The sequence below is a fragment of the Camelus dromedarius genome, unplaced genomic scaffold (assembly GCF_036321535.1).
Source record: "Camelus dromedarius isolate mCamDro1 unplaced genomic scaffold, mCamDro1.pat HAP1_SCAFFOLD_179, whole genome shotgun sequence".
Classification (NCBI taxonomy): domain Eukaryota; kingdom Metazoa; phylum Chordata; class Mammalia; order Artiodactyla; family Camelidae; genus Camelus; species Camelus dromedarius.
Genome location: NW_026989756.1, coordinates 4,205,452 through 4,349,630, shown reverse-complemented (window position 1 = coordinate 4,349,630; position 144,179 = coordinate 4,205,452). Strand labels below are relative to the sequence as shown.

Here is a 144,179-nt window from a genome sequence, read left to right as displayed (position 1 = left end):
TGCAAAGGGAGGACCTTGCCGCTAAAACACTGAGCAGGTGCTCGTGTGCCTTGTTGGAAGGACCTGGAAACCAAGTTGTGTGGAACAGGGACTTCCCCAGGTCACAAGGCTCAGTTCAGACATCTGGGATGCAGAGGTCTGCTCTGAGCCACTGTCACTGAGGAGGGAAGGGCCTCAGGCAGGAGGGAGGAGCTTCTGGATTGTACTTGCGCTGCTTGTCAAGGGTCAGCTCTGGTGACATGTAGCACATAGCTTAGCTTTGGACATGTAAGAGGAGAGATTCTTGGGGGAGGGCTGGCTTTTTCCTCTGGTGGCCTACTGTGGGCCAAGCACAGCAGTCCTCTGAGTCAGGGCTGGAAAGCCAGGCACAAAGAGGCAGGGGAAAGCCTCCAGGTCACACGGTGGTAGGGGCAGCACTGGGGTCTAATGCAGACCTGACGCCCAGCCCACACTCTCTCCTTTCCCAGGACCGTGGTGATCCCATATGTTGGAATCCCGTGAGAGGGTATGGGCCCTGGGACCTTCCCTGCTAACATGCCAGGAGCCTTAAGAGGGATGTCGGGGTAATTCCCGAGTCCATGTTGCCCAGAGGCTGCTCTCAGTGAGGGGCCCAGCACACACTGGGCCGAATCCTAGCTCTGTCCTGAGTCACTGTCCTCCCTGCCTCAGTTCTGCCCACACAGGGCTGGAACAAGCAGCCACTTTACAAGTTTTTGAGGAACCTCCAGGATCCTGGAAGCAGCGCCCGCACACAGGGAGCACCGTGGGGTCAGCTGCACTTTTCTCCTTGTCTTTTCTTTGCTGGATGAGGAGGAGTCCCAGCAGGGCCCTGGTTTGTCCCAATTCTTATCCCCTCTCAGGGCCCAGCAGGGGTTGGTGTCCAGGCTGGAATCTGTCCTCTGCCCCTTCTGGGCACCCTCAGGCCCTGCACCTTGGCTGCCTGAACACTGTCTTCCAGGGGCCTCTGTGTGCTTCACCACGCACCTGGCATTCCCCAATTCTGGGCTATTCCAGCGCCCTCTGGCCCTGGGCCTCACACCAACTCTGTGCTGAGTGGAAGTGCACTGATGGACATGCTGTGCCTCCTGGACTGTCTCGGGGAGCCTGATATCCCCATCTTGCCCTTGGCCCAGAGAGACCAAAGTGGTGAGAGGGTGTGTCTCCATTCATGTGGATTTGCTCAGAGATTCTTAGCAACATGAGGGACAAAAGGATGACATGAACACAGGAGAGCTGGGTGGATGGGATGTCAGCAGAGTATGAGGAGGGGGCGAGCCTGGGCTGGTCTGATAACCCCCTCAGCCTTGGCTTCCTCATCTATAAAGTGGGACAGACTACTGTGAGGTGAGCGGTATCCTGACCCGTAGCCAGGCACTGTCCTACACGCCTAAGAAAGAGAAGCTCACTGACTCCTTGTGGAAATCTGTGGGGCAGGGACTGGCGTTATCACCCCTTTCTGCAGAAGAGGTAACTGAGGCACAGAGAGGACAAGTGAGGTGACCACCCCAGGTTACAGAGCCCAGGCCATCTGGTTCCAGTGTCCAGGCTCATGGAACCAGAGGGTGCCTCCCCTCCCTTCACCTTCCACTGGGACCCATGTCCACAGCCTCATCTTAGTGTAATTGTTCATGAGGAGCAGGGTGGGGTCACTGGGGCCCATCTCTCTGAGCACTGCTTTCCCAGGAGTCTCAAGGGGTTGACTGTATTCACTGCTGGACACCCAGGCCTGGGCCCAGGCCAGCCACACTGCAAGGCCCGAATCAGTGATTATTGAATGAATACCTGGACCTCTGCATGTACCTGCATGGTGCCTTATTTCCTCATCTTCACAGCACACCTGGCTGCATGGCTGATACTTCTTGTCATCAGGCCTCTGCCAGGGACAGTCAAGGGGACCAGAGCTGCTCAGCTGGGGACAGGGAGCCTCAGGGGCCCTGTGGCTGCCCCAAGCCTCTCCTGGGCTGTCCCAGGACAATCCACAGGGAGGCACAGCCAGCTTCCAGGAACAGCAATGAGGTCCTCACCCCAGGGGTGTGGAGTATTTGTTGAGGAGTGTTTCCTGAGAGTGACCCTGCATCTGATGGGGCCCTGGGGGTCAGGCTGCTTTCAACATCCATTCCGGGCCTACACCCCTGCTGGCAGCATGGAGCTGTTCATAAAGGACACAGGCCATGGGGCCAAGGTTATAGCAGGTCCCTGCTCCCTCTCTGTGCCTCAGTGTCCTCATCTGTAATGGAGAACTAGTAACAGGCCATGGAAGGGCTCACTGAGATCCAGCTCTGTGGCCTTGGGTGGCCACTGCCCTCCCTGTGCCTCAGTGTCCTTGTCTGTAACACAGAACTAGTACCATTTTTCTTAGCCCTTTGGCACATTTTTCTGAGTCCCTTTCCATATTTGGCCCAGGGCTCTAACAGAGCTCACAGACTGGAGAGGTAATCAGAGTGAGCTCCCAGCCCTGGGGGTGCCAGGGGAGGCCAGAGCGGCTGCAGGAGGGACTTGGAATCTGGAAGGGCTTCATGGAGGTGAGGTCTGAGCTGTGTCTCCAAGGATGAGCTGTCATCTAGCCAGAACCCACGTACATGATAAATGAGAGTGTGAGTGAATGAATGAACATCCTTCTAACAGAGAGTGAGGGGGAGGCAGCCCCCCAGGCCAAGACAGGAAACGCAGGGCACCCTGGGGAAACAGAGGGCCAGGCTGCAGTGTGATGCCAGCTTCATCATTTATGGACACCTTGCCACCACTATAACCTGTATTCTGGCGAATTTGGAGTCTTCGTCTGTCCTCTGCTCCAGGGTCCTGCTGTTCATTCCCAGCAATGCCCACTTGTGAAACTCTGTCCTCAAGTGAACATGGACCTGCCTCATGGGGGATTGTGAATAGGGCGTCTGTGTGCAGCCCGAGGCTGAAGCGGGGAGGAGAGGATGATGGGGGTTCCCCAGAGCGGGGTCATGGGCTGGGAGGCATCAGAGGGATGAGGAAGGCTGAGCCTCAGGACTAAAGGATCCCACTGGTGGTGGCCTCTTTCATGAGGGGACTTCACAGGGAAGAGGAAGTCATGGGGCAATGGCAGAGCTCAGTTTGGGGTTCGCTGACCTGGAACAACTCAGCACAGAGATGTCCAGAGGATCTAGAGTTAGGGGACAAAGGTGCCACTGAGGTAATGGTCAGAGCCTGAGACCCAGATGAGTGGGGCGGTGGTGCAGGAGAAGGGGCTTGAGGATGTCAAGATGTTCATTCATTGGGACCTCAGGACGGAGATCTTCGTGTTCACTTCACAGCTGCCTGGTGTTTAACAGAGCTGGGCTTAGGGAGGTCACTCAGTAGACACGTGCTGACAACCCAGGTTCTCCTGTTTCCACATTAAGTCCCTGGTGTGGAGCCAGCTGGCACTCTCTAGAGGCATACAGCCCCATCCCTGGGCTCTTTGTATGCCTGGAGCCCAGTGGCAGCTTACCTCCCACTCCCCACTGCACGACCCTTTGCACACCTGCGTTTCTACAAGATATAAAACATCTTCTCTTAATGTGTATTTACTCTATGAAAACTCATTGCCTCAGGAACACAGGCCTCACATCCTGCCCTTATCAAAGTGGTAAAGCCTGTTGTTCAGGGAAGCCCCTGACAGATCTCACAACCAACCAGGTATCTGTGCATGAATTGATCATGCAGCCCCCTCCTCCTTGTGTACACAGAACCCCCAATAACAGACCCCACACACCAACCCTTGGTGCTCATGAAGGCACCTCTTGTCTGTGGGGCCCGATGTGGCCTATAGCAGTGTCCCTATTAAACTTTCCTAAACCCTTCTCAGACCCTGGTAATTCTTTACCAACCCAAGTAACTAGCTCGCCATTTTTCCCACAACACCTGAGGCAGAATTGGCTAAATTTTACAGATTAATGATGCAGGTTAATTAGCTACAAAGGTGAGGTTAATGTTTACAAATAAAAAACAACATACATACTCAAGGTGGGACAAAGAACCCACAAGGACATCTAAGACCCTCCACGTGCATCCCACTGTGGCCTCAGGGCCTTTGCGCTTGCTGATCTTTCAGCCAGGATCTCTCTTCCTCTGCTTCTTAAACACCTCCAGGAATCTGCTCAAATGTCCTCCCTGACCTTATTTTTCTCCATGGAACTTATCACCGCCGGACATTGTGTATATTTTACTTAATTTTCTCTGTGTGCCCCACCAGGCTGTCTGCTGCATGAGAATGGAGACCTGCCTGCTTCACTCCCTGCTGTGCCTGGGGTCTGGAACCCGCCCAGCACACAGTAGGACCTCAGCGAATGTGTGTCGGGTGTGTGATCACTGTAGGCCACAGACAAGAATCTTCCCAGCAGTGATGGTAAGAGTTGTTCAGTCACTACTGACTGAGCCCTACTGTGTGCTGGGCACTGACCTGGGTGGAAGGCACACAGTGGGTGAGACACACAGTGAGCACACACAGTGTGTGAGGAGGGACTCATGCTCTGGAGAGCACACAGGGTTCAGATAAGTCAGGAGAGCAGGGTGGAGGAGGAGAGGGCCGGGTTGGGGGGCCAGTGGAGGCAGGGGAGACAGAGAGGTTGGGCCCAGGTCGTGCAGGGCTTGATGGCTCCTGTGAGGGCTTTCCCTCTGGGCAGCGGAACCATGGCTGGGTGCGGAGAAGTGGCCGCATCCTGAATGCTATGCAGGAAATGAAGTGGGTGTCTGCTGGGGAGATGTGCGTGGAGGAGGCTGTCCCTGAAAACTGTGCAGGCGGGAGAGGCTCCTCTGAGGAGGTGACATCTGAGGGGACCCCTTGTATGGACCGGGTTTCTACCTTCAGCAGACTGGATGCCTTCATCTGCCCTGCAGGCCTAGGCGGGACACGCCCTGTTCTCAGTCACCTGGACTTGGCCTCCTGCCTCCCTTGTGGGCCCTCTCACCGCAGGAGTCCTTCTTCAAGGTCTAACCTCCCAACTTTTACACTGGACTTGGACTCACACTGAGCCACTGTCCACCTGCCCAGCTCACCCAGAGTCAAGTCCAGACGCTTGGGGTCGCCATTCCACCCTGGAACCCATGAAGTTACTCAGCTGGCCAGTCCTCAGCCTGCTCACCTGCCTCGCCTTTCCCTCCTGCAGAAACCCCGTGACAGCCCCTGTCCACAGCGCCCTGCCCCTCCGCTTCTGGCCCCGGGCTTCCCCCCGTGGTGTGGCCGCACGTGGGGTGCCGGCCCACCACCAGTCCGGTGAGTAGAAACTGCCTTTTCAATGGAAGTTGTCTCCTGATCTCTTAGCCTTCCTGAACCTCAGATTTTCTACTAAAATAATCTATTTCAAACCAGCCTGTGATACTCTTTGCAGACACTTAGAGTAAACAAATGAAGAACAAAAGACCAGTATAACTTTTTACATTGTCAACAAGTTTAATATTTTAATATAAATTAGAATTACTTTCCCCCATAAAATCATAGGCCCCTTGAGGGTGGAGGAGACATAAACATTATGTGAACAGGACCTGCGAGGTCCTAAATATCTATCTTCCCAAACTGAGGGCTCAGGCCAAGGCTTGACCAAGTCCTGCCTTCACACTGTGAGTTGAGTTTCACTGGTTTTCAAATTAAGCTTTTACACTTAGCTACGAAGTGTAAAAGAAGTTGTCAATTTCAAACTAATCTTTCCAGTAATAACCAAGTTACACCACTTGTGAGCCTCCCTGTTCCCTGAGTAAATCAGTTAAAATCCACAGATGTCAGCAGGGAAGTAGTCAGTACAGCGTATTTACACACACACTGCGTCTTTGGGAGACAGTGGGGCTGCGCTCTGGAAGATGTCAGCTCCTGACTCATTTAGTTGGGAGCATCCATCTTCACATGTTGGATTTCCAGAGATGTGTCCAGAGGGAAGAGTGGACTGGAGCCGGGCTTGGCTGTCACCCACGGAAGAGAGGACTGGAAACCTCAGGCAGCTGTGGTAATGGGAGCAGCTTGCCCTAGGGGAACCGCTAGCAGTGTCCCCTCCTAGACTGCTCTCCTGCTTAGAGGCAGGCCCAGCTGCTGTAACAGAAACGGGGAGAGGTGGCCCTGGGTCAAAAGTGACAGTTCTGTAGGGTAGGTGCATCTGTGAACACAGGTGCAGCAGGACGACCATGGTTAATGACACTGCATCGTGTTGGGGACACTCACCAGGAGAGTAGCCTTGAGATGCCCGCACCACACAAAGTGAGAAATGGGTGAGGAGGTGGGTGTGTTAATTAGCTTGCCCGTAGTAATCTTTTCACTATGTATATTCATACCGAAACTTCATCTTGTACTCCTTAAATTCATGGAATTCTTATAAAAAAAAAAAAGACGAGGTCTGGGATGTGAGTATCCAGCATCTGGACCGTCTCTGACTTCCACAAGACAGAAATGACACTCCTGCCAGGGTCAGACCCGACCTGCAAAGGGTGGCAGCTTTTGCTTCGTTGTTCTTGGAAACCAGCCCGCAGGCTGTGAGGAAACGCGGCAGCCACACGGAGGCGGAGGCCCGGCCACCGGCCCCGCTGCGCCCGGGATGGCGGCCCCTGTGTACAAGGCCCCCGCTGAGGTCCCGGCGGCGGAGAGGAGCCGCCCCCCGGGCCTGCCCACCCCGTGCAGCCCTGCGGGGTAAATGAGGATTGCTTTAACCCTCTGCATTTAGGGGCGGCTGGTTTCAGGACAGCAGGTTCCTGAACGCCGCCCCGCCCTCGCCCCTGCCTGCTCCGGGTCCTCAGTCTCCCCTCACCTTTACAGACTGGGGTTTGTGCCCCGCAGAGCCACAGGTTGAGATCACCCCATGTGACAGGGTTTGGAGGTACAGAGGTTGAGTGAGGTCCTGAGGGTGGCCCCACCAGGTTGGTCTGGTGTCCTTACATGAGAGAGAGCCCCCAGAGCTGGCTCCTCGCCACATGTGGACACAACGAGGAGGCAGTCAGCTGGCGGCCAGGAGGACTTTCATCACCAGGAAGAGACCTCGCTGGACTTTGCTGGGCCTCCCCCCACCAGAACTGTAGGAAGATGAAATTCTGCTGTCCAGGCCTCCTGGGTGGTGACCCTGGGTCGTGGCGGCTTTTCCAGCCTTGGCAGCTCTGCACACACTCCCTCCTGCCTGATGCTTTGTGCAGCTCCCGCTCAGCGACTGTGCTCCTAACTTGGGGAGGGATAGGAGAGACATCGGCCAGGACCCCGTCCTTATTCCCCCCTCTCAAAGCACCTGCTCTTCCCCACAGCATGGCTCAGGGAGCAGTGGTGGCTTAGATGTTCACGTACAATGCTGCTCCCGTCTTCCCAGGTAGGTATGGGGCCTGGCACACACACCTGCTCAATTTTTAGGAAAGATGCTTTTCTTAGCCAGGAAGGTGAGGGCCCCCTCTGACCCAGAAGTTTTGCTTCCGGTGTAAATGCCAGTGAAACGTGGGAGCCGGCCTGGCGGTGAGTCCCGGGCCCTGAGCGAGAACAGGTCCAGCATGCCTTATCAGGAGCACAGACGAGCGTGGCCCATCCACACAGGGGACACTCACCAGCCACGGCATCAGAGTGAGTTGCCCAGATGGCCAGTCCCCAAGGAGGGCACGTGTGACAATCTGTCTGAAGGAAGTAGAACAGAAAAGCCCGGTGCTGCGGCTGAGAGGTGCCTGTCGGGGAGTCAGAAGAGGAGGCAGAACAGACACAGGACTGTCACTGAAGTCAGGGCTCTGGCTGCCTGGGAGAGGGTTATTTTCTTTTACTGACTTGAGCAGTGAGGACAGTGGATCTTCAAACTATTAACACACACACACACACACACACACACACACACACACTCCCCTATGTAGGTGAGTTTTGTATGTCTCCTGTGAGTTCATCAATAATTTTTAATGAAAAAACCCCACAATTTTTCAACAAAATGGCGTTATTACTTTTAAAAGGGGGGACAGAGCCCCCAGTTTGCTCCTCAAAAACCCAGGTCTATTGCCACATTTGGATGAGCCTGGATGTCTGGCAGCACCCAGCCACCCCCTCGGGGTCACCAGCAGCAAATGAGTGAACAGCCAGTGGTTCCCAGTTGTCTGAGTGCAAACCCCTTGTCCAGAAGGACCCGGACTCACTCCCAGCACTTCTAGGTGGGCACCAGTGCTCACCGACACAGCCACACCACCTGGACACTGGCAGGTGTCAGGGACCTGAGTGGCCAATAGAACCCTGTGCTCCTCCTGCCCCAGGGCAGTGACCAGGTCAGCCCAACCCAGTCAGCCAGACTCTCCAAAACAAAAGGCAGCACAGGCCAGTGAGGAAGGGTGGCCTGGAGCAGTCAGAGAGGGCTCTTGCTCTTTGTTTTCCTTCTCCATTTTATCACAGATGTGACAGAAAAGAAAGTAGGCAGTGCGTGTTTGTGTATTTCTTAACTCCATCTTGATCTCGCACACTGGAGGAAGCCAGTGGCCCTGTCCTGTGAGCTGCCCTGTTCTGTCCTGTGTGCTGCCCTGTCCTGTCCTGTCCTGTGAGCTGCCCTGTTCTGTCCTATGAGCTGCCCTGACCTGCCCTGTCCTGTGAGCTGCCCTGCCCTGCCCTCTGAGCTGCCCTGCACTGTGAGCTGCCCTGTCCTGTGAGCTGCCCTGTCCTGTCTTGTGAGCTGCCCTGTTCTGTCCTATGAGCTGCCCTGACCTGCCCTGTCCTGTGAGCTGCCCTGTCCTGTGAGCTGCCCTGTCCTGTGAGCTGCCCTGTCCTGTCTTGTGAGCTGCCCTGTCCTGTGAGCTTCCCTGTCCTGCCATGTGAGCTGCCCTGTCCTGTGAGCTGTCCTGTCCTGTCCTGTGAGCTGCCCTGTCCTGTGAGCTTCCCTGTCCTGCCATGTGAGCTGCCCTGTCCTGTCTTGTGAGCTGCCCTGTCCTATGAGCTGCCCTGACCTGCCCTGTCCTGTGAGCTGCCCTGTCCTGCCGCGTGAGCTGCCCTGTGAGGGGCCCATGTGTGAGAAACGCACACCTCCTACACAGTCGGTGACTCCCCAGCCCCTTGGATGGTGCGGCCCCAGCTGATGTCTTGACTGCAACCTCATGAGGGACCCTGAGTCAGAACCACCCAGCTCTGTCTGCTTCTGTCCCCCAGGGACCAAGACAATAAATATTTGCTGCCAGGAGCTGTGATGCAGCGAGGGACCAGAAACACATGACACCTCCTCCCTGCCTCTCCACCCCTCAGGGCTGTGGAGGTGAACTTCTCTTCGTTTGTTTACCGCCTCTGTCTTCCTCTGTGAGGACACGGGGTCTGTCAGGGGCACTGCAGGTCCCTGGAGCTAAGGCTGACAGGGCCTCCAGGCTCAGAGACTGAAGCGCAGTAAGGCAGCAATGCCAGAGGCCCCATCACTGTGGAAAGCCCCGTGTGTGAGAGGCCAGGACACACCAGGGAACAAGAATGGACCCTGAGCAGACCTTCCTGGTCCCTGCCCAACCTCACCCCTGACTGCTTGCCAAGCCACCTCAGAATGTCACTCCACCTCTAGGAGCCTCGATTTCCTCCTCAGTGGACTGGGGGTGACAGGAAGATTGAGCCCCAAGAATGTGGAAGGAGACAAGGTGGACGCCTGGGCTGGAGGGGCTGATCAATAAAGCCGCTTCTCCCAGCACCTGACTGAAGGTGCACAGTGAGGCTGTGAGCCCCCTCCCTGGGCGGCGCTCACAGGCAGACCTGGGTGCACGGAGGGAAGGGGGCCTTCACAATTGTGTGAGGCAGCCCCGAGTGCAGGGTGTCAGCGCAGGGCCTGGTCCCGAGCAGGCTCCAGGAGTCGTGTGTTGTGTGAGCCCACCTCACGTGCTGACAGCACCGTCACATATAAGCCAAGGACGGCACGTTAGGAGGACACCCGGGAACCCCATGGTGCATCCTTGCTGGTCCTAGGACAGTAGGAGCAACGCAGGACACAGAGATGGGGTGGGCAGGACTCAGGCAGAAGGTGCCTGTGTGTGCACGTGTCCGTGGCATCACCATGGACTGAGCAGCAGGCGGCGGGAGCAGTTCAGAGCCCTCTGGTTTCCTGCTTGGGAGGACAAGAACTAGGAACAGGATGACTTTCCAAACTGACGTGAATATGTGTGAGGTCATGGAAGCAGTCTCACACCTGTTAGCTCACGTCCAGGGGACTGACCCCAGCAGGAGCCAGGATGAGGCTTCACATGTGCTCACGCTGAGGCCAGAGGTGCCTTAGTCGGAGATGCCCCAGACCCACCTGGAGATGAGGCTTCTGGAACAAGGAGTTTATGTGGGAGACGAAGGCAAGGGTGTAGGGAAGTGAGAAGAGGAAGGGAAGATGCCTCAGTATGGCTGTTAACACACCTGCCTCCACTGTGCAGCCCCCCTGCAGGATCCTCCCACTGCAGGATCCCCCGCTGCAGGAACTGCTGCTGTGGGGGTCCCCCTACTCCCCCAGTGCAGGCAGTGGGAAATGGTCCATCAGGAAGCCTGGGAGCCGCTGCAGAGAGGTGGCTGGTGTCCTGGCTGAGTCAGCTTCCAGGGAAGGGTAAGCCTCCACACTTCATCTGCCAGTTCATGTGAGAGGAGGCCAGAGACAGGGTCTCCAACAGCCAGCACTCCCTGGAATGAGAGAACCTCCTGCCATCCTTATCATAAGACCATGGATACCTGAGCCACCATGTGGACTTCAGAAGGTCAAGGTTACTTGTGGTGGTTTGTCACCATTGTCTCACTTCTGTGATGGACCCTGCAGACTGATTCATTCAACATGTGTGCCACCCCCACCTTCTATGGCTTGTGTATGTTAGTCTCTGGGAAACCTGAAAGCTACATTTCCCAGTCCCTGGGCAGCTAGGGCTCTGCAGGAGGCCTCGGCTCCTCTGGACAGATGACTGATGGCTGCTCAAGATATGAAGGTGGGAGCGAGCAACACAGGGCGGTGTAGGGAAGGGGCTCCTGGCTGGCAGGGAACGAGGGGTCTGGTTCTCCTACAGCAGCAGCCGCAGTGTCTGGGCCTGAGCATCGCAGACAGTGGGGTTTCCATGGCAAAAGTCACAGGTAGGGTTAGCTGATTGTGCAGGCAGGTTGTCCCTGGCTATGGAGCATCCACTCTTGTTCCCTGGTAGTTCTGGAATCTCAGTCTTAACACCCAGGAATAAGTCCACCTCTGCTCAGACCACAAAAAGTGGGTTCAGCCATCTATAACTAATCACTGTGACTGATACAAATTCAGACTCTGAAATGACCTCCATTGTTTTTCCTGTGTGGAAGACATACAGAAACCTTAATAAAAACAAGTTAAAATCATCTGTAACCCCATCACCTGGAGGTAATCACTGTAATATTTTTGCAAGTTTCCTATTTTTTATATAGTCAAAAGGAGAGTTTGTATTATTCTCTGCCAGCTCTGCTCACTTAATGTCACTTACTGTGGATTGTAAATGTGTCCCAATGGCTTTGTCCATGAGGTCTTCAGGTCCCTAGACTATAACAGGTTTCATTCACTTCTTTCAACTAATGTATCGAGCTATAATTGACATAGAAAAAGCTGGACATGTTTAATGTATATGACACAGTGACTCTGGAGATAACTGTACGTGTGTGAAGCCAACACCACAGTCTGTGCCATGAGCACATCCATCAAGTCCAAGTCTCCTCCACCTTCTTCACTTGGTATTGTGATGAGAACCCTTAACAGAAGGCCTACCCTCTTAGCCAAGATTTAAGTACACAATATGGCATTAACTACAGGTGCCATGCCCTGCAAAACTCTAGAACTGATTCATCCTGCCTAACTGAAACTTGGTACACTTGACCATCACCTTCTCGTTCCTCCTCTCCCCAGGCCCTGGCAACCACCCTTCTACTCTTGTCTATGGGTTCGACAATTTTATATTCCTCATATAAGCGGTATTATGGAGAATTTGTCCTTCTGTGTCTGGCTTACTTCACTGAGCATAATGTCTTCCAGGTTCATTCATGGTGTTGCAAATGGGAGGATTCCCTTCTATTTTTAAGGCTGAATACTATTCCATTTTGTGTATATACCAGCTTTTCTTTACCCATTGATCAGTCAATGCACATTCAGGCAGCTTCCATGTTCTGGCTGCTGTGAGCACTGCTGCAGTGAGCAGGGAGTGCAGGCATCTCTCTGGGGGCCTGACTTCCATTCCCTGTGTGCATACACAGAAGTGGGATTGCTGGATCAATTGGTAGCTCTGTTTCAAATTTTTTGGTCTAATTTTGGTGTCAGGGTAATGCTGGATTCATAAAATGAGTTTAGAAGTGCTCTTTCTTCCATTTTTTGGAAGAGTTTAAGAAGGATAGATATTAATTTCTTTTTAAATGGTAGATTTGCCTGTAAAGACAACAGATTCTGAGATTTTTCTTTGTTGGAAGATGCTTGGTTACTGATACAATCTTTTTATTTATTCTTGTTCTGTTCAAACTTTCAGTTTATTCTTGATTCCATCTTGGTAGCTTGTATGCTTCTAGGAACTTATCCACTTCTAAGTTGTCCACTTTATTGGTATTTTAGTGTTCAAAATAGTTTCTAATACTTAAAAAAAAGCAACTTCTGTGGCATCTGCTGTAACATCTTCTCTTTCATTTATTATTTATTTATTTGAGCCTTCTCTGTTTCTCTTAATCTTGCTAAGGGCTTGTCAATTTTGCTTTCTCTTTTCAAAAACAAACTCAGTTTTGTCTATTTTTCTACTGTTTTCCTATTTTCTAATTTTATTTATTTGTGCTATGAATTTAATTATTTCTTCCCTTCTGTTAACTTTGGGCTTAGTTTGTTCTTTTTCTACTTCTCTGAGGTAAAAATTTAGGTTAATTTAGTCTTTTTCTTTTGTGATGTAGGTGTTTATTGGTATTTCTTGGTACTACTTTTGTTACATCTTATAAGTTTTGGTATGTTGTATTTTCATTTCCATTTGTCTCGAAGTATTTTCTAATTACTCCTTGAGTTTCTCCTTTGATCCAATGTCACCCAAGGATGTGTTGTTTACTTGTGTATTTATTTATTTAAATTTTATTGGGTTACAGTCAGTTTTCAATGTTGTGCCAAATTCTGGTTTATAAATTTTTCAGTCATACATGAATATAAATATATTCATTTTTATATTTTTTCACCATGAGCTATTACAATACCTTGCATATATTCCCCTGTACTATACAGTATAAACTTGTTTAGCTATTCTATATATACTTGTCAGTATCTACAAATTTCAAACTCCCAGTCTGTCCCTTCGTACCCCCTTCTCCCCTGGCAACCACAAGTTTATATTCTATGTCTATGAGTTTGTTTTATATTTATGTCCATTCTCCTCCTTCTCCTTCTTCTCCTTCTCCTCCTCCTCCTTCTTTTTTAGATTCCACATATGTGTGATATAATATGGTATTTTTCTTTCTCTTTCTTGCTTCCTTCACTTAGAATGACAATCTCAGAGACATCCATGTTGCTGCAAATGGTGTTATGTTGTCATTTTTACAGCTGAATAGTCTTCCATTGTATAAATATACCACAACATCTTTATCCAGTCATCTGTTGTTGGACATTTAGGTTGTTTCCATGTCTTGGCTATTGTAAATATTGCTGCTATGAACATTGTGGAGCTGGTGTCTTTTTGAATTAGGGTTTCTTCTGGATATATGTCCAGGAGTGGGCTTACTGGGTCATATGGTCAGTCTATTCCTAATCTTTGGATGAACCTCTATACTGTTTTCCACAATGGCTGCACCAAACTGCATTCCCACCAACAGTGCAGGAGGGGTCCCTTTTCTCCACAGCCTCTCCTGCATTTATCATTTGTAGACTTTTGAGTGATGACCGTTATGACTGGTGTGAGGTGATACCTCATCCAAGGGTGTGCTGTTTATGGGGAGGGTATAGCTCAGTGGTAGGGCATGTGCTTATCTACTCAAGGCCCTGGGTTCAATCTCCAGTATCTCCATTTAAAACTTAAATGTATAAACAATTACACCCCCACCCAAGTTTTTTTTAAAGGAATTTTTAAATAAAGATTATGTCCTTTAATTTCCATGTATTTTTTAATTTTCCCATTTTCCTCCTTTTATTGATTTGTAGTATCATTCCATTGTGATCAGAAATGACATTTGGGATGACTTCAATTTTCTTAGATTTGTTAAGACTTGGTCCATTGGTAATAGTGGTGTTCATCTCTTTTTCCCTTATTGATTTTTTTTGTCTGGATGTTCCACCCATTACTGAAAGTGGAGTATTGAAGCCTCCTACTATTATTGCGTGGGTATTTCTCCCTTTAGATCTACAGACATCTGCTTTATGTAATTAGGATCTCTGGTGTTGGGTGCATACATATATATTTTTATATTTAAGAACACTTAACACAATTTTAAAGGTTATTTTCCATTTACAGTTACTAACAATTACTGACTATATGCCCCATGTTGTACAGTACCCCCTTGAGTCTAACAACCAGGAGTTTGTACCCCCCACTTTCCAATCCCAAAGTTTCCCCTCCTCCGACTGGTAATCCATTTATTCTCTATTTCTGTGAGTCTACATTTTCATTATATCCACTATTTTTTTAGTTTCCATATATATGATATCATACAGCATTTGTCTTTGTCTGACTGATTTCACTTAGCCTAATGCCCTCCAAGTCCATCTATTTTGCTGCAAACGGCAAAATTTCAGTATATTCTTTATGGATGAGTAGTATTCCTTTACCATCTTCTTTATCCATTCATCTGTTGATGGACATTTAAGTTTCTTCCATATCTTGGCAATTATAAATCATACTACTGTGAATATTGGGATGTATGTAGCTTTTCAAATTAGCCGTTTTTTTTTTTCCAGATATGTATCCAAGAATGAAATGGGTGAACATATATTTATAATTGCTATATCTTCCTTTTGAATAAACCCTTCAATCTTTATATAATTATCTTCTTTATCTCATGTAGCATTTTTAAACGTTTAAAGCCTACTTTGTCTCCTGTAAGTATAGGCACACTTGCTCTCTTTTGGTTACGTTTGCATGGAATATCTTTTTCTATCCCTTTACATTCAACCTTTGGGTGTTCTTAAAGCTAAATTGTACATAGCATGCAGTTGTAGCTTCTTGTTGTATCCATTCAGTGACTCATTTTCTTTTGATTAGTGAGTTTAACCCATTTAAATTTAAAGTAATTATTTACTGATTATTGTAGTTATAGTTATTCTTAGTAACTTTTTCTTTTCAGTTATCAATGAGGTTAGAAGTGATTTGTGCACTATCATTAGAGTATTTCACTGCTCTGTATTTGTCTATATATTTACCTTTACCAGTAAAATGTATAATTCCTTTTGCTTTTATGTTGTTGCTTTTTGTCCTTTCCTTTCAACTTGACAACCCCTCTGTAGCATTTCTTGTACAGCAGGTCTAGTGTTAACAAACTCTCTCAATTTCTCTTTGTACAGGAAATTCTATCTCTCCTTCATCTCACGGAAAAGACTTGCTATGCATAGTGTTCTTGGTTGGCAGATTTTTTCCCCCAGCATTTTGAATATATTATCCCACTCTCTCCTGGCCTTCAAGGATTCTGCTAAAAATTCTGCTGGTAGTCTTAGTGGAGTTCCACTGTATGTGATGAGTCTTCTTTTTTTTTTTTCTGTTCTCAAATTTCTCATTTTAAAGTTTTGACAATTTTAAGGTGTCTCAGTGTAGAATTCTTTTAGTTTCAACCTATTTGGTATCTTTTGGGCTTTATAAATATAGATGTCCTTTTCCTTTCCCAAATTTTGGGGAAATTTAGCCATTATTTCTTTAAACAAGCTTTCTTCTCCTTTCTCTTTTTCTTCTGGAACTCTCATTACTTATCATTTTTCTTGACTGTGTCCTATAAGTCCTGTAGGCATTTTTCACTCTTTTTCACTCCTTTTCACTTTTGCTCCTGTGAATAGAGCATTTCAAACAACCTGTCTTCAAGTCTAATGATTCTTCTGCTTGGTCAAGTCTGCTGTTGAAGCTCTCTATTAAACCTTTTAGTGCAGTCACTGTATTCTTTGCTCCAGAAATTATGTTCTGGTTATTATTATTATCATTATCACCATCATCATCATTATTATTATTATCATTATTATTAATTATTATTATTATTTTATGATGTGTTGAACTTCTCATTATGAACATCTATTACTTTTCTGATTTTTTCTGTCTGTCTGCATTCTCTTATAGCTCAATGAGCTTCTTTAAGATGATTACTTGGAATTCTTTGTCAGACAATTCATAGATCTACATTTTGGGAAGTCAGTTACTGGTATTTTGTTTTGTTTCTTTGGTGATACCATGTTTCCCTAATTCTGTGTGACCCTTATAACCTGTGTTGATGCCTGCACACTTGAAGAAGTAATCATCGATTCCAGGCTTTATGTGCTGGCTTTGAAGGGAAAGACCTTCACCAGAAAACTCAGCTAGAAATTCTGGTGATCAACTTCTTCTATAGATATGCCCACTCTACTCCTCCAACTCCCTCCTTGGGGAGCTCATCTTAGAACTGCGTGCCTCCTCCTGATCCTACAGAACTGTGTAAGGTTCTGAGAGCTGTTTGCTCCTTCTCCCTAGGCAGTGCCCTGCTAGGCCAGGGCATTAGATACAAGGAGCACTCTCCTCTCTTCCTTCTGAAGGTATGTCTTAGAATTGTGTGCCATTTCCCTATTCTACAGAGCTATGTCGAGTCCCAGGAGTCACCTGCCTCTTTCCATATGGCAGTACACTGAGAGGCCAAGACAATAGGTTCAACCCCACTTATGCCCCTCCCTTCTGAAGGTGCAGTCTCAGGGTTGTTCACCTGCTTCTGATCCTGCAGAGTCAAGCTGGCTTCTGAGAATGGCACTGGCTGCCGAGGTGTGTGTGTCATCTCTGGGGCACTATCTGTGGGAAACTGCAGCTCTTGGGGGGTGTGTCTTTTTCTATGAGCCTCCACACTTTTCTTTCTTTTTTTTCTGTTCACAGACAACCCAACCATACTGACTTCTTCAATGTTCTGGGTGCATCAAGATAAGCATAGCTTTTAGACATTGTCCCAAAAGACTGGGGAGCCAGATCCTCACTTTCTCTTTATCCTGCAGAAGTCGTGGCCTGGAGGATCATTCTTGGCTCTGAATTCTGTCAGCCTAGGGGAGATGTGACACAAGTAAAATGGCACTGCTCTTTCTATCCTTTTAGTGTGGCTGACCTTACATTTTATGATCCACTGGGGGCTGGAACCTCTCAAATGGACTCCAGAGCTCTCACAAAGGTATTTTTGTCTGTAGACGTTTGCCAGATTATTGTTTCTATGGGTGAATGAGGGCTGGGACCTCCTATTCTGCCATCTTACTGATATCAATCACCCTCTCACACTGTAACACTCTGGCCTTAGAATAAAATTTAAATTTCACTCATAAGTTACCTACAAAGCCTGAGGGTTCTAGCCATACTCACTTCTCCAGTGCCTTCAGCTTCCAACTTCTTTCTGGCTTATCCTGCTCCAGCCACACATTTTTCATTACCTCCCTGACACAACCAAGCTCTTCAACCCCATCGTCTTGGTAATTCCTGTTCCCTTTGCCTCGAAGATCTTTTCCTGGCTGTTCATTTAGCTGGACCCTTGCATCTTTTGGATTTCTTTTTAAATGCTAGTTCCTGGGACAGACTCTCCCTGTTTCTCCATCTAAGTAATGGTACCCAAACTCACCTGTGATTCTCTACCACATTAACCCATTCTTCCTTCTGTATACTTGTCACAATCTGACATCTCATTGGTTTCACTTGCTTATTGTCTGTCTTCACCAACAGACTGTCAGCTGCAAGAGGGCAGACACTGTCTGCCTTGTTTCTCACTATATTTCCTGCCTATTGCCTGCAAATGTCTTTTAAAACAGTTTTGCAAACAGTAACATAACAATGTATAAGATGCCACATTTTATCGCACCCTTTCCTATTTGTGGGTATGCAGTAGTTTCTGATTATAAATACTGCAATGAACATCTCCATTCATAACATTCTCTGTCCCTGCTTCTGGTGCTTTTGCTCACAGTATCAGAAATAGAAATATTGGCTCCATCAAAGAGTATGAGTAGGTTTAAGGCTCCTTCACACACATGGCCACACTGCACTCCAGAAAGTCTGACTGAAGACCTAAGTCCCACCATCCCTGAATGAGAGCTTAGAGCCAAGAGATGAGTCTTTAGATGAACAACTCTCATGAATCAACTGGAGATCTGAATAAAATTCAGACTCTGCTGCAGGAGATCTGGGGTGGGGACTGAGATGCTGCATTTCTAACAATCTCCCCACAGAATACCCCAGAGGCCCTCATCCTGCCTGATCTTTCCTGGCAGTGTCTGGCCTCCATGCTGACACACCCCTGGGCACCAGTGCCTCTGCCCAGACATCAGCCTCCCAGGCCTGCAGCCCCAGAAGGAAAGCCTGTGCTTCAACAAACCAGAAAGCATGGAGCACAAATGACATTTCACTGTTTAACAGACTAGCACCAGCCCAATGCTTTGATACCACTGTTCCCAGGGCTGCCAAACCTCACTAATATGAAGAGTGTACTTACAGGAAAACACAGTGCACCGGGAACGGACCCCAAACTTGTAGAGCTTGAAGCAGGATCTTGACAAGCTTTCCAGAAGCCAGTCTAACTCTGTGGCTTTTAGTAAATAAGAGTTTCTCACTTTTGTAAAACGGCTTTAGTGAGATACAATTCACATATTCCCCCATATCAGGCAAATAACTCAATGAATTTCTGTATATTCACACTTCTTTCTTTGATGCAATAAAGTTATTATTTCAGATTTCATCCTGCCAGCCCTGCTGTGTTTGGTCCAAACAGTCTCCACAGGACTCAGAACCTGATGAGGACGCCGGTGGCCAGAACCGCATCAGGCTGGTCAAGAAACCTGTCTTGAGGGCCCTGGTCTTCACAAGTGATGAGTTCCCATCAAGGATCCCATGAAAAAGCAGTTCTTTAACCACAGTGTGAAATAGCCCAGGAAAAAGGAGGAAACCCCTGATGCCCGATGTTTACTCACGCTGGTGTTTTGGTATACGGAGACCCCAGCAAGCAGAGCCAGAAGAGCAGCCTCCTCACCTCCATGTCCTGGTCCCCTCAGGGGCCCTGTGGTCACCAGGCAGGAGGAGGGATGGGAAGGGAGGCGAGGGCTCAGGAGGGATGGGGAAGGGTTGGAGTTGGAACTGGGGATGGGATTGGGGAGGGAGCATGACAGGAAGGGGGTTTAGGTACTTGGGAGGAGAAGAAGTGGGTCATAGAAAGGATCAAGCTCAACCAAGCCCTTGAAGGGAGGAAGGAGGGTTCAGACAGGTCAGTAGGCCAGCAGGTAAGCAGGTCAGGAGAACAAACAACAGGTCAATCAGACTCTCAGGAACAGCGGGAGGGGATGAGACTCTGCCTTTCTCTGAGCCTTCTATGGTTTGGACGATGCCATAGCAACGCAGAAGCTTTATACCCTCTCTCGACCAATCACCTACCTTCGCCCCTGGTTCCTCACAGTGGACATTCGGAGTGACCTCACTTTTGGAACACGCCCCACTACCTGATGCTCCAGCACACATCATCCAACCCTGGGTCCTCTCTGGAAACTTTTCCAACCTTATGCTTTCTGGTCCTTCTCCACCCAGGTCCCCTGCCCCCTACTTCTGGGCGCTCCCTCCTTTTCCAAATTCTCAGAGTTTCTCATGGGCAGTGGCTGGAAAACATATAAGGCAAAGAATGACAGAAGTGCAAGGGAAATCAACTACACAAGTGGAGTGGGAGGTCTTCACTCCCCCTTACTCAGCACTTCATAAAAAAGGCAGACAGTACAGCCACGAGATGGAAAATATCTTAACGACAAACCGTCTTAATCACATCGCCACACCCATATGGCTATCCTTCTCTGTAATACATCAGCAGATGACATTAATTTTAGGTACATATGCTACACGCATAAAAATCAACCCTATTATTTTGGCCCAAATTGTCACACCTCTGTACAGTTCACTTGGTGATGCATGTGTACACCCAGGCCTAAAGAGGCAGAAACTACCCGGGTGGGGCAGAAGCAAAGTTATGCTTTGTGTAGTATTGACTGCGAGGGGACCTGGGAAGTCCTTCTGGGGCGGTGGGAAGATTTGGCATATAGATATGGGGGTGGTTGTGTTCATTCAATCAATAAATACTGAGCACATGGGGCCTGCCCATCACTAGGGTCAGAGAGACCCTCATATCTGTCCCTGTGAAGTGACCAACTGCTGATGGTTAGGAATGGATGAGGTGCCAGGAGTGGCCGCGGGAGTCCAGTGAGAGGGCCCTGCACTAATCCAGGCTTTGTGTCCTCACCCTGCCCTATCAGCTGCCCCAGAAGCCCCAATTCCAGGCAAACTCTGAGGGGGACTGAGAGCAGCAGTTCCCTCCTAAGTCTCAGGCGCTCCCACAATCTCCCCATAGTGTTCTTAGGGAGAAATGGGCAGGGCAGGGGTCAGTGGTTTGGGACTCCCTGCTGCCAAAGAGGAGTTGGCTGGAAATATCTGGCTTCTTAGAGGTCCCTCAATCCAAACCCCAGTAGCCCCTCGAGCCCTCAGGGCTGTGCCTCCTTCTTGGGGGGGAGGTGGCCAGCCCTGCAGCAGCTCTGGGGTCCAGGCTGGGCCACCAACAGGTCGAGGTGTGACTGTGCTGCCCAGGAAGAGGCGCGAACAGCTGTGCAGCAGTAAACACCACCGTGAGCAGCCTCTGTAACCGGACTCCAGCCACTGTGAGCATGGCCTTGGCCAAAACTTGGCAGTGAGGGTGGGAGGGCTGGGAGAGGTGGGGCCCTGTGGCCCTGGACAGGGCCTGAGGGGAGAGACAGACAGACCGGCAGGGACAGAGGTAGTGTGTGAGTGATTGAGAGAGGTGGGGGTCAAGTCCTAGAAAGTGACAGGAGGTGACAGGGGAACTGAGTAGGGAGAACCAGAGACAAGAGGAGGCTAGAAGGAAAGAGAGAGCCAGCCCGGGGTCCGTGGTGGGGGACAATGGGCCAGGGTGGTGCGACTCTGGGAAGGGACCCAGAGTGGAGGGGCCAGAAAAGGCAGGAATCCAGGCCTCACAGTGCCTCCTGCTCTAAGGCTCTGACCTCCCTGGAGCTGAGCTCCCCAGGGGTCATCATACTTGGAAAGATTAGTACCTCCCATTTCCCTTGGGATTGCTGGTTCCAGCCTCTATGTCTGTCCCTGTTGGGGTTGACTTTCAGGATTGGCTGCCCTTTGGGAGGAAACTCCAGAGACTGCCCTGTGGGGAGTTGACCCTGACTCCTCACAGACCCCGTGGTGCTGCACTTCCAACCACACTGCTGGGCCTTCCTGGATCCACAGCTGGGCTTCAGGCGCTGTGCTGGTCCCAGGATCCCCAGCCTGGGGGAACTGAGTCCCATCCAGAGTGAGCAGGCTTCAGGGATACTGGATCTCCTCCCACTGTCAACAAAAATTCCTTCCAACCCTCAGGAGTCCGGACCCCCTATAAATTACCAATTAACATCAGGTCAAATGTATTGAAGTATCACACTGGGCAATATAATGTACCAAGTGACCAAATTCAAAGTGCAGTGTTGCGATTACACAACACTCTCAATAACCCATTTTGTGGATGAGAAGACAAGGGATGTGAATCACCATAGGGTCTCAGGGGTGGTGAGTGCTTTAACTTTACCTTGAACCAAAGTCTAACTTGGAAAGAGATTCCACCTGGAGCCCTTTCTGTCACATGCTCCCTGAGGTTCTGAGGAAGACCATTGCCTTTGTCTTGGGAAACTCCTCTTGCAATTACATTAAGTCATACACCAGTCAGGACAAACAGGGTGAGGATGTGTCCATGTGTGGTCCTGACTCCTAAAAGTCAGCTTGGTCTCAGGAAATGGATCTTCTTATATCATTGTTAGGCACCAAGGTAAATAAGAGTAAAAACATAAAATCCATCATGTATGTAAGTATTTTTTATTCAAAATATAAATTACTTTATGAATTATAAATGGATGCATTGCTTTGGTCCATGACAAACAGGACATTACATACACTCATTACAATGAATTATTGTCACGGGTGGGAATGTGGTGACAAGAGCAGGGTCATTTTTATCAGGGAAGGAGGTCCTACAGCTCTCAGTACAGGGTCGGTAAGTTTACAATGCTTCTCCCCACCACCAAACTCTCAACACACACACATAGAGGCAAATACACATAGATCCTACCTTCTGATCAGAAAAATGATAAAAATATGCGCACACACCACCTAACAACAAACTGACCACACACACAGTTCCCATAATAACTTCTTAATATTTCAGTTCTGAGCCTCTGAAGTTTCCATCCCTTGTACTCACCATCATCTAATAGGAAGAAATCATTAACAATACTGCAAGTCTGATTCATTACAGTTCCTCTAGGAATTTATTTTATATTATTGCAAGCCTCAGAAGAATATAAAATTTACAGATTCAGGTGGAGTTTTTGGCTCAGTAGCTTTCATATCTAAAAGCTTTCACTGACTACACAAATTTATTGGTTCTACTTTTCTCACTCTGTGATTTCTACACCAATTAAAATTTCACTTCTAATCAGTTTGGATTTCAATCAGCTTCCTGATATTGCATTTTTGTAGATAAAATGATTTTTCCTGTAGGTGACTATCTATTGATGATCATTTTTTTCTTTTAGTATTAAATTGTACAACTGACTTCCAGTGTTTTGCTTTTCATGTAACTGGAGAAAGAATAATAAAGCTCATAGTGACATCATTTACCAATACACGACTAGACTTACAAGTAGTATTTATCACAGTCTGACTTCCTCTGCTGAATGTGTATACAGAAAAATCATGTTAATAACAATGTGGATTTGATTCTATAGGGCCAGCAAACCACCCTTCTCCATTTATTTATTCTTAGTAGTCACTACTTTTCTATTATTTGACCTAGAAATTGCCCTCCTCTTACTCCTACCCTGAGCATCTCAAAAGAATAACAAAAACTAAATGTTTCATGGCACAAATTCTAATCTTATTACTAGTAGCCATAAGGTTTTCCTATGAATGGATTAAAAAGGATTAGAATGAATGTATGTGATAACTAGTTTAAACAAAAACATTATTTTGACTCATAAAATTATAATTAACTTCATAATTATCAAATGGTATTAGTCAATATTATGACCATTTTAGCATTTACAGTATCCTATATGGATAATAATATATAAATCACATGTAATACCCTCATTACTGTGCTTAGATGGCATAATAGCAGCATTACTCATTATAGCAACTGCCATCATTATAAACACCCATTTTTCATTAGCTACCACAATACCTATTCTTAGTACTCATTGCCTGTGATGCTGCACTAGGATTATCATTAATAGCCATGATATCCAATGCTTATGGTACTGATTATGTACAAAATCTTAACCTTTTTCAATGCTAAAACTCATTATTCCAAACATTATATTAATACCATTAACGTGATTATCAAAAATTTACCCTCTGAATTAATACTACATCTTATGGCCTATTAACCAGACTTATCAGCTCATTCTTCCTCAATCAACTGAATGATAATAGCCTTCACTTTTCACTAACCTTCCTATCTATTAGTTCCTCCACTTGCATCAACAACTTGTCTTCGTCTACCAATACACAGGGCCAGCCAATTTCATCTATCCAAAGGATCATTAACCCCCCCACTATATTATCACAGTGCTAATCTTATTACAAATATCCTTAACTTTTCACTACTTCACAATTGATTATATTCTATAGTTTACTCAAAACAACAGTAGTCAAAACCCTAATCACTTACTACCCACTGAGAAAATCAGACAAAATGATTCAATTCAGGACTTTATTTCTTATTGCATATACTACTTGGATCACTTGCTCTTGTCATTTCACTAATTTTGATCCTGAATCTTACAGGTTCATTACATTCTCTAATAATTCAATACTTAACTCAAACAGTATCAACTTTTTAAACTTTTTTTTATTGAGTTATAGTCATTTTGCAATTTTGTCTCAAATTCCAGTGTAGAGCACATTTTTTCAGTTATACATGAGCATACATACATTCATTTTCCCATTCTCTTTTGCTGTGAGCCACCACAAGATTCTGTATATATTTCCCTGTGTTACAAAGTACAATCTTGTTTATCTATTCTACGTGTTGAAATCCCAGTCTGTCCCTTCCCACCCCCCACCCCCCTGACAACCACAAGTTTGCATTCTGTCTATGAGGTTTTTTTTTGTTGTTTGTTTGTTTTGTTTTGTATTTATTTATTTATTTTTTAGATTGCATATATGAGCAATCTCATATGGTATTTTTCTTTCTCTTTCTGGCTTACTTCACTTAGAATGACATTCTCCAAGAACATCCATGTTGCTGTAAATCGTGTTAAGTTGTCAGTTTTTATGACTGAATAGTATTCCATTGTATAAATATACCACCTCTTCTTTATCCAGTCATCTCTTGATGGACATTTAGGTTGTTTCCATGTCTTGGCTATTGTAAATAATGCTGCTATGAACATTGGGTTGCAGGTGTCATTTTGAAGTAGGGCTCCTTCTGGATATATGACCAGGAGAGGGATTCCTGGGTCATATGGTAAGTCTATTCCTAGTCTTCTGAGGAATCTCCATACTGTTTTCCACAGTGGCTGCACCAAACTGCATTGCCACCAGCAGTGTAGGAGGGTTCCCTTTTCTCCACAGCCTTCCTGCATTTGTCATTTGTGGACTTTTGAATGATGGCCATTCTGACTGGTGTGAGGTGATAACTTATTGTAATTTAGATTTGCATTTCTCTGATAATTAGTGATATTGAACGTTTATAAATATGCCTGATGATCATTAGCATCCATTTCTTAATGTAGAATTTCCCTATGACTGACATGTATAAGAGCATTTATGGTAAATGCACCCGTTTAGGACCTACACCTTTGATTACCAAAAGCATAATTCAGTTTTTGTTCTGGGATCCCGAGTATCCACGGTTATATTACTCACACCAGGCAGCTGGGGTATTATAATATTATAATATTAAATTCCTTAGAAAATTCAATGGCATATCCTGTCTTTATATTATCTCTATAAGGAATAAGTTTAAAGGGCTCAATCTGTCTGTGCCAACAGACTTAATATCGTTCACCGCATGGTCCTCCACCAGCCACGCAGAGCTAGGAACTGCAGGCACTCTCACCCAGACAGCACGAGGCTGTAGCGGTGCTCGAGCCCTAACAGTCCCCCACGCCTATGCTATGGTCTGAACCATGGATCAGGCGCCCTAGGCATGGGGTTCAGCACTGGGATGATGTGCCCACTTGGCAGGATTGAAAACCAGTGGTTTTACTGTAGCACTGTAAGAAACTGAGTTTCTGTTCTTGAAGAGTCTGTGCAGAGGCTTGCTGGTTCCCCATCACAGCAGGGAAACAGCAGGCTGAACACTGCCTGGGGCTCTGGCAGCTTCCATGGATGCCTCAAGTGGGGCCCCTAGACTATACAGGCATCTGCTCCAGCCTTCCATGTTCTGGTGCTGCTCCCCACTCAGGTGGTAGCTTCCATTGCCAACAAGAGTGCACACAGTGTGAGAAAATGGTGCTGGCCTGGATGTGGCCCTACCTCTGAAAAGACTGTAGGCAGTCACTGCTAGCTAGTGTCCCTTCACACACTCTGGCAGGAGCAATACAAGCACCAGGGCAGAGGCTGCCATCATGAGAACTCACTTTCTCATGCACAACTGAGAGGGGTGGAGGCCAGCTCAGTGGTGTGGCCCCAATCTCTCTGGCCCTGACCCACCATCTAGCCAAGGTGTGCACACTGGGGAAAAGGTAAAACCAGTACAGAATGGCCACTGCAAGCCCTCAGGCCTCAGCCACATTCCAAACCAAAGCAGAGACTGCCCTCACACCCAGGAGAACCCAACTCCCACAGAGATCCTGCTCCAGCCCAACAGGACCCTGTGCCATCCCTGATAGGGCTGTTAACAGTCATGGAGCAGAGGAGAAGCCCCTGCTTGAACCTGGAACTGGCTCCAATCCCTCTAACTCCAGCTCTACCGCCCCCATTACTCTGGCTGCCAGCACATCCTGGGGGAAGATGGCAGCCCACGATCAGTTAAGATGCAATTCTTCCCACAGATCTGCTGGGCACAGAAGACTGGATAGGAGTGCTCTCACACAAGGACACACGTTTAATTCTGGGACAGGTAACTGTTTCACCTAACTTCACAGAGATATATAAAGTTAAAGTGAGAGGACAGGAATATGTTTTAAGTGAAATAATAAGAAAATAACCTTAATGAAAAGAGATAAATATTTTATTTGACAAAGAGGTCAAAGCAACACTAATAAGAGTGATAACTGCACTGGGAAAAAGAACAGATGAACACAGGGAGAATTTTTAAAAAGAACTAGAAAATATACAAAAAGAACCAGTCAGAGCAGAAGTGTAGGTAACATGGAAAATTAGGCAATACAGATGACACATTAGCAATCTGGATGACAGAATAATGAAAAGCACCCAATCAGAAGAGCAAGAAGAAAAAATACATTAAATGAGTTTAAGGGACTTCTGAGACAGCATCAAACATATTAACATTCATATTATAGGGGTCCCTGAAGGAGAATAAAAAGGGTGAGAAAACATTTGATAAAATTATAGCTGAAAGCTTCCCTAATCTGAAAAAGGAAACAGATCCAGGCACAGGAAACTCAGAGTCACAAATGGGATCAGCTCAAACAGACCCACATCAAGACAAATCATTATTCAAAAAGCAAAATTTAAAGATAATGGCAGAATTCTAAAAATCAGCAAAAAAGAATCACTTCTTTGTTCTTTTTCCTAACAGATAAAGTGTTATAGATTTTGCAAAGAATGAAAAAAGTTTTGGTTTTTTTAGAATGAATGAATGAATAACAGAATTCTAAAGGTACGAAGAGAAAAGGAAAGCATCACATTAAAGGAAATTCCTCATAAACTATCAGCTGTTTTTCAGCAGTCATTGCAGGCCAGAAGGGAAAGCCATGATTACATGCTAATGTAAACATTTAGCAAAATTAGTAAGTACTCAAAGAGAAAAATCTACAACCTAGGCTACTCTAGTCAGAAAAGTTATTAATCACAATTGAAAGAGAGTTAAAGAGCTTCTCAAATGAGCAAAAACTGAGAATTCGTCAATGCTAAATTAACCTTACAAGGAGTAATAAAAGGTCTCTTTATGTGAAAAGGAAAAATCTGTAACAAAAATAAGAACTTGTTGGGGGGAACGTAGAGCTCAGCTGTAGACAGTGTGCTTAGAATACATGAGGTAATGGGTTCAATCCCATTAAAATAAGTAAATAAAACTACCCACCTCCCAAGAAAATTAAAAAGGAAAAAAAGAACTTCTGGGAAGTAGGAAATCCCAGTTTAAAGGCAAAAATGGAGCAATGGCTGTGAATCAACAACTTAAATAAGCTACTACAAAGATTAAAAAACAAAAATTATAAAAACAACTATAATTACAATAAACACATAAGAGGTATAGGAAGATGTAAAAAAAAAATCAAAAACAAAACAAAAAAGGGGGAGAGGGACTAAAACATTAAGTGACCTTAAATGACAATCACTTGAAAACAATCAGATATTGTAACAGAGCAACGTATATGAAACTTATGAAAACCATAAATTAAAAACATACATTAGATATGCAAAAACAGGTGAGAGAAACACAAATATAACAATAACGGAAATCATCTAACCATAAGGGAATATTCTGAAAGAAGAAGAAAAAGACAGAAATGAACCAAAATTAAAAACATTTGGCAAGGTAGCAGGATACAGATTAAGATACACAAATCGGCTGCATTTATTTACATTAGCAATAAAACAGTAGGAAAAGAAAGTAAAGAAACAGTCTCTTTTAAAATAATATCCAAAACAACAAAATACTTAGGAATAAATCTCACCAAGCAGGTGAAACACTTATACATGGAGAACAACAAAACGTTGATTAAAGATGACTTAAAATGGAAAGATAGCCCATACTCTTGGATTGGAAGAATTAATATTGTTAAAATGATCATACTACCGAAAGCAATCTACAGATTTAACGTGATCCCTGTGAAATTGCCCAGGACATTTTTCACAAAATTAGAACAAATAATCCTAAAATCTATAGGGAATTGCAAAAGACCCAGAATTACCAAAGAATTGCTGAAGAAAAAGAACAAACCTGGAGGAATAACCTTCCCAGACTTCAGACAGTACTACAGAGCTACAGTAATCAAAACAGCAGGGTACTGGTACAAAAACAGACATATGGATCAATGGAACAGTATATCGAGCCCAGAAATAAACCCACAAGCTTTTGGTCAATTAATCTTTAAAAAGTAGGTAAGAACATACTATGGAATAAAGATGGTCTCTTCAGCAAATGGTGTAGGGAAAATTGGACAGCTGTATGTAAATCAATGAAGTTAGAATGCTCCCTCACACTTTACATAAAAATAAATTCAAATGGCTTAAATAGTTAAACACATGATAAGACACTATAGACCACTTAGAAGAAAATGTAGTCAATACATTATCTAACATATACCTCAGCAATGTTCTCCTAGGGCAGTCTACTAAAGGAATAGAAATAAAAGCAAAAATAAACAAATGGGACCTAATTAAATTTATAAGATTTTGCACAGCAAAGGAAACTATAAGCAAATCAAAGACAATTTGTGGAATGGGAGAAAATGTTCGCAAAAGATGAGACTGAAAAGAGCTTAATTTGCAGAATATATAAACATCTCACACAACTGAATTTAAAAAAACAAAACAAAAACAAACAAAAACTAGCCAATCCAAAAATGGCAGAAGAACTAAACAAGCAATTCTTTAATGAAGACATACAAATGGACAATAAACACATTTAAAAAATGCTCAATATCGCTAATTATCAGAGAAATGCTAATCAAAACTACAATGAGGTATCATCTCACACCAGTCAGAATGGCCATCATTCAAAAGTCCAGAAATGATAAATGCTGGAGAGTCTGTGGAGAAAAGGAACCCTCGTACACTGCTGGTGGGAACGCAGTTTGCTGCAGCCATTGTGGAAAACAGTATGGAGATTCCTCAAAAGACTAAAACTAGACTTGTCAAAGGCTTTAGGTCTCAGGGCAGGCTGACAAGCTCCCAAAGACCTGGGCCTCGCCCATTATTCCTCCCCAGGTCGCCTGCGTTCTGGAGGGTCTGGGGCGCCACCACACGCCAGGCAGGGCCACCTGCACAGGGCGGCTCTGGCCTGAGGCCCAGTCGGAGGTGCTCCGGGCCCGGCCAGCGCCCTCCCACCTCCCGGGGCTGCACCCGCTTTCCCAAACCCGCGTACGAGCGGCGGTGAAGATGCGGGGTTCAGTGACTAATAATGTGGGGGGTTACTACGCACCACGCACCAGGGTGGCGGCCCCGGCCTCACCACCGCACCCCGACCTGCGCGCCCCCACCAGCGCCCCCTTACCTGCCAGGCAGCGGCAGCAGCGGAGGCGACAGCAGGTAGCGGCCCAGACCCCAGGCCATCCCCCTCCTCTGGGGCCTGGCCCTGGAGCACCCGGTTCCAGCCCAGCCCCCAGGCGCTCTGGGCGGGCTCCGGCGTCCGCGTGTCTCTGCGCACCCCTCCTCCACCCGCCCGCAGCTTGGACGCTCGGGCTGCAGCTCCTGCAGTACAGGATGTGGTGTGTGAGGCCAGGCAGGGCCCCATTCCCAATGCTGCCTCTCCCACCACTGACAGGGTCCCGGCATCCATCCAGAACAACCACCGGCCCAGGGCCAGGCCACACCCCCAGCCCCACTTCTCCTGCTCACCGCCCCTCATCATTGACAACTACTCCCAGCCAAGCTAGGTCACCAACCAGACCCCCAAGGTGAAGCTTCTCCTCACACTGAGATCCCCAACCACACTTTCTGCCCCACCAGATCCTAATCTATGGATCCTGAACCCCAAACTGACCCTTCATACCTCATCCCGGGTCCCCCATTCCAAGATGGCTCCTTCACCCCAAAATTGAAGCCTCAACCCTCAGCTGGGTCATTTCCACTCTGAGCGGCCCCTCACCACTCAGCCTGTCCCCACACTGTATGATTCCCCTCACTCTGAGTGCACCCCTAACCCGAGATGACACCCTCATTCTTCACCCAATGGGGTGGGGCATTCCAGGCTCCAGTCATCATGGCGACAGACAGCAGTCAGAGCTCTGGCATAGTGTGTGGGCAAACAGCCCTGTGTCTGAGGCTTTGGGGTTTAGTGGGTGAGAATGGAGGTGGTTCCAATTCCCACCCAGGCACCCTGCCCCCATGCCCTGTGCCTTCTCTAAGCCAGAGGCTCAGGGAGGTCCTAGGCTGCATGCCAGGGTGGTCCTGGGCTGTGCACCACCCACCAGCAGTCCTTGGGTGGGTGATGGCGCAGATGGTGATCCAGATCCCTAAGGCAGAGGCGCTGGGCACATGAACATGCTAGGGGGAGGATGCAGCCAAGCCTGGGAATGGACAGCAGGTGGTTGTCTGCACGAGCTGGGCTCAGCCCAGGTGGGTTCAGAGCTGTGTTCATTCGTGCGGCAGAAAAGGGAAGAGGAACCAGAGCTTTGAAAGTGTACTTTTTCGGAGCCCAAGGCTCAAGAGCAAAGTGCGAAGCGGTTTTGGCGAGGCCATCTTGGAACGCTCTGCAACGCTGGTCGCTTGTATCTGGGGAGTCTGATCATTGATGGGCAAGTGAGAAGTTCCCCGCACCCTACACAGTATAGTTAACAGGCAATTGAAGATATTTTGACAAGTAATTTTAATCATGAATAATTGTTACTTTCTCTGCTGGAGAGCAGTTCCATCCACAGTCATGGTGAATCTGGCAGGGTTCTTGCTGAATCCCTGCCAGGGGCAGAGGAGGACCTGCCCAGAAACATCCTCTTATCTCTCACCAAAGGCACTGTAATAGAAAAGAACAAAACTGACTCCATGCTAGATCTGTTCCTTTGGCTTTAACCCTGTGCCCTGTTTTCTAGGCTTAGTCTTGCTAGCTCAGAACCTTTTGTAAAAGAATGTTGCCTTTAGCCTGAAATATACAAGACAGCCTATTCCCAAGACTCTGACCTTTAAGGATATTAACACTTTTGAACTCATATAAAGATAAGTTGCAGAATAGAAAATCATGTTTGTTTTGTTGCAGGATTTACAGGGGCACAATGACATGAATCATGTGGAGAGCTGCAAGAACAAAGGATTCCAAGAACAAATAATTCCTACACCAAGAAGTTTGTAACAACCAATCACACCCCTTCCTCTTTCAAGTATAAAAGGAGCCTGAATTCTGATTGGGGAAGAAGTTCTCCAGGACATTAGTCTGTCATCTTCTCAGTCTGCCGGCTTCCCAAATAAAGTAGCTATTCCTTGCTCCAACACCTCATCTACTGATTTATTGGTCTGTCGTGTGGTGAGCAGAACGAGGTTGGATTCTGTAACAGCACCTCACACCTTCCCAGTATAAGATGACTTTTGTGTCCTGTCTCAGAGTAAAGCCAAACAAAAAAACAGTAAAATATACTCAACTCTATTATACTCAGAGAAATGCAAATGAAGTGAAATGCTATTTTCGCACCTATCAAACTGGTAAACATTTGCAAAGATGTTCCCAGTGTTGGGAACACTGCTGGGAAGACTTCAAAAGCTGCTGGTGGTGGTGGTGTGTAAAGGGTACACCTTGGAAAGCATCCATTGTTAGTATCTATCAAAATTTAATGTGCAAACACTCCAGCCAGCAGATTAAGGTCTTCAGAGAAACTTTTTACTCCATATATTTCAGTATTGCTTATGTTTTCACACAAAATATGTATTACCTTAGGAATTTTAAAATACATTTTATAAAAAGAATCCTGAACTTTAGGCTTCTGTAAACATTTTCTTATGCTTTGTAAATTTACTACTCTGGAAAACAAGAACAAAAAAAAAAATGAAATGTACTTTCTGTTTTTTTCCAGAAGTAATTAGCAGCAAAACTTGAAAATGTAGAGACTCTGAATTTGTCTTTGGGAGAGCTCTGCAAGAGCCCCAAGGACAGACTCAGCGGTTGCAGGGTTAGGGTTAGGGCCTGGGAGGGGCCAAGGAGATGGGTGGGATAAGCCTAATTTTAGATGTCACCTTGAAAACAAGACTGTGTCAAGAAGCCCGGAAGTCCCTACCTTCCATTCTCAATGAATCATGATGAAGGAGGAATAATAAAATGGTCGCACTTAGGTTAACAGACTGCTTATTCTGATGCTTGCCCTTAGAATGGTTAATGAACATGACCGACCAGTTGCTACCCACAGTTCCAGGCCCAGTGTTAAAACTACAGCCATTGATCTTACTGTTTCTATTTTATTCCAGTAATAGAAAGTCATAATCATGCTTGGTCACTGAGTCCTTCTCCAGGGAGAAAGTCAAAGGACTGTAATCTTACAAAATAGCCTGAATTACCAAGAAGGCCACACCTTGCATGCTAAAGAGATAAAGTGATCTAAACACTATCCTCTATAGAATTGGTGGCCTGGAGGCATCATGACGCCATTCTGAGTCTTCTGATGAGAACATGATTCTGTCGGTAGTTATGAATGCTTTGTTGTTTAAGCTATGGCTATATAATTACCCTGCCCCATCGCCAAGGTGGGCACACAGTTTTGAAGGGATTAGCCTGCTGTGAGTTTCCTTTGCCTGGATGAGTAATAAAGCTGCCTCCTTTCTTGTAAGCTCCAAGAACCTGTCTCTGTGTTATTTGGCTCAACAGGGATGGGAGCTAATCTTTCAGCAACAATGAGGCTCATGAGATAAACATACAGGCAATCACCAGGACCTCTGGATCCACCATGCACCAATATTAAAAACTGATGTAAAACCACAGAACACCTACTAAAGAACACTCTACCAGAGGTACGGTGGGGCGTGGGGGTTGCATGAAGGGGCGTGGCATGAAACAGTACACGTTTCACAGGCGCACAGGGCCGCCGTGAAAGAAAATAAAAACTCTACCCAGTAGAAATTAAAGTCCTTCTTCATGGGGATATTGAAGAATGTTAAAAATGTATATATGCACACCTTTTCAAAGCAGGTCAAATAAGCTCGGCCTTCGGGGCTGTGGAGGCTTCAGGAATGGAAACCCTGCGTGTCCATATGGCAATGGCTGGGGCAGGTACTGCTAACACAGGATGAGCCTGTACCCCAGGGACCAGAGGTACTGTCAAAATAAACCCACTGCAAGCACAAACATTGATGAGTCAAAAACCATGAAGTTGAGGTTACAAAATAAAGCCAGGGTCCAAACACAGCCCCCTCAATGTCACTACAAACAAAACGTGGGAAACCAACTCAGAACACTTCAACAAATAATATGGATCCCTTGATTCTCCCAAACACAGCACAGGGGGCCTGTGCCCAGACCACTGGCTTCCTTTAGGTCTGCATATCCACATTCCTGTGCTTTGAACATCTCCTATAAGTTAAACTGTAACTCCTTGTATATCCAGGCCATCTTATCTGGATAAAAGCTAAATTCCAGAATATTTAAACAACATTTTGCATTATTTCTAGAACACAGCAGGGAAGGCCACCCACCCAAAGCACAGTGCCTGAGGCAATGGGTGGGGGCAGATGACTGTCCCAGAGCTTCAGGCATTCGGGACTTCCCAGCAATTTTCAGGAGTTCTAGGAATGTGATCTTAGTCATTCACTCATTTATGAGTTTTATACAATTAACTCATGCTGTTGTTGAAGTCCATAAGAGGTGCACCTTTCACAACACAGTGTCACAGAATTACAACCTTTACACCTAAGAGCCCATCTCTGCATCTAGAAGCACATGGTTAAAGAAACTTCCGTGTATTGAGCCCTCTTTGGAGGAAGCTAGTAACATTAGCCTGAATGGCCTTTATTGGCTGAGAGTCCTGACAATTTGCTGGTGTAAGTCCTTTGTTAACAAAGATCAAGTGAGCTGTCCCTTTCTGAAGGCTCAAATTAGTGAGCTTTACTCTGGACAAGTTAAATTTAAAGGGCACCACATGGAACTTTCTAGCAATCAGAGCTGTCTGAGCTGCCTCAGGAGACAGTTCTTCTTCATGGGGGACTGGCACAGAGGCTGATCTGAACAGGGAGGGCATCTGGGCTTGATATCATGTTATTCTGGAGACATGGGCCATGACACCAGGAGTATCTGTGTGATGCTGGTTACACCCGCTACAGCAAAGACTCACGCAGAACTGACACATTCCTGCAATCTGTCTTTATAGAAATCGAAGGAAGTACTTTGGTAACATGTGGAGAACAGAGGCAATCTGTAAACTTTAAGATCAATGTGACCTTCAAAATCTGTTTTATAACCTGATATAACAGAATTTGGAGCACATTAACCTGGATTACAATTTTAGTTCTGTTTAAAAAAAAAAAAAAAAAAAACAAAAGGATTTGTACCATACATCAATTCTGGTTACCTGCAGGGTATAAGCCTGAGGAACAGGGTGAGAAAACTCCCCTTTGATTTATGCAGTTATATATATGAATGTTAACACACATAGATGTCCTATTATGTATAAGTCATACATATCTTATATCTAGTGTGTATGTAGGTGTTCAAAAAGTATTTGTTCTTTTGAAATTTTAAGAAATTTGCTACTCTATAAAATATAAACAATTTACACATTGCAACAGAGAAGGAATTTGCAACAATTTCACAATGTGATTTAATTTACATTTAAATCAAATGATTGATTTCTTCTAATTTATTTACCTCATTTTTCATGTTAAAACACTACAATGACCTCAGTGACTATATCAAAATGTAAACATAATGATGGCAAATATACAAAAGCTCATTTTCCGCCAGTGTTTGTCACTCTATCCATCTCTTCATTAGAAGCACCCAAGTTGTGATCTTCTTGGTAACTCAGGCTATTTTATAAGGTTAAGTCCTGTGACCTTCTCCCTGGAGACCAAGTGTTATTATAGCTTTTGATTACCGAAATAAAGTAGAAAGTGTAAAATCAATAGCTTCAGTTTTAACAATAGGCCTGGAACCGTGAGTAGCAACCAGTTAATCAGGTCAGTTGACCGTTTTAAGTGTGTGTATGAGAAGAAGCAATCTGTTAGCCTAAGTGTGGCCATTTTATTAATTGTACTTCAAAATCCCCACTGTAAGTTTCTCATTCCATTTCTATGGAAATAGGGAGATGGACATCGTGTTCATCTGGCTGCTTCCTGCTGAATGGGGGTGTTTTTTGGGGGGGTCCTTGAAATGGAACAAGCCAGCCTGATCTTGCCATATGGCTGGGGATTCAGAAAGAGCCTTAGCTGTTTGTTTCCTGCACATTAGACATCAGAAAACTGTTAGTCTAAATATATATGTACTATATATATGTGTATATATAAACTTTCATTAACAGAAGTGAAAACAGAAACTGTAAAATTCCCGAAAGAATGCATTTGAGACCTTGAAGTCCATGAAAAGAGGCCAGAAAATCAGGTGTTAACTTGAGATGTAACTTCTCCCACATATGCATCTGAATCCCCTACATTATGTATTTGTTGCTTCACGTCCTCTAGGGCAGTTGTGATGCTCCTGGACTCATCTGGTGTGAAAGCATAACAGGCAGTATGGATCTAGGAACTCAATAATTACAAGAGGAGAAGTTAAGCCCATTAGGTTGTAGCTACAATTTGCCAGCAGACACTGCTTTGAGAATGGCTGTGGCATCCCAATTTTAACATCGCTCAGAAAACTCAAGTTCTCAGCAATACAGAAACATGTCTGAAATCACATCTACAATGTTTACCTAGTTTTATGTTGAATGTCTGAACTATAGTTATTTCATTTTGATTTTCAAATGCATTTCTCTTCTTAGTGGACAAAGCAGATGTCACCATTGATTTTAGCGCTTTTCTGGATATGACGAGATACAAGAATTTGGGCTCATAAGATCTTTTCCTGAAAAAAATCTAGCTATTTGAAGGTCTGTTCAGCCAGTTTTCCCAGAGCACAGAGCGCCCCATTCCTGACCTCCACCCTGAACACCTTTCAGGGTGTGTTGGAGGTCAGCAGCTGCAGTGGTTCATGATTTAATCCAAGCAGAGTTAGAAGGCAAGTGCCAAAGTGACCCAATCCTTGTAGAGGCTGATGGCAAGTGCCCGCATGATCATACATTTGACCATGGCTTGGCACAACCATTTCATCCCACGGAGCTTGGACTGCTTATTCCTATGCCATGCAAGGATTATGTTGATAGGCCACTCAATGTGCTATTACATGACTAGGCCTTATTAACAGTAGCAAAAATTATCCGGACCACCTGTCTTACTAGTCTGTTATGGTCCAGGAGAATATTCCCTCTTGTTGCTTTTTCCTATATCTAGGGTCGCACCATTACAATCATTGGTCTCATGCAGAAACATATATCTGGTCTACTGTTTCAAGCTGCCTTATTGTTTTATCAGAGGCTCAGTCACACTTTTGACACATTTGGTAATGCAAGAAACAACAATATTGTAAAACAGGCAAAATACAAATAATATAGTTAGCAATATTAGTAAGGTCATAAGTAAGAATTTAAAACAAGAACTTTCATTAGGTGCAGCTCAGTGTATCTCCAGGTCAACTGACTTAATCTGTTCTGTACCAATACATATCTTTAGGGAAGATGTTATACAGGCATTGTTCATAAGACTCCTAGACAAATTTCCTAGTGTTATTAGGTTGCTTATCCATACTATAGTTCAATTTTTAAAATTTTTTCCAAACATAAGAGAACCTTTAAGCTTACATGTCCATATCCTGATATTAACCATACAAGTCTTTTCCATAATTGAGGAAAGTTATATTCTTTGGCTGAAATTTTGTTTGTTGCCTTGATTGAGCTTCAGTGATATTATAAGACAATTCATATGTATGGCCAGGCTCAGATCAGGTATTATTAAGTAGCCAGGAGAGGGCTCCAACTTTGTAATGTCAATAGTGGCCTACATAGAACTATAATTTCTTCTTTTATTTTTCCTAGATTAAATTTTCTAAGGACTATCTAGTTAGAGCCTTGGAGTAGGGAAACCAACCAAGATAACACAGAAGCACTAGATATAGGTAATTGACCATAAACCTAACAATTGGATTAGTTCATAATCAAAGGTAAGAGCAATTATCAAAATAATTGGTATATAGGCCTGGTCCAGTGTCTTGGGTCAGCTGTCTACCTCAGATGACATCTTCTTCTCTTTCTGGTCTGCTAGCTTCTCCATTTGAGCATTGACTTAAGGTTAGCACTACTCTATAGGCCACTCCAGTGCAAGGGCTCTTTTGGACTGGAAATTAATCCAAAAGTCAATTTCCTTTAGCTTTTGCTGTGTTAGTTAAGAGTACCTGATAAAGGGTCCTTCCATTCAGGCTGAAGATAGTTCTTTAAATCATGTCTGTTCCAGTGTGTATAATCCCCTGTTTGCAGGTCATGAGGCATTGGATCTTCATCCAAGGATAAATTACTGAGCCTCACAAACCTAGAGTGTTCTTTTAATAATTCAATTAAACTCTGCAGCAATGTAACATAACAGCAAGGAATGGTCTGGGAAGTGAGTATTAGTAAATATAGACCTCAATCAGCAAACTAGAGTTTAATACCCACTAAAATATAATCTTTTTCCCTCTAAAGTTCCCTCATTTTATAAAATATAGCCAAATCAAGATTAATTTGTTTATAAGTTGTCTGATTATTTAATCATGTAAGCTCTTTTAATTTGGCTGTGTTGGAAATTTTAATAAGGACTTTCAGGCTAGAATTTTAATAAGGTTTTCTAAGGCCAGGAAAGCCACATCAAGGTCTTGTCATATATTTTTGCCTTACAGATTTAGGTGAATTCTCTTCTCTTTAAGGTCCTCAAAATGCCTTGAGATTCCTATACCTATTAGGAGGTGATTTTCCTGATTTATCTGATAGAGCCACTGGGGACCTAAGAGTTTCTAGTCTCTGGAGGGATCAGATAGAGTAAAGATAACTGGTCCAAGTCTGCTTACATAGGTATAATTTACCGAATTGCTGAGTCATAATTAGCTTAAGGACAAGGGTTTGTTTATATCTGGGGAACACAGATTAAAAGCCAGTAATATTTTAGACAAAACCAAAAATTATAACCGTACTCAACAGTTTACTTAGTCCCATGTAACTAATCCTTTTTTTTTGTTGTTAACATTTTTATGAAATCAGAGTTTTCATCAGATCTTTAAAATTTCTTACCCAGTTTAGATCAGTGCTATAGTTTGAAATTAATTTATTAGAAACCAGTAAATCTCCTTGAAGAGAAAGCATTTTGCAAAAACATCAGAATAAAACCATAACTATCTATAAATAACAAAATACTTAATAGCATGGTTAAACACCTAGTTACTCTGCAATCAATAAAGAGATCGGGTCACAATGACCAGAACTATGACTAATAACATTTCAGACATACCAGATTTTTAGGGATTCCATATAACTTCTAGATTATCTATATTAATCATGTTTGCTCATACAGTATAACCTAGGAAGATTTATTATTAATTGGGCAATATTTCCCATGTTATTTAACATACCATATGAAACTTACTAGTTTAAAATCTCTCTTTGGGATGTTTCAGGGGCCCTCTGAATCATTCCAGATTTAGTTGGAAATCAAAAGAATTCTGATTAAAATTTGATATTTGGGAAGCTTGTTAAATTTCAAAACACTTGGTCAGATAAAATTATGTCAGTATGAAAATCTCTCTTTGGGATGTTTTGGGGCCCTATGAAGCATCCCAGATTTAGCTGGAGGTCAAAAGAATTCTGCACCAACAATTTATTAATATATCTAAACACATTTATTTTCTCTGTAAGAGGAAGTGAGTGTAAAGTAATTAATGTTTCAATCTTATTTTATATCAAAATGGCATAACATTTAATAAACTCCCATTATTTAACTTAATTTAGCACAACTCTAGAATTTTAAGATAGCAAATATTTATAGAGATTATCTTAAGCATACATGTCTAAAAATATATTTAAAAGTATTTACCCGAAAGTGCTTATCTCATTTGCATTTAATTTACTTAGAATTTTATCACACCAAATTACATTTATTTTTTATTTTTTTTGACAAATCTGCAACAGATATAACAAGATCGTATTTGAGTTTCATTAAACCTAGGTACAGTAAAGATATTATACTTAATATTGATGACTCTAAAGACATCTATACTAAGTAGAACAAACTTAAACTGAACTTAATACCAGGTTTTAACTTAATATTGAATATTTTCCAGTTCATGTAAACCTGAAAGTCAGTTTGTTCAGTTTTTATTTTAGAAACATTTAATTTTTAAGCACATTATGTTACACTGCTGGAATTAAACAGAGCTCTTTTATAAATTTAATTTTGGAAATTTTTTAGCAGTAGAGATATCTCATATCTATAGTGTGTACACAGACTTATGAACAGACAAATCTAGATATCTCATAGCTTCACTTTAAAACTTAGTTATGAGTTGGGTATTTATAAATTTATTGCTTATAAATAACAGTTGGAATAAGCTGAATTTGTTCAAATCAGTAAGGCTTACTATTTATGAAAAAGACTTTAAAGATTCCTATTTGTCCTTGACAGTCTGAAGGACCCATCAGAGTTCTGGGTTCTAAAATGCCAAAAATTTCTTTCACCTTAAATTTTACCTCATTGAGCTAATTAGGCTCAGTCTCAGGTCATTGTCTGCTATATTTACATTTCTGATCTGCAAGACAAAGACAGTTGCTTCCAGTTCCCCAAAGAACTGGTCTGTCACCTAGGTCCAATTGTATCTCCTTAATTTGCTCCAAACAAATTGTTCCATGTTAAAGCAAATGCTTAAGGCACTTAGTAATATCTCTTTTCCTTGAGTTATAAGTTAAACCCCGGGGTTAATCATTCATTCATTCACTTATTCATTTATTCATTCATTCATTCATTCATTCATTCATTCATTCATTTATTTATTTATTTATTTATTTATTTATTTATTTATTTATTTATTTATTTATTTATTTATTTATTTATTTATTTATTTATATTATCCCCTGAATATCAGTTTTTAGTTTTACTTTATATTGGATGGCTCAGGTTAACTATTGGTTTCCTTTAGTTTGTTTAATTAATATTTTCTGAGGGACAGATATGTGCCAAGCCTTATAATACCAAGAGGCGAAGCATTTTTCCATTGAAACATATCTATTCCACAACATAATTAAGCAAAAGAGGTTTATATAAAGCCCATTTAAATATACCAATTTTACAAATTTTATCTTAATTTTATTAACTCTTATAACTTGAATTTTAATATTCATTAGGCTTAATCAATAATTTTAATTTTAGAAGGAGTGCCAGAAGCCTTTTTCTTTAATTTCTTGTCCACTTTATCTAATTTTATATAAAAGTCTCTGGGAACCCCAAGTTTGAGCCAAAGGACTTAGGCCCTTATGAATTTTTAATTTGATTAATTGGTGTGTTGCCCCAATCATTAATCTAATATCTCAGTCTATATATAATTTTTTCCACCCCTATAAGTATATATATTTTACACTGGGGTAAATAAAGCGGACTTGTTTGCACTTTAATGTTGGGGACCAGTAGGTCATCCCCTTGGCCTTTAATTAACTTTACATAGCATAATATCAAAACCTTGTATCTAAATCCAAAAATGTCCATTTTATTTATCCCATTCAAAATAACCATTTAAAAACATTTATTCATTTGGGATAAGTCCCTTATTTTTTTTTTCTTGTTAAGAAAAAATTTTTTGACATTTTTGCATTCCTTTTTTCAGTTACTCAACCTAATTAACATGAATTATTCTAATGTTTTTATTAGCATCCCTAAAACCCATTGAAGGGAAAGGGAAAACACAAATGTAGCTTTATAAACTGTTTTTTTTTTTTAACTAAATTCTTAGGTTAACCATTAGATATATTTTCCCATCTTTAAACTTGATTGATTTTAATAGGTACCAATAAAACAGATGTTTATAATGAGAACTCTCTTAACTTTCACCAAGTTAGAAGTTTTTCTAAATTAAAGGATCCGTCATATGGCCATCAATTAATATATATATTAATATATATTATATATATATTAATATATATATTATATATATATATATAGTGATTTTAAACCAATAAGATGAAGAGGCTTTTCGACATAAGAGGGGGTGTTGCCTAAATAAAATTCAAAATTTTACTCCCCAAAAAGTAAAGGCCTTTGTGGTCCAGGTTGATGCAACAAAGGTTAAGTTGGCAAAATGCCTGAGAATTGGTACAATCAAAGGATTGTTAAGAATCCCAATTTATTTGCTTGGCCGCCATGTTTACATAATACTTGTAACTTTGCATGGCAGAGTCCAAGTTTTCCTTAAAAAAAAAAAGGAAACACATATATATACATACATACACATAAAACACCCAGAGAAAGATGAAACATTTACATTTCAAGGACACAGTAAGAGAAATCCAAGTTCCCTCTAAAGGGGCTTTTATTTTTATAAGGTCAGAATTTAAAAAAAAAAAATGTTTTTATCAGGCCTGGCTAGTTATTTTCAGAGTGAGATTTTTTTTTTAATTCTCAATTAAAGTTGTAAGTTTTGTACGTACATAAACCTGGCTGGGGTATTAGTTGGAGGCTGACAATCTGTCATTTCTTTTTCTTTTGTTTTGAAAGTTTTATTTCCCTTTCTAAGGTCTGATTGTCAGAATAAAATCGCTAGTAGGTTTTCCCGCAGGGCAACTGCACGGCATGAGGTCTTTGCCTCTACCACTCCTGCAAGTTTCTCAGTCACCTGAGAAAGCTGTTGCCAGCAAGGAGGAGGGTCCCATTTTTGGAGTTGAAAGTTTCCTCATAAGATTTTACTTTTATCCTGACAAATTCAACGGAGGTAGCCAAATTGAGGAAAGCATTAGACCAGCCTCTTACCTAACCACTCAGTCCAGACCCCAGTATCTTTCAACCGGACCCCACCCGGGACATCTCCACTGGGTAGGTATTTCCCCCCAGTATCTTTCAACTGGAGGGCCAGGAACCTGGATACACCACCAAATAAAACTCAGGATCATGAACCAATATGGGAGATCTGAGAACCAGGAGAGACTCACCCAAATTCATCTAGACTCCCCGAGGAGACGGGTGGGCACAAAGGGCCACTGCTTTTACCAAGGCTCCAGCTCCTTGTAGAGCTCAGGGGAAGGAGAAGTCTGCTCTGGGTCCCTTTGTGGTCACCAAAACTGTCGACTGAAATAAATGCACAGCCTAAAAGTTAAGAGTTATGTTTTATTTGGCGGGAGGACTCGAGCCGGGATGACAGCCTGTCAGATCGCTCTGAGGGACTGCTCCGAAGAGGTTGGGGAGGAGCTAGGATATATAGGAGCTTTACAAGAAAGACCAGGTAGTAGGAACAATAAAAGATTACTTGTTATCTAAAGAAAGCCAGGCATCTCAAGTTAAAGAATTTAGTGCTTTTCTATGTATGGGAGGAAGCAAACATTTGGGCTCACTGAATTCATTCCTTTGACAAGCACCTAGCTATCCAGGGCCAGTGTCCCATCCTTTGTTATTCTGAGTCCACTCAGAAGGTACCATTGTGAGTGGCTGCAGAGGCTGGGCTGCAGGCCCGTCCCCATTGGGGGTTGGCGGCAGCCACTGATAACCTGGTTTCAGCATTCTTTGTTTACTGATATGGTTGCAGTATTTTCACTCACATTGCAGTAATTTCGTTCACACCCTATTAACCCAGTGATGCCCTTAGTACAGGGCACTGTAGCCCGTTCCCTTCGATACTGTGCTGCAGTTCTTTGAAAACTTGAAAAAGAAGAGCATCGTGTCTGGGGGGTGACCCTTGCACAGGGGTGGCAGGGACAGCATGTGGTTCTCCAAGGGCTAAGCCTTCTCTAAGACACTGCTGTAGGACAGAGGGCTTTTCTGGGCCCACACACTTCTGAGAGTTCTCAGGCGGCGGCGGAAAGGCAGGCTCACCGTCTGTAAAAGGCAGGCCGAGGGGGCAGACGCGGCAGGGGGCATCGTCTTGTTCCCTCAAGGCACAATGCGGCTCGTACTGAGCTCCAGGTGACAAGAACAAATGCGGGCACACTTTCTCCTTGTTCATATTTTCTTTTTAAGTTTTTCCCTACTTGCTCCCATAATTTTAAATCGATTGTTCCCTGGGCAGGAAACAAGGACAGAAATCCCATACGACTTGCAGTAGTTTAACTAGTTGTTCCTCAGGAACAGAACACTGGGCCGCTTTTAAGAGTTGCTGTAATATCCTGAGGTAAAGAAGTTGTTCTTTAGTCACTTGCTGGTCCATCTTAAAAGAGGAAGTGAGAAAAGAGAAAGACAGCTCGCACTGAATACTGGCCACGGTGGCAGCTGCTCCAGGCGGGGGCTGCTGTCCCTTACCGGGAGGCAGTTTTCAGCCCAAAATGCTTTCTCCTCCCTCAGCGTGTTGGTTCTGCTGCTCAAGACTGTCACGTCGGGGTCACCGCTTGTGGGCTTTGTCCGGGAAAGGCCCACCGCAGAAGAATGAATTACTCAACACTTCAGCAAGTCAAGAGAGTAAGAGGGAGCCAGAGATCAACTCCAACTCCCAGGGCCCCTCTGCAGCTCTCGTATTTATTGAGAATAGTCAAACAAAGGATTAAGACAAAGCACGGCACAGGGATGTGCAAGGGGCAGGGCGTGTGCAGGAATGCAGGTCAGCAGTTTTGTGAAAAATAGAAACACTCGTCTTAATCTACATTTTCAGGGAGAAGTTTACAAGGTTCAGGGAGTGTACAACTGATAACGGAAACCAGGCAGGCACAAAGACCCCATAAAGTTCAAGATCTAACTAGAGAAGAGAAGAATGCCCTGCTGTTTTCAGCAAGGGAATGATGCGATGGTTTCCCAAGAAGCAGAAGCAGCCCTATAGATAACAAGCTACACCGAAGATAAGCAAGGTTTGTCTCACTGTTTTCAGCAAGACACAGAGCAGCAGTTTTTTGCATCGCAGCCTTACAACCTATTAACCCCTGAGTGTGCCCCCACATATTATTATAATACTCTGCCACGAGGAGCTGAAAGCCTTTTTGCTAAAATCTGGAACACGACAAGGATGCCCACTCTCGTCACTTCTATTCAATATAGTATTAGCATTCCTAGCCATAGCAATCAGACAACAAAAAGAAATAAATAGGATGCAAATTAGAAGAGAAGAGGTAAAATTGTCATTATATGTAGATGAAATGATACTACATATAGAGAACCCTAAAGACGCCACACAAAAACTACTAGAGCTAATAAAAGTATTCAGCAAGGTAGCAGGGTACATCAACATACAGAAAACAGTGGCATTTCTTTACATGAAACTAATAATACCTTTTAAAATTGCATCCAATAAATAAAATAATTAGGAATAAATCTGACCAAGAAAGCAAAAGATTTATATGTAGAGAACTACAAAACACTGACTAAGGAAATTAGAGAGGACTTAAAGAAATGGAAAGATATCCCAAGTTCTTGGACTGGAAGAATTAATATTGTTAAAATGGCCATACTACCCAAAGCAATCAACAGATTTAATGCAAAACCTCTCAAATCACCCAGGATTTTTTTTTTCACAAAACTACAACAAATAATCCTAAAATTTATATGGAATCCAAAAAGACCCAGAATTACCAAAGGATTACTGGAGAAAAAGAACGAAGCTGGAGGAATAACCCTCCCAGATTTCACACAATACTACAGAGCTACAGTCATCCAAGGTATTGGTACAAAAACAGGCATATGGATCAATGGAACAGAATAGGGAGCTCAGAAATAAACTCACAAATTTTTGGTCAGTTAATCTTTGACAAAGGAGGCAAGAACATACAATGGAGAAAAGACAGTCTCTTCAGCAAATGATGTAGCAAAAACTGGACAGCTGCATGTAAATCAATGAAGTTAGACTTTTTCCTCACATCATACACAAAAATAAATTCAAAATGACTTAAAGACTTAAATATAAGACAAAACACTATAAACCTCTTAGAAGAAAGCATAGACAAAATGTTATTTGACATATACCTCATAAATATTCTCCTAGGGCAGTCTACCCAAGCAATAGAAATAAAAGCAAAAATAAACAAATGGGACCCAAATGAACTTATAAGCTTTTGCACAGCAAAGGAAACCATAAGCAAAACAAAAAGACAACGTATGAAATGAGAAAAAATATTTGCAAAAGATGAAACTGAAAAGGGCTTAATTTCCAGAATATATAAACAGCTCATACAACTGAATAACAAAAAATCAATCCAATCCAAAAGTGGGTAGAACTAAACAAGCAATTCTCTAATGAATTCATGCAAATGCCCAATAGGCATATGAAAAAATGCTCAATAGCATTAATTATCAAAGAAATGCAAATCAAAACTACAATGAGTTCTCACCTCACACCAGTCAGAATGGCCATCATGCAAAAGTCCACAAATGACAAATGCTGGAGTGGCTGTGGAGAAAAGGAACCCTCCTACACTGCCGGTGGGAAAGTGGTTTGGTGCAGCCATTGTGGAAAACAGTATGGAGATTCCTCAAAAGACTAAAAGTAGACTTGTCAAAGGCTTTTGATCTCAGGCAGGCTGACAAGCTCCCAAAGACCTGGGCCTCGCTCATTATTCCGCCCCAGGTCGCCTGCACATTGAAGGGTCGGGGGCAGCCACCACTCATCAGGCAGGACCACCTGCGCCAGGGGACCCTGGCCTGAGGGTCAGTCGGAGGTGCTCCGGGCACGGCCGGCGCCCTCCCACCTCTTGGGGCTGCGACCGCTTTCCCAAACCCGCTTATGAGTGGCGGTGAAGGTGCGGGGTTCAGTGGCTACTAATTTGGGGGGGCACAACGAACCATGGCGGTGGCCCCAGACCGGCCTCGGGGTCCTAACGAGCCACGCGGCCCCAGCCTCACCTCTGCATTCCCACCTGTGCGCCTCCCCCGCCGGCTCCCCAACCTGCGTGCCCCCACCAGCATCCCTTCACCTACCCAGAGGCGCCAGCGAAGGGGACGGCAGGCGGCTGCCCAGATCCAAGGCCGTGTTCCTCCTCGGGGGGCGGGCTTGTCCAGGAGAGCCCGGCTCCCGCACAACTTCCGCGAGCTCTGGGCGGGCAGTGGCGTCCGCGCGGCCTGCGCGCGCCCCCTCCGCCCGCCCGCAGCGCCGGTGCTCGGGCAGCGGCTCCTGCAGCACAGCGCGTGGCAAGCTGGGCTGGGCGAGGCCCATTCCAAAAGCCCCACCCCGCCACAGACCGGGTCCTGGCGCCCAAGCAGAACCACCAAAACCAGCCCTGGGCCAGGCCACACCCCCAACCACACTCCTGCTTTTCAAAACCCCTGTCACTGACCCCCCACCCCAGGCCAGGCCAGTCCCTGACAGGACCCCCAAGATGAAACACCTTCTTATACTGAGGTCCCCGCCGCCACATTCTGCCCCACTATGTCCTAATCTAAGGCCCCTGCACCCCAAGCTGACCCGTCATACCTCACCCCAGGCCCCCCATTCCAAGGTTGTCCCCTCATCCCGGGATTGCAGACTTAACCCTCAGTCAGGTCACTTCCACTCTGAGGGGCCCAACCCTCAGCATGTTTCCCCCACTGCAGGATGTCCCCTCACTCTGAATGCACCCCTGATGCAGGAAAACAGATGTGGGGCGTGAGGAGGGCAATGTCCCTGGTCTCAGTTGAGCCCCTGGAATGTGCCTCGCCAAGTGTGGGTCCTTGGCTACATGCAGAAAAGCATTCAAGAGAAAGCCACAGTTGAGTGAAGGTAGTTTATTCAGAAAGATACATTTAAAGGCAAGAGAAAGGCCAGAGAAAGGTCACGAGGTGTGGGGGTTGGGTGCTCAGATTAAAAGTAGGGACACATTCCATAGACAGAATGTGGGCTGTCTCCAAAGAGAGAGAGAGAGGCGGTCGTGAGATGCCCTGTTGCTGTTTTTTATGGGCTTGGTGGTTTCATATGCTGATAAGTGGAAGGACCGGTCTAAGTAGCCAGGGGACGGGGCTGGGATTCCTGGGAATTTGGCCATTTCCCACTCTTTGACCTTTTGTGGCTGGCCTTTGGACTTCCATGGTGCCTGTGGGCGTGTTATTTACCATGTTAGTTTATTACACTGAGAGTATAATGAAGGTCAAGATCTACTTGAAGTTTAATCCCTCATTATCCTGAGCCTCAAAGCCTACTGGGGGTTGACTCACCATCTTAATGTTAATTGCTGTAGCATTCCTTGAATGGCTGCGCCTGCCCCTTTCCATCCTGTCTGTCCCCTACCCCAAGCTGACCCCCTCACCCTTCACCCCATGTGTGCTGGGGTGGTCCACTCTCCAGTCACCATGGTGACAGCCACCAGTCAGAGATCTGGTGCAGTGTGTGGACAAACAGCCCTGTGTCCAGGCTCTGGGGCTCGGCAGGCAAGGTTGGAGGCAGGTCAAATTCCTGCCCAGGGGCCCTTCCCCCTGTGCCCTGTACCTCCTCTGAGCCAGAGGCTCAGGGTGTCCCTGGCTGTGCGCCAGGGTGGTCCCAGGCTGATGGTGTGGATGGTGAACCAGACCCCAAGGGCAGAGGTGATGGGTACATGGACCTGTCAAGGGGAGGATGCGGCCAAGCCTGGGGATGGACAGCAGGCGGTTGGCTGTGTGCATGGCCTGGGCTCAGCCCAGGTGGGTTCAGGGACTGTGTTCATTCATCTGGGGGCAGAGGGAAGGGGGACGGGAGCTTTGAACATGTCCTTCTTAGGAGCCCAAGGCTCAAGAGCAAAGTTCCTGCATCCTTCACACAGTTGTCGGCGATTTTTTCTTTCATGCTACACAATAAAAGTGAGAGCATTTGAGAGGCTCAATTGAGTTGGTCCCTGATTCCTTCTCACTCTCTTGACTTTCCACAGAGTCCTGAGTAATACATTCCATCTCATTGGGACTACTGCTGGATAGAACCCACACTTTCTAGTATAAAAGGAGCCTGAATTCTGACTGGGGAATATGGTTTTCCAGGATATTAGTCTGCTATCTTGTCAATTGGCCGGCTTTCCAAATAAAGTCGCTATTCCTTGCTCCAACACCTCGTCTCCCCATTTATTGGTCAGTCATATAGTGAGCAGAACATGTTTAGACTCAGTAACAGCACCTCACACCTTCCCAGTACTTTTATTTCCTGTCTCAGAAAAGAGCCAAACAATTACATAGTAAAAGATACTCAACTCTATTATAATCAGAGAAATACAATCAAACGTGAAATGCTGTTTTCCAACCTATCAAACTGGTAAACACTTGCAAAGACTTTCCCAGTGTTGGGAAACCTGCTGGGAAGCCTTCAAAGGCTGCCGGTGGTGGTGGGCTTTAAATGGTATGACACCTTTGGAAAGCATCCATTTGTTATTATCTATCAAATTTTTAATGTGCAAACCCTCCAACCAGCAAACTAAGGTCTACAGAGAAACTTTTACTCCATATATTTCAGTATTGCTTATGTTTTCACACAAAATATGTATTACCTGAGGAATTTAAAAATACATTTTATAAAAAGAATTCTGAAATTTAGGCTTCTGTAAATATTTTCTTGAGCTTTATAACTTTACTACCCTGGAAAAAAATTAAATGTACTTTCTTTTTTTTTTTTTTTCAGAAGTGATTAGCAGCAAAACTTGAAAATGTAGAGACTCTGAGTTTGTCTTTGGGAGAGGCCTGCAAAGGCCCCAAGGACAGACTCAGTGGCTGCAGGGTTAGGGTTAGGGCCTGGGAGGAGCCAAGGAGATGGGTGGGATAAGCTAAATTTTAAATGTCGGGTGGAAAGCAAGAGTGTGGCAAGATGCCCAGAAGTCCCCACTTTCCATTCTCAATGAGTCATGATGAAAGAGGAATAATCAAATGGTCGCACTTAGGTAAAAAGACTGCTTATTCTGATGCTTGCGCTTAGAATGGTTAATGAACATGACCGACCAGTTGCTACCCACAGTTCCAGGCCCAGTGTTAAAACTACAGCCATTGATCTTACTGTTTCTATTTTATTCCAGTAATCTAAAGTCATAATCATGCTTGGTCTCCGAGTCCTTCTCCAGGGAGAAAGTCACGGGACTGTAACCTTACAAAGTAGCCCAAATAACCAAGAACACATCTTAAGTGTTTACAAGATAAAGAGATGTAACCACTAGCTTCTATAGAATTGGTCACCTGAAGGCATTATGATGCCATTCTGTCTTCTGATGAAAAAATGATCCTATTGGTTGTTATAAATGCTTCATTGTTTAAGCTATGGCTAATCACCCTGCTCCATCCCCAAGATGGCTTCTTAGTTTTGAAGGCACTAGCCTGCTGTGGGTCTGCTTTGCCTGGCAAAGTAATAAAGCTTCCTCTTTTCTTCTAAACTCTAAGACCTTGTCTCTGTGTTATTTGGCTTGTCAGGGACAGGGGCCATTCTTTCTGCAACAATAAGGTCATGAGATAAACACAGACAATCACCAGGACCTCTGGATCAACCTGACATCAATATTAAAAACAGATGTAAAATCACAGAGCACGAACTAAGGAGCACTCTACCGGTGGTACAGTGGGGCGTGGGGTTGCGTGAAGCAGCGTGGCAGGACACACTCACGTTGTGCAGGCACGCAGGACCACTGCAAAAGAAAAAATTATGAAGAAAAAAGAACATTCTACCTAGTAGAAATTAAAGTCCTCCTTCTTAATCGGGATACTGAAGAATGTTAAAAATGTATATATGCACACCTTTTCAAAGCAGGTCAAATATGCTTGGGCTGGGGAGAGTTCAGGAATGGAAACCCTGAGTGTACACATGGCAATGGCTGGGGCAGGTACTGCCAACACAGGATGAGCCTGTACCCCGGGCACAGAGCTACTGTCAAAATAAACCCACTGCAAGCACAAACATTGATGAGTCAAAAACCATAAAGTTGAGGTTACAAAACAAAGCCAGGATCCAAACACAGCCCCCTCAATGTCACTACAAACAAAACATGGGAAACCAACTCAGAACACTTCAACAAATAATGTGGATCCCTTGATTCTCCCAAACACAGCACAGGGGGCCTGTGCCCAGATCACTGGCATCTTTTAGGTCTGCATGTCCACATTCCTGTGCTTTGAACATCTCCTTTGTAAATTAAACTGTAACCCCTTGCATATCCAGGCCATCTTATCTGGAACAAGGCCAGGCTGTCTAAATCAAAAAGCTAAATTCCAGAATACTTAAACAACATTTTGCATTATTTCCAGAACACAGCAGGGAAGGCCACCCACACAAAGCACAGTTCCTGATGCAAGGGGTGGGGGCAGGTGACTGTCCCAGAGCTTCAGGCATTCTGAAATTCTGAGCAGTTTTCAGAAGTTCTAGGAATGTGACCTTAGTCATTCACTCATTTATGAGTTTTATTAATTAAATTAACTCATGCTTTTATTAAAGTTCATAAGAAGTGCACCTTTCACAACACAGTGTCACAGAATTACATCCCTTACACCTAAGAGCCCATCTCTGCATCTAGAAGCACATGATTAAAGAAACTTCCGTGTACTGAGCCCTCTGTGGAGGAAGCTAGTAACATTAACCTGAATGGCCTTTATTGGATGAGAATCCTGAAAATTTGCTGGCGTCAGGTCTGTGTAAACAAAGATCAAGTGTGCCATCTCTGTCTGAAGGCTCAAATTAGTGAGATTTTACTCGGGCCAAATTAAATTTAAAGGCCACCACATGGAACTTTCTAGCAATCAGAGCTATCTGAGCCACCTCAGGAGACAGTTCCTCATCCCAAGTGGGCTGGTATAGAGGTTGATCTGAACAGGAGAGCAGCCAGATTTGAAATCATATATTTCTGGAAAGGTGGGCCACAAAGCCAGGTGTATCTGTGTGCTGCTGGTTACACACACTGCAGCAAAGTCCCACACAGAAATTGCCACACTCCTACAACCTGTCTTTATCAATATCAAGGGAGGGGCAATGGTAATATTTGGAGAATGAAGGCAATCTGTAAACTTTAAGATCAATGTGGCCTTTGGGATCTACTTTATAACCTGATATATTACAATGGCCTCTATGCTATGCTTAACTGTAGGCATATATTAAAATGAAAATGACATTGCATAGCCTTTGTCACTGAAACCCTCTCAGATACCTTCTGTACTTACTGTGGTGCTGAGAACAACGTGTGCACCAAGTATTCACTGACTAAGCAGCTAATTCCATTTAACAATATTGATAGAAATGAAACAGGATGACAGCTAATGCTGAGTCTTGCTACATACCAGGCATTCCTTCTATTTTATGTGCATTATCTCATTTCATAGAAAGAACACGGAATTTGGAGCACATTGACCAGGATTATAATTTCAGCTCTACTTAAAAACAACAACAACAACAACAAAACAAACCGAATAGGATTTGCACCAAACTTCAACACTAGTTACATGTAGGAAGTAAGCCCAAGGAACAGTGTGAGAAATCTACACTTAGGTCTATGCAGTTATATACATGAATATTGACACATAGACATTCTATTATGTATAAATCATACATAGCATATACCTAGTGTGTATGCAGGTGTTCAAAAAGTATTTGCTGTTTTGAATTTTTAAGAAATTTGCTACTCTATAAAATATAAACAATTTACACATTGCAACAGAGAGGGAATTTGCAACAATTTCACAATGTGATGTAATTTACATTTAAATTAAATGATTGATTTCTTCTAATTTATTTATCTTATTTTTCATGTTAAAACCCTACAATGACCTCAGTGAGCATATCATAATGTACGCATAATGATGGCGAATATATACAAGCTCACGTTCCGGCAGTTAAACATAAGGAACAACACAAATATTACTAATAGTGACATGCCTATTTATGGGAAACTTGTTTTCCGTTTTTGTAGTTTTCTGTATTGTTCAAATTAACAAGGTCCTTGGCAAACATAAAGAGTTCTGCTCTTTGACCTGCTGACCGTGGGGAGTCCTTTGAGTGTGTTGGGCTAGGACTTTCGGGGCAGCAGTAGTGGGAACGCCTCACAGGGGAGATGAGGATGGGAGACTTGTCTTCAGTATAAAAAAGCAATACACATTCACTGTGAAGCCTTGGAAGAGTTACTTGCCCTCTCTGAGCCTTGAATTTCCAGGCCTCTAAACTTAGTTTGATTTCTTATCCACTTACAAAGCCCCCACCAGTGCAGACTCTAACTCACAGCCTCAGGACATCTCTGGATACATGCAGTGTGTGAAGCACCTGCTTCCAGGGTCTGAGTCTGAGAGCACTTCCCCCTGGACAAACAAATCCTCCACGAGGCACACGACCCTTCCCTGACCAAACCGTGGCTCCTCCAGACTCGACCTCCATCATCTGACCTTCAGAATCATCCTGCTGGGCCCATGTCACCCAGGAAAGTCCCCTGCTGAGTCAGCTTAGCCAGGGCTGGGATATGACCACCCAAAGAAATCTGACCATCTGGCCTGCCTGCAGCAGGAACCCCTTAAGGTACAGCCAGAGCCCAGACCATGGATGTTTCCTCTCAGTGAGTCTTCATCCATGACCCTACCCTGTTCCTGGTCTGTAACCCCCACTGGCCTAGGCCGAAGTTGGACTTGGGCCTGGTTCCCCCAGCCATGTCACCCCTTGGAGAGTTCCTCCTGAATACAGTGTTCCATCTTTAGCACCTGTCGAATAACTTTCCCTAGGGGCACTGTGGCTGTCCATGGATCAGGGCACTGTCTTCATTGCCCCCACGTTCTGAAATGATGGACACAGAAAAATGGAAACCATCCCATTTGCCACCCAGCCTCCCCTTCCAGGAGGGCCCCCCTCAGACATCTCCACCCAACGTGCTCACTTTCCTAGGGCTGGAGGTTACCTCAGTCTCCAGTCACCAGCCACCCTCTGTGTCACCAGACCAAAGACCTGTGGCTTTTCACTAATCCCATTTCCTCCAATGAAAGAATCATGTAAATACAATAAAATACTAAGAGGAGCAATGAATACAGCCCCCACCTCTCCACTGCCACAGCACCTTTGTTTTAAAGCACTTTAGCTTCTGCTGTCCCATTTGAAACATTCCTAATATCTTAATTAACAAGGTGATATGTATTCTTTGTATTCTATTTTTATTGAAGTATAGCTATTTACAATATTGTGTTAGTTTCAGGTGTACAGCATAATGAATTGGTGTTTTTGCAGATTATACTCCGTTATACATTATTACAAGATATCGGGTTTAATTCCCCATGATGCACAGTAAATCCTGGTTGCTTATCTATTTTATATACAATAATTTGTATATCCCCTTTTAAAATTATAATCATGTTGGGTTTATACTGTATTTAATAATTATTTTAGGTGTAAAAATGTGGAAACTGAAACTCACAAACACATGGACAGGTAAATACTAGACTCTGTGATCACAGAGGAAATAGAAGAGTTAAAACCCTGATGTTGGGAATGCAGCCTCCACCAGCTGCCAGCTCTGTGACTCTGGGTAAATAGGGTCACCTCTCCCAGTGGTCTCCCGACTGCAGGGCGGGAGTGAGGAGCCGCCTCCCTCCTGGGGCACGGCCTGGTGCTGGGCGGGCGCTCTGCGAGCTGGAGCCCACGGGGTTGGGACTAGAGGCTGGCCAGGATGCCCAGGAAAGGGGGGGTGATGCACTGAGGGGCAGGACTGATGGGGCAGAGCAGATGAAGCTGCAGGGGGCGGCCCTATGCCCTCCTTTCCCTCCAGCCCAACCCAGGCAGACCCCCTTTACCCCGATCCACATGAACTGGGCTGGAATCTTTGGCTCAGCCTCTCTGAGGATCCTCATGACTGTCCCACAGGCCTTCACTTGGGGGTGGCCCCTTCTTCCCAGGAGCCTGGAAATGATGGGAGCTCCCTCATAGGGAGGTGTCCTGGGTACCAAAGCTGGGATCCAAACATCAGGTGCCACCTCGGGTCTGTCTGTGCCCAATCCTCAAGTAACACAGGCCAAAGGCCACCTGACCCATGGGGGTCCAAGGCGCTGTCCCTGGGGTCTCCACATGTGGGGGCATGTGTTTGGCCTGTGCTCCTCCACAGGAAGCAGGGACTTGGCCCTTCACTTCTGCAAGGGTCACCCTGCAGACTCAGGCTCCTGGGTGCTACGCAAACACACACACAGCACACACCACATACACACCCTACATAAACACACACACCACATACACCCCACACACAAACATGAACATGCAGACACACATCACACACACATAGGGCACATGCCCGAGTCTCCCCCTTCCCTGGGGCCATGCGGGGAGCCTAGCAGACTGATCAGTGGCAGCCACAAGGCTTCAGTGACTCACAGTAAATTCCATCTCATCATTAAATTTATCATTTATTTTAAGGTGTCAACTGGGAAAAACTTTTAAGAAGAAACTCAGCAGGACAATGACTGCACGGCCTCACAGAAGAGCCTGAGGCGGAGACCCGGACCGGGGAGATGTGGGTGAGCCAGCAGCGGGGCTTCTGCTCAGGTCAGGAAGCAGCCCTCGTCCCTCCCTCCTTCCCCTCCTCCTTTCCTTCTTCCTTTCTAATAACTGTATTTGGAAAGGCTTCTTCTGCTACAGTTTGCCTGTTCCTTTTGGTTCCATTTAATAGCAACAGATTTCTTATACTGGTGTGAACACCGTCAGTATCTTTTGAAGTGCACCGTGCTTTTCCCGCTTAGGAGGGTCGGGCACATTCACACAAAGGAACCAGAGATTATCCAATCTGCAGCAACTTTGTAATCAAGCCCAGCCACTAGGCCCTCACCGAAGGCAGGGGAACATCAGCCCTCCTCAGGGCTCTGCGGGGAAGACAGTTTTGTGGCTCTGGGCTGCCCCTCCAGTGACACAATCACCACCGGATGGGGCAGCCGAGGCCTGAGCTGACAAAACCTGCCTCGGTCTTCAGGAACTTTCTCACTTACCAAACATCAGCCTCTCCCCCTCCTTTCTTGTCCTTCCATGGACCAGAGAGGACCGGTGGCAGGGCTGGGCCATCAAAAGACCACAAAGGGCGCCCATTCTTTCTCCCAGAAATGACCTCCTGGGACCTGCCCAGCTCTTATCCAGCTACTCCCTAGTGTTTCTGGTCCACCTGACCCCAGTAAAGTCCATGTGGACGCCCTCCAGGCCTTGAGAAACCCCCAACCCCCTCCTGTGTCCACCGCTGACCAAAGGGTGCACCTGAGACCGCAGACTGTTTTTTGGGGATTATATGTATATATATATATAAAACCCAGAGATTTCAATCTTTAAAGACTAGAGAGCTTTTCAAAATAGAAAAGAAACCAAAAATAAAATAGCCTTTTGTTCTTGAAGAGTTGCCAGAACTCAAAATGTAAACTCCAGTTTTGCATTTTGCATCATATATTCTGGTTATATGATCCAGACCTTAGAAGACTGTTGGGACAGCTCGCAGAGCCGCCGTCCAGTAGGCAGCCCGTGCCCCGAGCTATCCGCCTCCCCCAGCCTGCCAGCCCGAGGCCTCCCGAGCCCCGCCTGCGGCCCCAGCAGCAGCGCCAGGGAACAACTACATCCACAACCTGCTCGTGGATGGGACCTGTCAGGATGCGGCCATGGTGGGCTCTAAGGACTCGCCCCACATCTGGGCCGCCACCCCAGGAAAACCTTTGCTAGCATCACACCAGCTGAGGTTGGTGTCCTGATTGGCAAAGACTGGTCAAGATTTTTCATGAGTGGGCTAAGGCTTGGGGGCCAGAAATGTTCTGTGATCCGGGACTCACTGCTGCAGGATGGGGAATTTCCCATGGATCTTTGTACCAAGATCACAGGTGGCGCACTCACCTTCAACATCATGGTCACCGTGACTGCCAAGACGCTAGTCCTGCTGATGGGCAAAGAAGGTGCCCACGGTGGTATGATCAACGAGAAATGTTATAAAATGGCTCCCTCCTGTGGTGTTCCCAGTACTGACCTCATCTGTCCCTTCCCCCTACTGCTCCCCACTGATTTTGCACGCTCTCCTTCCCCCCCACATACACCATTTTTATTTTTGGGACCATTACCCCACATCCATTTTTGCTGCCCAAACCACATGGTCAGAGGCCAGGGCTGGATGGACACCTCCCTCTTCTCATACCCTTCCTGTGTGTGGTTGAATAACTTTTTTGTTTTTTTGTGTATTTTTCCTGAATAAAAAAAGATTCTACCAAAAAAAAAAAAAAAAAAAAGACTGCTGATCTGAGACAAAAATATATAATTCTCTTTTAATGTCAGATTCTACATTTTCAGTAGCCTTCCCCCAAGTTGCTTTCCATTCAATTGCCTGCTGACCCTGCCAGCCTTGCCTCCCCACTCTTGTGATTCACTTACCTGTGGCTCTGCTGCACAGGACTGGGAGTTCTCAGACCATCCAGATTTCTCCTCCAGGATGACAGACATCTCTGGCCATTCAACTTCCATATTCCTTGATGTTTGGGTTCAAAGTATATTTGTGATGGTGGCGTTTCCAAGCTCTATATAGGGTCTACCTCCACGCTTAAAGTCATAGCTGGGTCTGCCATGAAAGTCCCCCTAATAAGCCTAAGGTTTCTTCTTAGATTTACACAAAATGTACATTTTTGTTAATATATGACTTTACTTCTTTATTTCTTGCAGTCTCCATGTTACATATTTTTAGATAAAATACTCAATTTCAATTAAAATTAACTCAAATGTATCTCTTTTATAATAGTATCAAGAAATCGGAAACAACCTTGAAATATGGCGGTCATAATCTCATGGGTTTTATTCTCTTTTTTTAAGCAAAATAAATCATTATCTCCTCTCTTCCCAGTGGGGACACGGGGAGGGGAGCATTAATCCTGAATGTTTACTTATGTTTAAAAAATAGCTTTTCAGAGTGGGTGAACAGCCTAAATGCATTTATTTTTTATAAGAGGTAGGAAATTAAACTCCTGAAGGCAGTTTCTTTACCTTGTTAATTTAATTTATGAAAAAAAATGTGGTGAAAATTGCAAATCTTCTTCAGACTTCTCAAAGATATTGGGACAGGTACCTTATCACATAGGTCATCACCAATGGTCTTTCTGATTCTAGAGAAGGAACCCTATTGTGAAATAGTAAGCAATTAGTCAATATTATTAATTTATTCTGAACCTTTGAGAATTAAGACATAAAATGAGAACCATTTCCCTTTCGTGCGATATTTATCCATAATGAGAAGCAACTCATCCATCCATTTACTAGACCCTGGGATGGCGGAGAAATGTGGGTTGACTCTGAGCAGCTGCTGAGCTGATGGAAATGATGCTACAGTTCCCACGTGTCTCACTGTGCTCCCCCTAGACATTTGGTTTTCATGGCTCTCTCTGAAGTTAGAGAAAGTCATAATGGATCATCACCGCATTTAAATTGTGATTGTGATTCCTCCCACCTAGAAATAATGTGGCTTCCCAGGCTCAGGCCAAAGGACTCTCTCTCTCCCCAATACATAGTGGTAGGTTAGTGGGGGAGTGGGACACCATTACCCCATGCATAGAACAATCATTTTAGAAATGTTTTAACTTATAACTTAAACCATGAGATAATAAAGTGTAACTGAAACATTAAAGCCAATGGTTTCAACAACTAGCTATGTAACACTGACTAGTGCAAAACATGGGTCTTACACAGAAAACTGAAAACACAACACCCACCCTAAAAGAATTTATGATCTAGTAGGAGAAAGAGAAAGAGCAGGTATTCAACAAGTAAGTAAGCATGTAAGTAAATACATAAATACTGAAAAAATGAATTCTCTACTAGAAATAGAAGCAAAGAAGAGCTGGCATTTCCAACTTACAGCATAAGAAGGCACTGAAGGCTTGGGGATATGAGCATGAAATAAAGTTGAATTGGATGTTCTTTTGTCCCTTTTGTAGTTTTCCCAAATGTAAATGGATTCCTTCCATAAGGCAGTGGTGTTACAGAACTAACGCTACTCTTAATGTCCCTAATTATCGAATGTGGAACAATGCAGATGGCAGGCTATTTAGGATTTTTCTTCCTTTGTCTTTCACCATGAGAACCAGCTCACTGCTCATTAAAACATCCTGCAGAGGGCAAACAAGGGAGGGGAGGGAGCTGAAATTCCTTTTGGAAGTTTTTGGGAAGCATTGGTGAAAGTTTTGGTGGAATTGTAGAAACAGTCTCTTTATACTGTCTTCTTCTTTCAAAGAAATCTTGTTTCCCATCAGTGAGATTTATGTGGAGACTAGAAAATGCCATGTGTGCTTTGACTTTCTGGATAAAGGAGTCTTCAAGGAAGGACTTCAAGAAAATAAAGTTTTCTCCCATTTCATATCAAATATTAATTTATATTTTTCCTCTTGAAATTGATTTTATAACCTAAAACAAACCAAGATAAAATATTTCTCAACTAACAGAACACATCAGTATTCACAGAAGTAGCAGAATCTGTTTTTATGTTAAAATTGATGGACCTTAAATTTACTAAAGAAATAAACAAGTGAGAGCAACAAAAAAATCTAAAAGTAAAATTAAAACAACAACAACAACAACAACAACAACAAAGAATGACTTTAGAATAGTGACTCTTATCAAGAAAGGATCATGAATTAAAGTGAAATCTGTGGTGAAAATTTCTGAAGCCCCAGATGCTAATCAGCCTCCTCATCCACTGCACCCCCACGGTCGTTGCCTGTAACACGGAGAACAACTTCAGACAGAAGCAGGCTGCACAGGTAAGCAGTATGGGTGCTGCCAGAACTTTATTTAAACCCAATAAGATAGAACTGATTCAATAAAAGAGGACAAGCAAGGGGAGGGACACCTGTACGGACATTAGTGAAGACTAAGTTTTAGCTGTTTAAACAAATAGTCCACAAAAATGAATTCTTCTTTGAGATAAAGACTTCTGTTTTTATTACTTTTAAGGCTTTTTGATGGTTGTGACGTCCCTGGGCTTCCAAGATACATACGAAAAGTGTCTTTTTATACACTAGATTGGAAAATAGAACAACTAATAATGATGATAATAATAGGTATTAAATCTGGGTACTAGGCGCAGCATACGAGGACGTGTTTCACAACAACACGAGAGCTAACGGGCATTGAGCATTGTGATGTACAGTCACCGATGAGCAGTTTTAAATGTTTTAATTCATTTATTCCTCATGACAATATGGTGTGGATTCTTTTGTTACACTTGTTGGATCAATGAGGAATCATGGGTGGATGGTGTAACATTTTAATCTAAATTTCTTGTGTAAGTCAAATACAATTTCCCCCTACCAGGATTTTGATTGTCTGATGTCAATTTATATGCACAGTATTTTTTATCTCCCATTTAAAAAAATAGTGGTAAAATACTCATAACATAAAATTCACTATCTTAACCATTTTATTTGTACAGATTAGCAATGTTAAGAACAAGTACATTGTTGTAGAATCTTCAGAACTCTTTTCAAATCTTGCAAAATTGAAATCCCATACCCAGTAAATAATGCACAGACCCACCATTTTCCTTTCTGTCTCTATGAATCTGTCTACTCCAGATACCTCATACAAGTAAATTCACACAGCAGTTGTCTTCTTGTGACTTCCTTATTTAATGTGTCACAGAATTTTTGAAAACATATGAAACTATGATAATGCAAACATATTATTTTCATTTTATAAGAAACATATCTTCATTTTATAAGAAGGTTTTTAAAATTATTACTATTTCCCCAAAAGTGTCATGACAAGTGATGACTTCTGTGCTTTTTTTAAACTCAAATAATGATTTTAACTCACTGTTATTTTTTAATTTCTAATCATTTACTTAGAGCAAGAAAGGTTTTAAATCAACACATGCTACCTATAACAAAATATATATCAATACTAGACACTTATATTAAAATTTATTATCAATAAGATATTTGATACATTTTGCATTGTCAGTTTCTCAAATGAAAACTTTGAGACACACTTTATTATGCTTTATGAAGTGGATATTATTTTCACAAAGAAGTGTATTCCTAAATATTTCTAAGTATTAATTGTATTTATTTCCTTTCTTTTTTAATATGTGGGATAATTTCCATCAATTACAGACCCACAAACCCAGCTGAAATAAATATTATATATTCCCAAGATAAGCAGTCAGCATTTTGCATTTACAATTTTATTCTTAAACTAAAATTTGAAAGAACCAAAGTCAAATAAGAACCTCATGTTTTTGTAATCTATCAGTTAAGTTTATTATTAAAAATTATTTTTCTTCCTTTACATATAAAATTATGTAGACTGTGGCTCTTCCTTTGTAAAAAAAAAAACAAAAAAAAAAACCCCCAAAAAACTAAGAATGTTACAGTTCAGATTTCAAACTTCAGTTTTTCAACAAAGCTCAAATTTTCTTTTCACCATTTTTCTTTCATGACCTCTGATGGTGGAAATGTAAATTGACATTACAAATATCAACAGAAATAATGCCACAAATTCCATTTACCTTGTTACTGAAGATCATTTCCCTTCTTTTCATATTTATTTACCTTGAGAATGTAACGGTATTAATTATTCAACAATATAGAAAGAGTGTTGGACAATTTCATACTACTTCGAAGCATAAGAATTCCCTCTTATTCACAGTGTATAAATCTCAAAGTGTATGTGTGCACATTACATACAGTAAAATGAACATTTTATTGATATAACAACTTACTCCTGCAACTACTAGCTTTCAAATGGAAATTGAATAAAGTTTGGCTAAGTTGAAACAATTATTTTAATTTACAAAACCATCATTTTTCCTAAATCCTGTACATATGAATAAGGCAGCAAAATTATATATTAAGATCTGAATTATTTGAATTCATTACTTCAACTTAGTTAATAAGACTACTGTCTTGACATGAATTCCTCCCAAAAAGGCCTCCTCACAGGGAATTTATCTGGGAATGTGACCCATAGAGTAGGAATAATGAACAAGGCGGTGAAAACAGGGAAGAAGGAAATGCTGAAGTATGGATATGTTATCACAATGACCATGGCCGACCTGTGCTGGAGTCCCCAGGCTTTCTGGGAGGCCTCATGAAAGCCAGGAAATGAAGAGAAGGCTTTTCCCACAGGCTTCCACCTGCCATGGATTTAGTGGCCCTTGGACTTTGACTATCACATAAGCACTTGTAGGCTGCACATTCCGCATCCTGCATTTCTTGTCAGAAAGCTTCCAGGAAAGGAAAGGAGAGGCTCACGCCTTAGCCAGAGTAAGAGACTCCCCAGTTTCACCTGCAGGAAGCTGGTCAAAGTCTCCAAGAACTGGTAGTAGGACAGGTGCCTGCAGTAGGACACGGGGCCAGGAGGGTGCTAAGTGATGCTCAGAGTGGGTGCTGGTGCACTAGAGCCTTAGGACTCCTCAGACCCACCTTTTCTCTCCCTTAACTCTAATCTGCCCCTGAGTCTCCTTCCAGGTGCTGGCCAGCTGCAATCTCTATAAGAGGGTTTGTGGAATATCCTGGTGGCTACAGCTGCTCCCAAAGCCTTGCTGAGAGTCAGCATCTCTCCTCCCCACCACTAATTCTAAATTTCTCTCATCTTTGACCAGTGTCTCAGCTGATCTAAGGTTGCCTGCCTGGTAGAGTGAGCCAGACCTTCTTCATCTAGGTTTGATTTGCTTTACCTCCATGAGGACATAGTTGCTGTAAATGCCAAGATACCATTATCACTTGTCACAAAACACCAGGTGATGCATCAGTGAAGTTTGTGACTATTCCTTCCTGCCTCCACTATACAGCAGTGACCCAGGTTCTTCACGTTACTAAGGGCAAGTTAATCTTGAAAATATATTAACATATTAATTCTCTTTTGTTTGATGATCCAGGAATGAGAAGGCCAATCACTGGAATCAGGAGCCCAAAGTGGCTAGATGATAGTCAGTTCCTGTGGAATGCTTATGTTGTCCTCTGGTGGAAGTGTTTTCCTTCTTGGGAACCAAGATCTCCAATCCAGTAGAGCCTAAAGCTTCAGACACAGGAAGCATAAACTTTGAAAGTGAGTCAATAGGAGTAATGGTAAATGGGGCCATTTGTACTCTCACGTCTTGGTTCCTGACAGGACAGCACCATATGTCAGCCATCGATACAGCACACATAGCACACACTTTCCCCAACCTGAAACTTGAGCTGAGCCATCAACAGCTCATCCAACCACTATATCAGATCAACTCCTTCTAGGTGATGAGACAGATGGTAATCCCAGTGGAATCTGTGCTCATGCACCCCTGGTTTCACAACTTTTGTCATAAATTAATCCCTCAAACACAGTGTTGTAGAGGATGTTGTGCCAATAAATAAGGCATTTTGTAAGCCCCAAATTCATGGTGCTGGTGGAGGCTTTGCTGGCAGAGAATTAAAATGCATTACCATTGTAGGTTTAAATTCCAGCAAGGATGAACTGTTGCCATCTCTAGAGTGGAAGGGATCCAATAAAGTTAATCTGACAGCAAATGGCTGGCTGGTCTCCTTGAGGGATAATATATCACAGACTCAGGAACAGGCTCTACTGTTGACAAGCTGGGCACTCAGAAAGGAGCAGGGTCTAGATCTGCATTAGGGAGAGGGATCCCAGTCTGCTGTACCCACGGCTCTTCCCAGCCATGGTGTCATATCTGTTCATGCACCAATCGTCCAAACAGGGGACCGCTAAAGGTTAAGGATGGAGTATAGTTCACACTCACAGAGCAAACTAAGCTGTCCAGTTGATTGCTGAGAGTCTTCTATTCAGAGAGTGCTCTTTGGTGGGCACTAACACGAGACAATGGTCTGCATGCTATATATTTGCCCCCAGAGATCCATCCACTTGCCTCTTTCCCCAGATTTCCTTGTTTCCTTCTCTGTTTTCTTTTTTTTTTTCTTGCTTTACCAAAGCCCCTGACAAAAAGTCATTTGCTACTTCCCAGTAGTCTATGCATATCCATAGCTCAGGCCACTTCTGCCTCCATATAATGTAATGTATGAATTGTTCTGTTTGGAGCTCTTCCCACTGGGAGGATGTCCCTTTAGGGATGCGTTCCTTTAGGGCGAGCTCTGAGTGCAGCTGTAGTGTGACAACTGTTCACTTATGGCTGCCATCAGTTTGCCACCCTAACCCACATGTGAACCAGGCCAATATTTTTTTTTCTCTTTAATCAGCACAGCTATTTCTAGCTACCATCAGATCTGCTGGTTCACATGGCCTGAGATTCCAGGAAACTTGCACAACAGCCTGGGCCTCCTGAAGACCTTTTTATTTATCTGGGCATCATTTAAGTCCAATAAGTGTTTGGTACACTTTTCTCATAAGGCCCTTTGTAGAAGGGTAGGTAGAATGTTTATAATTATTCTTATGTCATTAAAGAGTCCTTTCTCACGGGCACTCACCCTCCATTTTAGCCAATGGTATCTGGGTCTGTTCAAATTAAATACATCCAGAAATTGGGTGCAGGCCCTGGGTTTTGCATTGTGACAGTTGATGTTAGGAATCTGCTCACCATGTATTTACTGGGGAAAAATCTGTGTATATATAGACCTTCACAGTTCAACCCCTGTTGTTCAAGAGTTCAGAGTATTGACAAAAGACCACTGGGAGGATGAGAGAATGGAAGTTGGATAAGCAAGGAAGTGAAAACAAACTTTGAATTCTGGTTCAGCCACCATGTCTTTGAGCAAGTTACTTAATTTCTGTGCTTCACTTTATCTGTCTGTAATATGGGGGGATAACAGAGACATTGTGCAACTTTGGGTTTTTCTCACTGAAAGTGGCCGGTTTCTCTTCATCAACCTTTGCTGCCTCATCCTTTAGGTGCTTTAGGTCAAATTTAGCCTTTGTTTCCTCTAGGAAGCTTTCTCCGTCCTCCCAGGGGTTGAGGTGGCCTCCAATGTCTTTCAGCCACATGTACCTCTCCTACAGTAGCTGTTGTCATACAGAATTGCAATTGTCAGATCACTTATCTATCTGCTCCACTAAGACCAAACACTTTACTGGGGCAGGGATTATGACTGTCCTAGCCCATTTAGCACATATTGGAAAAAGTTTATAAATTTCATTGAACTCTCTTGTAGATTGTAAGGGTTAAGTGAAGTAATGTGTGTACAGCTCCTCGCAACTTAAGTGTTCAGTAAATAGTAGGTTTAAAAAAGCTCCATTATTTTTCACATCTTTATCATACGGCACAGTTCCTGGCATGTACACATTTGTATCTCAATAAACACTTGCTGAATGAAAAGTTCAGGACAGACATGATAAGGTCCTTAACTACGTCTGCCAACACTGATTTCAACTGCTGTCAATTTTCCTTTCAGTATCCTAAATGCTGTCCTCTGAAACTCCAGTGTGTATTAAGTTCTTATTTTATTAGAGGAAGCAATGGCAAAAATAAAACAAAAATCCAAGAAAATAATTGTAAGATGCCACTGTAGAATGGAGGAAAAGGAGAAGTAGTGGGAAACCATAGAGGTGCTGTGAGGTAGTAGGGCATGGGGTGTCTGTATTTTCTTTCTTCCTTTCTTCCTTCCTCCCTTCCTTCCTCTATTTGTTTGTTTCTTTTTTTTTTAACTTTCACTTAATTTTATTTTGTTTCGGAGATCTACTGAGTTGTCTTCAGACACCTTCCTTTCATATCTTAAAAATTGTATCATAAGGATGTTAGGAGAGAATTCAACAGCCTAGGGGGTCTCAATAAAATAAAGCACATAGTTCATATGATACGGAGTACTTTCTGAATTTAGAAGTTATCCCCCCGGGTGAATGGAGGAAAACTTACACTTGATGGTCCCTTTGAATAAATGGAGTTCAAAACTTCTCAGTCCCTCCGTCTTTGTTCCTCTTTTCCTGGGTTCGGAGGCCACCTCTACCGCAGGGCGCACCTGCCACTCTCACCGCCGGCCAACCGGCGGCTCCAGCCCGCAGGCGGCTCCGCGGAAGGAAGAAGGGAGGGGCTAGCAGCAGCCAGTGGGCGGGGCGGGGCGGGGGTGCTGGGGGCGGGGCCAACGGACGCGGGCGGCTGTGCGCTCTGCCGCCGCTACCGCGGCACCGGAGTGCGGCACGTGTCCGTGTTTACGTCCTAGTGGAGCCTATGTCAGCAGCCGACTGGCGACATTGTGACAATACTGAGGCACAAAGTTTAGGAGACGCGACCCTCCGTCAAGCCAGCTCCTGGCGGCCGGGAAGAGGAGGAGGGGGGGCAGGGAGATCGGCCTTGGTAATAGCGGTGGAGACACACACACGGTTCCCGACCACCTGCCTGGCCCCACGGAACCGCGCCTCGCCTCCGGAGCCCCGCAGGTGCAGCACCGCGGCCTCGCCCCAGGGGGTGGCTAGGGCTGGCGCCAGGCGCTGCGGCAGCTCGGGGCTTGTAAACAGATACCCCTTGCACGTGACCGTGTGAACTACATGCTCCTGGGGGCGTGTTCTCTTTCCCGCGAGCTGCGCCACAAAGAAGCGGGGCGGTCGGAAGGCAGAGAGGCGGGCGAGCAAGCAGGGAGAGCCCCTCAGCGTTTTAGGATGGCTGAAGGTGCCTGGCGAGGGTAAGCGGTGCGGGGCGGGGATGCTGTTGGGCACGGCACAGCCAGCGGCTGAGTCCGTTGGCGGGCAGGGCTGGTGACCCTTTCCCCGGGGCCTGGCCCTGGAGCCACCATGTTTTTGGCGCTCAAGGAGAGACTCCAGTTGGACTGGGTGGCCTGGCGGCTGCATGTGTTCTACAAGCGGAAGAAGCACAAGTTCATCTTCATCATCTCCTGGAATGAGATTGAGGGCAAGTTTGCCATAACCTGCTAAAACCGGATGGCCCAGAGGCAGAGGAGCGGCACCAGCGGTCAGGTGGGTGCGGGATGGGGCGCCAAGCCTGGCATACCCATGTCCAACAGGACCTGCAGGCTGTGCAGCCCAGCAGGCAGGGGTTGGCCTGGGGCCACTGCGTCAGTGACCCAGGGCAGAAGCCCTGGGCCCCAGAAGCTCCCGTCCTGGACCGAGGGTGGCTTTCCATGGAGCATGTGCAGCCTTCGAGGGGACCTGCTGCCCTGAAGTTTGTCTGGAAAAGAGGTGGGAAGCCCTCTCTGGATCCCAGTGTGGGCCAAGTCCAGCCCGATCCTGAGCACATCTGCAGGTAGAGATGTGCCTCTTTGGCAGCCCCCTTGGCGCCTATGGAGGCCCAGGTGTCCTCAGTGTGGATAGTGAGCGCCTGCAGAATGGTCACCTAGATTGAGGTGCTAGAAATGGTGAGGGAGGATGAGGCGGATCCGGCATACCCGGGACTCTCAGTCACGGAGCAGCGGACGCCCGCTGTGGAGCTGGAGTCCCCGCCAGGGCGTGAAGCTGGTCCGGGCGCTTCTTCCAGGATCTGCGCTCAGTGCACCAGCAGCCAAGCCCTGTGAACTCGCAGCTGGAGCCGTGCTTGCTGATATTCCCCGAGGAGATCTTGGGCATGTGGACAGTGCTGTTTGGGGGCGTCCCGGAGGTGACTGAGCAGGAGATCGCCACTGTTACTGTTACTGGGAAAAGGGAAATAAGAATTACCTCGTTTCTTAGTCATCCCTCAAAGAAAGAATTTTTAACGAGAGAAAGAAAGTGTGATATAAGTCAGATTTTTATTAGTAAAATAAAAAGGTAGTAAAAAATAGTACTTTCCCGAGAATTGGGAGCTGGCCAATCCAAGAGAGGAAAAATGGCGCTGCTCCTTTTTTTTTCTGTCTTATATCCTGTCTTAGGGGCATTTGTGCGTGTGTGTGTGTGTGTGTGTGTGTGTGTGTGTGTGTGTGTGATTGATTGATTGATTAATGGCTCAGGTTCTTTGAGTTAACAAGCTGATTGACGACTCAAGTTCCTTTTGCTCTGGTTGATTGACAGCTCAGGTTCCTTGTGCTCTGGCATGCCCATCCCCTTTTGGGCAGGTTTTTACCCATGAAGCACATAGACAAACCAATGGGAGGGGGCTCAGACTGTAATGTTAATTATGTTACAATGAGCATTGATTCAAGTTACACCGGGTCCTTCTCTTATATGCAGCTGCAGCATTTTGATTTTAAGTGGCTTCTTTTGCTGGCCCTCATTTAGAGAAAGCAAAAATTTCTGGAGTCCCTTATCCTGAATGCATACATACTGTTATTTCCTGGATTGTTCCTTCCCCCTTCCTCTCCCCCTGCCCAGTGCTCATTTCTATCTAACTACCTAACATCGTCAACTTCAGGTCTACTTGGGCCACGACCTGGACACCTGTGGCTGGAAGATCCTCTCCCAAGAATTCTTCACGGAAACCCACGACTGGGAGTATTATGAACCCTTAGCGAGCTGCAGCAGAAGGACCAGGAAGCGCATCCAGGAGGTAAATACCTAGTCTGGGCTCCAGTCATAGCTTTGGTTACTCACTGCCGAAGGCTTAAGCAAAGGCCTAGGCTGTGCGCTTCTGGGACACTTGTTTTTCTAGACAAGGGAAAAGGAAAACCTGCTTGTGTATTTTCAATTTCTTGTCCACTAGATGGTGGATCACAGTCCCTTATCCTAACAACAGAGTTCTTTCTCACAGGTTTGCGTTTCTCTCACAAAGCCCACACTGGGCTTTACACGTGGAAAGTGCAAATTGGAAATCATCCAATAAGTTACTTTTTTCCCCCAGGCTTCCCCTTGTAAAGCAGAAAGCTGAAAGTACATTAGAGGAGAAGGTTAGGGAGAGATGAGAAGTGAGGAAATACAAGGTTTAGGGGAGCTAACCTGCACTTCCCAGGAAGCCATGGGTGGGCCCACCACACCTGTCACTCCTGCTTTGGCTCTGGTGACCTTGTTGTCACTGCACTACTCCCAGGAGCACAGAGGAGAAGGCCACGGAGCCTCCACCAGGGCAGCGGCGACTGCTCCTACCCGCCAGGTTGTCCTGGGAAACCACGGCCACTCCAACCTGTGCTCAGAGAGGTGAAAAGACACTAACCACTGTCCCCGGTGTCCGTGAATCACGTGACCATAGTGGGTCATCTGACAGCCTGGGGGCTGAAGTCCACCCCTTAGACCTTCTGGGAAAGCACGAAATTCAGAGGCAAATGTAGGTGAGGCCTGGATGCTCGCTTCGTGCTCGGGACAGCAGGGCCAAGACTGTCCTCAGACCCGCTCCTCAGGGCTTTAAATTTGGGATCACTCCCCTCTGCTGTCCCTGCTCTGCTGCGGGTGTGCCTTTTTCCTCCCACCGACTTGAGAAACTGCACTTTCTGGGGCAGGGGACAGTTTGCATGAGTTCTGCCTTTGGCCCAGAATTTGGGACCAAGACCTTAACTGCCCCCACCCAGAACAACAGAAATGCAAATGATGGGGGTTGTGGGGTGGGGGAGGAGTTATTGTGCAGATCGGGCCAGGTAAAGTCCACGTCTCCACACCTCCCACCTCTGAGAAAGGGAGCTAGGGTTGGAGCTGCCTCAGGGAACTACAGTCAGGTTGGTAACTCAATCCCAAATGGGCGTTCAAGATTAAAACAAAAAGTTCTTTATATTCTAGTTGCAGTTTTCTGTAAGTTTCAGATTGTTTTAAACTAAATAAAAATAATTTGTGGTTGTAAAAGGGAAATTAATCATCATTCTTACATATGGGTCTAAAAAAAGAGCTTAAAATGTCACTAATATGATGTGTTTTGCAATGATAATGTAAGAAATTAAAATCCAGTCATCTAGAGATCACAAATTCATTTATTAAAAATGATCCTGGAATTACATAGCTAGAAGTTTTAAACTTTAAGAAGCCAAAAAGAAAACTCTACATGTTACCAATATTTGCATACCAAATTTGTTTTAAATTGCTATTTAAAACAAAAACTATGGTAGAAATGTCTATGGTCTATAACAGTGGCATTTCATCTCTGGGGTAGATGAGCTTCTTAAGAAAAACATCTTTAAGGGCGTTATGGACTGAATGTTCACACGTTGAAATTCTATGCTGCCCCTCCACCCCACTTCCTTTTCCTCCCTATGAGATGCTCAGATGTACTAAGAGGTGAGGCCTTCGGAAGGTGATTAGGATTAGACGAGGTCGTGAAGGTGGAGCCCTCCAGAATGGGATTAGTGTCCTTATAAGTGTCATCAGTCTGCACCGCTTTCCTTCCTCCCCTCTCTCTGAAGTGAGGCCAGACCCAGGCACTGAGTGAACAAGACTGCGAGCTGAGATTCTGGAGCTGCTGCCACCACCACCAGCATGAGAGCGAGGGAGCACCCGAGGGACCCAGCCCCTGTGCGCTGGCCCAGCTGAGACCTGCGCCCAACCTGGGGCCAGCGGGAGCCACGGCCCCCCGTCTCCCCACTCCCCTCCCCGCCGGCAGCGGCAGCTGCACACGCCGGAGCCCGAGCCGGCGGCCGGGGGGCCGGGAGGCGGCTACCTCGGGCGGGGCTCGTCAGCGGCTCCGCGGTGAGAGGGCGCTGAGACGCGGCTGGAGCTTCTGTCTCATCCTGGGGCGTGGGGCAAGGGACTCCCAAGGTGGAGGGAAGGGGTCCCAGCCTCAGCGACACCTGTGGGAGCCGGAAGCCGGGGTGGCGCCTAGCGGAGCTGGCTGGATCCCCCACCTCAGTGCCATCTCCGCCACCCTTCTGCGTCTATAGCATCTCCACCCTGAGTATATGAGCCGGGACCCCAAGTTCGGCCACCACCCCCCAGCCAGGGGTGTGGGCGGGGACCCCAATATGAAGTAGTGGCCCGGGCAGCGGGATCAGCAGGACCGGCACCGCCATCCTTTCCTTCTCTCGCCCTCCCTTCTGCCCCCTTGGGGGTCTTCTCCCTTAACCAGTCACTGGACCCTGGCTCCTCGGCAGGACTCCGGGAGGACGTCTTAGGGCCCCATCCCCCACCCCAGCCCCGAGGGCGGCGGGTTTGGGGGGACCTGGAGGGCCGACTGCAGCCTTCGCCCAGAGGGAACTTTATTAAAATCAAAATACAGAGCACCCCAAATCTGACTGTCCAGGGACAAGTGGACCAGGACCGGCAGAATACCCAGCCTGAAGAGGGCCAGAAAGAGAAGAGGAGGGAAGTGGGGCCGCTGCCTCTTCTGCTCTGTCGCTGTTGAAAAGACCTGGGTGGCTGCCCCGCTTAGCAGCACCAGCCCCGCTTCTTCCTTAGTAAGGCGCGGGCCCTGCCGCAGCTGCCGCCTCCATCCCGAGGAGGAAGGGAACCAGCCCACCTACAGAGCTCTGGCTCTTCTGTAATGTGTGAGTGGCTCTGGGAAGGGGAGTTGAGGGATGGGGAGGGCGAGGGTGCCTGTGCATCCTGCGGTGTTTTGCCGATGTTTTCCTGGAGTGTTGGGAGCATATAAATGAGCGGGGTACCTGAGTCCTCACTGTGGGCAGAAGGTATCAGGCAGTCCCGTGTTTTGTAACATTTTAGTTCTCTCTGTGTGTGATACGCAAGCCTGCAGGTTTCTTTTTGTGGAGTTCTGTCTTTCTGCAGAGTGAATACTTGCATGTTTCTGGCCATTAATTGGTAAAAGGAAACTGAGGAAGCCAGAGCATATGTGCGCACAGAGGACATCTCTGTGTATGTAGCTTTTCCTGGTACATCGGGTGGGAAACAGCACTGTAGGTTTTGTTTCTGGGCAACTATTATTTGAGTTCCCAAATGGAAGCCTCTGACTCTGTGAGGCCCGGAAAGTAAAATTTATTTTCTTTTCTGCATTCTTCCTTGAGAGTTTTCATTTTGGCACAGGCGCTTTTTACCTTCTCATTTCCTGGGTGCAATTCCTGCGTATCAGCAGGACGTGGTAACAGAGATCAGTTACTCAGGAAACTTGGGGTTCTTAGGAATCATAACTGATTTGGGGGAGAGCATTTAGTACTTTAACCAGTTTATTAAAAAGCTATTTCATTTTTCCTTAGCCAATTTTTTTTTCCCCTGGGTAACATACGTCCTAATTGACAGCATTTTTTAATTGGTGGAATGACTTGTGACTTATTTCAGTTGTCTTCTCTATCAAATGAGGATGATTTTTTATCCCCCTTTGTTACTTTAAAGGAGAAGTCTATAGAATCTTTGATTTGTATTTTAAGTATCCTCTCAGAGTGCCAAATTAAGGTGCAGGAAGATAATGAATATTTTGTATATTTACGCAGACTTTAAGGGTTAGGCATAGGTGGAATTTTACATAACAACGCAGACAGTACCCTACTGAGGATCACAGGCCCCCGGACAGCTGTGTGGGCTTAGTCTTGAAGCCACTGCTGAGAGAGGCTCTGTGGAGTGAATGTAAGCCTGGGTCATCTGTGTTAAATTTTCCATTCAGGACCTTGATCAAACTTATTTAAAACTTTCTCAAACACTTTTTAGCCTGTACATTTTTCTTCTGAAGTGACAAATTCTACAAGTTTATTAGCCCTCATTTTTATTAGCAATTCATTTATTTATCCCAAACCTGTCTATTTAAAGTTCCAGGACAGATCCTGAGCGTGTGTTTTGAGAAATGCTAGAACGAGCTGGAGTTCATCTTTTCTTGGTTTTATAGATTTTCACTGTTCCTCTTTACCATCATCTTTCCTGACTCTTTTTGTCTGTTTTACAATCACTTTGCCCTCCTCTGGAACTTCTGCAGCTGTTTTATCCTTATTTATATGCCTTGTTCTTGTTATGCCTTTGTTATGAACCTTAAATTCTGTCTATTTTAAATAGACACTGACATTAAATTATTGTGTAATGGTTGTAATATTAGATGTGAGATCAAAGACAACTGTTGCTTTATCAGTTATTTTGTGACCATGAGGAAGTCATGCATCCCATGTTTCACAAAGATAGGAAGAGAAATCTAGTCCTGCATAGGCTGCTTTTGGGAGGGAGGAAGGGAGGACAAACCAACAAAATAGTTTGAGTGTAAATTCTACTCCATCAGAGTTGCTTACTAAATTTAAGACTTTTATTGCTTTTACTATAGATTGGCTAAAATTCATGTCAGTGTTTTATTGCGTATTTATTTAGGAGCAAAGAAACAACAAAGTAATTGGGGATCCCTGCCTTTGAGAAGCTTTTACTTATGAATGGCAGAGACAATGATACACAGATTGCACAAAACTGTAGGGAAAGGGAAATGGGCCAGTTTTTAATCTGTGACCACTATATGCCAGAAAGTGACTGGTACATTATAGATGTAAGTGTGTTTGTACATTTTTCATTGGGGAAATGTTGATATTGGACTACACAGAACATATTGGAGTGTCTGAGCCAGTGGAAGAAAAGAGCAGGTGGAGATGAAGTGTTAAGACTTTTGGAACTGGAGGATGTGGGGAACAAAGGTAATTAGGAAGTTGGTTGATGGGAAATCACAGGGAAGTTGTTGAGTAGCTTATGGTCTGTTTGTGCTTGTGTGGGTATGTGTTTACAGCTCAAAGAATCAGTTGAGAACAATATTTCTGAGATGGTAGTTTTAAACCATAGAGGAGAAATTGTATTTTAAACCAAGGCATTATACCTGGATTAGGATTTTGTTTTTATAGGGAGCCAACATTTTTATACCATGGTCACTGAAAAGCGATACAGATGGAGGAGTGAAAAAGGTGCTCCCAATATATTAGCATGGTGCTAGTGGTTTCTGATACAAAGTAATTCAGAAATGGGGCAGTGGACTTTGTTTTGGACATTAAATTTTCGAGTTGAAGTTGGATACCGATGAAATCTCAAGACAGTAAAATTATGAGCAATATGCTGAAAATGTAGAATTGGGAGTCATTATCAAAGTATTAAAGTTTCTCAAGAGTGCTGATGGAGAGCAAAGAGCTGACAAATGGGTATTTTTACTTGGGAGAGGAGAATCTGTTGAAGTTAGCAAAGGTACAGTAAGAACAGAGATGGATGAGACTCTCCTTAAAATAGATGTTTTTAAAGTGAGTAAAACTTGAAGTGGAAAAGGGAGGAACAGCCAGTCTCAGGACACATGCTTATTTTTGAAACTACTGGCAAGCTTTTTGTAGGGTATGTCTCTTGAGGTTAAGTTCAGAAGAATATGTAGGATTTCACTGTTAAGGAACTTATACATAAAGGACAGATCTGTTTTACCAAATTCATGTTTTTAAAATGTGCCTTTCATTATCATACTGAGTTTTGTCCCCAACATGATGAAGCGGGGCTAAAATAGCTGGCAAAGAAGGCTGCTTCTCCTGCTGGTAGGTGGTGTGTGTCTTTGTGTCCCACACAGTGGACGGGACAGCCCTTTGCTGGCACAGCATTGCTGAAAATGCCTTTAAAAAATCTTTTTATTAAAAAACTAACAAATAAAACCAACTTGACACTTAAAAAACCCTGACATTTTTGAAGCATAAGATGCTGGAAGACTGATTTTTTAAAAATTTAAAACAATTTAAAAATTTTCATTGTGAAGTGTGGAATTTACTGTTGATGCCAACAGGGATTGAGGATTGTGATGTAGGGACTCTATATAGCCACACTCTTGTGTTCCTTAGTTTGAATTCACCAATTCCTTTGTAGCTTCTTTAGCCTCTTCTTAGGAGTGACTGTTCCAATGGGAAAACATCCAGGGTAGATCAATTTAGATGGGGAGTTAGATCTAAGGTGGTTCTGGAGCAGATGCCATATGGGCAAATTCCTTCCTCATCCGCTATCTTCCACAACATTTTTATGCAAGTGAAATCATGGTTTGATGAACTTTAAAGGGCAGTCTTTTTGGGTTAACATAATTTACTAGTAAAGGCAGTGGGAAGGGTGGGACTCTGGTAGTTGGAAATGGTAACGTCATGTGCTTTGCCCAGGCAACTTTGGGATTGATATGAGATGATTAAAAAGACTTAAGAGTGTGCATTTGTGTTTGTGTGTTTGACACCAGATGAGCTAGCAGCCCATGCCTAGGCTAGCAGCAGCCCAATGCTTGTACATTGGAGATGGTACTTGGAGAAGTCTTGTGCTGCCTCTGACATCTCGTTGTGTAGAGGAGGGGTTGGCAAACTGTTTTTTTTTTGTTTTTGTTTTTGTTTTTTGTTTCTTTTTGGTGAAGGACCAGTTAGTAAATATTTTAGATTTTGTGGACCACATGGTCCTGTCACAATGATTCATTTCTGCTCTTGTAGTGCAAATGCAGCCACAGACAATCTGTAGGTGAATGAAGGTGACTGTGTTCTAATAAAACCTTATGCATAAAAACTGGAGGTAGTATGGGTTTGGCTCGTAGTTTATGGACCCCTGATGTAGACAACTGCCAAGTCTACCTGCATGCAGTCTGAGCATCCCTCTACTGCAAAGCTGAGATTGGCTATTTCAGGCGGCCTGTTTTCTAAGTGAGATGTGTTCCTAGGGGGCTGTCTTAAAATGATTCTGCACAGAGTCTACTGTTCAAGTTAATTTTGCCTCCATAGTAATGAAAACCATGGACTGAGGAGCAGGGGCAATGCCATCTATGAAGGGATGCAGCCAAAATGTAGGGACACTTGCATTTCTTGTTCAAAGATACCATAATATAAAAGGTACCACATAGTGATATAATGGCTGTGCATCATGCCCAGAAGAGTTTTTGGAGTATCTGAATAAAATTCTGGGTATAATTTTGAAAGATTCTGAAAATAAGTTGTAAAGCACTTACTTTAGATGTGAAATTAGAAGTGCTTATGGTCTGTTTGAACCAGATGGAAGTATTCGTCAAACTGTAAGAACACTGAGGTTTGATACTTATGCGTCATAGAGCCTTGACCTTCTGCAGCGCCCGGCGCGGCGTGCGGAGTCCCGCTCCGCCGTCCGGTCCTGCTACCGGCGGCTGCTGTTTCCTAGGCGACCCTACACAGCGTGTGCGCGTGCGCGTTAGAGCGCTGCCGCAGCCTGGGGTGACGGCAGCGCGGGGCCAATTATTTCCTAAGTGACTCTATCTCACAAGTGTTGTTTAGAAAGGATAATTCACTTTGGTCAATTTTACATCATAGCTAGCACCACAGCACTTGTTTCATATGTCAACGAATAGCTGCATTAGATATGGTATATTTTTGCCTGGTTTCATAAATCTTACTTATCTTTGGGTTCCCCAGTTTCTGTCAGGAGAAAGGATTACTCTTCCAATAGTGACACTTTTTAGTTAGGGTTAAGCCTGCTTTTACTTTAGATAGTATTTCTACACATATAATAGATACTTCAATTTCTCTTCCTTTAAGAAAGGTACCAGTTTTATATAAACTGACATTTTTAGTATACCTTTTAGAAGAAGATCACTGTAAAGTTACTTTCCTATTCATTAGGAGGTGATTCTTTCCTTGCTCTTTTTGAAAATGTCTTTTTGTTTTTTTGCCTTTTTAGGTAATTTGTCATTCTCAGGCTTAAGGATGGGTGGCAATTTAAAAGACACAAGGTGTTCCTCTCATATCTGCAAATATCCCAAATAGAAATGTTCCATATTGTTGACACTTTAAGTGGACCAAGGAAAAGAGTGGAGCTTGGTTTATTTTTTTCTTTTTAGTGTAGTTGAATTTTCATTACAAACAGATGAGTAAAGTTGTTTTCAAATAATGAACTCTTGCTTCTAAACCTTTCTCCTTTGAGACTTTTTCCCACTAAGTAGAAACCCAGCAAGTTGTATGCTTTCATGTAGTTGTAGGTTTTCCCTGCTTTCTCCTGACCCCTCCTGGGCACTTTCTCATGCTCCCTTTCACATGTGTTTAGAGTGTATTTCCTAAATCAACATGACATTTCCTGAACACTATGGGATATATATTTTCTAATAATTATACTTTTACCCACAAATATATTTAAAATGTCCTCCTACTCTACCTTCAGAATTTATGAATTATTTGAGGGAACATCTGTCCTTGATCTGGATCCTGAGAGAAAAACCAATGTATAACAGTTTTTCTAAAATATTCTCTTAAAAAGTTTTGAGTAACAATTGATTTCTCTAAAATTGTAAGTTGATATAAGTAAATACAAGATCCTATGTTTGTGTTGTGCTATCCTGCAATGCAGGCTTTTGAAAAATAATACAAATGCACAAGAGTCCTTACTGCTTGAGTATCTTATATTTTGCTTTTCCCCCATCACCTAAAGGACAGCTGGCAGATCAGTCTGATAGCATGAAGTGTCTGTTGCTTTGCTGTGTAGCTTCTGTCACCTTTTTTTCCAGCTGAAGTTTGGCTACTGGAGACCTGGGTGCTTCAGGCAGGAGGCAGCACGTGCTGAGCTTGTGTCTGTGGGAGCCTGAGTCATGCTGGATGCTCCTTTCTGCATGACAGCTATGAACTTAGGGAATATTAATGATGCAGAATATTTTTCTGTCACTTAGGCTTTCCTCTGAGCAGATCACCCTAGGAAAATACGTTGAATGCATCAATATTTTGGGCCAAATGTAAAGTATCAAGACACATTGCTGGTTTGTTTTTGGAAGAATGTATGTATCTTATGAGACTAAATGTCATGCTAAAATGTCAGTTAAGGGTCTAGTAATAGACCTTTGCATGACATCCTCTATGTCTGAGAAGGACTTGCCTCACTAGTAGTAGTGGGTAATTTGCAACAATCTCGTGGTTGGAAGCACTATGCATACCTGGAGCCAGCACCGTGCTGCTAGTTCTCTTCTCATTTCCCTCAAAACTTATATTCACACTGTGGAGGCAGAAGATTCATTAGTAAGGCACTGTCATTTTTAGCTATGTTGCCTGGAATGAGTTACTTATCCTTTTTTACTATGGGCCTCATGACATGTGGATGGAAAAACCATGTCCTTCCCAGGGCTGTTAGGACTAAATGAGATAATATAAAGCACCTGCAGAGCTCTCCCAGCGCCTCGCATAGGAGAGCGTGGCCCCACACTATTAATGTGAGTTAAAGGTCTTTTACAGTGTGACGCAGACAGAAGGCTAAAGTCAGGCTTTATGTTGCCCAACACTTAAACTCAGCCCTGGAGTTTGACAAATAAAACTGAAGTAATTCTACAGTGTTTTCAAAAGCATCTGTACTAGTGTGTGATTCATTAACATATTATTTAAAAATCTTAAAAAGTAGAGAAATGACAGAACTACTGTGCTTATTATTTACAGAAAAGAAAGACTGATTTGAACATAACTAGAGTTTCCATTCATCTCCAAAGACCTCAGTATGCTTAGATCAGAAAGGATGCTTTTTGATGAATTCATTGATTAGCTCTGAAAGTGACTTTGGCTTAAATTGTCCATTTGGAAATACCAGGATGTAATTGGGTTATCAAGTTTTTTAACATCCTTTGGTTTAATGCTTGGAAATGAAAAGCTTAAAAAAAAATGAAGAAGTTTAATAAGATTAATTTGTATCATTACATTGCAAACTATGATTGATGGAATTTTATTCAGGTGATTTTTTGTTGTAACTGAATTTTGATTTTCTCCTTTTCCTAAAATGATGTGAAGGTGGGGTGGACATTCCCTTTTCATGCTTAATATTTATTACATACAGGATCCGTTTTCAGAAATAATTTTCCTTTCCTTCATTAGGTTTGGCATAATCAGTGTTCAGCTGACCAATTCAAGAAATAAATGCTTCTTGATTTTTTTTTTTTTTTGTATTTGGGAAGTATTTCTATTTTGAGAGCAATATGAATTTGCTTTCATAGTCTGTTTATTTAATAGAATTCTATGTTTAAGATAAATGTGTGAAAAAAATCCAAAGGCAGAAAGAAATGTTTGAGATATATTTCTTAGTACTTTTTATCTTGCCAAGTCTTGTCTTCATTCTCTGACTGCTTTTTTTTTTAACATTTTTCATTTTTTATTGATTTATAATCATTTTACAATGTTGTGTCAAATTCCAGTGTAGGGCACACTTTTTCAGTTATACATGAACATATATACGTTCATTTTCACACTTTGTGAGCTACCATAAGATCTTGTATATATTTCCCTGTGCTATACAGTATAATCTTGTTTATCTATTCTACAATTTTGAAATCCCATCTATCCCTTCCCACCCCCCACCCCTTTGGCAACCACAATTTTGTATTCTATGTCTATGAGTATATTTCTGTTCTGTATTTATGCTTTGTTTGTTTGGTTTTTTTTAAGATTCCACATATGAGAGATCTCATATGGTATTTTTCTTTCTCTTTCTGGCTTACTCTCTGACTGCTTTTAAGGCACATTTGCTTTAGATTTTGGTGTAAATGCAGAAATTAAATTAGCTTATGTATTAGTGCATCTCTAAGTAGTTAATTTAATGATTATTCTAGTTTTTTAAGCAAATTCAATATTTTAAATATTTTTGTTTGTTGGCAACGATTGCAATCATGCTTCTGGAGTTAAAAATCTTTCCATTTTAGAGATTTTCAGAACTTTGCAGTCATGGATGTGTTACTGGACTAATGGGAGAAGAGCAGAGTCTATCTAGTGGGTTTAATGTCCTCCTGTGTACTTACAATGTGTGTAACACCAGAAGGCTACATAAATAAATATGTGGGATGTCAGTTTTAATTTGTTTGATTGGTGGTCTCTTTAGTGACTACTGTGTGAATTTGATAATGTGCCTTTTGGACTGATGCTGCAACATTCAGAGAACATTTTTCTACTTGTCTACAGGTAGACTTCTTTTCATTAGAGAAATATTACAAATTTAACTTACTAGATGAGAAATTTAGAGCAGGAAACAAAAATTTTCAGAGTGTTTGTGAAGGCCATTTAGTGGGAGAGAGGAGGTGCAGAGGTGGGGAGAGACACGCAGGGCATAGGAGGGAGGGAAGAGGCAGACACTGGGAGCAGGGCTTGGGAAAGTCTGAGGTCAGCCTTAGTCTGAGGTCACAGCCATCGTTTCTTCTTCGGGCTGTGGCCCTGGGGCATTACCACTTGTTATCTACCGCTCTTTGAATTGTTGATTAGATGCTTGACTCTAGTTCCTGCTTTTCAGCATCTGGATTTTTTAAACCACTGAAGTTGTGCTGGGCATGGGGTAGTCAGTGTACTCAGGTGGGGAGATTCCACAGCAGCCGCTATAGGAGAGGGGCAGACCAATGGTTTTTGACTACATTGGAGTTTCTATTTTGTTTTGTTTTGCTGTTTTCTTTCCTCATTGGCCACTTTTCCCTAGCTTTGCCTAAGAAGTATACTTGTAGTTCTGTGTATGTGACGTAGTAATTGAGAGGCAAGCCTTGGAGTTGACAGACCCAGCTTCCTCCAGCTGCGCTGCTTTGTGACCTTGGGCATGTTATTTATTCTTTGTCTGAACTTGTAAACCTGGGATCATAATAATACTACCTACTTCTGTCACAGGGCTGCTAAGAGGATTGAGATAATGGATCACAGTGTCTTCTCAGAGTTAGTGCCCAGTAAATGTTAGTTGTTGTAATAACGATGAATAGGACAATAGTCTTCTTATTTCTGTGTGTGTGCTTGCTGGGTTTTTTGTTGTTGTTGTTTGTTGGTTTTTTTGTTTTTTGAATGCTGAATACATTTGTGGCCTTAGTTTCTGAATAGGTGAACTGTTTTGAAAACTGCCTTTATTCAGCAGCAGACATTTACTGAGCACCTACTGTGACAGGCATTGATCTAACTGAACAGGACATAAAGCCCCCTGCCCTCTGGAAACTTACATTCTGCTTAGGGGAGACAAAATACATAAAGCAAAGTAGATGACCCATCACCCATCTTATGAATTTTGGTGTTTGACTCCATATGTCTAAGCTTCCACTACCAACCATTAGTCTTCACCTTCACCTCTTTTTTGTTCATTCCTGTAGTTATGCCTGAGAGTGTTTGTGGCAGGAGCACCCTAAAAGCACAGAGCTAGTCTCATCTCCAGCTACTGTTCCATCTGAATTTTAAGGCACGTATCACTCCTCATCATTTCCCTGAGTTGCTGCTTGCATTGGCTATCACAAAGCTTACATTTCAGTACCCACGCTTCTGTTTCTTCTTGTTTTCAGATGTGTTTCTCCTCCTCAGTTTCTTACAATTTGCTCATGCATTTCCTTTCCTAAGAGAGGATACTAGAAACCCTTTTTAAGAAGTATTCCCTGACTAATCTAACTGTATGCTTGTTGCCAAAACATTGGCCCCCGCTCCCTGACAAGCCAAAGAATTCAGAGACTGGGTCTTGGAGCTTAGAAGAAAAGAGGCAGCTTTATAGCTTTGTCAGGAAAAGGGGATTCACAGCAGGCTAGTGCCTTCCAAACTGTGTACCCACCTTGGGGATGGAGTGGGTGGGGGTGGTTCTAGAGCCATAGTTCAAACAATAAAGCATTGATAACCATCAACACAATCATTTTCTCATCAGAAAACTCAGAATGGTGTTATGATGCCTTCAGGTGATCCGTTCTATGGAGGGTAGTGGTTAGATCGCTTTATCTCAAGGTGTGGTCTTCTTGGTAATTCAGGGTATTTTATTAGGTGACAGTTCTGTGACCAGACCTTCTTCTTGGAGAAGGACTCAGAGACCCAGCATGATGATGACTTTCAATGGCTGGAATAAAGTAGAAACAGTAAGATCAATAGCTTCAGTTTCAACAGTGGGCCTGTAACCATGAATAGCAACCGGTCAGTCATGTCAGTTGACCTTTTTAAGGGTGAGCATAAGAATAAGCAATCTGTTAGCCTAAGTGTGGCCATTTTATTAATCCTCCTTCATACTTTCCTTCTGCTCATTTGTATTTCTCACCCTCTGTGTGTTGTTAACTGAGATACTTAACTTATTCTGTGTCTTTAAAAAAACATTTTGTGTGTGTGTGTGTCTCTTCAATTGAATTGTAAGACTTCTTAGGTCAGGGGCTACCTTTCTATTCTGAGCCTTTGCTTCTTCATTTGAAAAAAGGTAATGTTAGAGCAGGCAGACAACTAGATATAAGCAGAGAAAGGGGAACACAGACCAAATGGCAGCAATTGGGCAGAAAGCAGGGGCACAGGCCAAATGCAGGAAACCACATATCATGTAAGCACCAGGGGTCCATGGGCAGAGAAAGAAAAGCAGGAATCTTTGAGCTCATAAGTGGTCACACATTTAGGGGTGATCAGTGGCCTGGAGACCAATAAAGAAAGGTGAGAAAAGGCAGGAATTTCCAGTGTCTGAATGAAACTTTTTCTCATTATGCCCTCATTTCATTAATATTAGCCTTGCAGATTAGAAGTATCCATCATGAACTGATGCCATGACACTTCCGATCCAGACTAAATAAGGACAAAAATCCCTTTTCTCTTTGGGAATGTGGATTTGGGATGATAATCAGCGAATCTGACCCCAAACCCTTCCTTCCCCAATGAATAATCCACCCATTCACTTTTACACCCTATGTAACTAACTTGCCAGAGAAACACAGGGCAGCTGCTCATCTGAGCCTGCTAGCTCTCCTCTTGAGAGTGTACAATCCATCCCTTAATAAATTCTCACTTTACCTTTTTAACCACTACATCTTATCTCAGAATTCTTTCTGGGATGGGACAAGAACCTGGTACACTGTCTACATCCACCGACGATATTAATACCTACCTCACAGGGATGTTGTGAGACTTCAGAGAGGTAATGTGTGGAAAAGGTCTTGAGCCAAATCCTTAATAAATGTAGTTTTTTTTCTTTGAATCACTCTAGTTCCTAAAGTTGGTACTGGGCATACATACAGTCAGTGCTTAAAAAATACTTGTTAGTTTATCCTGAATTGAGGTTGGGAGTCTTTTAATTTAAATTCCTCTTGTGTGGATAATTTTATTTTTTTATTTTCAGATAAGATTCAAAATAATACTTTTCAAGTGTCACATGAAAAAGGCTGATGCATTAATAAGAGACAACAGAACGGTGACTAGAGCAGGGACTGAAGCCCCGTTGTGTGGGTTCGGTACGGGCTGCCACACTTGGTTATGTGACTCTTGGCAAGTTGTTTAATTTTCTTGGCCTTAGTTTCTTTATTTGTTGAGCTGGGGAAATAACAACTATTTCATGGACACTATGTTGTTAGGTGAAGTGAGATAACCACCGAGCAGCGTAGCACGCTGCCCGCATGCAGCAGTGGCCTTAGGGGGGAATTTGGCAACATCTGCAGATGTTTCTGATGGTCACAAGTAGGGGAGAGTTGTGTGAGAGGGTGCTGCTGGTGTCTAGTTGGTAGGGGCCAGGTGTAAACCTTGTACAGGACAGCACCCCATGATGAAGGATGATCTGGTCCAAAAGGTCAAAGATACCAAGTTTGGGAAAACTTGCTCCATCATTAAATTCTCTGTTTCTCATTTGATTCCTTCCTTTGTAGTATAAGGTACTTTACCAGTTAGATTGTGTGTAAATACTGATTATTGATAAAGATAAAGCATAGACATGGATAAGCCTCTAACCCACATTTTAAAACATAGACATAAAGGAAAATTAACAGATTTCATGATTTTTTTTTAAGATGATAAGGCAATTACTCAAAAAGTAAAAGTATTTATACTTGTTATTCAGAAGCTAGGAAGGGTTTCCAGGAAGATTTTACTAATTTTTATACAATTTAAAAAATATTTATTCACCCCATCTGCCTGAATTAATTTTTTTAAATGGCAAACTACTCACGTGAATGTATAGCAAGAGTTAGGGGGCTTACAGAATGTGAGCACCATGATATGTAAATATGTGTAAAGTCAAGTACACACTAATGGAAAAAGCAAGTGTCAGTGTTAATAGAATGATCATTGGGAGAAACCTTGCATCATGTCTGATTTCCCTTTCTTCCTTCAAGTTTTATTACTCACTGAGGAATTAATTTTTTTCCTACTGTTTAAAATTGAACCCTGTCCATTTAAGGAGCTTCTAATTTGATCCCCTTGCTATTTTCCTTTATTTTCCTACCCGAATTGATACTTTGCTTAAGGGAGAGCCTTTTCTAGTCCAGATTTAACCTAGCATTCAAACCTCCCTTTATTTCAGGGAGAGATTTAAGTGCTAATGCTCTAAGGCTGGAATTGGAAGGAGCTAACTTTTCCCTTATATATATATTATTAGCTGTGTACCATCTTTGGGAGAATTGGAAAAGTAGTCAATTGCATCATTTTCTGTGTTGTAATTCAAATGACTGTCTGATTCCATCTAAAAACTGACTGTATCTCCATTTGTATGTAACATGTATATATTTAATGCAGTTTATGTGTGTGTGTGTGTGTGTGTATGTGCATGTATATAGTTTCATGTATGTGTCTGCACCTGGCTATTTCCTCTGTCTGGAGTACTGTTTTCCTTTCACCTGTGAATCATTTATCCCTTAAGACTCTATTTAAATACCATCTTCTTTAGAAAGCCTTTCCTGGTTAATGTGAGTAGAGTTAGTTGTTTTTCCTCCTGATTATGCACAGTATCTATGTGGCTTTCATAGCACTTAACATAGGTATTTGTATTTTTCTCTTCTACTAGCCTGTCAGTTCTTTGAGGACAATGGTTCTATCTTATTTATCTTTTTAGTGAATCTCTCCTCCCCTAAATGCCTAACATTTGCTGCCACATAGTGGCATATAGTAAGTCAACCAATGAATGAGAGAGAAAAAAAAGGGAACGATTTTCTAATAGGCTCTGCGAGAGGAGAATATTATTATCTTGTCATCTTTGTATCCAAGTGCTTAGTGTAGTGTCAGTCCAAAGGTGTTCAAAAAATATTTATTAAATGAATTAGAAGACAGTCACAAAAGTTGATAGAGATTTCATGTGAACTTTTCCCTTCATTTCTAGAAAGTATAAAACAGCCTATTCTTTTGGTACATGTGATGCATTAAGGTGACCTTCTTCTTCTTGACTCAGCAATGAGACTTTTGATCCAACAGGTACTTCCTGAAAGATGCTTTTGGTTGATTTCTTTTCCACCTAAGTCCCCATTCTCATGTTGAATGTGTTGGAAAAATGAGTATATGGTATCAGCCTTACACCGTGGGTGCGCTATCATTAAGTACAGGTGTTAAATATGGCCTCTGATCTCCTCTGCCCAGTGTGAGCAGGTCTTTATTCTCAAGTTTGGATAATGACTAAGGCTGTTGAAACATGGGAGAGAACAAGGGTGAGGAAGGTGCCTGCTACGTCTATTTCTTTTGATGATTGATTTTATACCTCAGAGCTGCCCCTATTTATTTATAAAGAATTAACTAGGAGAGGGCTGAGAATCTACCGGATAAAAGTGTAGATTTGATCATTTGATAAATTAATAATTTGATCATTATTTGTTTTGATTATCATTGTTACCACTTATTGAATGTTTGCAATATATCAGACCCTCTGCTAAGGATATTTACATACGTTATTTATTTCTCACAGCAGTCCCTATGAAATAGATACTAAGAAGCCTGTTTTATGGGAGAAGAACTGATTCAGAGAACTTTCCAAGAATGTATAGCTAGGAATTTGAATTCACAGAACTAGGATTCAAATCCAGATCCATCTGACTGTGGTCTATGCTTTTAGTCACCGTGCTGCTGCCTCTTAAGTTTCAGTGGAGGAGGTTTTTTTTTTTTAATTTGTGTTTTTATTTATTTATTTTGGGGGAGATAATTAAATTTATTTATTTATTCATTTATTCATTTATTTAAGGAGGTACTGATGATTGAACCCAGGAACTTGTGCATGCTAAGCACACACTCTATCATTGAGCTATGCCCTCCCCCTTTAGTGAAAAGTTTTATATTGAAAATTGTAGTACTGAAATAGGAGGGGAAAATAATCAGATTTCATCCTATACAGATATTAGAAGATTGACAGACTCTTGAAAAGCAGTTTCCACGTTTATTTTCTTATACAAAATAATTATGAAATTTAAACCTGTAATTTAACCAACTTGCAGTAATTTGCATTTTTTAAATTAAATTCAGTCTTGCCCTTGGTATCACCATCAGGACAGGCATCCCAGATACATCTTTAGCAGTAGAAGAAGCCTGTGTAAGTCAAATCTAAAGGCTTAGGGAGCAAAGTGATGTTTATAAATAATTATTTTCTATCTGTAAAATGTGTTTTGTCATTAGAGTTAAATCTTTTGAAAGAGATTCTTATTTAGGAGACAAGCCTCAGAAATATATTATTTAGATTTGGAAATGTACGGTTTGTCATGCTGGGAATGGGTAGCAGAAAATTTGGGAAGCAGCACTCGTTAGTCTCTAAGATATACAGTAAGTCAGTGGATACAAGCAGAGTGTTTTCCTTATGTGGTTTTTTAAACAATTTTTGTTTGCTGAGATAGTGTTTGTCATTAGAATAAAATTCATTTTTCCTTCCTCCGCATACTTTGTATGGGACTATTCCTTAATTAGTTTATTTATAGTTGTTTTAGATTTAATAAATACAGTGAGAACATAGTTTTGACGTCTGTGCCCTGTTATTTTTATTTGTTCTTTAGGAGATTTAAATAGTTTTGAATTTTATTTTGTTACCTTAAAAAGAGCTAAACCTGAATATTGGTCTTTAAAAATGTCTCATAGAAGATTTTCTCTTTCCTCTTGGTTGTGTTTTAAATACTGTATTTCTAACTGTAGTTATATACATTTGAACTTTGCTCCTTCCAGAATTATAATTCAAAGCCTTTGTAAAATTTTATCAAAAGTTACATGCAGACACTAAAAGCAGTGTGCTGAATGATGGTCTATTAAAGATTAAAAGTGCCTGAATAGCTCACAGTGAAAAAGAATGTGACAATGAATATATGTATGTTCATGTATAACTGAAAAATTGTGCTCTACATTGGAAATTGACACAACATTGTAAACTAACTATAACTCAATTAAAAAAAAAAAGAAAATGCCTGAATGAAATAAATTGTGGTAAATAGGAATTTATGGTTGGTGTACAGGGAGTCAGATAATCCTGTCAAGACCTAAGGATCCTGTCTTAGGCACCTTACTGTTTTTTCACATTATCTATCTTTATCCCCCCCCACCGCCATCAACCAGGCAAACAGGTTTTATTTCTACCTTGTAAGCTTGCATACTTACAGTTTTGTAAAAAGTTTAAGGTTATAGAAAATTTATAAATAATTCTGCAAACATACATAGTAGACAATCAAGTAAATGTGCAGTAACTTTGAATTACATCAGCTTTAAATCACATAATTCTTTATAATTGGTCATAGATGCACTTATTTGCAGGCATACATGTTGGGTTTCCTTATTTTTGTGTCCTACTTCCAACATTCATACATTTTCATACTTGACCAGGCAGAATTGCATTCAAACTAGTGATGAAAAACTCAGCATAATTGTACTGTGCCTGAACCACTATTCCAGTAGTTCCCACAATTTAGCAAGCATCAGGATCATCTGGGGGCTTGTAGGACCATAGATGCTGGTCCCCAATCCTGGTATTTGATTCAGCAGGTCTAGGGAGAGACCCAGGAGTATAAATCTTACGTTTTCACAAGTGATACTGATGATTGGGGGCCCAAAATTTGAGAACCAATGTACTGTACTAATGAGGTGATGCAAACCACTTATTTCAGAAGTTCAAGTACTTGTGTATAAAAATTAAGGCTTTGAACTTGTAACCTTAATTAGCAATACCCAATTTTAGACATCAATTTTTCATGTTGCATTGGTTACCTACTCCTGCTTCTTAGCTTGCACTGTTTTGGGTTATAAAGCAACAACATGAGCTTTAAAGCAACATTTATTTGGATTTGAATATTGCCTCCTAGTATCTGATTTGCATAAAAGTACATTTGTAAAAGGCTTCTATGGCCTAGATAATGTTATTTGATTTTTGAAATATTTTGAAAAATAATATTGCACCTGCTATAAAAAAGACTGAATAGCATCCAGGAGCCTTACAGGCACAGAAAAGGAAGTACTGACTATTAAAAGAAGAGAAAAGCCTGAGACACTATCCCTCCCATGGAAAAGAAACATAAAGTATATTGGCCAAATATACTGTCTTCTGGGATTTTTCATTTTTAACAGGCAGCTGGGGGATGCTGAATTGGTGGTCCTCAAAACTATTTTGCATAGCAAAGCCCTAGAATGTCAGTGTCTAATGTTTCCATGTAAGTTTCAATTACATTTTTAACACAGAAATAGATACAGTACTTGAACTCATAAACATTTCACTAAGGTAAAAAAAAACACAGTAACCAATTTTAACAGTGCCCTGGCAAATTCATACAATAAAAGTAAAAGCCATCCCAGGGGGACAGTCCGTTAGTATCCTCTATAGATGCACAGTTTGTCTTTCTTAGAAGTGAATATTAATATGGCACTATTATGAAAACAATATTGATGTCAGCGTTTGAGTGCTTAATATGTGCCCGGCACTCTTCTGTGTGCTTTGTATGTGTTAACTCATTCAATCCTCACCACAGCCCTCGGAGATAAATATTGTCCATGTCCCTGTCTTACAGCTGAAGGTTTGGCACAGGGGGGCTAGACATGCCGAAGACCTCACCTTCAGTCAGTGGTGGGCCCGGGGCTGCAGCCAGGAGGTCTGGGGCTGTGGCTGGAAACCCTCACCACTATTCTATATGGTAGTCCTTGTCTGTACACTTCATATATCATTTATAGATGAGTGTCTGGCACACAAGGTCTATTGAAGTGCAGGCCATTTGCAATGGCATTTAATTATACACTCTATAAGGTTGGCAGAGCATGTCATTATCCATTTGTGTCTGTATATATGTCTGTATATTTTTCTGCTATGAATTAGGCTCCAGACTTGATTTAAATTTCCACTAGTCCTTCTTTTAATAGCTGAGTTCCCTGAAGTTCTTAGAAACTAGATGATTGCCTCAAATTATATGGCCTTGCTAGATCTCAAAATTAGCTTTTCTTACCACACATTCAACTTTATTTTCATTCCTTTTGAAATGGATAAGGACTAAGATTTTTACTTATTTATTTATTTTTGGAATGATATTGGTTTAGAAAGACAGAGGCAAATATGCTAAATCGTATGCCCAGTTGCTGGAGGAAACAAATTGTTATGTGTTCTAAAGTTTTTTACCTGTAAAATTTTGAGAGTAGTATTACCTAATCCTGCTGCCTTGTGAAATTGAATCACATCACTCATAATAATGTGAAATGTAAGAAATTGTACTGATGATGGAGCATATCAGCAGCCTTTAAGAGAAATAATATAAACCATATTTCCTCAAATCTAAGAAGCCTTCTGTGTTAGTTTTCCATTGCTGCTTTAGCAGCTCACCTCACAGTCACTGTCCATCAGGAGTCTGGGCGTGGTTAGCAGGGTCCTGTCTTCTGAGTCTTACCAGACAGAAATCAAAGTGTCAGCCAGTGCTGCGAACTCATCTGAGGCTCACAGTCCTCTCCCAGTCTCACTTGGTAGTTCACAGAATTCAATTCTTTGCCTTTGTAGGAATGGCATTCCTGTTTGCTTGCTGGCTGGGAGTAACAGACACTCCCCTAGAGGCTCCTGGAGGCCACGCTTAGTTTCCCACATGGCCTTCTGTATGCACAGTTCACAGCATGGCTGTTTGCTATTTAAAGACAGTGTTCTCATAAGAACTGATTTTTTAGGTCAGGCCAACCTACAGTAATCTCAGTAATTTAAAGTCAGCTTATTAGGGATTTTAATTACATTGATAGAATCCTTTCACAGCAGCATTTAGATTACTATTTGGTTGAATAACTTTGAGAAGGTGTGTAAACCAGGGTGTTAAAATCTTGGGAGCCATCTTAGAATTCTGCCCACCACATGATCAATTATAAGACAAATTGTTATTTTATTTGTCAATAAGGAAGAAAAATGCTGGCTTAAAGTATGATAGAGTGCATTATAAGTACTTGGATATTGCTTTGTCCAAAAAAAAACCCCCAAAAATAAAACAAAACAAAAATAGAACTGTGTTCATTCATCTAATCACAAATATTTGCTTCATGAATAACAAACTTAGTCCCCACTGCTGCCTTTCTGTGCTTTTTTGCAAGCATCAATTTTTTTTTTTTAATGCTGAATCATAGTGTAATCTTTTAGAGGATATTAAAAATTGGGTCATAAATGTGACATGTGTGTACCCCAAGTACACATAATTCAGCAAAAGTTACAATGATATAAACTGTCAGTGACCAAATTTGCACATGCCCAGGGAATGACAGCTACATTGTGACCACCACAGGGCAAATGGTGATTGCTTTTGTTTGTTTCCTAATTATTTGCAATCAGCTTTATTGAGATATAATATATACAGTAAACTGCACCCATGTAGGGTTTCATTTGATAAGTTTTGACAATTGTATTCATGGAAACACTACCACAATGAAGACATTTCCATCAGCCTCAAAAGAGTCAGTTCCTTCACCCCAAGCAATTTTGTTGTTGTTGTTGTTGTTGTTGTTGTTATTGTAGATTAGTTAGCATTTTCTGGTATTTAAGTGAGAAAAAATGGTTATGGAGACAGTATTCTTAATTTTGGGGTTTTCTCCAGACCCCCTCATTCTTAGAGAAATAATTTCCTTTTTAGGTCTTAGGCTTATCCCTTCAGTGTGGGGGTAAAATGATTCTCCGTGAAGCTTTCTGGCCACTACTGAGGACTACCCCTGACTTCTACTTTGCCTGGGCATTGTTCACCACCTGTCGGAGTTGGCTGTCCTGCCCCACACGTGTGCGTGTGTGGCTCCCTGGCCCACTGCTCTGTTTGCTGTCTGTGTGAGGCCCAGCAACAGCGGCGGCTTTCAGCTGGGAGTTTCAAGCTCCTAAAAAATTTCACATCATTGCTGTCTGAGGCTGTTCTCCTGTTACTTAAGGCAAGAGAAACAGGTGACATTAATTTTTAATATATTTTATTTAATATATCACAATATTATTATTTCAACATGTAATCAATATGAAACTATGAAAACTTATTAAGGAGATATTTTAGATTCTTTTTCTAGTACTCCGAGATCTGGAGTATATTTTATACTTACACCATGTCTCAGTGTAGACTTAGCCACATGTCAAGTGCTTACTAGCTTTTGGCTGGTATATTGGACAGTGAAGATGTAGGTTATGAACTTTACTTTTCCCATTAAGACAGTAGTGTATGGATTCCACAAGAAATTTGCTTTAACAATGCTTGACTCTCTAATAGGTTAGGGCTTGCGTATTTCAGAATGGTTTCAATGGTTGAGATATAAAATACTTTGTTAATAAAGACAAATACATTTTTATATATTTTCCTCCTTATACAGGTAAGCTTATTGTTGAAAATTTGAAAAAGACTGGGTAAGAGACTACAGATTGCCTTTATTTCTTAATCCAAAGATGGTAAGTATTGAATTCTGTTGAATTTCCTCTTTGTGAATGTTTCATTTTCAATTAAAGAGAAAAGAGATTTATTTTTGTCTTATTTCCTTGCTCCTCATATTCATATATTTATTGTTATTGACAGTCCTTTTGCCCCTTTGCTTACACTTACTCATTCAGAGTCCCAGGCTATATTCCACCATGGGGACCCTGTGAGAGGTCCTCTGTGGAGTCTGGTTATCTGAATGGTGCTCCCTAGATGGGCTTAACAATAGAAGCCCTGATGGCCTTTACGTATTCATTGCTAAACCAATATGGTTGCTTTCTATTTTTCTTACCTGTAGTATTTTACACACACACACACACACACACAAACACACACACACACACACACACACACACACACCTTTTCTGTGTTGTTGAGATATAATTCACATGCCAGAAAATTTACCCTTTCAGAGTATACATTTTAGTGGGGTTTAGTTTATCCATGAAGTTTTGCACCCATCACTACTATTGAATGCTTTATCATTCTCATCACCTCAGGAAGAAACCCCAAGCCCATTAACAGTCCCTTCCCATCTCTCCTCTTCCCAGTTCCCTGGCAACCACAAATCTACTTCCTATTTCTATGAATTTGCCTATTTTGGACGTTTCATATAAGTGGAATCATACAATATATGGCCTTTTATATTTGGCCTTTTTCACTTAGCATAATATTCAAGTTTCTTCTATGTTGTATTGTGTATCAGTACTTCATTCTTTTAGGTCTGAGTAATATTCCATTGTATGCTGATACCACATTTTGTTTATTCATTCTTCAGTTGATGGTCATTTTGATTTTCTCCAATTTTTGGCTATTATGAATAATCTAGTTTTTGTGATTACACTCATTCTTCAAAAACATTACTTTCTTCATATTATGTCCCATTCTTGTCAAAACTTTCAGTGGCTCCCTATTGCTTGTACAACAAAATAGAAGATGCCTAGTTCACATTAAAAGTCTTCGCTACTTTCCTTTCCACCCTTCTTTTCCATTGTGTTGTAGTTTATTATTTCTAAAATATGTGCTACATATGAATATAGATTATGTAAATGATATATATAATTTCATCAATTTAATTTATTTTAAAATGATCTAAATTTTTAAGAATAAAGACTTTATTTACAAACCAAAGAGTAGATTGAAGGTAGATAGGTAATCTGGAGAATTAGAACAGAGTAAAGTGAAATATTATAGAAAAACAAAGAAAAAACTTTTCTGGATTTGACCATAATGTCAAACAGAGACATTCATTTTCATATAATGTGAAAAAGCACCTCATTTGAGTCAGCCTTTGATATGTGGAACTCACTCAAATCATTCATTTTCTGATTAGCATGGTTATTTTTTTCCGGGGCCTCAGTTTTTCTGTTTTTTTTTTTTTTAATCCAGATAGTGTCAATCTTTTTACCTTTTTGACATGTCTGAAATTGTTAAAAAGGAAATATTTTTATATAAACTTAAAAATAATTTTCCCGACTATTTTTTGCATACACACACACAGATATAAATGTATAGTGGCATTTTTCTCCCATTATATGGAAAAATAGAACATAGTATATAGACTTAAAAAAAATCACAGTATATCTTAGAAATCTTTTCAGAATAGTACATTGAGAACATTCTCACTTTTTTTTTTCCTGCAGGATAATTTCTTTAAAATGTGTATCCACTTGAAATGTGATTACCTATACTTAGAAAAAGAGAGAAGGGGATATAAATGGGAAAAAGGAAACAATGTGCAGATGTTTGGACTTTGTTTATAGGTGAAAACAATGAAAGATCAGAAAATTTAAGTAATTGCCCAGGATCATGCAACCAGCGCAGGGTCCTGATGCTAATCTAGGTGTTTCCAAGCTCCTGGCCTCCCTGCTGTATCCATGTTGCATTTGATGAAAAAAAGGAGAGAGAAATCATGCCAACTTCTTTTTCAACAGAAATAATAGAATTCCAGACTTTATTTTCTGGATTAGTCCTTTAAGAAGCTTTGCATTCTGAAGCCTCTAGGTGTGCTTTTCAATCTTAAAAAGGACTATTTCTGATATAAAAAAGTAACATGAAATGATAGTAAATAAAACACTTTAGCTCTTTCCCTTCTGTGCGCCACTGAATATCCTGGTGTCACCATGGGCCGCCACCCCGCCTGGTGTTACCAGTGCTGTAAGAACAAGCCACACCCAAAGCCATGCTTCTGCTGAGGTGTCCCTGATGCTAAGATCCGCATCTTTGACCTGGGGTGGAAGAAGGCAAAAGTGGATGAGTTCCCACTCTGTGGCCAAATGGTGTCAGATGAATATGAACAGCTTTCCTCTGAAGGCTCCAGACAGGTATGCGGGGTGACTTTGGAAAGCCCCAGGGCATGGTGGCCAGGGTCCACATTGGCCAAGTCATCATGTCCATTGGCACCAAGCTGCAGAACAAGGAGCATGTGATTGAGGCCGTGCACAGGGCCAAGTTCAAGTTCCCTGGTCACCAGAAGATCCACATCTCAAAGAAGTAGGGATTTACCAAGTTTAACACAAATGAATTTGAAAACATGGTGGCAGAAAAGTGGCTCATCCCGGATGGCTGCGGGGTCAACTACATCCCAAATCGTGGCCCCCTGGACAAATGGCAGGCCCTGCACTCATGACAGCCTTGGTGCTGTCCCCTCCTTCCACACAACCACCAATAAATCCTACTTTCCTGTCAAAACAACAACAACAACAACAACAACAACACTTTAGGATGAATTGAGTAAAGTACTGAAAAAGAGACCCCAATATACATAGGTATTTATCGCAGGCAGCATTTCAGATTGGTGAGGGAGAAGATGGATGATCTGATGATTTTTTAAAAATTTATTTATTTATTATTGGTTTACATAAGTATTTTTTATTTTGGTGGGAAGAGGTAACTAGGTTTCCTCACTTTTAGAGGCGGTACTGGGGGTTGCACTTTACTACTTGAGCTGTACCCTCCCCCATGATTTGGTGACTTACGTTGCAACAAATTTCTAATTTGTCAAAACAACAACAACACCACCTGTTCATTGCTTCAGTCTTTACATAAAAAATAATTTACAAATTAAACAAAAGATAATATAAAAGGACTATGTGAGGTTAGCTTTCTTACTAGACTGAACTGAGTGAGTACAGCCATGAAAATTTCATTTTTTTCTTGATCACTATATTTTTGTGTGAGTTCTGTTTGTCATGGGTTTTCTCCAGCAAAAGTCCCACTGTAGAAGAGTGAATTTTCTCAAGACTTTATCAAGTAAAGAGAGTGAGAGGGAGCCAGCGACCAACTCCCAAGCTGTTGCAAAGCTCTTATATTTATTGAGAATAGTCAAAAAATAAATCAAAGTGAAATACATCATAGGAATGTGTAAGGGGTATGGTGTATGTGCAGGGATGCCGGTCGGCAGTTTCAGTTCATGAAAAACAAAAACATTATAATCTTAATTTATACTTAGAAGGTTACAATATTGATAATACAAATGGTTATTTTAAGCCTCAAACAATCATGAGCAAGGTTACAGTGTTCTGAATAATTGATAATGAAACCCCAGGCCACCACAGAGTCTTCATACTATAATCAGAAATCACCTAAGCACGCGAAGCAGCCCAGCTGCCCCCAGCTGAGGGCTAGGTCAGTTTTCTGTGAGCAGGAGTGACCTACACTATCCACCTGCGCCTGGTAAGCCAAGCACGTCCTGCCGGTTAGGGCGAGGGATGAGCTATGGTTTTCCATAAGCAGAAGCAGCCCTGAGTCTGTGACCTTGAACTAAACAAAGTGAGCAAAGCATGTCTCTGCTTTTCACGGCGAGGAGACAGTTCATAGCTGGTCCCTGCTCGCACAGCAGCTTCAAGGCAGCTGAGCAAAGTCCCGCAGCTAAGGCGGTGACTGCCACTGAGAGTTCAGTCTTTTGTGCTTTGGACATTTTGCTTTGAAGGAGCAGTATAATGACAAACACAGAAAGCATGGGTTTTGATTATATATTTCTTATGTGTTTACATAAATGTGAGAATATGATTTCGTTAAACAATCATTACAATATCAAAATTTGTTAACCCAAGTTTGTGCTCCCACAGTTTTGTATTTTCTGTAATTGCTCCTTAACACCAACTTGGGGCAGGCTCACAGCTTTCCTGATGTGTTTTAGTTACAAAAGCTGTAGTTGTGCTCTCGTCCCTTATTAAGCGTGACCTGTGACAGGAGGGACCTGTCCTACTCTGTGGTCTTTCACTCCCTTCTCCCCATTGCTGGGAGTTGTACATTTATGCAGCCTTTTTTGGATTATCTGTTGAAATAAGGTGCCGATGCCCTGTGACTCAGGAGCTGTACCTCCAGGAACTGAGCGCTACAGATATGCTCATGCAACCTTATCTGAAAGGTGAGTCCTTTAGAGATGAAAATTCTTTGTTCTGATAGAAATTCAGCACATCTGCAGCCTGTGACTTAGTGTTTACTAACAAGAGAGCTGCTAAACCTACCCCAGCTCTCCTGGCACAGTGGTGAGTTATGTTATAGCTTACCTACTGGATGTTTAACTTGTTCCCAGTGCTTTTTAGTATAAAAAATGCTGCAGTGAGTATCTTGGTGTACATGCTACCCACTCATGAGTGCTGAGAAAGTGTCTTACCTGCTGTAGCTAGGAAAGTCTTCTGCTTTACATTTTCCCTCCTCGTACTTCAAGGAGCACAGGAGAGCTCAGTTTAAAGTCACAGCTGATTGCCTGCAGGGGCGTGTGACTGATGGCAAGCCCTTGGCCCTTCCTGAGCAGGATTTTCTGCAGATCTGGGCCTCTCAGACTGACCTGGGACAGTGGTAACAAACGAGCTCTTCACTGTTGCCCACGATCAACTTCTCCACCTTCCTCTAGGGGTGTGTGTCAGTCAGGGTGCCATTATTTGTTTTGGACAAGACAACCCATTGGTGAGAGAGCCCCGTGCTTTTCTGGTCCCCTACCCCACTGTGATGCCATTGTGCTACAGTCGTGTATAGTTACTGACTCACAAAACATCTTCAACTGTCATTAAGGGGGTAATACTGCAGCCAGTTGAAAACTATCATAAAAATGTTGGCAGAAATTATATAAGATTTTTTCTGATTTTCTTGGCTTCTCTTTTTCTCGTTCCTTTAGCAAGAAGCAATGGTAGTTTAAGTTACTTAACTTGAGTATCTGCCCTAGCACATGTCATTTTTTTTTATTATCCCAATGAAATTCTGGGTCAACAGTAATAGTTTCTTCACAGGTACAGAAGTAACTTGATATGATATAAAAGCAAGATTTTATTCTGATTTATTAGCTTTGTTTTTTTTTTTTGTGTGTGTGTGTGTGGTTTTACTTTTATTTTTTTGTCAAACTCAGGAAAAAACTACCAAAATATTGCAAAGTTTTCCCATGTAGTCTTCATCGAGGTTCCCCAAATGTTAACAGCTTACACAGTGACAGTGTAGTTATCAAAATCAGGAAACTAACACTGATATAGTACTGTTACCTAGTCTCCCGGCTGTATTCAGTTTTCACCGGTTGTCTCAGTAATGTCCTCCCTCTGTCCAGGATCTGATGCAGTTGCATTTTAGTTGTCATGTCCCCTCTTAGTTTTCTTTAATCTGAAACCATTCCAAAATCTTTCTTTGTCTCTCACGACTCTTATACTTTGAAGAGTACTGGTCAGTAATTTTATAGAATGCCCCACAATTTGGATTTGTGTTTTTTCCCCATGATTCAATGAATGTTAAAAATTTTTGGTTAAGAGAACTCTACAAGTGACGTTATTAAGCTTACTAAGAGGCACGTGCTACTGATTTGTACAATTACCAGTGATGCTAACTTGTTCACTTGGTTTAGGTGATACGATTGGGCTTGTCTGCTGTAGTTGTGCTTTTCCTTTGTAATTAATAAGTGTTCTGTAGGAAAACACTTTGTGACCAGGTAATTATCTTATTTTACATCATACTCTCTAATTTTTATTTTCATTGATGATTCTTACCTGAAATGATATTATTACCGTGGTGTTTGCCAAATGGTGATTTTCTGTTTCCGTCATTCCTTCTGCATTTATTGGTTGGATCTCCTATAAAGAAAAGCTTTCACCACCAAGCCCATAAAAACCAGCAACATGGCGCCTTCACAGCCACCCCCTCTCTCCCTCTTTGGAGACAGCCCACAATCTGTCTATGGAGTGTGTGCCTACTTTTAATCTGAGCACCCAAACCCCACACCTCATGGCCTTTCTCTTGCCGTTCAATGTATCTCTCTGAATAAATCTACATTCAATCAAAAAAAAAAAAAAAGAAAAGCTTTCCTTCTTAGGTATGTGTTCAATTTTTAAATCTATATCAGAATAGCCTTGAGGATTTTTATTTTACTTATATCAGATGTACTTACAGATTCTTATTCTATGGATTCAATCTATTACCATCATTATTTTTGTGCTATAATTATTATAGTTTGGCCCTAGGGAACCCCTTCAAGAAGGCTTCTGTCCCATCACTTTTTGAGGATTGACTGGCTTTCTAGTACCACAGGATGTCCCAGGCTCATCTTGTGCATTCTCTGCTCTAGCCCTGGAATTAGCCATTTCACCAAGGAAGATTAGCTGTCTTTATTGAAGATTGGAATTCTTCTATGCTCTTTCCCTCATACTTGTATGTCACCATCTTTTAAAAATCTTTCCAATATAAAACCACTTTGGAGGATGTGGGCATGTAACTCTGTTGAACAGAAGTTAGTTTATATCCAGTAATTCCCTTTGTAGTATATTCTGTTTAGTTCCCAGCAGATTCATCTTGCACTAATTAAAGTGGGAGGATTTCTGCACAGGTTCCACTGTGCCAAATATGTTATTTCATGGAAACATGGTTGAAGATTTTCTTTGGTTTCATTGAGTACTTGATAATAACAGTTTTGAAAACTTTTCCAAGAGCTTTCTTCCAATGCTTATAGTATAGAAATATTTATATTCTCCATATTTTTAGTATAGCTGACTCAATTTTTTTTCCTTAAGAAAAATCTTGACTTTGCTTTAAGTACTCTCTTGGTTCACTTCCAAGGTGGGTTGGCCATCTATCCAGAGTACAATTTTGATTAGGCTTTACAATGTCTACAAAAGATTTCAGCCTTTTCTCCTTATTTATCATGTAAAACACATCTTTGCTCTTAATATACAGTATAAATTAGATCCCTGTCACAAACTGTAACTTCAAATTTGCAGTCTCTAGAATGGTGGAAAAGACAAATTATGAAGCATTATTTACAAGCCATTAGTTCCTAGACACTTGAACTTAAAACTAAGGGAGGCATTAGAACTCCATGTTCTTAGACTGTGTTGTTTTGGCACCACAGATTTCATTCATACTCTTTATTAATTTATCTTGTATTTATCTGTAAATTACCTTTACTAGTGGTTCTCAAAGTGTGGTCCCCTACCACTAGTAGTGCCAGCCTCCTGTGGGAACTAGTTAGAAGGGTAGCCTTCTTGGGTAACACCGAGAGGAGGTATTGTGGGTTATCAAGCCCTCAGGTGATCCTGATGCAGGAGAAACATTGCTGTGTCCATTTCCTGTAAATTGTTTCCAATTCCTGGTGGAGGTACAGAGTGCCAGTTTTCCTTTTGCTGTTTTATATTATCTGTTTTACCTAGCTTGTAGGGGTAGTGAGTTATTTTGAAGATTAACTCTCTGTTCTCTCCTCCCCTTGAATCTGGTAGCCTCAAATTTACTTTCTGTCTCTATGAATTTGTTAATTTTAGATATTTCATACAAGTGGAGACTCATACAACATTTGTCCCTTTTGCCTTGCTTATTTCACTTAACATAATGTTTTCCAGGTCCATCCATGTTGTAGAATGTGTGTCAGAACTTCATTCATTTTCATAGTTGAATAACAGTCTATTGTATGTATATATCATATTTTGTTTATCCATTCATTTGTTAATGAACACGGGTTATTTTCACTTTTTGGCTGTTGTGAATAAGGCTTGCAATGAATGTTGGTGTATAAATATTTTTTAGAGACTTTATTCAAATCTTGTGTATATATCTAGGAATGGAATTTGAGGGTCATATAGTAATTCTGTTTTTATCTTTTTTAGAAAATACCAAACTATTTTCCACAGTGTATGTATTGTTTTTATTACCACCAACAAGCTACAGTTTCTTCATATCCTCGCCAGTGCTTATATTTTGTTTTAAAAAAAGTATTAAAATTTTAAAATAATTATGGCTACCCCAGTAGGCACAAAGTGGTGTCTCAGTGTGATTTTCATTTGCATTTCTCTAATGGCTGATGATGTTAGGCATTTTTTCATGTGCTTTCTGGTCATTTATATATCTCCTTTTAAGAAATGTCTATTCCAGACCTTTGCCCATTTTAAAATTAACTTGTTTGTCTTTTTGTTGTGTTATACAAATTTTTTATATATTTTGGATGTTAAACCCTTATCAGATATATGGCTTACAAATATTTTCACCCATTAGGTAGGTTAACTTTTTACTTTATTGATAATATCTTGATGTACAAAAGTTTTATTTATTTATTTATTTTAAAGTTTTACATTTGATGAAGTCCAATTTATCTATTTTTTCTTTTGTTGCTTGTACTTTGGTGTCATATCTAAGAGCTACTGCCATGATAATGGCAATCCACGATCATGAAGATTTACCCCTGTGTTTTTGCATAACAGTTTTGTGATTTTAGCTTTTATATGTAGATTGTTGATCCATGTTGAGTTAACTTTTGTATATGGTGTGACGCAGGGGTCAACTTCATTCTTTTATGTGTGGAAATCCAGTTGCTCCAGCACAATTGGTTGAGGAGACCTTTCTTTCTCCATTGAATGAACTTGGCACCCTAATCAAAATCACTTGAAAATAGATTTATGGCTTAAAGTCTGGACTTTCAGTACTGTTTCATTGGTGTATATGTCTATTCTTATGTACTATGTTGTTTTGAAGATACATTTCTCATGCTGTTTTATATACTTTTAAAAAACTTCTTTAGGCACTTTAGGTGTTATTTTAACTTTTTATTCTTGATAAGTCTAAAATTATGAATAACTTTAAACATTTAAAATATTGCACTTAGTAAATTATAAAGAAGTAACTTTAGTATTATGTGATATGTACACCCCTGGGCTTCTGAGGGAAGCATGAAAATGCACAAGACTTGTTTCTGTTCTCTAACAACTTGCAACTCCATTCATTTACTTTAAAAGTACTATACTTTTGCTTTGCCGTTCTATTTTTTCATGTGAGTCCACCCTTATGATGTCGTTAGTATAGTATATGAGATGCTTATCCCTGTTGCAGCAAAGATGTAAAATTTAGATATAGTTTTTTTTGCTGTTGTATAGTTTGTATCTTTACTTTAAGTACCTAATTTTATTACTCTTGTTATGTTTTTATAATTCATTTCTGTTATATTCTGCAACTAGTTTCCTAGAGTATGGGTCTTTCATGTTTTAGTTTTTTATGAAAGACACTTTAAGCCAATATACTACTGAAGTTTGCCTCCTTCTGTATGTTTTTACCCATCCATCTGCAAACACGGAATCTTTCTTGGGCAAATTTTTATTCTGGTGCTGAGACTTGTTCACTGTGTGTTGTGCAGATAGTGAGATGGGCTATTGTAATGTGAACTTACAGGGTAAATTTTTAGTAGTTGATAGCGATGTTCTAAAGCATTTGCTCCTCTTGCAAGAACTTAATTATGTTTATCTTTAGTTACTCTTGCGTAGAATAGCACTGTGTGATAGAAATATAATTTGAGACACATATGTTATTTAAATATTTCTAGTACCCTCATTTAAAAGAGTTAAAAAGGGCTAGATATAATTTTAATGTATTTTATTTAATCTGACATATCCAGGATATTATCATTCTAACATTTAAACAATATGACAAGATTGAGATATTTAACTTTTTTTAAAAAACTTTTTCAAGTTTTTGGAACTATGTGTTCACTTTATATTTATTAAATAAATTTTGTAATTTTTTTTTAAATTGAGGTATAGTCAGTTTACAATGTTATGTCGATCTCTGGCATACGGCACAATTCTTCAGTCATACATGAATATATATATATATATATATATATATATATATATATATATATTCATTTTCTTATTCTTTTTTACCTTGAGCTACTATAAGTTATTGAGTATATTTCCCTGTGCTATACAGTATAAACTTCTTTATCTATTTTACTTTTTTAAACCAATTCCTTGAAACCTAGTAGGTCTTTTACATCTTGATTGGATCACCAAATTTTCATCAAAAATATTTGATCTTAGTTGAGACTTCAAACAATTTATGGTTGAAAATGTAGATTGACATGACTAAGTTGTTCCAAAGAAACTTATACTTTTCAATGTCTGAATTAAGTGCCAAAATTTTTTCTTTTACTATTTTTATTTATAATGATAAAACTTGTTCATGTTTTTTTTGAATTTGAAGCAAAAGTTTAACAGTTTCAAATCTGTGCTAATTAAGCAAATTCACTAATTCTTGTGTCAACTTAGTGTTATTAACATCATTTCCTAAGGATATTGCATAAGTTGAACAACAAGTTTAAACTCGATCAAAACAACAAAGTGTTCAACTATTTCTGATTATTTTTGCAGCCAATTTTACAACACTCTGTATTGTAAATAAAATATTCTGTACATTGATTCATGTTAGGGAAAAGTGTAAAATCTTTATTATCAAATCATATTATTGTAGATTCATCACCAGTTGTGGGTTCTGGCCAGCAGAAGTCCCACCGAGACGGAATAACTATTAAAGACTCTGTGGAATATTCAAGAGAGCGAGAGGGAGTTGGGAGCCTCGAGCCTCTCCAATCTCCCACATTTATTGAGTACAGTCAAAGGAGGAATGCAGGGATTTAGGGAAGGATAGGATGGGATCACAATGAGTACAAAGGCTTTGTTTATTGTTGGTGTTTGGCTCAAGGTCAGAGGACCCTTTTTGGTGAATCATGTTCGTGGGTGTTGAGCCTTTCAGCTCATCAGGGCGGAACGTATGAGAATCAGCTGCTTAACAACTTGGACTCAGGCGGCTGTGCCTGTCTTAGGTTGCCCCCCTCAGGGGATCTTACCCGTCATTGGCTACCCAGCCTTCTCACCTCAGAGTCTGCAGCTTTTTACCATTCCAGCCCAAGGCTGTTTTGGGGATAGAATACTAACAGCAGGCACGCCCAGCGTTTATAGCCAGGGACCTGGGTCATTGCTAAAACTTCAAGGCAGTTACTAAGCAAGTCTTCTTTAAGGAGATAAGCGGCTGGGATCTGTTACAATTTGTTAACCCAATCATGGGCTCCCACAATTATAAGAACTTTCAATTTCAACATAAATTTCTGTACCTGTGTAACTAGGTCATAGGTAAAACTTCTCTTTCTTTGGTACTTGAGGCCATGGTTGTTTACCTGTACTGAGATACCATTGAGAAAACATGAGCACTGCCATTTTTATCTTTGATTATTGAATATTGAAAAAAACACTTTCTTAATCAGCGTCAATAATACAGTAAATCTTTGTGAAATTCTTCCTCTACTCAACCATTGAGCAAGGAACACAAGATTCTTAAATGTATTGTTTTCTATTTTTTCAGAAGTTTTGCAAGCTGTCTAGGATTTTTATTATTTTCAAGCACATACTTATCAGTTTTAACAATTTAATACATGCTACGTTTCATAGCTTTAGAATGCTGAGCACAAACATTTTTTCATTCTATTTTTTGAGAGGGAGGTAATTAGGTTTAGTTGTATGTTTGTTTGTTTTTGATGATGGCACTGGGGATTGAAACCAGGACCTTGTGCATGCTAGGCACACACTCTATCACTGAGATATACTCGCCCCCTCACAAATCTACTCTATGTATGTCATATAATGGAGCAGAGCAATAAGAGGAATATCAGTTTCTTCTTTTAAAAATCCAATAAGTGTAGCTTTTTAACCTAACATGGCTGGAGCTGTCTATTGAGACAGAGACTAATATTTTAATATATAGCTGAAATTCTTTGGCTGTGTAAAAGATGAAAAATAATCCATGCTAAAATTTTGATTTTTTTAAGGTACATATTGACATTTCTTCTTAAGTTTGGAAGTTCTTTCAAACAAAATGTGTCTAAAGTTGTACTTTGGTAGTGTCTCTTGTATCATATGGCTTATCTAAAGCTAAACGAAAAGTAATTTCTCATATTTTGAATCTACTGATTTTTGATACAGGTCTTCCATATGATGGACAGTTGTTTGGTGGCTTAATTGAAGGCCTTCTACTTTTTCTATAATATCTGTTTTAGTATTCCTCATAATTTTCTAATAAAATATCTATAATTGAAATAATTTATTTACCATCTCTCTACTTAAATGTGGTTTCTTCCCTCTTTCCTTCCTTCTGTCCTTCCTTCCTTCCATCCTTCCTTTCTTTCTTACATCTCTCTCTCCCTCCCTCCCTTTCTTTTTGCAAGAATCCATGTCATTTTATAGCTTACTAAAGTAATAAGCCCAGATCCTTTAAAAATCTTTTTAAAATGTTCTTTGGACATTTACTTCTGATCTCAGGTGAATAAGTTTTTTGCTTCTCTTTTAACTTAGAAAACTTCTTATGAAGATTTACTATGTATTTCCTGAAAATGTCTCTTAATATTGTCTACTTTTTTGTTTAAAATATTTTTATATAAGTAATAGTTTTTAAATTTTGCTTTACCAGAGCTAATTGTGATTACTATTCATGTTAAAATTGGTGCATTGTTTTCTTCTAGTCTCAATTCACTGTGCCGGTGGCAGCGCTATCACAGCATCTGCTCACTTCATGTCTTTGTGTTACATTTTAGTAATTCTTGCAATATTTCATAATTTTTCATTATTATTGTACTTGGTGTGGTAATCTGTGATCAGTAATCCTTGATGTTACTATGGCAATTGTTTCGGGGTGCCAAAAACCACACCCATTTAAGATGGCAAACACAATCGGTAAAGGCTGTGTGTTCTGGCTGCTCCACCAACTGGTCATTCCCCCATCTCTCTCCCTCTCTTCAGGCCTCCCTATTCCTTAATACAGAACAATATTGTAATCAGGATGATTAATAAACCTACAGTGGTCCCAGTGTTCAAGTGAAAGTAGGAGTTGCATGTCTCTCACTTTAAATCAAAAACTAGAAACAAGTGCAGTGAGGAAGACATACTAAAGCTGAGATAGGCTGAAAACTAGGCCTCTTGTGCAAATGAGCCAAATTGTGAGCAAAGGAAAGCTCTTGAAGGAAATTAACAGTGCTACTCCAGTGAATACACAAATAATAAGAAAGTGAAACAGGCTAATTGCTGATACGGAGAATGCTTTTTTGTTCTAGATAAAAATCTAATCAGCCACAGCATTCCCTTAATCCAAACCTAATCTAGAGCAAGGCCCTAATTCTCTTTAATTCCCTGAAGGCTGAGAGAGGTGAGGAAGCTGCAGAAGAGAAGGCTGAAGCTAGCAGAGGTTGGCTGATGAGGTTTAAGGAAAGACACAATCTCCATAACAAAAGAGTACAAGGGGAAACAATAAAGGCTGATGGAGAAAGTGCAGCAAGTCAGCCTCAATATCACAATAAGAGAATTCATTTTGGTGTCTACACTAAACGACATATTTTCAGTGTTGATGGGACAGCCTTATATTGGAAGATGCCATCTAGGACTTTCACTCAGGTCTAACATTGCTGGTGACTTTAAGTTGAAGCCAGTACTTATTTACCATTCTGAAAACCATCAGGCCCTGAAGAATTATGTTCAGTCTGCTCTCCTGTGCTCTATGAATGGAACAACAAAGCCTAGATGAGAGCACATCTATTGACAACATGGTTTATTGAATATTTTAAGCTCACATTTGAGACCTCAGAAAGAAAAGATTCCTTTCAAAATATTTTTGCTCATTGGCAAGGTAACTGATCACCCAAGAGCTCTGATGGAGATTAATGTTATGTGCCTGCTAACAAAACATGTTCTGCAGCCCATGGACAGAGTGACTACAACTCTCAAGTCTTATAATTTAAGATATATTTTGCAAGGCTACAGCTGCCAAAGGTAGAGATTCCTCTGATGAATCTGTGCCAAGTACAGTGAAAACCTTCTGGACAGGGTTCCCCATTCTAGATGCCATTAAGAACATTTGTGACTTGTGGGAAGAGGTCAAAGTATCAACATTAACAAGAGTTTGAAAGACATTGATTCCAATCCTCCTGGATGACTTTTTGAGGAGTTCAAACCTTCAGTGGAGGAATGAATTACAGATGTGGTGGAAATAGCAAGAGAATGAGAATCAGAATTGGAGCATGGAGATGTGACTGAATTAGCTGCAATCTCAGGATAAAATGTGAATGGGTGAAGAGTTGCTCCTTATGGATGAACAAAGAAGGTGATTTTGAGATGAAATCTACTCCTGGTGAAGATGTTATGAAGATTGTTGAAATGACCAAAAAGGATTTAGAATATTACATAAACTTGATAAAGTGACAGTAGGGTTTGAGAGAATTGAGTCCAGATTTGAAAGAAGTTTTACTGTGGATAGAGTGCTATCAAACAGCATTACACATTAGAGGGAAATCACTTGTAAAAGCAAGAGCCAATTGATGCAGCAAACTTTACTGCTTAATTTTTAGAAATTACCACAGCCACCCCAGCTTCCAGCAACCACCGCCCTGGTCAGTCAGCAGTCGCCAACATGGAGGCAAGACCCTCCACCAGCAGAAAGATTACAGCTCACTGTCAGCTCAGTGGATGATTAGCATTTTTTAACAATAAAGTATTTTTTGATTAAGGTATGTATATTTTTTAGACATAATGCTATTGTGTACTTATCAGGCTATAGTATATTGCAACTATAAATTTATATATACTAGGAAACCCCAAAACTCCTGTGACTTGCTTTGTTGTGACATTGGCTTCATAGCAGTAGGCTGGAATTGAGCCTGCAGTGTTTCCAAGGTATGCCTGTACTTGCATTTTCTTTGTGGCTTACCTCATAGTCATGCAAAATTAAAAAGAGAAAGAAACATTTTAAACATTGTTTATGGATAAAGACTATTTAGTAATCAAACATTTGGACACATGTATTATATTTGAAGTCATGGCTCATCCCCCATTATTCTCCAAGTATTCTGCAAGAGTACTTGGGTTGTGGGGGCATGTCTATATTTTAAACCTGCTTTCATCATTTCAGTGAAAGACCAAATGACAACAAAAGAGGGGAGTAATTTTGTTTAAGAGCTCTCTCACAAGTTAAAATTTAAGAACATTTCATCTATAGAAGTCTATAGAGGTCTCATCAGGCTTACAACATATCTTTAAATTAGGAAATTTAATTTCAGTTGACATGGACTGTGGAAAGAAGTTAATGGAGTTCAAGTATTTAATATTCTGAGTTTGGGTAAGTATGAACATGTTTTATTATGCATACCTCAACTGCTTTGTGGTTTTTAAAGCTAGGGGTCTCTCAACTAGTTATAGCACCAGCCTTTCTCTCTCTCTCTCTTTCTTTCCTGTTTTTTCTTTTATCTTCTTTTCTTTCTTTCGCTGTTTTCCTTTGAGCAAGTCAAGCAGTAAGTTCTCCATGTTTCTGATTTCCCCAAAATAAATGTAAATAGTTATTCCATTCTCAGTCATGATCTGTGAATAGAGGGGGATGTCTAAAGACCTGTTTTAAAAATCATAAGAGCAAGTCTATGAATAAAAAAAGGAATTGAAACTTGTCAACTAGAGAATTTCTCTACCAGATTGTTTCCAAATGCATTCTGTAGGAGTTGTCACTAGAGATGTTCCTTGAAGAAAGGTTACTGTGATTAAGTTTGAAGAAACACTGTGTGCCATAATAGTGGCCTATTGATGAGTCATATTGCACAATAGTATGTTAAAGATTCTGAGAAATTTTACAAGAAAGAAACTTGTAAAAGCTTGTTTATCTTTTGTTTCTTAAACTTCTTGGACAGTGGAATTCTTTTTTTATTTGTCGTATCTGTTGTATGAGGAATGCTGCCCTCTAGAGGCATATATATATATATTTTTTTTTTGGTTGGGGGGAGAAAACTTTCTTATATATTATCTGTCTAACATGAGAAAAAGGACAAATCTCGTAGACTGAATTCCAGAAATTTAATGTAATTGTATATTTTTCATTTTTTAAAGTTTTCTTTTAAAAAATCTGAGACAAGATACTATGTAAAGCAACGGTGAGAAGAGAAAGCAGTAAGACCTACTGGTACCATCTAAGTAAGAGCTGGTTAACATTTTCAAATCAGGAGTTCTTAGAAAAAAATAAATAGAGCTCTATCTCTAATGTCCATATGTCTTTAGTTGGTTCTCCCAATTTTCAAGAAATACATTATTTTTCTACACATATTTTCCTTTTCTGCAAGTTTACTTAAATGATTTTTATAAAGCTAATACTACACAGATGCCAAAATTGGAGAGACGGTACTCACACAAACTTCACACATTACTTTTATTTTACAAACACTTACATAGAGCTTACATACTACAGTGTGATAATGGCACAGAACAGAGGTAGAAATTAACAAAACAGAACAGTGTCTAGGAAAGGATCCATATAAAATGGAGTTTTGCATGCAACAAAATTGGCAATTGAAATAGTGAGGAATGGCAGATTATGCAATATATTTTGAGATAAATGATTAGGAATAGCCCATAAAAATGAAAATATTAATTTAAAACAAGTACGATTTCTAAAATAAAGGAATTACAAGACAAAAGAGAGCAAGAAGATGAGCACAGGACTGTAAAGAAATGGAAAATGGTGCAAGCATAAAAATATGCTCAGTTGCAGTCACCAGAGACACTGCAAATTAACCCAACCAGATACCAGCATCCTATCAAATTAGCAAAAAAAAAAAAAAAAATAAATAATAAATAAATAAATAAATAAATAAATAAATAAATAAAGTGATAATGCTCAGAAAGTTGAAAAGAAACAGGTAATTTAATCTCTGCTGGAGGGACTACTGTTACAGCTTTACAGGAGGACAATCTATTAATATAAAAATAAACATATACTACAAACTGGTGATTCCATTTCTCAGTGTCTACCCTAGAGAAATAGTTTGTTCTTTTACAAATTGCACTGCTGCAATTTGTAAGAGGAAAATGGAAAAATCTAAATATATATCACCAAGAAATATATATATAGTCTTGGATATATATCTCTCCACTGTGGAATATTTTGCAATGATTCAAAGGAGATATACATGCATAATGTATATAGAGAAAGACAAGGAAACACAATCAAGGCATTAAGTGGGGAAAAATAAGTTCATGAACATACATTCTTCCTATTACTCATGTAAAAGTGGAAAAGAAAATGATTCCTACATATTCCACATAGACCCATCTATACACACACACATACAGACATACAGACAGACGTACATAAATGTGTTGGAAAAGCACTCTTAGGAAAACTGACAAGCAATCATTACCTGCAGGAAAGAATCCGTGACTGGTAGAAGGCAGTCAAGGAAAATATGAATATATTCGTTTATTATTTTCTCTGCAACATTTAATTAGAAATATTTGCAAATATATAGAAAGGTTAGGAGAAATGTAAGTGAACATCCATAAACCCACCTAGATTCTACAGTATACTATATTTATTTTATATCTATTCACCATCTGTTTTTAATGCATTTCATGTTGCAGATGTCCATACAATTTACCCCTAAACACTCCATGCATATTAACTAAAATTGAGAAAGCAAATTATATTCAGTGAAATACACAAACCTCCAAAGTACCATTACTTGAGTTCAACCTATATGATCCAAGCCACTATCAAGATAGAGAACATTACCATCACCTATAAATCTCTCTCATGTCCCTATCCAGTCAATACCCACACCCACCATCCTAGAGGCAGACATAATTTTGAGTTTTTTTTCAAGCACAGATAAGTATTGCTTGTTTTATAATTTCATAAAAATGAAACTATATAGTAATGTTCTCATAAATAAAATACTGAAATGCTAATTTACATATTGTTTATGGCCACTTTCAAGCTACTAATAGCAGAGTCGAGAAGATGAAACACTTCATTGCTAGCAAAGCCTAAAACACTATCTGGTCTTTTAAAGAAAAAAGTTTGCAGCCTCCTGTTCAAAAGCATTTATATAGGCTTTTTCGTTCCAAACTGACAGCTGAAACTATCTTATGCAACTTTTCCCTTATAGAGGAAACTAAGACCAAGAGATTTTAAATGACTTATCTAAGCTTAGGTGGAAATGTAGAACTCAAATTTAGGTCTGTATTCTAAGTCCTAGTCTGATCATCTTCTCAATATACCGGTAAATTTCTACAACTTATCAAGTAAAAATATATATGCCCACAGGCTCACTTTGACTCACATGCCCTATCTGTAAACTTCAAAATGAGTTAGAAGTTTAGTGGAACATAATCATGGTGAGCTAAGGGAAATTAAACTTTTATGAACAAGTTTTTCCACAAAGAAGACTTTCATAGTGTGGAGCTAAACCAATGAATCCACAGTACTCTCAACTTACAAACACGTGGATCACAGGTGGAAACTGATTAAGTGACAATTTCTTCATCAAAAAAATAGCAAGTGCTTATTATGTGCTGGGTGCTGTAGGGATATAAAGTCCTGCTGTGAGAACATCCAGTGAGTAGGAGCAGTGCATAGAAAAAAACTCATCCAATTTACAAAGTTTTAGGTGTTACAGGTGATAAGTGTGGTATTATTTTCATCTGGGCATGCCAGAGAAGGCTTATGATGGAGCTGGAACTGAAGAGTTTTATGACGTAGAGGATGAAGGGTGTGGGAGAGGGAATGAACAGGGCACCCCAGACCAGCGGGCCTCAGATACACCTATCTGGCTGTGACAGGAGGTATACCAGGAATATGATGTAAAATGGCAGGTTATGAGGTTGGAAACATAGTTCTAAGCCAATATGTAATGCACCTAGAATGCCAGGCTATCTGGAACTTATGTAAACATTCTGAAAGCAGCGGGAATCCAAATAGTTTTGGGGTACCGGGAAGTAGCATGAGCAAAACTACAGCCTTAGAAATAATCTGAGAAATACTGGGTTAGGTCTGTCAGCCGCGGGAGGCTGGAGAAGGATGCGAGGAGGTGAGCTGCCCAACTGGAAAAATGCACAAGGAGTTGACATGATGCGTGAGGAGCTGACATGGAGCAAAACAGCAGTTTATTGCAGTACAAGCGGGTGAAGCACGTCCTCGGGCGTATGCGCTTGTCTTTTTATTATGCCCGCGCATGCGTATTGTTCATAATAATTTCTCATGCTATTGGCACATGCATACATTTACTTCCCACCTCACACACATGAAAGTTATTGTGAACTTTGACCTCGGTCCCATGGCCTACTCACTTAAGACTGTCGACAAGGTCACAACAATTCCAAATGATTCTTGGATCTTTCTAGAGGTGCACCAGTATTTAAGAGCCCATGGTCCCCTGTCAAAAAACACTGCACTGCTTTTAAACAGCAGATAATGGCTGAAAGCCAAGGGTCTATTTAAACTTGGAACAATTTTGAAAGAAAGTTACAAAAAATCTTCATCTGGTGCTTAAGTTTTACAATCAGAGAATTCACATGAAAAGGCACTGCCAGGTCCTGATAAAGAGGGGCAGAACTGATAGGAATGTTAAGGGCTATGCAATTTGCAACAGGTGGTTAGCATTGCAGAGCTAGGAAAGACAAGCACCCGAGGGTTCCTGTGAATGTGCACCTTCACAAGGCATTGGAGGATGAGGCCAGATGGAAGAGTGGTGTGCAGGTCAGAGAAAATTCATTCCTGAACTGACCATGGTAGGGTGTGCATCATAGAGAGATTCAGGAGGTGTTACGGGAACTAGAACTGGCATGATCTGGCCAGGTTCAGAGCCCAGATGACAGCAGTGATAGTGACAGTCTTCAAAAACTACAAATACAGGAGCAACTCAAAACTTCAGTGAAGGAAGGGGAAAGAGCCCCGCTTAATCAGTTGACGTATAAGGTACCTGAGTTATCTAAGCCTCACTCTCAGGTTTATGGGGTGTGCAAGAAGCAACTGCAATCTGAGATGATAACCAAGAAGTAAAATTTGTCAATAATTTTTGCAATTGTTTTAAGATGAAGATGAAGAGAAGACAAGGCCCAAAAGAGCACCTGGGAAATACATATTTAGGAAACAAGAGAACCAGGAAAGGAATGGCTAGAGAAGTGTGGAGTGGGGGTAAGGGCCGCTTTTTATGGGCCAGATACTGCCAGCCGGTCAGAAACCACCAAAAGAAAAGTACCTCATTCTGTACACAAGGGCCAATTCCTTACTATGGTATTAGCAAAATACTAAGAGGAAATCATAAATAAGAGCCAGCTCCACAAATGTCTCAACAACAAAGTTTAAACAGATATGGGGAGGTTGTTAGGTTAGAGAATTCTTTTCAAACATATTATTAGCTAACAGCACCGTGTAGGGAGAGGATGAGACTGTTAAATTAACCTCCACTGAGTCTGAGGGCAGGTAAGTTAAAAAATAATCAGAAGCCTCTATGAAGTTCTCGTAAGAGCCGTATAAGCAGCTGAATAGGGCAATAAAGCCAGACACAGCAGAGCTGGGTAATAGCTCTGGTTCTGTTATCCTAATCAGGTGCACCACCCAGGCGTGTTAAGCTCAGCTGAGTCTCCCATGAGAAAGTAAAGGGGAGGCTTCTTCTGAACACTGAACTATGAAAACCCATTCGTGCTGTACTCAAAAGAAAAAAAGAAAGGAAAGTGCCCAAACACTGGGTGAACCTTAGTGCTATTAAATGCCAATACCATCAAAGACATTAAAAATAATGTAGAAGACTAATTACAGCTAATTAGACTGGGGACACTTCATAAGACTGCTCACTTATCCAAACAATTTTTATTACGTCCCTATTAAGTGCCAGGCCCCAGACTATGTGTTAGGAAATTGTGAATAAGAAGTTTATGTCTAGTAAACAGGCAACAATAATACTATATGAAGTGACAAATGCTATGGTGGAAAATGGTATCAGAGGGTACATTGAAGCACTTGACCCAGTCTTAAGGAGGTCAAAGAGGAGTTCAAAAACATTTCCCAGAGATCAGGCTCTGAAACCTGATGTCTGAGTAGCCAGGCCAAGGTGAAGGAAGGAGATGCTAAGAAGCTAGGAAACCAGCCCAGAAGGGGTGGGAGAGAACTAAGTAGAACAGTAAGGCGACAGGAGAGAAATACACCAAAGTGATTGCAAAAAGTTTGTAGGTCATGCTAAGAGCCCCAGGGGAGAGTAAAAATTTACATGAAGAGGTGCCTATAAAACATCCAGTTGAAAATTTCTGACAGGTAGTTAGAAGAATATAAAAAAGGCTTAGGGACTAGAGATGCAGATTTGGATCCCAACATAGAGACAGTAACTAAAGCCACAAGAACACCAAAGTTCTAGCAGGAACTGTGGACAGTCTCCACACTGAGAGGTGATGGAGAGGCCCAGGGAGACTCCCAACGCATCAACCTGTAAGAAGGTGGCAGAGGGAAAAAAATCATTCCCATTACACGTTAAGTGATACGACTAAGAATCTAGCTGAATATACATATATATATATATATATATATATATATTTCTTCTCCTTGACTTTTTTTTTTGGTCAATTAAGCTTTTCTAAAATTATACTGTTACAATTTGTCAATTTCTAGTGATCAGCATAAATTTTCAGTCATACATATACACAAATATATTCATTTTCACATTTTTTATTATAGATTACTACAAGATATTGAGTATATTTCCCTGTGCTATACAGAAGAAATGTGTTTTTTAATCTATTTTTATATATAGTAGTTAATGTTTGCATATCTCAAACTATCAATTTATTCCTCCCCATCCCCTTTCCCCCAGTATCCATAAGATTGTTTACTATGTCTGCAAGTCTCTTTCTGTCTTGTAGATGAGTTCATCAATGTCTTTTTTTCTTTTTTTAGATTCCACATATGAGTGATATTATATGGTATTTTTCTTTCTCAGTCTGACTGCCTTTACTTACACTGATGATCTCCAAGTCCATCCATGTTGCTGCAAATGATATTATTTTATTCTTTTATAGGGCTGAGTAGTATTTCATTATATAAATATACCACAGCTTGTTTATCCAGTTATCTTTTGATGGACATTTTAGGTTGGTTATAGTAAATAGTGCTGCTATGAACATTGGGGTTCATGTGACTTTTTGAATTAGAGTTCCCTCCAGATGTATGTCCCGGAGTGGGATTGCTGGATCATATGTTAGGTCTGTTTTTAGTTTTTTAAGGAATCTCCATACTGCTTTTCATAATAGCTGCAATAAACTACATTCCCACCAGCACTGTAGGAGGGTTCTCTTTTTTCCACACTCTCTTCAGCATTTATCATTTGTGGACTTTTGGGTGATGACCATTCTGACTGGTGAGGTGATATCTCATTGTAGTTTTAATTTGCATTTCTCTGATAATTAGCGATACTGAGTATTTTTTCGTGTGCCTATTGGCCATTTGTTTGTCTTCATGGGAGAATTACTTGTTTAGGTCTTCTGCCCATTTTTGGAGAGGACTGTTTTTTATTTTTTGTTGTTGTTATAATGTATCAGCTGATTTTTTTAATATTCTGTGAATTAAGCAGTTGTCAGTTTCATCATTTGCAAATATTTTCTCCCACTCTATAGGTTGTCATTTTGTTTTGTGTATTGTTTTCTTTTCTATGCAAAGATTATAAGTTCAATTAGGTCTCATTTGTTTATTTTTGCTTTTATTTCTATTGCCTGGGTTTACTGCCCTAGGAGAATATTGCTAAGATTTATTTCAGAGAATGTTTTGCCTATATTTTCTTCTAGGAGATTTTTTTTTAATTGAAATAAAGTTAGTTTGCAATGTTGTGACAATTTCTGGTATACAGCATATTGCTTCAGTCTAGCTGTATATTTAAAAATTTATTTATACATTAAAAATTGCACATACAAAAATGTTAACAGTGATTATTCAAAGTGATTAAAGATTACAGGTTTTACTTCAAAATAAATGTAATAAATGCATAATTAGAAAATAATAAATTTACTTTTGAAAGTTAAAATGTTTTTTCTTCTATTACAAACACAATGTTAAATGGTCCTTAAACAAACATGAAGACAAATCATGGTAAAGTTGTTACTAAAGATAGGGTTTTTAAACTTCTTTGAATGCAACTAATTTAATTCTGTAAATCTTTATTCAAAAATCAACTTCAAAGAAATCAAATTATTTCAAGAGTGAAGGGAGGAGCTCTTTAACATAGTAAAGCACATACTACAGTTATTGCAAAGGTATTGGAAGGCCACAGAGACACACACACACACTCTCTCCCTCCCTTCCACTAGCAGTAAAGGAAGTGCTGCCCCCTGGTGGAGGACGGCTCAGTAAGCCTATGCGGCTGCCACCGCCACGCCCACCACTGACCTTCATTTCCAGCCTGCACACAGGGTAAGGCAAGTCCTGTTACTTTCCCAACAGCGCATATTTTTGTAAAGTATCTCCAATATGTCACCTCACAGGACAAAGAGCATCCTAGAAAACTGGGAAAATACACATATTTGCCTTCTCCTCTACAGTCAGACACCCAAGATAGGATGGAGTCTGATCTCCAAGGCAGACATCATTATCTGAGGTATGACCTAGAAAGGGAAAAAGTGACTGAAAAAAAAAAGGCACTTCATGGACTTACAATAAAAGAGGTGCACATGAACAAAATGGAGATGTTAATAGTTTTGGTCCAGAATTCTGACCTTGCTTGGAACCAGTAACTTGAGTTTTCAGTTAATATTAACATAAAGCATCTATTGACAGATAACCTTAAGATAATGACAAGTGGTCGTCACTAAATGACACCATGTCATGACATAGTTTGAAAAGTAAAGAAAAGCTCTGTCCATACAGAGAATTGAAAGGCCAACGATTCTATTACTGAGTGAGTGAATTTTGATAGATCAGATCTGTGGGTTCAATGTTCACATCTATGAAATGAAGGCACAAGATTAGTTTAGTAACTTTCAAGCTTTTTTTTTTTAACTGTGAGTCATAGTAAGAGGTACATTTTACAGCAGGGTATCTGAATACACAAAACACAGGCAAGTTTCATGGAACAACATTATCTCTTAAACTTAGGAAGAATAATGTTCATGGAAAGAGAGACAAATGAGATTAAAGCAATTGAACTTTTAAGCAGGAGGGAGATGATTAAAAGAACAAGTTTCTGGAGGAGATATGGGGAAGACAAAATCAAAAGGACTGATATCAGTCTTGGGAATGATAGGGATCACACTTTTCTTCACAGACAGGAAGGAAGGAAAGAGGAATCAAGAAACAAAAGCCTTCTAGATTGAGAGGTAGCAAATTGACAGAAGCCTAGCTCTGAAATCTTCAATTATCTCGATGAGGAGAGTAAAACACTTACTGAGCAGTGTAAGCTCTAGTTGTTAAATAAACATTTTATTTTATGTAGGACTCTTCAATTTTGATTCATATTTTGTTTTATCACAGTGGAAATTTAATAACTTTCAATATTGATAACTTTTAGTAACTTACTTTACCAGAGTTAAAATTTGATTAGGGTTTGACATTCTTAAAGTATTAGTGATGTCTTAGACACATTACAGAGAGAGATTTAAATGAAGAAGCCAACTTAGTAATGTGTATTTTCTGTGACCAGTATTGTGAAATATTGTTTTCTCCTTAATAATTGACATTTTCATAAGGAAAATAATCTCAAGTATGCTGTCTGTAGACTAATTCTAAGGAAAAAACCTATATTATTATTGTAATGAATGTCATCTTCCTTGTGGAATTAAAAATTTTTTTAACTGACTCAAAATATTTTTAATACATAGTATATATTAGAATTTACATTTAATTTAGCATAATTTTGAGAATTTTGAGATCATATATTCTACTTCTGTTAATATAATCTGTATTTTAAAACGTTATCTTCTATTTTTGTTTATTTCAAATATTTCACTCCAATTCTTTTTTTTCTTAAAGTAAAAATAAAAATGGGCAATGATTTGGTTTGACAAAGTAATTCTTAATTGTTTAGCAGCAATAAAGTTTATTTAACCTCTCAGTGTAGATTGGTTTTACTCTGTAACAGCAAATACTGAAGAACTTAGACTAGGTCTGAACAAAGCTGGTGGTGAAACTAGGTTTTCTTCAATACCATAGTACAGGCAGTTCTCTTGTAAAGGAATATATGTGTCTCTGGAAAAAAAATTAAAGTTCTGCAAAATTATACCCTAAAAATATGGACAAGCAACTCAGAACTATGCAGCCTTGTAATCTCTGTACTAGCAAAACTGGTAACAGTTCTCATAAAATGCTAGTATAGCTGAACATTTGCACCCAATATCAGTTAGTCTTCTTTGAAATGTAGTTCCATGAGGGCATTCAATTCTGTTAAAGATAAATTGTCAAAATTAAAAATTCTGATCCAGGATGTAGACTTTCTTCTTTAGATACTCCCCTCTTATTTTTCTTTTAAGTAAACATGTGGAAATATTTTCATGGCTTATTTGTATTCACAGCTCAGCCAGATAGTCTAACATAGTAGAAATCCTAGCAGTTCTTGAAGCCATTACCTGGCCTCTGTTCACCCTCTTCCACAGGATGGTCATCTGTTTTCCTTAAGGTCATCATACATTGCTAAGACTCTGTGAGAAAGCTCATCCCTCACCGGTTTAAAACATTACTCTGCTGGAAATAATTCTTTCTGGACCAATGTGACTTTCACATTATACTGACCTCATCACTTAATGATGAATGATTGAACTAATTCTCCCTGCAGAAGTGTGTTATGTAGAAAAAATTAGACAGTAGTCTCTAGCTGTCCCATTGCTTTCTCATGATTCATGTAGTGGAATGTATTTGTGCACATTCATGTTTATATATACATAGTACCATGTAGTAAAGGAAAAGGGCTTTGGAGTTTGGCTGACTTGGCCAATGGAATCAAATTTAGGTGACTGAGTTTTGGTTATGTGAAGTAAATTCTAATTATCTGGTAGGATTCTTTTGGAGATTGAGATAATTTACATAAAACATCTAGCACAGTGATTGGCATATTGCAGAAACTCAACAAGTGCTATTTCATTTTCTAGTGATGAATCTTAAGGCTAAAAATACTAAGTGACTAGTTACCCCTGTACATAGCAAAAGTCAGATTCACTATGTAATTCTTATGAGAAATTCCTATACAGACATACATACCTGTAGGTGCATAGATAAATGCAGATTCTCCTACAAATTTAAGGTTTATTCTTCCCTTAATTGACTAATGTTTCACTAGTTCATATCCTTTTCTATTCAGATATTGAGGCTGATAATGATTAAAAAAAAAATTGGAAGGGAAGCTCTTTCCTTGACGTAACTTCCTATACTAATTAGACTAGGATGCTGTACTAAGGTTGTGTCAGCAGTTTAATTCATGCCTGTTTGCACTTTTCCAGTAGACTATAAAATGTTTCCCTAGCTGCCTGATAATAGTCAGACATTGGCAAATTCATTGCTTCCTTTTTAAAAAAAAATGGCATCTCCCCCAGTCAAAATAAAATATAGCAGGTTGCTTGTTTTATGTTACTGCATTATGTTGATAGTGTGAGTTTTCCTTTAGAGTAATTTATAAATGAATATGAAATTCATTAATATGAAGTTAACACCTTTCTATTTATTTTTCAGTAAAACTTCTACATGTTAAGATGGTCAGTATTTTATTCTTTTATTTATAGATAAAATTATAGCAACAAAAATTATTTTCTTTTCCCCAACTTTCCACCTTTTAGTGTAAAATGGGAAGAATATCTTCCGTATTTCTATAACAGGTTTGTTTACAGTATCTGCAGTTATTTACCTCACAGCACCGTTTGCAGTAACATTGCAGATTCTGCATGCTCTAGATTTTAAGATGTGCTGTATGAGTTTGTAGTGGTTGTAATTTTGTTGTTTTATGTTTTGAAACTTTAAGAATTAGATCTCACAGGATTTGACATCACAATTTTTCATTGGCTTTCATTAAGTTTTTGAGCTGTTATGTATAATAAAAGTTATAATAAGGTATATAAATTTACATGTATAAGGGATTAATTTTGAAATCATATTACATAAAATAACATTTGTTTAGAGTCAATCAATATGCTTCATCAAATTTAAGATGCTTGAAATACACATTTATTTTAACTATTAGAAAGAAAAAATGCTACTCTTTAAATTATGGCATCTCATCAATTTCTGAGAAGCTGAGACATGAAAACAGATATGTGCCTTTAGACTCAATGAAATATTTCAGGTGTGTATTTAGACTTGAGGGCTTTTCTTTGGCGAGGAGCAGATTTTGTGTTGCTGGTTGTTGAAAACCCTGCTCAAGCCTATGTTTCTGCACAGCTATGCTGGTTTTTCTTGTTCATTCATTTGTTCCCTCATTTAGTATTTACTGAGTGTCCTTCAGATGCAAAGCTATGTCATGTTTCAAGTCACACAAGATTTCTTCTCTTGGTACTTCCTTTATATATCTGGAATATAACACAAAACCAAGTAATTGTTTGATGGCACAACATAGTACTTATGTCTCCAGCTAGATTCCAAACTATCATAAAGATTGCTCTTTTTCACATGTTTTGTATCTGCTTCATGTCCTAGGACATAATTTGTAATTCATTGTAACTTCTTGATTAATTGAACTTTGTTTATAATGATAAGAAAAAAGTGTAGTGTGTACACCTGACAAGTGTGTCTGTATGATTATGCATTAATATAATCAGAAGTTTTGAATTTTAGAAAAATGGAATAAAAAATTTTAACTGTAAAATGAGATACCAAAGATTTCTTCAAATAGCAAATGACTTTTCTGGATTTCTTTGACATTAAAAGAAATCTAGAAAAGCCCAGTCGTCTGGCAGCTGTGGCTTATTACCCAGCTGCACAAGTGAATTACTGTTTTGAACACTGTGGAATGGTGGAATGAAGAGGTGTCTAGGTGTTCTATTGCTTGGATAGACTGCCCTACAAGGACATTGCTAAGATTTATGTCAGAGAATGTTTTGCTTATGTTTCCTTCTAGGAGATTTACAGTGTCTTGCCTTATATTTAATTCTTTAAGCCATTTTGAGTTTATTTTTGTGTATGGCATGTGGGAGTTGTTCTAACTTCATTGATTTACATGCTGCTGTCCGGTGTTCCCAACACCATTTGCTGAAGAGACTGTCTTTAATCACTGTATTTTCTTGCCCATCTTTGTCAAAGACTAATTGACTGTAGGTCTGTGGGTTTATTTTTGGGCTTTCTAGTCTGTTCCGTTGATCCATATGCCTGTGTTTATGTCAATAACATTCTGTTCTGATGACTGTAGTTCTATAGTGTTGTCTGAAGTCTGGGAGGGTTATTTCTCCAGCTTCATTCTTTTTCTTCATTATTGCTTTGGCAATTCTGGGTCTTTTGTGGTTCATATAAATTTAAGATTCTTTGTTCAAATTCTATAAAAAAAAAAAAGTCCTGTGTAATCTGATAGAGATCACATTAAATCTGTAGATTGCTTTGGGCAGTATGACCATTTCAACAATATTGATTCTTCCAATCCAGGAGCATGGGGGTATCTTTCCATTTTTTAGAAACTTCTTTAATTTCCTTCATCAATGTTTTATAGTTCTCCGTTGAATTTTATTAAGTGTGTTTTCTGCATCTATTGAGATCATGATGTGGTTTTAGTCCTTTCTCTTGTTGTGAATTATTACATTGATTTGTATGTGTTGAACCACACTTGTTTCCCTGGGATGAACCCAACTTGATCATAATGTATGATCTTTTATTATGTGCTGTTGCATTCTATTTCGTAGTATTTCCTTGAGGATTTTTTGCATCTATGTTCTTCTGTGATATTGGTCTTTAATTCTCTTTCTTGGTGGTGTCTTTGCCTGTTTTTGGTATCAGACTGATGGTGGCTTCATAAAATGAGTTTAGGAGTATTCCCTCATGCTTTTTTTCTTTCTATCAGCTTTATAATGTTCTGGAAAGCACAAGAAGAAAATATTGTAAAGTGGCATAAGGCTGTGACTATGGTAAGTCCACCTAACGAGTAGTTTTCCCAACAACATAAATTCTTTTGTAACAAAAAGGGAGGGAAAATGACTGCTTTAAGATGTAAGATATGAAAGGCTATTCTACCACACACATTTCTTGTCAGTCACACAGAAGTTGTCAAATAATTATCCCCTGCCACTCAGAAAAAGATAATACTGTGAGAACACACTGTCCACAGAACCCCCTGTCCACTTCAGCATAGGCATCAATTTTTCTGCCCTGCTCAATGAGGACACACAGCCGTGGCTACAGGAAAGAGCCCTGATGCCCAAGCACCATCACATCCCATGACAGGAGCCATTCCCTTCCCCTGGGGGGGCAGACAAACTCAGAAAGCCCCAAAAGCCTGGGCGGATGGCCTTAGTAGTGTTCGTTTTTCAAGGCTCTGAGCCCCAACCTATGTTGTTTGCATCCAAAAAGAGGCCATATTAACAGATACACACCATTATATATAAAACAGATAAGCACAAGGACCTACTGTATATCACAAGGAACTATATTCAATTTCTTGTAATAACCTACAGTGGAAAAGAATCTGAAAAAGAAAAAAAATATATATATATACTGAATCACCCTGCTGTACAACTGAAACTAACACAACATTGTAAATCAAATATACATCAATAAAATGTTTTGAAAATGCAGCTCTAAAGAGCAATACAGTCATGGTGTGAGCTGCCAGGCCCAGTGATGGAATTTTGAGAGGTGAATGTTTTAAAAAATAATTCCTAATACCCTGAGATAACTATTTCCAGGATGGTGCAATTTTACCTTTAAAAAGGGAAAGAAAAAAAAACCAAAATACAAAAAACTCAGACATCACCATCCTGGAATTAACCAGCACACAATTAAATTTTGGAAAAGAAAACACAAAACAGTAATGCAGTCATTCATCAAATTCAGAAAGCAAAACCAAAAATGCTAGCTCCTTACTGCTTGATTTCAAACAGAAGGCTGGTATAGGTTACAGCATGAAAACGTAATTCTAATAATTAAACAAAACTTCATAAAATGAACAGGACTGGCAAAAGTATGTTTCTGGTAATTCAACTCAGGGGATGTCCAAATATAATGCAAACAACTCATGCAGTTTTAAATTTTCCAGAAGCCTCCCCAACTTTTTTAAATAAGTAAAAAAAAAAAAAAAAAAAAAAAAGGAATTGATTTTAGCAATATATTTATATTTAGTCCAATAGAGCCAAAATATTATCATTGCTGCATATAATCAACAGAAAAATATATGAGATATTTCACATGCTTTTATTCATACTAGACATTCAAAATCTGAGTCTATTTTACATGTACCGTGCATCTCAACTTTAGCTGGCTATGTATCAAGCAAGCAATAGTTACATGTGGCTAGCGGCTGCCACTTTGTTTTTTTGTGCTTTGTTTTGTTTTTTTGTTTGTTTTATTTTGTTTGTTTGGGAGTGTAATTAGGTTTTTATTGATTTATATTTAATGGAGGTACTGGGGGGTGAACCCAGGACCTCGTGCATGCTGAGCACATGTTCTATCACATAGCTATACCCTCCCCCCTAGCAGCTGCCACTTTGGACAGGGCAGATCTCAATGGATACTTTGCACTTATTTGTAAGTCCAAGTCTTCTCAAAAAAGAATCCCAATGGCAACCTCTTAAATGGATGCCTTCAGAAAATATAATTTCAAATATAATTTTTAAGTTTTTCCACTTCACCAAGGATGCTCTCTACTGTGATAATCAAGCAGATGGCTTCCCTATCCCTCATGGAGTCCCTGAAAGCAACTGGTAATGGGAGCAGAATGGGAGACTTCTGAACTCTCTGTGCCTTTGAGGATCACTTTCGAGAAAAGAGACATTTTACTTCTGTTCCAGTCTCTTCACCTCCCCAGAAAAGTGTCTTCACTTCATCACCATGTCCTTTCTTTCCTCGAATCCACCTCTCATTCCACTGCTATCGGTTTTAGCCTCCCCAAACAGAAAACCAGGGGTACTCCCCCATTTTTAACACATCACCAAGCCTCAGTGTGTCCTTCTACAAAAATACCCCACTACTTTTCCTCACCCTGACTTTGGCTTCTCCACACCCAGTCTCTTGTAGTCTACATGTGAACTAAGATTTAAGAATTACCCCACCTCCCAGCCCTGACACATACACCCTCACTGCTGTTAATGGCCTGTTGCCACTTTCTCAGACAGTGACCTTCATCTCCCCCACACCTGTGGTCCTGGTTGTTCATGGACCTGGGAATCTACCTTTGTGGGACTGTGGAATTCTGTTCATGCTAGTTCCATTCCAAGCCATCCGGTTCTAGACACATGTCCCACAAAACCATTTACAGTGATTCTGGACTCCCTGACACCACCTTTCCTTGGAGCACATGCTCATCAACAGCACCCTGCCAACCCTAACCTCAGCAGGTCCACAGTGGAATCTGCATTCGGTTCCTCTCCACTCCCCACAAGCATGACTCACTCTGCTCTTCTACACATTCAGGGAAGAGGTAAGGTCCTTCCTATAGTTACAGTGTGTCTCCTACCACCATTCATCCCTACCTTCCTCCAGGGTGTTTCCAAATTTGGAATAAATGACACTTGTAAAAATCATCTGAACTTTGGAGAAGCTAGTGTGTGAATCAACCTATCTATCTTGCTATGGTGGCTTCAGAGATCTTTTAAAAGAACTAGATTAAACTGCATCCTGATTTTTCTTTATTGCATGTGAAAGTGTAAATAAGAAGGTAATGGAAGATCTCCCTAATGTCTAATATAAACCAGGCTATAGAAAGTTGCCCGTTTTTATTAGGTTTTGAAGATTTTTATGTTTTTTTTTAATTTTTTAAGTGAAAGGTCTTTATTTTAGAAAACAAATCAATATGATTAAATTTAAGTTTGACAGAATCTACTTTTAATGACAAACTAATAGCAAGTAATTCATGCCAAGAACTTGAGCTACACATTTCCATCTTGCATCTGCCAGGGACCAGTGATCAGTACAGAGACCGAGCTTGGTTTGATATTTATATTTGTAGCTGTGCTTCTTTAAATTTTTCTCAATGGAGGCAGCTAGCCCACCAAAATAATGTTTTCGACTTCTTTAAATTTTAAAGGCAGAAGAAAAACTCATTATGTTATTTGTCAGATCTTGTAAACTCTTGTAATTCTAGTACCCTCAGAGACCATAGTGATGGCTTCATATGCAGTACATACAAGTGAATATTTTGATGATGCTGATTGGTAGACATATATCTCAAAACGTTTTGAGAAACTATTTCTTTGTGCTGTGGATGTATTTGAGGTCCCCCACTGCCTTGGTGCTGTGTTCTTCCACTTGGAGTGAGACACTCGCTCCCCTGTCACAGCTAAGATGGCTGATCAGAGAACATGGAGTGAGCATCAGCTAGACTGAAGTCCCTAACACTTCCCTTCCATGTCGGATTTCCATGAGAATGAAGCCCAAAGAGAAAAACGAAGAGTGGAAGATATTAAATTTGGTTTGGGCTCATTGCTTGTTTTTCTCAAAATCAGTGCAAGTTTCCTCCTAACCCACTGTGATTTCATTTGGACAGTGACAGTGGGTTCATCTGTATGTGCTCTCTGAGCATTTTTGCTAGTTTAATGACAACTTTTTTTTTTTACTTTTAAAAATTGAGTTATAGTTAGTTTACAATGCCTCAATTTCTGGTGCACAGCACAATTCTTCAGTGATACATAAATATACATATATTAATTTTCATATTCTTTTTAAAAAATTGGTTACCACAAGATATGGAATATAATTTCCTGTGCTATACAGTAAAACTTGTTTATCTATTTTGTATATGTCACTCAGTATCTGCAAATCTCAAATTCCCAGTTTATCCTTTCAAAATCCCCTCTCCCCTGGCAACCACAAGTTTGCATTATATGTCTGTGAATCTGTTTTTGTTTTACATGTAAGTTCATTTGTCTTATTTTTTAGAGCCCACATATAAATGTTATGTGGTATATTTCTTTTTCTGGGTTAATTCACTTAGAATGACATTCTCCAGGGACATCCACGTGGCTACAAATGGCAATATGTTCTCAATTTTCATGGCCGAGTATTATTCCATTGTATAAATATACCACAACTTCTTTATCCAGTCATCTGTCAATGAACATTTAGGTTGCTTCCATGTCTTGGCTATTGTAAATAGTGCTGCTATGAACATTAGGGTGCAGGTGTCTTTCGGAATTAGGGATTCTTCTGTATATATGCCCAGGAGTGGGAACACTGCATCATATGTTAAGTCTACTTTTGGTCTTTTGAGGAATCTCCATACTGTTTTCCACAATGGCTACACAAAACAACATTCTCACCAACAGTGTAGGGGGGTCCCTTTTCAACAACACCCTTTCCAGCATTTGTCAGACTTTTGAATGATGGTCATTCCGACTGGTGTGAGGTGAAGCCTCATTGTAGTTTTAATTTGCATTTCTCTGATAATTAGAGGTATTGAGCATTTTCTCATGTGCCTTTGGCCATTTGTATGTCTTCATGGGAGAATTGCTTGTTTAGGTGTTTTGCCCATTTTTTGGATTGGGTTGATTTTCTTTTTCTTATTAAGTCGTATGAGATGTTTATATATTCTGGAGATTAAGCATTGTCAGTTTCATCTTTTGCACATATTTTCTCCTTATCCATAGGTTGGCATTTTGTTTTGCCTATGGTTTCCTTTGTTGTGCAAAAGCTTTTAAGTTTAATTAGGTCCCATTTGTTTATTTCTACTTTTATATCTATTTCTTTGGTAGGCTGCCCTGGGGAACATTGCTGAGATGTATGTGAGATTATGTTCTGCTTGTGTTTTCTTCTAAGAGGTTTATTGTGACTTGTCTTATGTTTAAGTCTTTAATCCATTTTGAGTTTATTTTTGTGTATGGTGAGAGGGAGTATTTTAACTTCATTGATTTACATGCTGCTGTCCAATTTTCCCAACACCATTTGCTGAAGAGACTGTCTTTTTTCCATTGTATGTTCTTGCCTCCTTTGTTGAAGATTAATTGACCAAAACATTGTGGGTTCATTGCTGGGCAATTTTGTTCCATATGTCTGTTTTGTATCAATACCATGCTGTTTTGATTAATGTAGCTCTGTGGTATGGTCTGAAGTCTGGGAGGGTTGTTCCTCCAGCCTCATTCTTTTCCTTCAGTTATGTTTTGGCAATTCTGGGTCTTTTGTGATTCCATATAAATTTTATAATAATTTGTTCCACTTCTGTGAAATTTGCCCTTAGTAATTTGATAGGGATTGCATTAAATCTGTAGATTGCCTTGGGAAATGTGACCGTTTTAACAATACTAATTCTTCCAATCCAGGAGCATGGGATATCTTTCCATTTTTTAAAGTCTCCTTTAATTTCCTTGTAGTTCTCCATGTATAAGTCTTCTGCTTCCTTGGTTAGATTTACTCCTAGATATTTTATTACTTTAGATGTAATTTTAAAAGGGATTGTTTCTTTATTTCTTTTTCCTGTTGATTCATCATTAGTGTAAAGAAATGTAACTGATTTTTGTACATTAATCTTGTATCCTTTTGTACATTAATCTTGTGATCTTGTATCCTTGTACCTTGCCAAATTCTTTCATTAGTTCGTGTAGTTTTTGCCTGGGCCTTTTAGGGTTTTCTATATATAGTATCATGTCATCTGCATATAGTGACGATATTTTAGCTTCTTTTCCAATTTGGATCTCTTGTATTTCTTTTTCTTTCCTGATTGCAGTGGCTAGGACTTCCAAGATTATGTTGAATAAAAATGGTTAGAGTGGAGAACCTTGCCTTTTGCCAGATTTTAGTAGGAAGGTTTTCAGCTTTTCACCATTGAGTTCTATGCTGGCTGTAGGTTTGTCATAAACAGCTTTACTTATGTTGAGATATGTCCCCTCTATACCTACTTTGGTGAGGATTTTTATCATAATGGGCACTGAATCTTATCAAATGCTTTTTCTGCATCTATTAAGATGATCATATGGGTTTTGTCCTTTCTCTTGTTGTTGGGGTATATTATTGATTGATTTGCATATGTTGAACCATCCTTGTGGTCCTGGGATAAACCTGACTTGATCATGGTGTATGAACTTTTCTATGTGCTGTTGGATTCTGTTTGCTAATATTATGTTGAGAATATTTGTATCTATGTTTCCTCAGTGATATTGATCTGTGAGTTACATTTTTAGTAGTGTCTTTGTCTGGTTTTGGTATCAGGGTGATGGTGACTTCATAGAATGAGTTTGCGAGTACCCCCTCCTTTTCAATCTTCTGGAAGATTTTGAGAAAGGCCGGTATGAGTTCTTCTTTGTATGTATGATAGAATTCCCCAGTGAATCCATGCAGTCCTGGACATTTGTTCGTAGGGAGATTTTTTTTTTTTTTATGCTTATCCAATTTCGTTTCTAGTGATTGGTTTGTTCTAGTGGTCAGTTTATTCTTGATTCAGTCATGTGGACTGTATGTTTCCAGAAACTTGTCCGTTTCTTCAAGGTTATTCATTTACTTTCCATAAAGTTGTTCACAGTATTCTCATATGATATTTTGAATTTCTGTGGTATTGGCTGTAATTTCTCCATTTTCCTTTCTTATTTTGATTGTGCTCTGTCTTTTCTCTTCTTTGTGAGCTAGGCCCGAGGTTTGTCAATTTTATTTACTGTTTCAAAAAAAAAAAAAACAAAAAAACAACAACAGCTCTTTGATTGATTTTTTCTATTGTTTTTTAAATCTCTATTTTATTTATTTCCTCCCTGATATTTATTGTTTTCTTCCTTCTGCTGACTTTAGGTTTTGTTTGCTCTTCTTTCTCTAATTCTTTTAGTTGGTTAGTTGTTTATTTCAGAGTGTTCATCTTTTTTGAGGAAGACCTTTATTGCAATGAACTTTCTTCTTAGGAATATTTTTGCTGCATCCTATAGATTTTGTGTGGTTTTGATTTTTGTCATTTGTCTCCAAGTAGTTTTTAATTTCTTCTTTGATTTTATAATTGACCCATTGGTTTCTTAGTATCATGTTGTTTAATTATCATGCTGTCATTTCTTTCTCCTTTGTTTTTCTGTAGTTGATTTCTAGTTTCATGCATTGTGTTCAGAAAAAAAATGCTTAAAATAATTATTATTGTCTTAAAATTGTTGAGTCTTCTTTTGTGCCCAAGTACATGATCCACCCTAGAAAATGTTCCATGTGCACTTATGAAGAATGTATATTGTATTTTTTTTAGGATGTAATGTTCTGAAATATCAACCATGTCTAATTTGTATATTGTATCATTTAATTTCTGTTGCGTTATTAAATTTGCATCTGGAAGATCTTCCAGTGAGGATAATGGGATGTTTTAATTTCCTACCATTATTTTATTCCCAGCAATTTCTCCTTTTATATCTGTTAGTATTTGCTTTATGTATTTAGTTGCTCCTACATTGGGTGTAATTATGTTAATGGATGTAATATCTTCATCTTATATTGCTCCTTAAATCATAAAACGTTCTTCATCTTTCTTTATGGTCTTTGTTTTAAAGTTCATGTTGTGTGAAATCAGTATTGCTACCCCTGCTTTATTTTCATTTCTGTTTGTGTGTAATATCTTGTTCAATTTTCTCACTCACAGTCTATTTGTGTCGTTTTCCCAAAGGTGGGTCTCTTGTATGTGGCATATTATAGGTTCTTGTTTTATTATCCAGTCTGTCATTCTAGGTCTTTTCATTGGAGCATTTAACCTATTGAAATTTAAAGTAATTTCTGATAAACTTTAGTTTATTGCCATTTTGAACTTAATTTTGCAGGTGATTTGGCATTTTTTCCCTTGTTCCTTTCTTTTTCTTATTGTGTGTGTGTTTTTTTTAAGTTTTTCTTCCTATTATCTTGGTTAATTTTTAGTTTTTGTGACTCTCTTGTAAGTTTTTGTCTTATGATTACCCAATTTTGTACATATATTAACCCATTACTGTATCTGTTTGTTTTAAACATATAGAAATATAAGCTCAAACCCATCCTACCGAGAATGATTTAGATGTCTTCTTTTACTATTCCATGTTTATTCTGTTGTAATTCATGCTATTTATCACCTTTCCAATTATGGTTTTCTCCTTTCAAAAGCAACCTACTTCTTTTTGATTTAGAGTATACCATTCAATATTTCTTTTAGTATAGATTTAGTGTTGCTAAATTCTTTTATTTTTGCTTGTCTGTGAAGATATTTATTTCTCCTTCTATTCTAAAGAATAGACTTGCTGGATAAATTATCCTAGGCTGAATATTTTTTGTTTGTTTGTTTTTCATTCAGGACTTTGAATATATCTTGCCACTACCTTCTGGCTTGTAGTGTTTCTGTAGAGAAATCAGCTGAAAGCCTTATGAGGTTTCATTTGTAACTAACTCTATTTTTCTCCTTATGCCTTTAGAATCATTTCTTTATATTTAACCCTGGCAATGCTGATTATAATATATCTCAGTGTGTGTCTGTTTGGTTTCTTCTTGTTTTGGTCCCTTTGTACTTCCTGTATTGGTATATCTGATTGCTTCTTTATGTTTCAGAAGTTCTTAATTAAGATTTCTTCAAATACTTTTTCAATCCCTTTTGCTTTTTCTTCTCTTTCTGAGACCCCTGTTATACATAGGTTTTGGCAAGTTTTATATTATCCCATAGGATAATTGTTTTCATTGAATTTTGTTCTTTCATTGGTTTTTATTTGTTTTCCTCTCTTCTGTTCTGATTAGTTGATTTCTGTTGTCCTGTATTCTCAACCACTTATTAATTCCTCTGCATTAAGTAGCCTACATTTTTTTTTTTACAACTTTTAACTCAGGTCTTATTTCAGCAAATGTGTTTTCCTATTTTAATTCACACTTCTTTATAAAGTTTCAATTTCCTATCTTACATAGTCTTTGCCTCTATACACAATCACCTTTTGTGTCTTTAGTACTTTTATCTCCCCTTCTTTGAAATCATGATTTAATAGATTATCAAGGTCTATTTCATTGATCACTCTTTCAGGGGATTTTACCTGCTCTTTTAAATGGGAGTTGTTCCTCTACTTCTTTATTTTACTTATATCTCTCCTGCACTATTGATTATGGAGCATCAGTTATCTTTTCTGTTTCTAAAGGTTTTCTTTTTACTTATTTACCTAAAACAGATGCAGAAATAAAGCTAAAAAATAAATTTAAAAGAAGAGAATAAGATTTGAAAACAGATTATGAACAATAAAAGAACAAGTCAAAGAGAAATAAAAATTGAGTTGAGACAAATTTTAAAAGCCTTAAAATTAGAAAATAATATCTGAAAACTGATTATAATAAATAAGAGAACAAAACAAAGAGATAAAAAGAAAATTGTGAGAAATTAAAAATCTTAAAACAGGAAAAAATTTGAGAACAGAGTCTAATCAATAATAGAAGATTAAAGCAAAGAGAAATAAAAATGAAATTGAGACAAACTAAAAACAATTTACAATATTTTAATGTCCAATTTTAAAAGGGGTTAAACATAGAAACATAAAAATCTTTTAAAAGTAAAAATTTAAAAAGTAAAAGAAAAAACTGAAAATATGTGGATGTGTTCTTGTGGGCACTATGTGCTCTTAATAATTTTGTCTATAGCTCTGTCTGAAGTATGGGTGGTTACTATGTCTTCTTGTCTTTTGCCTGTTATCCTTTTTGTTGGGGATTTGGCCTGTGATCTGGTAGTAAGAGTCTTCCCTGGGTATTAAATGAGATCTCCTTTTTATTTTGTGGTTGTTGCTGCTCCTGTTCTCACCCTGCTACATGAACTCCAGTCACTGGTTCCAGAGGCCCTCCAGTTGTGCCCCTGATCTGTGCTTCTCCTAGTGCCATGTGTCATGTCTCCTCCAAATGCTGCATTGTGGTGGTGCACTTGTGCATGGTAGGTGGTTGGGTCACTCTGTCTTTCAGTGCCCCTCCCAACTTCACTTCAGTTCCATGCTCTCTAGGTGGACTTGGATAAAATGGTCATACCAGCCCCAGCCATCACCCCTGCTCTGTGGCAGAACTCTGCTCCTTGTTCATTTTTCTTAGAAGCATTAGCTCACAGAGGTACTGCAGCAGAACTTTCCTATTTTGGGGGCTGTAAACAAATCTGAGTCCCCCCTATGAGGTTGCAGAGCCCCTAGGTAGGGATTGAGATTTCAACCCTGCCTCCACCTGGGTGCACATTAGAGTATATGGTGGGTGTGGTTGAGTCCCACCTCTCTTCTCCAGAAAAGGCACCAGAAATGATGCCACAGGCCTTCAAAGACAAAAGCTATGGCACCCCTCCCCCCAGGGCACACCAGCAGTGTTGCTTTGCCTTTTTTTTCATATTTTATGTGAGACTCATGTTGTTCTGCTCTGTATACCTTTCCAGTGATGGCAAACAGCACATTGAAATCTCCTGAGGTTGCCTCTGTACAGTTGGCCCAAGTCCTCCATCAGGCTCAGGCAGTCTGTTTCATCCCACACCTGCTGGTTCGTGTCTAAGCTTTGGGATCATGAGGACCCTTTCTGCCCATTTAACTTTGTTCTGTCAGTCAAGGGCTATTCTATACAATTTCAAGCCTCAGAGGTTCCCCCTACATCCAGCTGAACTCTTCATTGGAGTGGGAGAGACCCAACAAATGAGCACTATACCACCTTTGCTCCTCCCTCCCCATGGGACTAGACAGCACTATTTCCCCTTTTCTTCCTTTTATTTTCCTTTTCTCCTACCAGATTAATGGCATGTTTTGTCTTTTGATGAAGGTGAAGTTCTGTCAAAGTTCATCAGACTTTCTGATTGGATAGGTGGGTCAGTGGATGTCAGTCTTGGTGCATTTGTGGGAGAGGGTGAGCTAAGAGTGTTGTTCTACTCTACCACCTTGGCCCTTCTTGATTTTTTTCTTTTTTTAAGTGTACAGTAGTCTAGTGTCTGTATAAGTGTCAATTGTAGTGGGATTTTGTTCAGTAAGCCTAAAATCTCTACTTTGAAATAAACTACTGGGTTTATAAAAAAGAACTAAGTTAACAACTGCAAGCCAGCATCATCCACTCAAGGGTGTGTTAGAGAAGGATGGAGGGGAGGAAGGGGAGAGGGGGAAGAGACACAAAGGGTGAGAGAGTGGAGAAGGAGGAAGTCCTACCTGCTAAAAAGTGGATGCTTGCTGCCTTTCAACACAGCGCAGTGCAGGGGCACCCTACTTTATGCAGGAAGAGCTACCTGTCTGGACTGTGATCTACAGACACTGCTCTCAGTTTCTACTCTGGAGATGAGCTGGTGCTGCTGGAGGAGAGGGTGGAGTCAGGGCAATGGTGGTTGGATGGAAGCCTCTGATGTGAACAAGGAGCTGTGAGTTCAGACTTGCTCCTTAAGCCCCTAAAGGACAATGAGCAAGTGAGTTCTTCTAGAGAGACAAGGAGGGAGAGGGTCCTGTGGTGCTCCCACTGACTCTCCAAGCATCCAACTTGGAATTCTGCCTCAGGCTGACACCTTTGATCAAGAAACAACACAGGTTGCTTTTATTTCCTAATTTAATAAAAGCCTTTTGTTCACTTCCACGGGAAGCATAATAACAAATCTGAGCTACATTAAGAAGAAGGAAAATCCTCACTGAGCACCTACCCTGAACCAGACATGGTATAAGGAACTTCGTGGCTGTGATCTCAGTGACATTTGACAAGTCACTAAGAACTGGGATGAAGGGACATGAGCAGAAACCAGAAGACAAAGACAAGCTGAAGGCAGATGTCATACAGACAATTCCACAAGAATGAATAGCAGAAGCAGAAAGTGGAGCTGGTGTGGGACCACATGGGCAAATTCCTAGGTTTGAATTCCAATGAACTAGGCAGGGAGGTAATCCTGGACTTAAAGCATAAAAATCATTTGTCTCACAGTTTCTCTGCATGACCAATTATTTTTGTTTGTTTCTTTTTGCTGTCCTAGATTTTCCTAAATGGCAATTTTTATACTTCTTCATAAACCATTCCCTTGACTGCTTCTCTTTCAACTCATATGCATAAAAGACTTCACCCCAGGACCAGATAACAAAACAGTTAATAACAGGAAGGATAAGCCTTCAGAACTTGCCAAGCAAAAGGAGAGATTGGTATGCACAAAGGTAAATATGTAAGATGATGAATAATTGAAATTTAAATGAGTGGCTCACAGTAGTGCTCAAAAAGTTCAAAGAGGAAAGGAAGGCAGGTGGAAGTGGTCCTGTTTGTGTGTGTTTGTGTGTGTGAGCATGCATGCTGGGAAAGGAATTCGGTAATGGATGAAGACATCATGCAAGATGGTTGAAGTGTCAGTAACAGTCTTTGGAATATGAGTTGAGAAAGGGAAATAAAAAGTTGAATTTGGAAATGATGCTTGAGGCCAGAATGTAAAAGGCCTTGAAGGTCAAATTAAGATGTGCTATCATACATTATAAGTCTTGTCTTTCACACCAATATATGTTGACCCTCTTAGAAATGGTGAATTAGAGAGGAGATGAAGGGTTCCTTTAAAGAAGAAATCTAGGCAAACAACAGCACACTGAGGAAATGGTACCCAGCAATTGCATTCCACAAGATTAAGTACATTAGCATTTCTAAAGAAAAATAATAATTTATAGTACTGTATGTTTCCTACTACCTACAGAGTTAGAAAATTGCTCAGTAACATTGAATTTGAAATATTCAAAGGGTGAGCTAGACAGGCACCAAGTAATCTTTTGTATGGTTGAGTGTGTGTTTCAAAATGTTTCAGTTTTTCCTGACAGTGGCCACTTTTATTAGGTATTTACCTAGAAGCAGATTTGCTGGAATAGGTTTATCTGTATGTTCAGGTTAAAGTGGATACTGACAGATATTTGCTTCTCAGGTGACTGTACCAATTTACATGCTCATCAGCAATGTAGCATTCTTTATGTGCTCCTGAAAGTTAGGAAGTTCTGAGCCTCAATTCAGTTCTACAAAGGGTAAAATTTTAAACAATCTCCTTTGTAGTTCTCATGCATACCAAATTTTTAGAGTTATTATCAGTGGTATAATAAATAAATTATCTGTCCTTTATTTCTGGTACCAGACACAGAACTTCAAAACTCTTGGAATTTCTTCAGTGAGAAGACCGTCTATTATGCTAATGAGGTGACTCATAGTAGTGGGCCCCAAGTTAACTTCAGCATGAGCACTAATCCCAGAAAGACCAGCCACATAATTAGAGGGTTAAAAATTAGGGACACGCTGGACTCTGGGAAAATGGGAGTAGATGGTGCTGGAGATGGAGATTAGTCATGTGTCCAATGATTTAATAAATTATAAAGCCCAAGTAAAACCTCTGGACTTCAAACTCAGTGATGCTTTCTGGTTTGTGAATACCCAGAATCCACTTGCAGCCAGTGTCTGAGTTTGGCATATACTAAGTCTGTGTAATTTATTTGTTGAACAACTTAATGCACTGATTCTAACCTGAGTCTTACATCCAACTCTTGTATCATTCTGGAAGTATAAAGTCTACGAGCTTGTGTCTCTCATGGTGAAGCTTGACATTTTTGTCCATGTAGGGAGATTCAGGAAAGGTATGACTAAACAGTGGGAATATTACTGTGTGGAAAAAGGCATCATCATAGAAAATGAAATCCTCTAACACAACAATTTTCAGTTCAAAGCAAGCCAAAACAAATTGACTATTCCACTTGTGACCTAAGCAGTGAGCATTGGTATCTCCAGTAAGATTTGGCCTCTCCAGTAAGATTAACAAGAGGACAGAATACTGGATAAAGAAGTAGTATATTTATACAATGGAATAATGCACATCCATAAAAAAATAATAAAATAATGTCATTTATAGCAACATGAATGGACTTAGGAAATATCATTCTAAGTGAATGCAGAAAGAGAAAGAAAAATGCCATATGATATCACTTACATGTAGCATCTAAAAAATAGATGAAATTATTAAAAAAAGACTCACAGACATAGAAAACAAACTTATGGTTTCCAGAGGGAGAAGAGAGTAGGAAGGGCTAAATTGAGAGCTTGAGATTTGTAGATAATAATATATATATAATATATAAAAAACAATTCCATATTGTATAGCACAGAGAACTATATTCAATATCTTATAGTAACTTATGGTGAAAAGGAATATAAAAAAGAATATATGTATGTTAATGTATGACTGAAGCATTATCCTGTTCACCGGAAATTGACATAACATTGTAAATTGACTATACTTCAATAAATAAATATATATGGATATATTTTAATTATGCATTAAAATTCAACAATAAACTTTTATTCTCTAAAAGAAAGAGGAGAGTGAATGGAGAAGCAATTTGAAATGTATTTTGTATTTCATTATCTCATAATATAAGGATGATTCTAGTCTATAATTAATAAATAACTTGTAAGACTTAAACCCAGCAGAGAAAATACTTAAATATTTACTTTTGGGAAATTAGATTTTGCCCAAGAGGAAAAAAATCTCAAACTGATATTAGACATCCACCAATAGACATTCAAAAGAAGTGCAGTGTCTTCCAGTATTAGATTGACATGTTCAGCTTTATTTCCTAGAATTATACGGATTGTGGGGGAATGGAATTAAGATAAAACTATGTTTGACTTTGGATGTCTGGATAAGACATTTTAGTTTTAATTTTTTTTCACAGTGGAGAGTGGAGAAGTTTTGAAAGGCAGCTATGCTCACCACTATACCACCAATGCCTTCGAATGGAGAAGTTTTGATCAGTAGAGGGAAGAGAAGAAATTAGTACCACAGAAAAAGGCATTATCAAGGAAGGTAGAACAAAGATAACTGATATTCACTGTACATGGCTACCAGACTTTCCATTAGTTCATCCTTTTATTGAAAATTCATAGGATTACACTTACATTTACTTCTTCCCTGCAGAATGTGCTGTCAATTTTTTTAAAAATAAGAAATGTCATGTTAATTTTCAGACAGGTATACAATATCTGTCTGAATAGATCATGGAAACATTGTTTGAGAATTCTGGCCAATTATTAGTAATTTCAGTATCAAATCTAAGAAAGAGGAGTCAGGAGCAGCCAAGATGGTGGAGTAGAAAGACACTAGTAACTCACCCTTTCCCACAAATACACCAAGAGAAACAACCCAGGACCCACCCATTCACTCAGAACACCTACTGAACATTGACAGAACATCACCTTCTTCAAAAGACAAAATTCACCACAAATCTGGTAGGAAAAATGTAAAAGGAAAATAGCGTGGGATGGATCCCACAGTGTGGGAGTGACAAATAAGGATTCACACTCTTAAACTGGGGGGGACGGAGGACTCCAAGTCTTGTATCAGGGCAAAGTAGCCCTTGACCCACAAAACAATAAGTAAAATTAACACTAAATTTCAATGTGACCTCAGCCCTAGACACAAACCAGCAGGGGGTGGGCTGGGGATGGCTGCCAGAGCCACGTGGTGGACTGGGGCCAACTGCACAGAGGCAATCTCAGGGGGCTGGAGTATGCTATGAACTATGTCTGGGAGGATATAGAGAACAGAACAGCCTGAGTTCTCCATAAAATTAAAAAAAAGAAAACAATACTGCTGGTGTGCATTGTAGGGAGGAGCACAATGCAGCTGGGCCATAGCCTTTGTCTACACAGGCCTGTGGCACCATTGCTGATGTGTTCTTAGAAGAGAGGCAGGGCTCCAGCACAACAACCATATCCCTTAGTGTTCAGCTCCCAGGCAGAGGTGGATTTGAAACATGAATTCATACCCAGAGGGTCCACAACTTCACATGCAGGACTGAAATTTGTTTACAACACCAAGCAAAGGGGACCATTTTGCTATGCAGGAGTCTTTGTGGACCCACACCTCTAAGACAAATGGGCAAGGACTAGAGTTCTGGCACAGAATGAGGGTGAGTGCTGGTGTGGCCATTTTCTGTGAGCCCACCTACCCTGAGTGGATGCAGCACTGAGAGTAGTTCTGACCAAGTAGCATGGCCTGTGGGCCTCTGGGAAGAGTGAGCAGAATTTGCAAAGTGGGGTGATTGAAGGGGCAGCATTTGGCACTTGGCATGGTGCTGATCTGGTAGCATGAATGCAGTCACTGAGTGCTGGAAGCCCTACTGGTTTAGGCATCTAAGACAGGTGAGCAGAGTTTGTGTATCAGGGCAAGTGCAGGTGCAGTGTTTGCTGCTGGTGATGTCACTGACCTGATAGGGCATCACCAACCAAGTGTGTGACACTGACATTCCTGTAACTAAAGCTAGGATAAGGGCAGAGTCAAGAAAAAGTACTTAAACTTCTCCAACCCCACCTACTATGCACCAGAGCTCAGAATCAGGTCTGGAAGCCTCACTCCCAACAAAAAGGAAACAGACCCAGTCCCTGACAGAGCTGTGACAACCACAGAACAAAAAGGAGACCACACTAAAAAACCAGAGAAGGCTCTGGTCACCACAACACCAGCCACATCCTTAATCAAAAGGATAACAGATAACACACATAGAAGAAAGACGTGGCTACCATCCATACTAAAAACAGACATAGCGAAAAAATTATTAGGTGTGCACAGTCTACACAGGAACACAACCTCTTCAAAAAAAAAATCCCTTGAAGGCCAGAGAAGATAACTGATACTTCATAATCCATAGTGCCAGAGAGATATAAGTAAAATGAAGAAGGAGGGGAATGATTCTCAATTAAAAGAACAATAGAAATCCCCAGAAAGAACAGTCAATGAAATACATCTCAATAGTCTACTAGATCATGTCTTCAAAACTGGAGTGATGAAAGCACTGAAAGAAATTAAAGAGACTATAAATAGAGAGAGAGAACATTATGAAAAGGAAATTGAAAATATAAAGAGGAGATAATTAAAAACATAATACTCAATGGCTATGAAAAGAGCCAAGCGATAGACTGTCAAAAACAGACTAGACAATGCAGAAGAATGAATAAGTGACTTAGAAGACATGATAAGAGAATTCACCCAATCAGAAACGCAGACAGAAAAGCAAGAGGAAAAATAAAAAAAAACAATGAAAGCAATATAAGGGATCTATGGGATAATATAATACATTCCAACCTATGCATAATAGGGGTCACAGAAGGAGAAGAAAAATCAAAAGGGATTGAAAAGGTATTTGAAGAAATCATGACTGAAAATATCCCAAACCTAAAGAAGCAATCAAATATCCAAGTACAGGAAGCACAGAGAGTACTCAAGAAGAAGAACCCAAATAGACCTACACCAAGGCATATTAAAATTAAGATGGTGAAATTTAAAGATAAAGAAATTATACTAAAGGCAGCAAGAGAAAAATGAATTGTTAGTTATAAGGAAAACTCCATAAGGCAATCTTTTGGTTTCTCTTCACCAACACTGCCAGCCAGAAGGGAGTGGCAATATATATTAAAACTTCTGAATGAGAGAAAGCTGCAACCTAGGATAATTTATACAGTAAGGCTGTACTTTAGAATAGAAAGAGAAAGAATTTCACAGACAAGCAAAAACTAAAAGAATTCAGCAATACCAAACCTATGCTAAGGAAATAATGAAAGGTTTACTCTAAATAGAAAATAAGCAGAGGACAAGGGCAAAAATGGTGGAGTAGAAGGACACTTGTAGCTCACCTTCTCCCACAAATACACCAAGACTGATATCCATGAACCCACCCATCCAATCAGAACAATTGCTGAACTTTGACAGAACATTGCCTTCTTCAAAAGACAAAAAAGATTGCAAATTGAGTAGGAGAAAAGAAAAAAAAAAGGAAGAGAAAGGAAAATAGTGGTGAACCGGTCCTGCAGGGAGAGAGTGACAAAAGAGAAATAGCATTCATTTGCTAGGTCTCCTTCACTCCAAAGGAGAGGTCAGTGGGTTGGAGGGGGAACTGCCAAGGTTTGGATCTGGATGGAATGGCCTTTGACTGAGAGAACTAAGTTAAGTGGGCACAAAGGATCCCTGTAATCCCCAGGCATAGACATCAACCAGCAGGGTTAGGACAGGACAGGCTGCCCGAGCCAGGAAAAGGACATGGGCCAACTCTACAGAGGCAAGCTTGGGGGACTTCAGTGAGCTATGTGCCATAGCTAGGGGGATATAAAGATCAGAAAAGCCTGGGTCCCTCATAAAATACACACACACACACACACACTCACACACACACACAAAGCAACACTGCAGGTGTGCCCTAGGGAGAGGGGCACTGTAGCATTTGTCTCTGCAGACCCATGGCACCATTATTGGTGTATCCTTGGGAGAAGAGGAGCAGGGCTTAATGACAACCACCATATTCTCCAGTGTGCAGCTCCCAAGTGAAAGTGGGGTTGAAACCTGAAGCTATACCTAGGGTTCGGCAACCTCATAGGTGAGAGTGAGATTTGTTTACAGCCCCAGACAGAGGGAAACTTTCTGCAAAGTTGCCTCTGTGGACTCATGCTTCTAAGAGAAATGAATAAGAAGCAGAGATTTGGCACAGAGCAGGGGCAAGGGCTAGTGAGGCCATTTTCCCTGATCCAGGGACATGACTGTTGGGCCTCTAGAACCGGTGAGTGGAATTCAGGCAGCAGGGTGAGGATAGGGTCGGTGACAACAACAGAACCAAAAGGAGGGCCCAGTAAATAGCCAGGGCATGCTCTTGCCACCAAAACGCTGGCCACAACCGCAACCAAAGTGATAACAGGCAAAAGGGAATGAAGGAAGACTTGGCAACTACCCATAAGTAAGAAAGAACTCTCAACAAAATTATAAGGGCACACAGTCTATAGAGAAATATATCCATATTTTCTTTAATTTTTACTTTAATTTATTTATATTTTATTCATTAACAAAATTTTTCTTTAAAATATTTTTATTAATTTTTAAAATTGATTTCAATTTCATTTTTATTTGTTTTGTTCTTCTGTTATTGATTATACACTGTTTTCAATGTTTTATTTTGCATTTCTTTTTCATAGTTTTATTTCTGCATCCACTTCAGATAAATAAATGAATAAATAAAACCTTTCAGGACCAGAGTAGATAACTGATACTTCATAATCCATAGTGCCAAAGAAAGATAAGCAAGATAAAGAAGAAAAGAATCACTCCCAATTAAAAGAACAAGAGAAATTCCCTGAAAGAATAATCAATAAAACAGACTTTGATAGTCTGCTACATCATTATTTCAAAAAATGACTGATCACAGTACTGAAGGAACTAAAACAAATTGTGCATAGAGACAGAGATTATGTCAAATAAAGAAATTAACACTATAAAAAAGAGCCACATAAAATTGGAAAACCCATTTATTGAAATGAGAGCTAGTGGGCTAGATAATGCAGAGGAACAAATAAGTGACTTAGAAGACAGGAAAACAAAATCACCTAATCAGAACAGCAGAGAGAGAGAAAAAAACAATGTAAATGATATAAGTGACCTATGGTATAATATAAAGTGTGTCAATCTATGCATATTTGGGGTCCCAGAAGGAGAAGAAAGAGCAAAAGGGATTGAAAAGGCATTTAAAGAAAAAATAACTGAAAATTCCCCAAACCTAAAGAAGCAATCAGATATCCAAGTACAGGAAGCACAGAGGGTCCAAAACAAGAAGAAACCAAACATAACCACACCAAAACATATTATAATCAGTTTTCTACTGAAAGGAAAAAAAAGTAATTGGAAAGGTGATAACTACAATGAATAACAACAGGATAAACATGAAATTGTAAGAGAGACGTCTAAATCATTAAGAATGGGAGAGGGAAGCAAGAAAATTAAGAGCATTTTTCTTTTTTTCTTTTTCTTTTTCTTTTTGGCAGGATGGTTTGAACTTATATCACTATCTGTTTAAAACAAACAGACATAATAATGGGTTAGTATATGTAAAAACCAGAGTAACCACATGACAAACACTTACAACGGAGACACACACAAAATAAAACAGAGATAATACAAGGAAAATTATCAAACCACAAAAAGAAAAAGAAAGAAACAAAGAGGAAATACCAAATCAACTGCAAAACCAAGTTCAAAATGGCAATAAATACAAGTCTATCAATGATTACTGTAAATGTCAATGGACTAAATGCTCCAATAAAAAGACAGAGTGGTATATTGGAAAATAAAACAACAACATACCATATGCTGTATACAAGAGACATATTTTAGGGAGAAGAAGAGACATAGAGTGAGAATGAGAGGATTGAAAATGATATTCCATGCAAATGGAAAAAAAAAAAACAAAGTAGGAGTAGCAATACTGATTACAGACAAAATAACTTAAAAACTAAAGCCATAAATAAAGATAAACAGGGCACTATATAATGATTGAAGGCAAAATGCAAGATGAGGATAGTATACATGTTAACATAGAAGAACAAAATATAAGAGAACCTAAATACATAAAGTGAATACTAACAAATATAAAGAGAGAAATCTATGGGAATACAATCATGGTAGGAGATTATAACACCCCATTCACATCACTTGACAGGTTCTTCTGACAGAAAGATAAAGGCAACACAGCAACTAAATGATACAATGGAACAATAAGACTTGGTTGATATTTTCAGAATATCACATCCCCCAAAATTACAATATACATTCTTTCCAGTGCACATGGAACACTTTCTAGGATGGACCATGCACTTGGGCACAAAAGAAGACTCAACAATTTTAAGAAGATAGTAATTATTTTAAGCATTTTTTTCTGAACACAATGCCATGAAACTAGAAATCAACTACAGCAAAACAAAGGAGAAAAAAACAACAGCATGATGATTAAACAACATGATACTAAGAAACCAATGGGTCAATGATAAAATCAAAGAAGAAATTAAAAAATACTTTGAGACAAATGACAAAAATCACAACCACACAAAATCTATGGGATGCAGCAAAAGCAGTCCTAAGAAGAAAGTTCATTGCAATAAAGGCCTTCTTCAAAAAAGATAAACAATCTGAAATAAGCAACCTAACCAACCAACTAAAAGAATTAGAAAAAGAAGAGCAAACAAAACCTAAAGTCAGCAGAAGGATGAAAACAATAAAGATCAGGGAGGAAATAAAATAGAGATCTAAAAAAATAGAAAAAGTCAATCAAACAAAGAGATGGTTTTTTGAAAGAGTAAGTAAAATTGACAAACCTCAGGCTTAGCTCACAAAGAAGAGAAAAGACAGAGCACAAATTATCAAAATAAGAAAGGAAAATGGAGAAATTACAACCAATACCACAGAAATTCAAAATATCATATGAGAATACTGTGAAAAACTTTATGGAAAATAAATGAATAACCTTGAAGAAATGGACAAGTTTCTGGAAACATACAGTCCACATGACTGAATCAAGAAGAAATTGACCACTAGAACAAACCGATCACTAGAAATGAAATTGAATAAGTATTAAAAAAAGAACAGAATATTTACATAAACTCAGAATATTTACATAATCTCAAATTAATAGATGCTTAAAAATAGTGGGTGAAATTTTGATGAAGAACAGAATATTTACATAATCTCAAGTTACTGGTTAGTCAGAAAGGAAAAAAGAACTTTATAGGGAAGAAACCTAATAGACACCACCTAATGCAGTGATGAACTTAGCATCACCCATAAGTGGAAAAACTGACATCTTGTGCCATCTAAAGTAACACTTTGGGAAGAACATAGCATCACTGATGCCTGTTGTGCTCCTGCTAACAATACATGACATGGAACTAGTCATCAGGCAATATCAGAAAACTATAAAATGGACACTATAAAATTAATGACATGTGTTCTTCAAAAATCATAAGATCAGGAAAGAAAGGAAATGCTGAAAATTGTTCCATACTAAAGGAGAATAAAAGTACAAATCAAATGAATACTATTTTTCAATATCTGAGCACAGATATTAGATATTATAGATATAATATTAGACATTATAACTCCTATAAGAACAAAAAGTCATGATTAAAATTTTAAAGGAAGATATGCAAATGTCTCATCCAATACAAAATAATAAGAAAGAACTTACTTTAAAAAAAAAGGAATGGAAAACCTGAAGTTGAAAAGTATAACTGAATTTAAAAATTTGCCAGAGAAATGATAATGTCAAGAGAATGACAGAGAAGACATTTGGAGAAAATCTTTTCAAAAGGCACATCTAATAAAAGACTGTTATCTTCAATATACACAAAACACTTAAAACTCAACAGTGAAACAAAAATACCTGATTAAATGTAGCCAAAAGTCATTAACAGGCATCTCAACAAAGAAAATACACAGAGGGCAAATAAACATATGAAAAAATGTTCCACATCATATGTCATTAGGAAAAAGGAAACAAACCTATTAGAACACCCGAAATTCAGGACACTGACAACACCAAATCCTGGTGAGGATGTGGATCTATAGCACTTCTTATTCACTGCTGATGGGAATGCAAGATGGTAGGGAATCTGTGGAAGACAGTTTGGCATCTTCTTAAAAAGCTAAACACACATGCACAATATAATCCAGCAGTTGCACTCCTTGGTATTTACCAGAAGGAGTTGAAAACTTATGTCCACACAAAAAACAATATATAGATGTTTAGAGCAGCTTTATCCATCATATCCAAATCTTGGAAGCAACCAAGATGCTCTTCATTAGGTAATGCGTAAACAAAGTGTGGTACAGCTGGAAAACAGAACAATATTCTATGCTAAAAACAAATGAGCCATCAAGGTATGAAAAGACATGGAAGAAATTTGAATGCCTTTGTTTTTTTTTTTTTTTTTTTGAATGGCTATTACTAAGTGAAAGAAGCCAATTGGAAAAGGCTACATATTGTATGATTTCAACTATGTGATATCTTAGAAAAGGCAAAACCATATGGACAGTAAAAAGACTGATGGTTGCCAGGGATTTTGGATGGGAGAGCTGAATCGGCAAGCAATGAAGATTTTGAAGCTGGTGAAAATACACCATTTGATACTATAATAATGCATGTATGTCATTACACATTTGTCCAAATCCACAGAATGCACACCAAGAGTGAAACTTAATAAAAACCATGAGCTTCAAGTGATAAAGATGTGTCATTATTGGTTCATCAACAGTAACAGATAGAAACGTCCCCCAACAGAGTGGCCTAATAGGGAAAGTTGTGCAAGTATGGGGACAGGGCATATGGGCAATCTCTGTACCTTCCTCTCAGTTTTGATGTGAATGTAAAACTGCTCTTGGAAAACATCTATTTAAAGTTTTACTAGTCATAACCACAGAGAATATACGCTTTACAGGAAAAGGAGTCCTAGGAGGGAAGCTCATACTAATACAGGACTTCCTCAAAAAAGAAGAACAATCTCAAATAAACATTCTAACCTACTAGCTAAAATAATTAGAAAAACCAAGAGCAAACAAAAGCAAGTCAGCAGAAGAAAGAAAATAAGAAAGATCACGGAGGAAATAAATAAAGATTAAAAAACAATGGAAAAAATCAATATACCAAGAGCTGGTTTTCTGAAAGAGTAAACAAAATTGACACATCTCTGGCCAAGCTCATGAAGAAGAGAAAAGAGGGAGCAGAAATAAACAAAATAAGAGAGGAAAATGGAGAAATTACAAACAATACCACAAAATTCAAAATGTCATATGAGAATACTATGAACAACTATGAGGAAATAAAGTGGATAACCTAGAAGAAATGGACAAGTTTCTGGAACCATAGAGTCCACCAAGACTGAATGAAGAAGAAATTGACCACTTGAACAAACCAATCAGGAGAAATCAAATTGAATTAGAAATAAAAGGCTTACCTAGAAACAAAAGTCCAGGACCAGAAGTCTTCACTGAGGAATTCGACCAAACATACAGAGAACTCATAACAGTCCTTCTTGAACACTTCCAGTAGACTGAAAAAGAGAGAGTACCCCCAAACTCATTCTATGAAGCCACTATTAGCCTGATACCAAAAACAAAGGTACTACCAAAAAACAACATTATGTACTAATATCACTGGTGATCATAGATGCAAAACTCCTCAACAAAATATTAGCAGAGTCCAACAGCACATAAAAGAGATCATACACCATGATCAATTTGGATTCATCCCAGGAATAAAAGGATGCTGCAACATACATGAATCAATCAATGTAATGCATCTCAACAAGAGAAAGAAAAAAACACACACACACACACAATCATCTCAATAGATGCAGAAAAATCATTTGATAAAATTCAACACTAATTTATGATAAAACACATTACCAAAGTGGTTATAGAGGGAACACATCTCAACATAATAAAAGTTTTTTTTTAACTTTTTAAAATTGTTATAGTCATTTTACAATGTTGTGTCACATTCCAGTTTAGAGCACAATTTTTCAGTTGTACATGAACATACATATATTCATTGTCACATTGTTTTTTGCTGTGAGCTTCCACAAGATCTTGTATATAATTTCCTGTGTTATATAGTGTAATCTTCATAAAGGACAAGGTTGTCACTCTCACCACTTGTATTCAATGTAGTCTTGGAAGCCCTAGCCACAGCAATCAGGTAAGAAGAAAGAAATAAAAGGGATCCAAATAGGAAAAGGAAGAGGTAAAATTGTGACTATTTGCAGATGACATGATACTCTATACAGAAAAATTTGAAAGTTTCACACAAAACTTCTAAAACTAATAAAAGAATTTGGCAAGGTAACAGATACAATCTTAATGGACAAGAATTGGTTGCATTTCTTTATAATAATAATGAATCATGAGGCAAAGAATTTAAAGAAACATTCCCTTTGAAAATAGCACCCAAAGTAATAAAATATCTAATAATAAATTTAATCAAGGAGGTGAAAGTTTTATAAATGAAGGACAATGAAACTTTGATTAAGGAGATTAAAGAAAACCTGAAAAAATGGAAAGATATCCCATGCACCTGGATTGGAAGAAAAATATTGTTAAAATGCTCATACTGCCCAAGGCAATTTACAGATTTAATGCAACCTGTATTAAATTAACTAGGACATACTGCACAGAAATAGAACAAATCATATTAAATTTTATATGGAATCACAAAGGACACAAAATTGCCAAAGCATAGT

The 144,179-nt window shown here is 40.5% G+C and overlaps 1 protein-coding gene and 2 long non-coding RNA genes across 9 annotated transcripts in view; 2 read left to right on the top strand and 1 right to left on the bottom strand.

Annotated features, from left to right (window-relative positions):
- LOC116151863 (uncharacterized) overlaps nucleotides 1-5,164 on the top strand; it is a 7,766-nt gene extending 2,602 nt beyond the window's left edge. The window contains exons 2-3 of the long non-coding RNA XR_010379707.1: nucleotides 4,202-4,354; nucleotides 5,115-5,164. This is a non-coding gene — a long non-coding RNA (uncharacterized LOC116151863). The remainder of the gene's footprint in view (nucleotides 1-4,201; nucleotides 4,355-5,114) is intronic.
- Nucleotides 5,165-30,749: 25,585 nt separating this feature from the next.
- LOC135320552 (uncharacterized) lies at nucleotides 30,750-46,094 on the bottom strand. The gene is made up of 3 exons (XR_010379731.1): nucleotides 46,015-46,094; nucleotides 42,117-42,252; nucleotides 30,750-30,910 (listed from the first exon to the last, which is right to left on the bottom strand). It is a non-coding gene; the product is annotated as an uncharacterized LOC135320552 (long non-coding RNA).
- Nucleotides 46,095-64,996: 18,902 nt separating this feature from the next.
- On the top strand, nucleotides 64,997-133,343 carry LOC116151868 (junction-mediating and -regulatory protein). Of its 7 annotated transcripts, none has more exons than XR_010379710.1 (6): nucleotides 64,997-65,517; nucleotides 65,645-65,809; nucleotides 67,176-67,310; nucleotides 89,268-89,563; nucleotides 94,370-94,449; nucleotides 131,101-133,343. XR_010379710.1 is itself a non-coding variant. In XM_064483663.1 (4 exons), exons 1-4 carry the CDS (start codon nucleotides 65,774-65,776, stop codon nucleotides 131,108-131,110), a joined length of 261 nt encoding a protein of 86 aa, XP_064339733.1. In that variant the 5' UTR covers nucleotides 65,524-65,773; the 3' UTR covers nucleotides 131,111-133,343. The 7 variants fall into 7 exon arrangements, 2 of the variants coding, with proteins under 2 accessions (XP_064339733.1, XP_064339732.1); XR_010379712.1 differs by lacking the exons at nucleotides 64,997-65,517; nucleotides 89,268-89,563 and adding exons at nucleotides 69,085-70,161; nucleotides 89,977-90,052 and having other exon boundaries at nucleotides 65,524-65,809; XR_010379711.1 differs by lacking the exon at nucleotides 64,997-65,517 and adding an exon at nucleotides 69,085-70,161 and having other exon boundaries at nucleotides 65,524-65,809.
- The last annotated feature ends 10,836 nt before the right edge of the window (nucleotides 133,344-144,179 follow it).

Bases quoted from the DNA above. Each gene is read 5' to 3' on its own strand.
- LOC116151868 (XM_064483662.1), top strand. From the start codon at position 65,774: ATGGCCCAGAGGCAGAGGAGCGGCACCAGCGGTCAG. The intron at 65,810-67,175 runs GTGGGTGCGGGA...CGTCAACTTCAG, and splicing joins GGAGCGGCACCAGCGGTCAG to GTCTACTTGGGCCACGACCT. The intron at 94,450-97,891 runs GTGAGTCCTTTA...AATGTTTTCCAG, and splicing joins CATGCAACCTTATCTGAAAG to GTCCATCCATGTTGTAGAAT.